The sequence below is a fragment of the Haliotis cracherodii genome, unplaced genomic scaffold (genome assembly GCF_022045235.1).
Source record: "Haliotis cracherodii isolate W230 unplaced genomic scaffold, xgHalCrac1.p SCAF_8, whole genome shotgun sequence".
NCBI lineage: Eukaryota > Metazoa > Mollusca > Gastropoda > Lepetellida > Haliotidae > Haliotis > Haliotis cracherodii.
In genome coordinates, this window is record NW_027266341.1 from 39,389,184 (window position 1) to 39,511,079 (window position 121,896).

At 40.1% G+C, this 121,896-nt stretch overlaps 3 protein-coding genes across 7 annotated transcripts; 2 read left to right on the plus strand and 1 right to left on the minus strand.

Annotated features, from left to right (window-relative positions):
• The first annotated feature begins 10,095 nt into the window (after positions 1 to 10,095).
• LOC139449594 (uncharacterized protein DDB_G0286299-like) lies at positions 10,096 to 29,342 on the plus strand. The gene is made up of 8 exons (XM_071231058.1): positions 10,096 to 10,396; positions 11,583 to 11,811; positions 12,659 to 12,881; positions 13,521 to 13,564; positions 18,214 to 18,361; positions 21,340 to 21,375; positions 22,707 to 23,218; positions 26,595 to 29,342. Exons 1-8 carry the CDS (start codon positions 10,376 to 10,378, stop codon positions 27,629 to 27,631), a joined length of 2,250 nt encoding a protein of 749 aa, XP_071087159.1. The 5' UTR covers positions 10,096 to 10,375; the 3' UTR covers positions 27,632 to 29,342.
• Positions 29,343 to 46,719: 17,377 nt separating this feature from the next.
• Positions 46,720 to 54,330, minus strand: LOC139450988 (uncharacterized). Its single transcript, XM_071232808.1, has 3 exons — positions 54,222 to 54,330; positions 48,471 to 48,586; positions 46,720 to 47,295 (listed from the first exon to the last, which is right to left on the minus strand). The coding sequence occupies exons 1-3, from the start codon at positions 54,328 to 54,330 to the stop codon at positions 46,720 to 46,722; spliced, it is 801 nt and encodes a 266-aa protein (XP_071088909.1).
• LOC139449574 (protocadherin-11 X-linked-like) lies at positions 53,194 to 121,649 on the plus strand. 5 transcript variants are annotated; one of them, XM_071231029.1, is made up of 5 exons: positions 53,194 to 53,218; positions 94,836 to 94,920; positions 107,107 to 109,843; positions 115,504 to 115,689; positions 120,574 to 121,649. In XM_071231029.1, exons 3-5 carry the CDS (start codon positions 107,216 to 107,218, stop codon positions 121,042 to 121,044), a joined length of 3,285 nt encoding a protein of 1,094 aa, XP_071087130.1. In that variant the 5' UTR covers positions 53,194 to 53,218; positions 94,836 to 94,920; positions 107,107 to 107,215; the 3' UTR covers positions 121,045 to 121,649. The 5 variants fall into 5 exon arrangements, with proteins under 5 accessions (XP_071087130.1, XP_071087133.1, XP_071087132.1 ...); XM_071231032.1 differs by lacking the exons at positions 53,194 to 53,218; positions 94,836 to 94,920 and adding an exon at positions 95,001 to 95,072; XM_071231031.1 differs by lacking the exons at positions 53,194 to 53,218; positions 94,836 to 94,920 and adding an exon at positions 101,517 to 101,543.
• The last annotated feature ends 247 nt before the right edge of the window (positions 121,650 to 121,896 follow it).

The window sequence follows — 121,896 nt, forward strand, 5'->3', positions numbered from 1 at the left end:
CGACCTCAGCTACGGCGTGAAATTAACTATTATATATTTTCAAATATTTGCGTAATCCTTTAAAGCTGAATAAATAATGTTGTTATACACACAGGTTACCTTAACAATGTTCATATTTAAAGCAATTAGATAAACCTCTGCCGAAGACGCAGTCAGGTAAATATGTATATCCTTGTTCGGAGCGCCGTGGAGTTACTGACCATTTAAACTATAAAACATCGAAATTCGAGTGGTCCCGGCTATTCATTCAAAGGATCCTTGCACCTAATAATGTTTAAGTTGAGGTGAAATGGGTGTAACGTCGCGTCCAAGATTATTGCACTTATAGATAGCGACGTGTATGTGTGTGGCTGCTTGTACTGGTACGGAGTAATGCCGATTATATTAGATACCACGACGCAGTTTAACTTGGATAAGGGATTGAACTTGGACCAACTTGAGCACATTTATCAACTGCCTAAATATTACTTGCCCATGCTGATGGTTTTATTACGAGCAAACATATCCCTGATATAAGACATATTTTCTAGTTCGTTGCTTTGAACAAAATCACACGTAGGTACATTGCATAGAATAACATACTGCATAAAACACTGCATCGTTCAAAATGGAGACACTAATAGCAACTAGTTGTTCATTTCATAAAGTTTCTTCAATGACGCAACATTCGTCAGCCTTCGGTGTGGACTTTGCGGTTTCAAATCCCGCTGGGTGAAGTTCCGTCATTGCCAAGTGGTGTTTAACCGACAATTCATGTTGTTTATGCCCGTTCAAAGGCAGAGAAGTCGTGGTATAATTAACAGGCAAATAAAACATAGCAGTGCGTCGCTTGAAAACCAAAGAGTTCTGAGTCCATGTTGGTAAACTTCAAGTAGTGGGTTCAAGGGTTTATTATACATTATTATCTAACTTCTGACAAATGCCTGGCCCTGAAACACAGAACAACTTGAAATATCTGAAAATTTGCTTCCTAAGTCCCAGATCTAAGAGAGTTGTTAGGTCCAAACTAGTCTGTAACTGTCAAATGACAAACCGTTTTCAAGTCAGGTGACATGGAGATAAGTACTGAATGTTCAACCAAGCAGACAATTGAAACGGAGGTTTGCCCTCAAATCCAGTATCATAAAGCAAAAATATGTGCAGCATATATTATCAGTACCTTGTATTTTCAATTAAATATACTCATCAAAATGTTGCTCATAATATAGTCGGTTATTCCATTTCAATGTCAAAAGGAGTTAGAACACTCTGAAACTAAATTCACTCCCATCTTTATGAACCAATATCATGAATAAAAGTGAAGATACACCTATGTTGTCACTGTACATTTTTCTACATGTAATAGAGTTTGAACTTACAAGCCTGCTAGTTGAAATCCTTATTCACGGCTTGACGTTTCTGTCTTTCGATGTTCTCATAGACTAATGAGGACATGCAAAACGTTTAAGGAAATCATTGAAAATACATCTAGAATTTGGAGAGACATTGAGTTATGAGAGAACCTGCAGCTTCATGGGCTGTTAAGAAATAGAATTTGGTTTAGATACTCCCAAAGCTTCTATTGGTACCAATGTTTTTTTCATTTCAATACACTTTTGTCACTATGGCCGAAAATCTCTGTGGTTAATGGCCGAGTGTCACCTCTTGCTTTTTAGATCAGTCTATCAAACTTAGAGCTTATAAACTCAGAACATCATTGATGATGACTTTTCAACCATAACTATCAAACGTCTACCCCAGAGAATATCTCCTCGATTATCCTTGGAAACAGATTACAATTAGCGTAAAAGACAAAATAGTGGTAAAATCGCATGAATGGGCCACTGGAAATCAGTGATGTCAGCATGTAAGCATTTCTAGCTTGCCTTACCAGTTAGCACCCCAACTCACACAAGTTGCCTTAGAAAGTAGTAATTTTGTTTTGGTTGTCAAAAACATGCCGACGCATCTTGATCTCAATGAAGTTTTTGTTTGTGGTGGTGACTGTCGAACTAATTTTCATTTGAATCTCAAACCTCTTACAGTTTCAGGTTTTTCAATAATCTCATGTCCGTCAATCCCTTCTTTTTAACATGTTTGGCAAGTCTTGAGAGAAGAATGTAGTCTAGCGCTTTATCATTTACTTTTTTCAGTGTCATTTTAGAGGCGGTAGGAAAGCCTAGAGGTAAAAGCGTTCGCTCGTCAAGCTGAAACCCCGTGTACCGTTCCCCACACGGGTACAACAACGTGAAGCCCATTTCTGGTGTGTCGCGACTTGATATTGCTGGAATATTGTTAAAGGCGGCATGAAACCATACTTACTTACTCAATCTAATATCAGTGTTTTCATTTTAAATATTATGATAACTTTTGTGCATTGCTTTAAGATATTGTGAAGTTTGTACGACAGCCTTTCCCGAAGAAACAGTTTGGTAAGAAGTCTACTAGAAACTGAAGGATATTAAATATCTACTTTAGGTATGACTTATCAATCTTGATGAATAGAACATGAAAGTCCATCTTTAACATCATTTGGGGAAAACGTTGGTCTTGTTTATTCTTGCATTTTACAGTAAAGACAATACATTCCACCAGTGTGGAGATCTTACGTGTATATCAAATGTTCATGTTAATACATTATATGACTTTGAGACAAAATGAAGTTGTGTCTTTACCCTAGAATTAAGACTAGCTTTTGTATCTTTTGCATTTGCCATTTAATTTCATAATGCTGAAGAAGTATTTACAAAATCTGTCCAAAAGTTTGAAGTTGCGTCTACTTGTAGAATGGTGAAATGAACATTCAGCTGGTATTTGGCTTCCGAAGTCCCTGGCGAATGATTTGGGGGAAATGCTAGAAAGGAGTCATATTGGTTTGCAATTTCTTTTTAAAACACATTCGAAAACCTGAAAAGTCAAGTTCACTGGTTTGAATGTGTTTGTGAATTTTCTGTATTGAATTATGGTGTTTCACTATGGAGTTACTGTTATCCAGTTGATATGTATCAGTTGGGTCTTGAAACTCGTGGTGCAGATCAGTGTTTTATATCAACATTCTCATTACGTGCTCACAACAACCACTGAAAGCTATATACAGTACATTCTGGAACTTAGAACATGTTTCTAAAACAAATCATCTAAATCTATCTCCATGTCACCAAATGCTTATTTTGATAATACTAAACACTTAAGAATGAAACTATAATAAATATATGTTTCTTATATACAATCTAAAGTGTATAAATTACAGGTTCCTTCATTTGTTCATTATAAAATGACAACACTTCGAAACTTCAACAGCCATTATCTCCATACTGTAGTAGTGGGAGTTACAACACCCTGGTTAACACGGGCAACTTGACTAACTCCCTGATGTGGCCTGCAATAACCTCTCCTAGTATAGCTTTTCTTCTGTGATTGACAGTCTGCCTTTGTATCGTGAATTCTGACATATGCTTTAGAGATTTGTGTTAAGTAGTATCCGGAATTCGGGGTGAGCACATGAGACGCATAGGGAGCAATTGAATAGTTCTAAATACGGTTATCAAACAATGTCAAAACAATTCAGGTGCTTGGGTTCTTTCAATTAGAAGATAAACCTATAGCGCTTTAGCGCGAGGTTCCAAATTATAATAAAGAGGTATTTATTCTACAGTGGGACTACATCAAATTTCAGAGTAGGTTTATCTCAATTCTACCATGACGGCAACAACGCGTTGAAAACGGCGCTCTCTTGTAACGCGTAATAACACAGGTGCACAGGTCAGCAATCTTAGATGAGTGAGTTGGGTTTAACGCCGCTTTGAACAGTATTCCAGTTATATCACGGCGTGTCAGCTTAATGTGAGAGGAAAGCCCGAAGTGATGCAGGTCTCAGACGTTTACCACTTCGGTGAAACCCACGAGCACGGGTATGGTGCTGACAAACCTAGAAACATAATTGGGGCGAACCGGGATTCGAACCCACAATCATAGGTTTCTGAGCCATCTTAGAACATTCCGAAAAGTGGTCACAGGTAGTTATATATGTAACAATTATTACTAAAGTTTAAGATTAAGAACACCATAGGAGTTGTGAGTAGTTCATAATAAGTGTTCAAAACACATAGTTTTTCAAAAGAAGTTGACAATTAACACTCCTAGGCCTACCTTTAGAATACAGTACCACAAACTTAGCAAACACGTGACAATACCATATGACGTAATTTGTAGTATTTTGTTGCCAGTTTTTGAGAGAATCCGTCGGACGCGAACTCGCGACCTTCGGATTGTTAGTCCGACAGCTATCCGACTAAGCTACGTCCACACGTAACAAATTGTGAAATCTACCCTAACACTAGCGATATTTGGATGTGTTCAGCGCCAATATGATATCCCTAATAAACTACATTCTTGTGCATAATAATGAAAATTAATGCACCGAAAAAATAATATATGTTTAACCCTTTTAGCCACTTGAATTACGTGAAGATAGAAATAAAAAATATGTTTAAAAAGTGCTTTCGAAAACTAACGGTTGCTATTAAATGCGCCGCCGCAGGCTATATTCAGTAAACAAATATTCAAAACTCTCCACAGCGCTTGGCGTATTCAATGACATTTCGTGTTAGAGATGATAGATCACTGGGAGGAGCTTATTGCACACACGATGACCCCTGAATGTCACAGGGCATTGTTTCGCCGGTGTGACTGGCAACAAAATACTTAAGATTTGACCTTCACTTTGTGTGAGTTCATTGGAGTATGAACCTTCATAGAGTGAGGGCCAAACTGTATGAACGTCGGCGCTTGCGACGACGTTCATACAATGTTTGGCCCTCACTCTATGAAGGTTCATACTCCAATGAACTCACACGAAAGTCAATACTTATAATTTTTTCATCACAATGTCTTACCTCAAACGATGTAGGCCAAGATCTAAACACAATTTCATTTACGTACGTGTGATTTCATGTTTACACTGACAGCCATACAACAACCAGCTATATCGCGGAGTAATATAGTTCCTCAAAAAGGGAGGTGACATGGGCGTATGGATGCACAACTTGCTCTTCAGAAACATCTTAAGCAGCACATGTGTTCAAATCATATCCTCATTAGATGAGGAAGGTCTGTAAAGAACTACCTCAGTAAGTCAGTCACAATGACAGCGCGTCGTAATACATTTACATCAAGTACAAGACGTCAAAATGGCAGACACGATAAACGTGACGGGAGAGATTTCCGAAGTTGTTAATGAACGTGTGGCGGTTACATGTGTACGTCATCATTGATCAACTGGCCGATCAATGAAAGGTGAATAAAGATGCGTCAAACAGACACTAAGGTAAATTCATAGATTGCTGGAGACGGTCAATGTCAGCCTTGGCACGGATCGAGTCGAAACTACGATAGTTTAGATGTGCATTTCATCGTTTGTTCATTAGGATAGGCCGCAGCGAGGATATTCGTAAACAGTCTCAATGTATACTGAAACGCTGAGACCAAGAATAAAGGTTCTAAATGATCAGAAAGAACGCTTATGTGTGTTTTCGTGCTAGGGAATTCCCAGGGGTTTCCCCAGGAATGTGGAAGTAGTCCGTCAGAGTTTACGTCATTTAAAGAACACGATCTCGTGGAAAACGTATGAACGTCAAATTTTGTCGTTCATTTAAGGATTGACTGTGTATTTTTTTTGGTTCATTGAGGTATGAATCGAAAAACCGATGTGCAAACTGTATGAATCCGCGTAGCTTATAATTAAATTCGACAACGTAAAACATGTTTTATCTACAATAGTTTAACCCAAAACAGTTGCATATATCAAAACAGACAAAAATGACGGCATTGATGAACATTCCAGGTGTAGGAATACATACAGTGGCGTGACATGAATCAGGTGATCGTTTAATTTATGCACATAACTTGACACGCCTACACAGTCAGTAGCCAATCAACGGAGAGTGGGATTAAAACAATGTTCATTTGACCTGTCAATTAAGGCAAGAGGCGAAAAGACTTGCAACAGTCAGACTGTAACGAACCGGAAGAAATATGTCCGAGAGAAGGCGGCTGTTTCAAATAACATGGTCATTTACTGCGTGATTCAAACATTACTTCTCTGATTACGGTAAAACAGTTGGAGAAATGCTAGTTAGAAATGAAACGCGAAGACATGAAACTTGAACCGAGGCGAGCGGGAAAAAAACTGGCGAGCGAGCCTGCACGTTTGCTGTTTCATTCATTCTCGGCCTTCGGTTTCAAAGGGTAGTTTGGACAATGAATATGCATGAAAGTCGCTAAATGTCCTGTGCATGACGATACACGTGAGCAGAAAGGGAATTCCCTCGACTGTAATATTGTGATTCCCCGACATTCCGCAGTAATAAAAGTAGTGCGCAGCGGTGGGCGTGGCTTAATTTTTTACATTCATGTGACCGACTTCTCGTCCAATGGAAAAGCCGTATATCGTGTAAACTTCAAATTAAAAAATTATTACAAATTACGTCATAGGCTATTATCACGTGTTTGAAACGTTTGTGGTTTGTGGTATTCTAAAGGTAGGCCTCAAAGTATAGCCTCCAGTGTTTGCTTTTCTTCAGGATAATATTGAAACCCCCTTCTATTATAGGGTAAAGGATTCTGAGCATGATCAGAGATATGACATTAGTAAAAGTCTTGGAAACCAAGTGAAGCCTTTGGAACCCAATGTTCATGTCTGATATCCCCCAACATTACTACTGAGATTCTGGCCTGGAGTCGAATATAGATGGCCACAGGTAAATGAAGGCTGGAGATACATGCATTGTCAGTTTGTTTAAAGTGCGTTATATCAAATATGTTTCTTCTTTATGGTGCTGAGATCTGGGGCTGCAAAGGTAGTCAAATTGTCGAAACTTTTCATACTAAGTTTTGTAAATTTGTTTTAGGAGTTGGTAAATATGTATCAAGTACGGCAATATTAGCTGAATGTGGAAGAAATGGTTTGCATGTGGATTATCATAAGAAGTGTGTTAAATACTGGTGTAAACTGATTAGAATGAATGATGAAAGATATCCCCGACAGTGTTATTTGTTAATGAAGAAGCTGGATGAATGTGGTAGAATTACTTGGGCAACTCATGTTAAATATTTACTCGACATATATGGATTTGGTAATGTGTGGTACGAACAGAATATTGGTGATGTTAAGTGTTTCTTGCAGCTGTTTAGACAACGTTTGTTGGATTGCAACAAACAGAGTATACAGATGAACATTTATGAGTCTCGTAAATTAAGGTATTATTCACACGTCAAGATATTATTGGATATGGAATATTATGTTACAGCTTTCAGAAATAGAGACCATAGACGTATGATGTGCCTGTTGCGATTAAGTGAATTGCCTATACGGAGTAATCTGGGCAGAAGAGAGGATATTGATTCTTCACAACGCTTTTGTCGGCTATGTAACAATGGTTGTATTGAGGACGAAGTCCATTTTGTGTTTGTCTGTCCGTTTTACGCAACATTAAGACAAAAGTATATTCCTGTAAGATTCTATAGCAATTCATGTATTAAGACTTTTAGTAATCTCTTAAATAGCAAAAATGACTGTATACTCAGAAATGTAGCTAAGTATGTGAAGGAAGCCCTATTATTACGTACCAAGTCGTAATATTATACCCTTAAGATTGTTTGCAATGTAAATTGTCACAATTGTATATTACTATATATATCTGAAATGTACATGGGCCTATGACCTCCCATACATGAATAAACACACTCTATGGAGCAGAAAGGGAATTCCCTCGACTGTAATATTGTGATTCCCCGACATTCCGCAGTAATAAAAGTAGTGCGCAGCGGTGACATTAGACGCCGTGAATTCCAGCATTTATATAAAACATTTCGCAACGAAAATGTGAGGAAAGACAAACACTTCTTGCGAGAAAATTGTTGAACATATATTTTAAGTACGCTTCGGGGACTATTTCATCAGAACTGTTTTCGTTCGATATCGGAACATTATCGGATGTTTTGGCGATGCTTTTGACGTCCAAGACCTTAATCCTGACTGATGTGATGATGAGATGACGAAAATTAACACATCGTTTGCATACAAATTATAACGTTATACAACTGTTGGGGACATGTCCAGTGAGTTTCTCTTTGAAACAAACGATAATAAAAGTAGTGTAAACGAAAGTGTAAAAACAACAACTTGTTTGTCGCCATCTCCATCAACCACCATTTGAGCATGACCTAGACCTGTGAAGATCTGGGTGAGAATAGGTCTTCAGCAACCCATGCTTGTCGTAAGAGGTGACTAATTGGATCGGGTGGTCAGACTTGCTGACTTGGTTGATTCATGTCATCGTATCCCAATTGCGTGGATCGATGCTCATGATATAAATCACCGGATATTCTGGTCAATATTTACAGACCGTCATCATATAGCTGGACTATTGCTGAGTAAGGCGTTAAAAACGAACAAAACAAACACTTTACCATGTCTAAAAAACATTCATGGAAAGCAAACATTGATTCATGTCATCGTATCCCAATTGCATGGATCGATTATCATGATGCCAATCACTGGATTGTCTGGTCCAGACTAGATTATTTACATACCGCCGCCATATAGCTGGAATATGGATGTGTGTTGCGTTAAACAAGAAACAAACAAACCATTTGAGCGTTCGCTTTCTCGGAGGTAAGGAAAGGACTTTTGGGGGATCCTTTGACAAAATGAAAAAAAAACTGGTGTTGGACGTAGCGACTCAGTATTAGCCTATTTCGGAGAGAGATTTGGTGAAAATCAGAAAGAATGCGACCAATGATATAACAGTTAGCCATTAGGAGAAGATGTGGTTTGTCCTTGCGTTAGGATTTGGTAGGTTGGGATTTGTAAGTCAACGTGACCTCACCCCAGTTGTTTCGGTGTGGAGGTCGACCACGTATGGGATGCGTGAGTTCAGCACGTGCACACACAGTGAGGTGACAAAAAACACTGCGTTGATCATGACGAAAACAAGCATATATGCGACTGGTACTTCTTCGTGTCCCGTTGCTTCATTTAAATTGCATCTGTCCAAATTACACCCAGAAAACATTGATCTGTTCCAAAGAATTCACAAACAAATCTCCCGACGACGCTAAAGCAGACGGTCCCAAATTTACAATTATAGATATCAAATCTACAGTGAGACGACCTCAAATTTCAAACACACCGATACACACCGATACCGATCGGTATATGGTCTCTGATTCGTTTTACTAACATTTGATACAATTACACAAAGTCGTAATGAACATATTTAGTCAACCATAGCACAGTTATATTTGAATTGTCATCAATGAAAGATTATCATCAGTAAAACCAATCATGTTAATGTGATAGAGATGTTCTTCAACGGATGTTTTAGTTGAATAACGCAGACCAACCCACCGCCTGTACGTCTAGCTCCGCTAAAGTGTGATCAGCTGGTAATGAGTGAGTTAATAATTTAAGTCCCCTTAGCTCTAGTACGAGTTAAAATCAACATACTTACTGCTAGATCACTCAACACATATAATACCAATTTGTTAATAAACGAAACCAAGTAATATGTTTTATCACTGTATGGGTGTAAATAAAACAAGTAATATGTCTTTATGAAAGTTGAATGCGTCTGACTTGATGCTTTGACCACGGCATATCTCAGACTATATCTACACGTACGCTACGACTCTCCTGCTTCACCGTGTCGGTCGTATTGCGTATATATTTCGTTAAAAGCCATGTAAAACTAAAATATTGCTCGTACTCAAATCATAATATTTTTGTTATTATCACACATCGATCATATTAAAATGTCTCAGAAATATGTGTACGTGCAAGGAGTCTGTACTAGTCTTACCATTGACACAAAATGTAAGGGCGAGCTGTGCCTCTTGTCTATCATTGTCGGCCGCGTATTCCAAAACCGATGCCAGTTTACCGATGATAAACAGGAAATAACCTCGAGCTCCTTCCCAGCGCGTGACACCTTCGTTTCACTCTCAGACTATCGCTGTGAGGAGCTTGGAAATAACCCCCTTATCATCAAGCTCCTCACAGCGATAGCCCGTTCGCGAGCTCTCTATACCGAGGGTGTAACGCGCTGAGAAGGAGCTAGTAGCGAAATCGTTTACTCTTTGGGGAGCTTTTCTTACATCAACATTGTCACTTCGTTGATATCATTCCTGTATTTCCTCAGAACTAGAATTATTTGAGCTGTTTTGCAGTTCTGTGATTGTCCTCGTGTGGCTCTCGGTGCTTGGAAAACACAGTGAAATGGAGTTTACAGCAATCTGTCATTAACTAAACCTGGCTTTGGCACCTGTTTTGGCATCTGTTTGTCAACCAGATCCCTGAAAAAGAATAGTGAATGCAAGATACACAGGCCAAGACTACATGCCATGCACATTCCTACAGGTCAGTAGCTAAGAAAGTAGCCTATACAGTGGCTGCTGGTAACCCATATCAGAATGACAGCTTATCAAACATGATGAAATCAATTTCAGAGCACACACAATTGATAAAACACACACTTACCAATGTGTGTGTGAGGGCCGCAAATCAATGGTCACAATAATTAGCAGTCTCTCAGATAGTGTCGTGTCGCATCTAGATCTTCGTGCTCCCTATTGCTACATAGAGACCCACATCCCACTACAGATCACGTCGGCACGACTTTCATCAGACTAATCAGAGCATCGCATACGGATTGCGAAACTGAAAGTCCAAATGGGATGCCTAATAATGCAACATCTAAAAGCATAAATGAGGTATTCCGCAGGAAAGTTACAGCTGTATGACTGGCAATGAGGTTGTGGCAGCGTTGATGGTGAACATAATTACAGATCGGGGTTGTCCTCTGTGTCCATGCGTGATGTTTGTGAATTGCTTTGCCATTCCATTTTGAGGTTTAATCATTAAGCTTTTATTTATAGTCATATGATATAGCATCAAACAAATATGGCAGGTAGGTATTTAGCATTCTATAGGTGTACGAAAAGGTTGCCAGTCGATAGGATGTGCATGTTCTTAAATTTCATGTCTGCCTAACTTATCTGGGACAGGCCGTTCCTGTCTCGGTCAGTCAACTTTTAAAGGGATATTACATCAACGTTTCTGTGTGTTTTTAAATCTGCCATTTCCATTTGTGTATTTATTCTTTGTTTACATTGGTTGTAAGGCTCCATGATGGGCGGTCATCGTGGTCATCGGAGCCCTATGGAGATCCAAGGATACAGTCACTTTGATGTGTAAATCTGTATTGTTATGCACCTCACTGTCGCAGTTGTAGTAGCAGATCTACATAATAATGAAAACCAATATGTAATGCACACCAAAAGGCTTGCATTAGGACTGCTGGTTCATATTTCAGAATAAGTGTGTTTGTTTACAAACAAGAGAAAAATCTGGTCACGTGATAAGCCTGCACCCACTGTGTGGTCATATGAGCAGAAACTCCTCCTGCGGAATAGGGCAATTAGAGTCAAGTAAGGTTGAGGCTATGTTTAAAAACAAAGCTTCAGAATGGTTGACATACATAGTCCTTGTATTAATAGCCACTATGTATGTAAACATCAATTTTGTTCCCCTTGGTTTGTTTCAGTGTGTCACAATACAGTCATTTATAAAAACTGCCCAGACGACAACAGAAATGGATCCTCAAGTTAATAAACAGCAGAAGAGCTTCCAGGCTCAAAAGTACCGTAAAATAAAGAGGGTATTTGCGGGTCTGAATGGGTTGTACAACTTGAAAACCAAGGCCCTGGACTTCCTTGTCATCCTGCGTGAAAAAGATCCCAATACCTACAGGCAAATCAAGTATTCGGGTACAGGTAGGTACACACAGATAAGCCAACAGACTACATGCAGATCAAGTATTCGGGTACAGGTAGGTACACACAGATAAGGCAACAGACTACATGCAGATCAAGTATTCCGGTACAGGTAGGTACACACAGATAAGGCAACAGACTACATGCAGATCAAGTATTCCGGTACAGGTAGGTACACACAGATAAGGCAACAGACTACATGCAGATCAAGTATTCGGGTACAGGTAGGTACACACAGATAAGGCAACAGACTACATGCAGATCAAGTATTCCGGTACAGGTAGGTACACACAGATAAGGCAACAGACTACATGCAGATCAAGTATTCCGGTACAGGTAGGTACACACAGATAAGGCAACAGACTGCATGCAGATCAAGTATTCCGGTACAGGTAGGTACACACAGATAAGGCAACAGACTACAGGCAGATCAAGTATTCCGGTACAGGTAGGTACACACAGATAAGGCAACAGACTACATGCAGATCAAGTATTCTGGTACAGGTAGGTACACACAGATAAGGCAACAGACTACATGCAGATCAAGTATTCCGGTACAGGTAGGTACACACAGATAAGGCAACAGACTACATGCAGATCAAGTATTCGGGTACAGGTAGGTACACACAGATAGGAATACAAAAAGACAAGGCCATAGAATAGATTGTAACTCAGTATGACTTCAGATTTTCAGAAAAAGTACTTCCTCCTCTTAATGAAACATGAAACAGTGACATAGCAAGATATGATGTGTTGAAAACAATTCATGCAGCAGCTTGATTAGGTTAATGACAGCAGCATGGTGTACAAGAACATATCCCCATGTCTGTGTGTGTGTCTTGTTCAGGGGAACTCCTGGAGAGGTTTGAACAAGGTCTTCCCATCTTCACGGAGAAGACGGCCAAGAGGATGCACCACTTCCCAGCCAATGACAGCGAGATGGATAAGGCCATTAAGATGTTCCGGCCCGGCAAGGACAGCCGTCTCCAGTCTATCTGTGTGTGCAACATGAAGGGCAAGCTGATCCAAAAGGAGCCCCTGTCCACTGGAGTTGCTGGCAAGAAGTCCATGTATGTCTTGGCAAACTATGTACGCACACATCTTTCCTCGGGGTGTCGGCCAATACATCTAGTTTCATTGTAGGACCTGAAACTAGTGTTTAGGCTGAAACTCGAGGAAAATCAGTATAAATGACTTCAACCCAGCTACGGGCCTGTAAACATTTATTTTATATTTATGTGACTCCTTATATCTTTTTATCCGGGATGGTGGGGTAGCCTAGTGGTTAAAGCCTTCACTCATCACACTGAAAACCCGGGTCCGATTTTCCACATGGGTACAATGTGTGAAGCCCATTTCTGGTGTTCCCTGCCGTGATATTGCTGGAATATTGCTGAACTTGGTGTAAACATGGTAAAAAAACACACTCAATGACTCACTCATTTATCAATTCTTTCTTCCAGGAAATTCAGATGAATTAGCAAATTTTCAGATTATTGAATCTAGACATTGTTCTGTATTTTGGCATTTTTTGCTATATGCAACAAACCAGAAATTGTTATCCATAAAAATGAACGTTTTTCTTACTTATTTTGCCAACTTCAAGAGTTAATGTGTACTAATCTGACTTTTGAGTGTTGTATAAGTTGTTGTCTACTTCTGTAATCTACTTTTGTAAATCATACATAGATTCTTTCCTCCAATTTCAGACCTTGTGGCAAGAAACAAGAGAAGCAAACATTCTTATCCAGTGGTACGATTTTTTATCCAGTTCATTCTGTGTATTGTCTATAGTTATTAGTGTTAGAATATCAACAGTTATAAAGAGCTGACAAGAAAATACAGACAGTTTATCTGTTCATCAAAGAATGCATCACGCCCCATCATGGAATGTTTTTATTTTATATGGCATCAATAAATGGCATATTTTAAAAAAAAATGAATGCTAATTGTGTTTAGAATGCAGGATGTTTGTTGTTCTCAAAGCACCATGTAGACAGATGTACTTGCCCTTGTTCTCACAGCACCATGTAGACAGATGTACTTGCCCTTGTTCTCACAGCACCATGTAGACAGATGTACTTACCCCTGTTCTCACAGCACCATGTAGACAGATGCCCTTGTTCTCACAGCACCATATAGACAGATGTACTTGCCCTTGTTCTCACAGCACCATGTAGACAGATGTACTTGCCCTTGTTCTCACAGCACCATGTAGACAGATGTACTTGCCCTTGTTCTCACAGCACCATGTAGACAGATGTACTTGCCCTTGTTCTCACAAGCACCATGTAGACAGATGTACTTGTTCTTACAGCACCATGCAGACAGATGTACTTGTTCTCACAGCACCATGTAGACAGATGTACTTGTTCTCACAGCACCATGTAGACAGATGTACTTGTTCTCACAGCACCATGTAGACAGATGCCCTTGTTCTCACAGCACCATGTAGACAGATGTACTTGCCCTTGTTCTCACAGCACCATGTAGACAGATGTACTTGCCCTTGTTCTCACAGCACCATGTAGACAGATGTACTTGCCCTTGTTCTCACAGCACCATGTAGACAGATGTACTTGCCCTTGTTCTCACAGCACCATATAGACAGATGTACTTGCCCCTATTCTCACAGCACCATGTAGACAGATGCCTTTGTTCTCACAGCACCATGTAGACAGATGTACTTGCCCTTGTTCTCACAGCACCATGTAGACAGATGTACTTGCCCTTGTTCTCACAGCACCATGTAGACAGATGTACTTACCCCTGTTCTCACAGCACCATGTAGACAGATGTACTTGCCCCTGTTCTCACAGCACCATGTAGACAGATGTACTTGTTCTCACAGCACCATGTAGACAGATGCCCTTGTTCTCACAGCACCATGTAGACAGATGTACTTGTTCTTACAGCACCATGCAGACAGATGTACTTGTTCTCACAGCACCATGTAGACAGATGTACTTGTTCTCACAGCACCATGTAGACAGATGTACTTGTTCTCACAGCACCATGTAGACAGATGCCCTTGTTCTCACAGCACCATGTAGACAGATGTACTTGCCCTTGTTCTCACAGCACCATGTAGACAGATGTACTTGCCCTTGTTCTCACAGCACCATGTAGACAGATGTACTTGCCCTTGCTCTCACAGCACCATGTAGACAGATGTACTTGCCCTTGTTCTCACAGCACCATGTAGACAGATGTACTTACCCCTGTTCTCACAGCACCATGTAGACGGATGCCCTTGTTCTCACAGCAACATGTAGACAGATGTACTTGCCCTTGTTTTCACAGCACCATGTAGACAGATGTACTTGCCCTTGTTCTCACAGCACCATGTAGACGGATGCCCTTGTTCTCACAGCAACATGTAGACAGATGTACTTGCCCTTGTTTTCACAGCACCATGTAGACAGATGTACTTGCCCTTGTTCTCACAGCACCATGTAGACAGATGTACTTGCCCCTGTTCTCACAGCACCATGTAGACAGATGCCCTTGTTCTCACAGCACCATGTAGACAGATGTACTTGTTCTTACAGCACCATGCAGACAGATGTACTTGTTCTCACAGCACCATGTAGACAGATGTACTTGTTCTCACAGCACCATGTAGACAGATGTACTTGTTCTCACAGCACCATGTAGACAGATGCCCTTGTTCTCACAGCACCATGTAGACAGATGTACTTGCCCTTGTTCTCACAGCACCATGTAGACAGATGTACTTGCCCTTGCTCTCACAGCACCATGTAGACAGATGTACTTGCCCTTGTTCTCACAGCACCATGTAGACAGATGTACTTGCCCCTGTTCTCACAGCACCATGTAGACAGATGCCCTTGTTCTCACAGCAACATGTAGACAGATGTACTTGCCCTTGTTTTCACAGCACCATGTAGACAGATGTACTTGCCCTTGTTCTCACAGCACCATGTAGACAGATGTACTTGCCCCTGTTCTCACAGCACCATGTAGACAGATGTACTTGTTCTCACAGCACCATGTAGACAGATGTACTTGTTCTCACAGCACCATGTAGACAGATGTACTTGTTCTTACAGAACCATGCAGACAGATGTACTTGTTCTCATAGCACCATGTAGACAGATGTGCTTGTTCTCACAGCACCATGTAGACAGATGTACTTGTTCTCACAGCACCATGTAGACAGATGTACTTGTTCTTACAGAACCATGCAGACAGATGTACTTGTTCTCACAGCACCATGTAGACAGATGTACTTGTTCTCACAGCACCATGTAGACAGATGTACTTGTTCTCACAGCACCATGTAGAAAGATGTACTTGTTCTCACAGCACCATGTAGACAGATGTACTTGCCCTTGTTCTCACAGCACCATGAAGACAGATGTACTTGTTCTCACAGCACCATGTAGACAGATGTACTTGTTCTCACAGCACAATGTAGACAGATGTACTTGTTCTCACAGCACCATGTAGACAGATGTACTTGTTCTTACAGAACCATGCAGACAGATGTACTTGTTCTCACAGCACCATGTAGACAGATGTACTTGTTCTCACAGCACCATGTAGACAGATGTACTTGTTCTTACAGAACCATGCAGACAGATGCCCTTGTTCTCACAGCACCATGTAGACAGATGTACTTGTTCTTACAGAACCATGCAGACAGATGTACTTGTTCTCACAGCACCATGTAGACAGATGTACTTGTTCTCACAGCACCATGTAGACAGATGTACTTGTTCTCACAGCACCATGTAGACAGATGCCCTTGTTCTCACAGCACCATGTAGACAGATGTACTTGTTCTTACAGAACCATGCAGACAGATGTACTTGTTCTCACAGCACCATGTAGACAGATGTACTTGTTCTCACAGCACCATGTAGACAGATGTACTTGTTCTCACAGCACCATGTAGACAGATGCCCTTGTTCTCACAGCACCATGTAGACAGATGTACTTGTTCTTACAGCACCTTGTAGACAGATGTACTTGTTCTCACAGCACCATGTAGACAGATGACTTGCCCCTGATCTCACAGCACCATGTAGACAGATGTACTTGTTCTCACAGCACCATGTAGACAGATGTACTTGTTCTCACAGCACCATGTAGACAGATGACTTGCCCCTGATCTCACAGCACCATGTAGACAGATGTACTTGTTCTCACAGCACCATGCAGACAGATGTACTTGTTCTCACAGCACCATGTAGACAGATGTACTTGTTCTCACAGCACCATGTAGACAGATGTACTTGTTCTCACAGCACCATGTAGACAGATGTACTTGTTCTCACAGCACCATGTAGACAGATGTACTTGTTCTCACAGCACCATGTAGACAGATGACTTGCCCCTGATCTCACAGCACCATGTAGACAGATGTACTTGTTCTCACAGCACCATGCAGACAGATGTACTTGTTCTCACAGCACCATGTAGACAGATGTACTTGTTCTCACAGCACCATGTAGACAGATGTACTTGTTCTCACAGCACCATGTAGACAGATGCCCTTGTTCTCACAGCACCATGTAGACAGATGTACTTGTTCTCACAGCACCATGTAGACAGATGTACTTGTTCTCACAGCACCATGTAGACAGATGACTTGCCCCTGATCTCACAGCACCATGTAGACAGATGAACTTGTTCTCACAGCACCATGTAGACAGATGTACTTGTTCTCACAGCACCATGTAGACAGATGTACTTGTTCTCACAGCACCATGTAGACAGATGCCCTTGTTCTCACAGCACCATGTAGACAGATGTACTTGTTCTCACAGCACCATGTAGACAGATGTACTTGTTCTCACAGCACCATGTAGACAGATGACTTGCCCCTGTTCTCACAGCACCATGTAGACAGATGAACTTGTTCTCACAGCACCATGTAGACAGATGACTTGCCCCTGTTCTCACAGCACCATGTAGACAGATGTACTTGCCCTTGTCGTCTCTGGAAGGTGTTTCTAGGGGCAACTGACTACATATATTTACAATTCATTTCATTAATTATCATTCAGAAAGTTAACAGCTGTTTTATTTTGTTCCATATTGTTGTATCTTATTGTTTTCTGATCACTGAGAGAGCAGTCAAGCAAGTAGATATACATGTAGACCAGATTTAGATTGTTTTCTGTTTGATCAAATCTGTAAACAAACCACAAACCTGTCACGTGCATTTACTCCTGTCACTACATGGAATGATGTGAACATTGTGAAAGGTTGGTGCATTCGACTTTCCAAGTTTGTAAGGTAGCACTGACATGCGATAGGGGAGGTAGTTCTCATGTGTCAGTCTTTTAAAATTGGAACATTTTCTTGAAGGGTACCGGTACAAGTTGCGTGTGTGTGAAGCGTGAGATCTGTGTAACATGCTTGTCTTCTCAGCTCTTCCCAGTCCCAAGAAAGCGAAGCATGGTTCTAAGTGGCAGTGGAGGAAGGCGATTGACTCCGACGTGGAGGAAGACTCGGACTTCTCGCTCAACTCTGATGAAGATGTTGATGATGATCACGACAGTGATGGATGGCAACATATGTAAGCTCACATTGCATTGTGTCCAGAATGTGCTGTGTTCTAGTTGACGTTCAGCCTGTAAGTTAGTGTAACCCTTGTATGTCCTGCCTGCTGGGGAAGGGGCACAGACTACCGGGTGTCTTACCGTCTGGCGGGACACCAGCAGGAGTCAGGATTATCTTAGTATTTCATAATTGTACTACCCATGTATCTCGTCAAATTTGCTAGTGGACTTGTGTCCTGTTACCTTGTGGACATTTGGTTTGGAGTCATGTTACCGTGTGTGAGTTTTGAGTGGAGTCCTGTTACCATGTTGGAATTTGGAGTGGAGTCCTGTTACCATGTGTGAGTTTGGAGTGGAGTCCTGTTACTGTGTAGGAGTTTGGAGGGGTGTTCTGTTACCATGTGTGAGTTTGGAGTGGTGTCCTGTTACTGTGTAGGAGTTTGGAGGGGTGTTCTGTTACCATGTGTGAATTTGGAGTGGTGTCCTGTTACTGTGTAGGAGTTTGGAGGGGTGTTCTGTTACCATGTGTGAATTTGGAGTGGTGTCCTGTTACTGTGTAGGAGTTTGGAGGGGTGTTCTGTTACCATGTGTGAGTTTGGAGTGGTGTCCTGTTACTGTGTAGGAGTTTGGAGGGGTGTTCTGTTACCATGTGTGAATTTGGAGTGGAGTCCTGTTACTGTGTAGGAGTTTGGAGGGGTGTTCTGTTACCATGTGTGAATTTGGAGTGGTGTCCTGTTACTGTGTAGGAGTTTGGAGGGGTGTTCTGTTACCATGTGTGAATTTGGAGTGGTGTCCTGTTACTGTGTAGGAGTTTGGAGGGGTGTTCTGTTACCATGTGTGAATTTGGAGTGGTGTCCTGTTACTGTGTAGGAGTTTGGAGGGGTGTTCTGTTACCATGTGTGAATTTGGAGAGGTGTCCTGTTTCTGTGTGGGAGTTTGGAGTGGTGTCATGTTACCGTGTGGGAGCTTTGAGTGGTGTCCTGTTTCCTAGTGGGAGTTTGGAGTGGTGTCCTGTTTCTGTGTAGCAGTTTGAAGTGGTGTCCTGTTTCTGTGTGGGAGCTTGGAGTGGTGTCCTGTTTCTGGTTGGGAGTTTGGAGTGGTGTCCTGTTTCCTAGTGGGAGTTTGGAGTGGTGTCCTGTTTCTGTGTGGGAGCTTGGAGTGGTGTCCTGTTTCTGGTTGGGAGTTTGGAGAGGTGTCCTGTTTCCTAGTGGGAGTTTGGAGTGGTGTCCTGTTACCATGTGTGAGTTTGGAGTGGTGTCCTGTTACCATGTGTGAATTTGGAGTGGTGTCCTGTTACTGTGTAGGAGTTTGGAGTGGTGTCCTGTTACTGTGTAGGAGTTTGGAGGGGTGTTCTGTTACCATGTGTGAATTTGGAGAGGTGTCCTGTTTCTGTGTGGGAGCCTGGAGTGGTGTCCTGTTTCTGGTTGGGAGTTTGGAGTGGAGTCATGTTGCCGTGTGGGAGCTTTGAGTGGTGTCCTGTTTCCTAGTGGGAGTTTGGAGTGGTGTCCTGTTTCTGTGTAGCAGTTTGGAGTGGTGTCCTGTTTCCTAGTGGGAGTTTGGAGTGGTGTCCTGTTTCTGTGTAGCAGTTTGGAGTGGTGTCCTGTTTCCTTTTGGGAGTTTGGAGTGGTGTCCTGTTTCTGTGTAGCAGTTTGGAGTGGTGTCCTGTTTCTGGTTGGGAGTTGGGAGTGGAGTCATGTTACCGTGTGGGAGCTTGGAGTTGTGTCCTGTTTCCTGGTGGGAGTTTGACGGGATGTCGTGTGACTGTGTGGCATATATCTTGTTGTGAAAGGCTGTGAATGTGACGCATGTTGCCATTCTATACAAACAGTAGATTGAAATTGGATAATAAATTAGGACTTGGCCATACAAACAAGATATACAGGGAGATATTTACTACAATGAACAAAGCTACAAATGGAGCTGATTGGCCCAACCACCATTCTGCTGAAGTGAACAGTGATAAGAATGAGGTGTATTTAGTGAGACTGGCGTAGATGAAATGACAGGCAGCTGTCTCGCACTAGGCCACTGGGCCATGTACACTTGTCTTCATGTCAAAGGCTGCTATTGTCAGCACTGACATGTTGCTCCTGTTCAATGTCACATGACCAAGGTACATGTATACGCTTGTCTTCATGTCAAAGTGTCACCTGAAAAAGGTGTATGTATACACTTTTCTTCATGTCGAAGGCTGCTATTGTCAGCACTGACATGTTGCTCCTGTTCAATGTCACATGAACAAGGTACATGTATACACTTGTGCTGTGTATCTTCTCCTGGGTTGTAAAATATATGTTCTATACTCTCCCAAACACCAGCTGTTACATGCAATCATATAAATATGTCTATACTGAAAACTAATAATAGTTCTCACAATATGGACTATATGCCTTTCCAGATTGATAAAGAAAGTTAAATGCGTACACCTCAAACTACGTCAACACAAAGAAAAAGTAGCTTGAGAAGTGGGATAAAAAAAAAAATTTACACCTCAAATGGGGAAATTAAATAATTCGGCATCAATAATCAGAATAATCAGAATTGCTAGGCCGAATTTGAATTTTAACATCAAAGTAGGATTACTTACATCACCTTTTTATCACCCAAATAGACACCTGTTGGCTACATAGTTACCCTGTACATTCCCACCATCAGTACTAGCTTACAAGAGACATACGTCGATAAAGACACAATCAATCATAACATTCGCACAAGCTATGAATGATAACATCCTGTCACATGATGATCACCCGACAGTATAAACCAATCTATTTTTCACTCTATTTTATGACTACAGTATGTTTGAATTTAAATTTTAAGAAAATCTTTAGAAAGTGCATGGGTTCCCATCTTCATCTAAATTAAACATTCTATGCACCTATAAAATCACAATGTAATAAATAATAATGAATGGTGCCTTTTATTTGTTTTTTGTGCATATCACCAGAGAGGTGTAGCGTATAGGAATGACTGGTGCTGGTGTTGTGTGTTTCAGGTTTACTGATGATGATGATGCAGCTCCCAATGCATTGTAAGTAACATTTCAGTGTGCACATGGATAGTACACAGATTCATATACACTTCTTAACAAGGAGTATTTTTATGGATAACAATTTCAGAGATTTTTCTCAAGAAATAATTAAGCACCTGTTTTACTCTGTAGGAAAAAAGTGATGTGCCCTTTTTAGATGGTTGCTCCCTACCCTTTGGCATCTGCTGACATCCTGTACACAAGACAGACTAATTTAAAGTGCAGGGTGTTATTCATTTTTTAAAAATATATTTGAGTACCTGTTAATGTTGAAAAAATTGATTGAGCTCCAAAAACATTAACAAACAAAATGTTGATAGCAAACCAAAGAGTTCTACTTTAGCTTTACCGATGCCATCACTTGGGGGCAGCCAGCCTAAGGACCACACCCCCCAGGTTCAGGAGGCATGGGCTACATAGGTCAACCCAAGGGGGACGTCAATCAATATCGTGGTTATATCTTGGTCAACATGGGTTCACTTGGGTCATCTAGGGTGTTTAAGTCAAACGTAGGCATTGTTTACAGTTATGTCAGTTGAATACATTTAAATGGGTTTGTGTGGTAATGGTATTGAATCCAGTGTGGTGTTTGTTGGAGTTATCTCCCTTTGATCAGATACAGACATTGGGAGCAACTGGTTTGCAACTATGTTTGAAATGTCATATATATATATAGCTTTGACTCTATCATGAAATATATTAGCAGTTGTCATATAGCTTCAAAAGGATTGGGGTTACCTCAATTACAGTTTGTGTAAGATGTTTGATTATGAAACCGACCTTAGATAAGTTAGCACAGAAACATTGTTAGCCTCTTTTACCTGTTATTAATTCTATTGTTTCTGAAATGGATGATCATATGGATGTGCACCAACATACAACTCTCAGTCCTACACAGGTTGTGAATACTGTGGTATTCGGGTGGCCCAGTCTTCTGAGGCGCCGCAATTTGCTGTGAACAGTTTTCTCCCTTAGGGGGTCAGTGTAGTGACTCTATAACCTCCAGCAAGGCCTGTGTAGTGACTCTATACCCTCCAGCAAGGACTGTGTAGTGACTCTATAACCTCCAGCAAGGTCTGTGTAGTGACTCTATAACCTCCAGCAAGGTCTGTGTAGTGACTCTATACCCTCCAGCAAGGTCTGTGTAGTGACTCTATAACCTCCAGCAAGGACTGTGTAGTGACTCTATAACCTCCAGCAAGGTCTGTGTAGTGACTATACCCTCCAGCAAGGTCTGTGTAGTGACTCTATAACCTCCAGCAAGGTCTGTGTAGTGACGCTATGACCTCCTATAAGGTTTGTTTAGTGATGGTGTCTATGTGGTGTTGCAGGGACAGTGTGGTTGGCCAGGCTATCGTGAATCTGGGGGATGAGAATGAGGTTCAGACCACAGACTCCACACAACCGACTGTGCCCAACACGACAAACAGCACAGCGTCGGGCACATCCCAGGACAATTACAACACTGATGTTGTGGAAACCGTCCTGACCTACACTCCAAGCAGCACTGACCCTGACACCATTGTTGTGTCACTGGCAGGCAAAACTGTAGACGTTGTCTCAAAGCAGACTTCACAGTCCAAGCCAAGGAGTTGGTTAAGCAAGACCCTAGCAGATTCACCCAAAACTCCAAGAAAAAGTAGAAAGGCTTCCAAATTATTTGAAAAGGGTCTTGGAGAAAACATGAATGACTCAAAGGGGAGATCAGCTAAAAGAAGTAACAGTAACTCTAGAGGCAGGAAAGAGAAGTCAAGGGAGAGAAGCCTTGGTGACCCTACACAGAACGCACTGGTGGGAAATGAGAAACGAAGGTCACCCAGGAAGAGGTTATTGGATAATGAAGGTAACCTTCCCTGTCTTCCTGGCAATGTTCTAAAGCTATGTTTTCTCAATATGACTGTCACATGTACAGGGAAATCTTGATGTGACCTCGTCATGCTATTTGATTTAAACCTAATTACCAGGGCCCTGTGTCTTGTAATGTACCAGATTGACATCAAACAATGCTGTAATCACTTCTGAAACAGGCCAAGGCAGACAGTAACAGTTACTTATAATCAGCATTAGCCGATGCCTTGTGTCAAGGATAATTAGTTTTTCAAGAGATATTTTGACAACATCACTGATAATAAATCTTTGTTCCCATTTTGGGAGGCTGTTGCTTGGCTGACCTTGAAGTAGTCTGAATGATCTGCATGTCATCCTATTGTTAGTTTTCAGGTCACAATTCCTTGCTTGTCGGGATCATTTTGTGGATTTCCTATGATCATTGATGATCCTGGGTGTGTCAGTACCCTGGCCATCATCACCATGCTATTTGCGAACATATCTGACTTTCCTCATACTTGAGGCTCACATGCCATGACACAACTGAAATAAGGTTTTTTTCATTCCCTCTCTCTCAACTCCACATTAAGCCTAAACTCACCATGCATCATGCATCTGTAGTGGCACGGGTTAGAGAAGGTGAGGTGTATACAACAAGCAGTGTCCTGACCTCACCATTGTGTAGTGGCACGGAGAGGGTGAGGTGTATACAACCAGCAGTGTCCTGACCTCACCATTGTGTAGTGGCACGGGTTAGAGAGGGTGAGGTGTATACAACCAGCAGTGTTCTGACCTCACCATTGTGTAGTGACACGGGTTAGAGAAGGTGAGATGTACATACAACCAGCAGTATCCTGACCTCACCATTGTGTAGGGACACGGTTAAGAGAGGGTGAGATGTACATACAACCAGCAGTATCCTGACCTCACCATTGTGGAGTGACACAGGTTAGAGAGGGTGAGATGTACATACATCCAGCAGTGCCCTGACCTCACCATTATGTAGGGACACGGTTAAGAGAGGGTGAGATGTACATACAACCCGCAGTATCCTGACCTCACCATTGTGTAGTGACACGGGTTAGAGAGGGTGAGGTGTATACAACCAGCAGTGTCCTGACCTCACCATTGTGTAGTGACACGGGTTAGAGAGGGTGAGATGTACATACAACCAGCAGTGTCCTGACCTCACCATTGTGTAGTGACACGGGTTAGAGAGGGTGAGGTGTATACAACCAGCAGTGTCCTGACCTCACCATTGTGTAGTGACACGGGTTAGAGAGGGTGAGATGTACATACATCCAGCAGTGTCCTGACCTCACCATTGTGTAGTGACACTGGTTAGAGAAGGTGAGGTGTATACAACCAGCAGTGTCCTGACCTCACCATTGTGTAATGACATGGGTTAGAGAGGGTGAGGTGTATACAACCAGAAGTGTCCTGACCTCACCATTGTGTAGTGGCACAGAGAGGGTAAGGTGTATACAACCAGCAGTGTCCTGACCTCACCATTGTGTAGTGGCACGGAGAGAGTAAGGTGTATACAACCAGAAGTGTCCTGACCTCACCATTGTGTAGTGGCACAGAGAGGGTAAGGTGTATACAACCAGCAGTGTCCTGACCTCACCATTGTGTAGTGGCATGGAGAGGGTGAGGTGTATACAACCAGCAGTGTCCTGACCTCACCATTGTGTATAGACACGGGTTAGAGAAGGTGAGGTGTATACAACCAGCAGTGTCCTGACCTCACCATTTTGTAATGACATGGGTTAGAGAAGGTGAGGTGTATACAACCAGCAGTGTCCTGACCTCACCATTGTGTAGTGGCACAGAGAGGGTAAGGTGTATACAACCAGCAGTGTCCTGACCTCACCATTGTGTAGTGACACGGGTTAGAGAGGGTGAGATGTACATACAACCAGCAGTGTCCTGACCTCACCATTGTGTAGTGACACGGGTTAGAGAGGGTGAGGTGTATACAACCAGCAGTGTCCTGACCTCACCATTGTGTAGTGACACGGGTTAGAGAAGGTGAGGTGTATACAACCAGCAGTGTCCTGACCTCACCATTGTGTAATGACATGGGTTAGAGAGGGTGAGGTGAATACAACCAGCAGTGTCCTGACCTCACCATTGTGTAGTGGCACAGAGAGGGTAAGGTGTATACAACCAGCAGTGTCCTGACCTCACCATTGTGTAGTGGCACGGAGAGAGTAAGGTGTATACAACCAGAAGTGTCCTGACCTCACCATTGTGTAGTGGCACGGAGAGGGTAAGGTGTATACAACCAGCAGTGTCCTGACCTCACCATTGTGTAGTGGCATGGAGAGGGTGAGGTGTATACAACCAGCAGTGTCCTGACCTCACCATTGTATAGTGACACGGGTTAGAGAAGGTGAGGTGTATACAACCAGCAGTGTCCTGACCTCACCATTTTGTAATGACATGGGTTAGAGAAGGTGAGGTGTATACAACCAGCAGTGTCCTGACCTCACCATTGTGTAGTGGCACAGAGAGGGTAAGGTGTATACAACCAGCAGTGTCCTGACCTCACCATTGTGTAGTGGCACAGAGAGGGTAAGGTGTATACAACCAGCAGTATCCTGACCTCACCATTGTGTAGTGGCACGGTTAAGAGAGGGTGAGGTGTATACAACCAGCAGTGTCCTGACCTCACCATTGTGTAGTGACACGGTTAAGAGAGGGTGAGATGTACATACAACCAGCAGTGTCCTGACCTCACCATTGTGTAGTGACACGGGTTAGAGAAGGTGAGGTGTATACAACCAGCAGTGTTCTGACCTCACCATTGTGTAGTGACATGGGTTAGAGAGGGTGAGATGTATACAACCAGCAGTGTCCTGACCTCACCATTGTGTAGTGACACGGTTAAGAGAGGGTGAGATGTATACAACCAGCAGTGTCCTGACCTCACCATTGTGTAGTGACACGGTTAAGAGAGGGTGAGGTGTATACAACCAGCAGTATCCTGACCTCACCATTGTGTAGTGACACGGGTTAGAGAGGGTGAGGTGTATACAACCAGCAGTGTCCTGACCTCACCATTGTGTAGTGACACGGGTTAGAGAGGGTGAGATGTACATACATCCAGCAGTGTCCTGACCTCACCATTGTGTAGTGACACGGTTAAGAGAGGGTGAGATGTATACAACCAGCAGTGTCCTGGACCTGTTGATATCGTGACTCTACTGCTGGCACTTATAGCAAGTCAAGTGGGGAGAGATGAGCTCATTCAGACATGCTCTTGTTCTGTAAAGGTGTAAGGTGTAAGGAGCATGTAGCACCCCTTGTAGTAGATGCTCCCAGAGCAGCAGTTCTGTATAGTGATTCTTTGTTACACAGTGTCTGAAGTTGCTTTGTTTCTTCCTCAGTATCTAAACAAAGTGATGAATCCAAGAAGAAGAAAGCTCCACCGAAGAAGATCATGGTGGACAGCAACTATAAAGCAGCTGTAAAACGCAATAAAACAACAGCAAATTACAAAGACTTGATAGCTAAAACAGCAACGACAACCAGCACTGATGACACCCCGCTTGATGACACCCTGCTTGATGACACCCCGCTTGATGACACCCTGCTTGATGACACCCCGCTTGATGACACCCCGCTTGATGACACCCCGCTAGAGATGGAGTGTTTTGAGGAGGATGACAACGATGCATGCTTCTCACCCCCACCCTCACCACCTTCTGACTCTGACTCCGACTTCAATGCTCCGTCACACTCGGAACATACAGACAAGGGCACACTTTCAAGATCAGAGTGGAGCAAGCTGGTTGGTCATGATGACACTGCGACTCCATCCAGCTCGGGTCAAAGCAAGACAAACATCGATGGAGGCAATACCAGACCTTTAAGTGCTGAGGAAACAAAGTCAATATTCGGTGCAGAAAGTACCACGAGTTCCAGTTTTGAACAAATCAAGCCAATGGTGTTTGAAGTCAGTGCCCAACCTTCCAGCTCTGAGCCAAGCAAGCCAGTGATTGATAACGGTAGTGCCAGTCCATCCAGCTCTGAGCCAAGCAAGCCAGTGATTGATAACAGTAGTGCCAGTCCATCCAGCTCTGAGCCAAGCAAGCCAGTGATTGATAACGGTAGTGCCAGTCCATCCAGCTCTGAGCCAAGCAAGCCAGTGATTGATAACGGTAGTGGCAGGCCTTCTGGTTCAGAGCAAAGCAAGACGGTGATGAATGCAGACAGTTCCAGGCCTGCAGACACTGAGCGAAGGAAGTCAACAGTGCAGGAGATAAAAGACGTCATGATGATGATGAACTCGTTCGTGTCCATGCAGCAGTCGCAGTTTGAAGATGAGATTGACCGAAGGGAGAGGATGCATTCAGACAGGATGATGGTGTTCAAGGGACTGGTGGACACACTCAAACTCTCCATGGACAAGGGAGAAACATGACCCTTTTGTAAAAAAACTGCAAACTATCAAACTGGAGGTCCAACAAACCTGTTCACATTGACACACTCTCAATGGAGATGTTCTGTCCGTGTTCAAGGAACAGGTGGATACTGTCTCTCTGCCTTGTGTATGTTGCTGATATCCTCAACTCTGAGAGACATGAGAGACATTACAGCTACTGATGATCATGACAAATACTGTATTACTCCATGAGAGAGGGAAATCATGAAAATGTCCTTTAAGCAGAGGAAATTGTTTCTATCATAGTTACGAATACTGGTACTCAGTCAAGGGCCCTGAAGCAACAGACATCGGCATACAGCACATCACATGACCGCCCTGAATAGCTGAATTTCTAATGTCATGATGTGTTGTAATGGTGATTTTGTTTATTCATTTAGAGACAGCCGAAATATAGAGCTGTGTTTGGTACCGGGGAATGGTTGACACACTTCCGAGAGAAACACAGGAAGTGATGTCGTCAGTTCTCCCCCCTCACTAGACACGACATACCAAAAGTTCTGCTGAAAATGTTGGAAAGAACAGCTGAAATGATGACATTATTGGCATATCTCAAGTGCTTATATGTTGTTTCATTGTCTGAGGGGCAACAAATGTGTCAACATGACCAAACTGCCAAATGACAACAAAGTATTAAAAGTACAGAGACACCATGTCAAGGGAAGATCTGAATTTCGTTTGTTGGTTCTAGTTCCATGTGGAAGACTCATTGTTCAGAAAGAAGCAATTAATCAGCTGCGAAGCTGTCTTGTTTTACTCTCCGACATCCACGGGTAGGTCGGTAGTACATTGCTACAATTCACTCCTTCATGGAGTTCAACTATAATCTGATGCTGATTTTTCAACGGCCTTCAGAAAATCTGAGCGCGAATTAAGGAATGTTGTGCAAACATTTATGCCCCTTGTTCCCAAACTATTTATCTTTAAGTTTACAAGATATTATGATAAAAATATATATTTTTAGAAGTTATGAACCTGTAAACATAATCAGGATGTACGAGTAAAGTGTACTGCCCCGGCGCTGGGTTAAATAAAAAATGGTAACAATGTCCGGGGATGAAATCTTGCTTTTAAAAACTCATTACTCTCGTAGGTACATTTTGACAGGAAAGGTTTTGCTGTATTCAAAGGTAAATGGTTTGCGAGTAAGGTGTACAAATATATCAACCTATTCTGTAACTTGCCCTCAGATGGAGCTTGTGAAGGTCATGGATATGACTTTAATAAGTAGAATGTGAAGGCATGAATCATAGCTGTGTATTAGGGACCTGTGGTGTTGGATAGTAAAACTAAAAGTACATAACTATGATTTAGCAATTGTGTCAGTGAGGCAGGTATTATTTGAAAACAGCTCATGACAAATGCAACCAAAATGCACACAATTGTTGTCTCGCTACATTGATATGTGCACAGTGTGTTGCAAGGGGACTGACTGATTAAGCAATTACTGTTGCCAAGCCTTGTCTGAAGTGCAACTTCCTCAAGTTGCTTTATGTGCTAATGTGATGCTTTGTGCTGTGTATAGTGGCTATAACTTACGCAGCTGTTTGGGTGGGTGGGTTTTATACATTTCGAAAATTCTTGACACTTGTTGATGTTTGTTCAGTAATACATTTTACGGACGCTTTGACATTGCATATTAAAGGGAGATAACTCCTCCAGCCTCCAGCGTAAATTGACCCGTCTGTCATGCCACATTCACACGGATCCCAAAATATTATTTGTTGATCATATGACACACTTATATTATTATTTCATTATTTATATATTATATCTCTGAAAAATATTATTTCGATTCTGATTCTGCTAGGCACGTCGTATGCACAATAGGGAGGGCAAGGACATGGCTCGGCCTCCTCGCCATGTAGGGCCTTCACAAACAATATCGGAGTCCAGCTGTACTTATTCAGAATAAATCTATTTAACCAGTGAATCATATTAAATTAGAATCCTCATACACGCAGACGGGTCTCAGCATCGTGACAGGTACAGGGAATTACTAAACACTATGATGTGTACACATTCTAATCCACAACTCTCCAGACCTTACATGCATAATAAATATGTGGTCTTATTAACAACAGTGAAACAACGTCAGTCCGACTACAGATGGGAACGTGTTTACAAAGCGACTTCACACCGCCACTTGTTAGGCGGGGCATGGATCAACACGGGCGATCTTACTTGGAGTTGCTGGGTGATGCTTGGGGTAGCATTCTGGAAGTACGTAGTGTTAACTATAATGTGCATCGTCTATTTGAGAGACCATTTCCAATTGTTCCCCAAATGACGCCTGAATGATTATGTGCAACAACATGCAGAATCACAATAATATTTCTTCGTAGGTTTTTAGTTCAAATGATATGTCATCGGCACTTTAGATAAACAGCAATGTCATGTGTGTAGACAATGAATAGAGTGGTTGTTATCCATAAACAAGTGTCACGTATTCATCAACTATCAAGCGCCGGAAGTGGAGAGACCATTCTGTGTAACGTTCCTCAGGGGTTTCTAATAGACCCAATCGCATTAAAATCAGATCTTAGTTCTCGTTACCGCTAAACAAAGATTTTTGTTAAGCGGTACCGCGAACTAAGATCTGATTTTAATGAGATTGTAATAGACCCTATAGACACTGACCAATGTCATATTATTTAGATCATCGGCAATGTCATTGAGTAGACCAACTGGCTATTGCCCCAACTTCCGCTGTTTCTTATCGTTGTCCATGTACGTTAAGTGATGGCTGTGTTTGCAAGGACTCCGACATAGTGAAGAAGACGTAAGGAAAATGTCACTACAATACTAGCAATGATCATGATATCTGTACCCAGATCACAGGAGACAATAACATGTGCGAAACTATCCAAGAAATTCAGATGGCAGAACTTAGCGCTAAGAACAGTAGGCACAGACAACATTCCAGTTGAGGTTTATAGAAATTATATTTGTATTAATTATGTACATAGGCATTTCACGGCATGTTTTAACCCTGGATGAATTTCCAACAAGCTGGAGCAGATAGTTAGTAAACCCTAGTCCCAAGTCGTCCACATAAAGACCGCAGATACCCGTAATCTTACACAGGACTTCAACGGATCCCATATTGCATGTATCACGTCTGTGGTGGAAACACGCGGATCTATGAAAACGTGTCTACATTTGCTGCATTTATTCCGCGATGCTTATTATTGTATATAGACCGGCATAACCGGTGGATCAAGTTACTGGAGGCCAATATAAAGAGGAAAATGTTTAGCACCATCATTTCTATATCCATGATGTACACTGCTGCGTTCGTATAAATGGACGATCTAGGACCTGGTGTGCTGTGAATGGTGGACCGAGACAAGGATGTATGTGATTTCCCTTACTGTTGAACCTGTATAAAAATGACCTCGTCACTGCAGTCAGCCAACCTTTTTATTTGCGTCGTCATTGACAACAGGACAGTTGGCATACTAACGTATGCGCATGATCTCCTACTAATGGGTGAATCTGAGTGTGATTTCAGTATTAAGTTAGATTGTCTTAATCCGTGGTGCCAAATCAACTCCACGACAATCAACAAAGCAAAATCTAAGATGATGCATATTGGGCCTGTCTCAATGAGTAGGACTGTGTGTGCATTTGCTTGTGGCGGCGAAACTCTAGATGTGATTGTGACTTACAACTATCTGGGACTTCTAAGACACGAGGGGGAGATTCTTTATTTATCACCCAAAACAAAAGCCGCTTTTGGATGATAAACTACAATCGCAAGGCTCGAGCACCAGCCAGTTCCGCCAGTCGAGCCATTGGGTTATTAAAAAGTCAAATGCAGATTACTTGAGGGTATGGAATATAATACATGTACAAGGCTGTACGTCTCAATGGTTTGGTCTGTGGTCGAGTATGGAAATAATATATGGGGTACATCAACATGTCTCGTACAGAAGTGGTGCAGTGCCGTGTTTCTTGGGATTAAGGAAGTTTGCACGCAAGAATGCAGTATGTGGAAACTCGTATATACTTATCAATATATAATATAAATAGTGCAGTGTTATGCGGCACTATAATATTATGCGTATACGGAGCCTGCGATGGCTAAAACGGCATGTGTTTCAGTTGAGCTGTCAATGGGCCATCAAAAGAAAACAATCTGACTTAAGAATTCACAAACAACTAGACAAGTTACAGCTGTCACACATCATACCCATTACCAACAGATATGGCCATGCTGTCTGAAACACAAAGATTAATGTATAACAATATTATAAATAACTGGAGGAAAGAAGTGTTACAGAATGAAGTAAACGAGAGAATGAACGAAATAAACTGAGGCATCACTGTACCCTTAAGGAAATATATGGGGCTGAACAATATGTCAGAAATTTTCTCCCAAGAAGTCGATGAAGCGCTATTGCAAGATTCCGAGTGGAGTTGCCCCCACGAGTGGAGACGGGTCCTAATGACAACACAATCCGATCGCGTTTTCTCTTCATGTTCCTATGACCTTGAGGATGAAAAACACGTTTTATTGAATTATTACATGTACGAAGCTGAAAAATCAGAGCTTCTTTTTAGATACAATGAAGTGTATGGTAATTTTGGTAATTTTAACACGTATGTTTTATACTCTCCAGCCCAGATGTAATTTTACCATCTGCCGGGACCTGGTGTGCCATTATCCCCTAAAGATCGAATATTTTATGTAATAGATTTTTAGTGTCAACCTCATTATTTTGTATATGTTATTATTGTATATTATACGTCTTGTTATAGTCTCTCATAACTCCGCATGGGGTGACTCGTTATGTTTTTTCTGTCGTTTATCTTAATTGAGTCATTACTGGGTTGTTTATTGAGTCTTGTATCTTAAACAGATCTAACGAGGTGAGACTTAAACTAAAATTATATGTCAATACAAAAACAACGTGGTGTTGATACGTGGTGAAATTTAGCTGGTTTGTGACACGTCTGAGGTTCTTGATGAACTGTGGCACAGAAGAAAGGGCTCAAAGCTCAGACGTGTCACAAACCAGCATCCAAGTTATGGTTATTAATAATGTATACATATCAACCACGGTGAAGATTCCCTTAGTTTAATTGGTTGAAGGTTTTATAAGCACATTTTTATTTCGTCACACCCAACGCCCTCGAAAATGAAACACAAAATCACATTGACAAGAATGTTTCGAATCTACACATTGTACAAATTCCCAAACCAGCAGATAATATATTATTGATTAACGAAGTAATTCGATAACTGTTTCCGCTTCCTTATCCTTCCATCTCAAGAGGACAAGCAAAGAACTTAATAGCTGTTACAGATATCGCAGACTGACCCAGGTCAAGCCATGTCCAGGCCACGGGAATGGCCACCATTATACATGGTCTTACCCCTCCGTAACTAGCGATCTGATATTTATCTCGACTTTGTCACAATTATGCAGACGTCTATCATTGGCTGCTATTATCTTGATGAAGCTGTCGTTGTTGTGATGTGTCACGGCCTGCCCCAGCCCACGGGGATGACCGGAGATTAAGTCCTTTCAGCACACGTTTTGTTACAAACAGAGGAACATTTTCATAATTAATTTGAACTTGTATCATGACTGCTCTTCCTGTGGCACGGTGATGGCAGATAGCGTGGGACCAGATGGAGATCACATGGTCCCTTTTATTGACCTTTGGCTAAGTATCAAATAGTAATCTTACATTTATCTTTTCTACGAAACTAGTCTGTCTTAAAGACCCTGATACAAATATATCAACTACAGCCCTTGCAAGTCTATAATGTTTGGCAAGTCTAGATTACTGCAGTATCATCTGAAAATGAAGAGACTCACTGGGCTCCCTTTTTATTATATTTTTATTAAGATAACTGAACAACTGTTTTTTTGTACGATATGTTCATTTCAGAGACTATATGTTAGTCTACTACGAAACATACTGATGGAAATGAATAAGGGAGCACTTAATTTTAGACACAGTAAAATGATATGCTATCATGGGTCTCCCAAATACGCGTTGGAAACAAAGCACTCAAACACAACTTAAAATTTGATTTTGACTTGTGTTGAATTTATATGCGCGCTATTTCAAATGTACCGACTGTATTTTACATTGTTCCCTTATTTGTTTCCATCAGTGTAGTAGGAGTTTGACGGGAACTTAACAAACGTAAGGGGCACGGGGGGCCCAGTCGTCTAAGGCGCCGCGATTCGCTGTGCAGAGTTGCGTCACTTGGGCACACCAGAAACCTATGATTGTGGGTTCGAATCCCGGTTCGCCCCGATTATGTTTCTAGGTTTGTCAGCACCATACCCGTGCTCGTTGGTTTCACCGAAGTGGTAAACGTCGGAGACCTGTATCACTTCGAGCTTTCCTCCCACATTAAGCTGACACGCCGTGATATAACTGGAATACTGTTAAAAGCGGTGTAAAACCCAACTCACTCACTAACAAAAGTAAATCATGCAACTTGAAGCTTTTCTTTGGATTGAAATATCCATACATGTGTTGTGGAGATCTTCGAAACTCTGCACGCCTATGTGAATGAAACATTACGTTAAACACGGCCAGGATTTTCAGGCATGAGATATATGATGTAGCGGTGTGTTCAGTAAAGATACCCGACTCTTCCTACTGACTCCAATCGCCCGTAGGGACGTCCCTCTTTCCCGACCGAAAATAAATGGGGTTTTTTCTTGTTGACTCAAACATTAATGTTTGCTTTTTAAGAACAGCCTTCATAGAAAAGTAAACTGATGTCCCTTTGTGATCATGCAAACTCTTACGTAACGTCTGGATATAGTGCATTACATAGATACTGGGATAAGTCATCGTTTTTAAATAATTCCCTTATATTTCTGTCTGACTGACCATTCCACTCAAATCCTTAAATAGGTTGCTTCATAAAACCCTCAGACTATCTAGGTCCGTGATAAAACACAATATCAACATGTTGTCTTCACATTTTATCTGTGCTGGAATCGTGCGTGCAAATCTGTACGACGCGCCGAATACCCCAAGAGATAAACCAGCTTATACGTTCACAATACATATCAATTATCATGATAGGGCATATTTAATGGACATAAAGCTATTGTCCGTCCACGGCCAGCTCCGCTAATTCCGGACCCTGCACCATACTGACATGTACCGCCTTCACTCCAAATACAGTGGCGATATGTCTTGTAGTTGCTTCTGTATATAATTGTCCCTCGGTATATTAACACTTTGGCGTGTTATCAGTGTGATCTAGACCAAGGCCGTGTGTTTCACAAGGCGATCTTAGTATTTCCAAAAGACTTACGTTGTTGTACTGTGCGCTTTGTGTTACGAGGCCCGGGTTCCAGCAATATAAGTCTCCACGGAAGACTTGTCTAGAGTTTACATCTAGTATTTAAATAATCAGATAAATCCTCGCATTTATGCACGTTAATAAGATCGTGCAGAATAGCGTTAGCGTGTGCGATATGGACCACCTGGAGAGACACAATAAAGGCCAGTAATTGATTAAGTGAAATGGACACTGTCCGAAATGTGTGGTCAACGACTTCCCAGCTGTCCGGAGTAAACGGATGGATAATATTCCTCGCTAAAGCTAATCTGTGGACAATAATAACAAGTCTTAATGGCCACTGCACATCCTTTCCCAAAATTATACAGTGTAAATTTTAAATTTCTCGAGTTTCGAGACTTAAAATCAATTGGAGCGGCATTTGGGGTTACATTTTCCCAAAACCTATTATTAAACCTCCCCGCGCATGGCGTGATAGATTCAGGCGGAATCGCTTCATTAATCAGTTTTGATAGCAAACACTCGGAACCTCCATTGTAAATCTAAATTAAGCAATTAGACCTCCGCCTAAAAGGAGATCCAAGATGGAGAACAGAGATATGAAATTTCTAATTGAGTTATACGATTTCAAAAGGAATACAGTTTCAAGGCAGGGTCACCGCGACACAAAAGAACCGACCTGCAAATATAACCTCGGTGGCATATTCGTTTCGTTCGCGCCGCGCTACAATTTGACAGTAACCCTCTGAGCGAGGGGTTGCAAGACGGGAGAATAATATGTGTTTTGATGACAGTGGTAATGATGATTTTATGATACAATTAACAGCTGACACCCTGTGACGGACACAAATAGCCCCCACCCTCCCTATTAAAGTATTGGGTTACCCCCGGCCGAGACATGCCTTTCACAAGAAGTTATCTTACGGGATTTGGGCTCAAATTATTCTGTCTTAGGTTTGACGGGACAGCTAGACAAAATTGGCAATACGGGATCAGTTTGGTCAAAAGATCAAACGGGAGTTTGCCGTGGTCATCATGTCCGAGTGTACGTATCCCTGAGTGGATTTGGAAATTCCGTTCGTTCCGGGGTCTTTCTCACAATAAATCTTACAACAACAAACGATGAAAAAATTTAAACAACTTTACACGGTGATGCTGTCAGGGAGACAATGATTGATTTATAGGTGTATCAGAGTCTATAGAAAATCTAATTTGTACCGAATTTCCTTTCTTCCAACCAACACATACCTTCCATGTGCACTAACTGTACGGGTAGATATGGCGACGGACTGTGTGTACAGTGTACAGTGTGCTCTTGTACTGGCTACAAATGCGGATTGACATGTACCTGTCTTTGTGATATACAATATGCATGAATCACATAGGCATTGATTTAGTTGTCAAAGAAATATTTTTGCTTCATGACAATTCTCCGAGTCGCTGTCACTGTCCCAACTGCGCATGTCTTTCCTGGTATAGTTTAACATATATAAATCATTCAACAATTTGGCTTTAGAAATTTGGAGTGCCGCTCTTGAAAACTCTCCAGATTCAATGATTCAAGGCTCCCCAGAGATGGTTACATGGATACTCTAAAACACACTACACGGGGCGTGATAAATAGTTTAGCCGTGTCCGCTTTCGGATCATTCACATTGCTAGTTTTAAACAATGGCGTAGACATTTATATTCCCAGTACGAAGGAGCGTGTTGAACATAAAATTGCGCCGTCGTCACGTGATGACAACAGCTGTACATGATGACATAATCAGAGTCAAGTAAGACAACTTATTACCAAATGAGGACCAACCCCGCTAGCTGTTGGCTGTCTGGGACTTGCACGTGATGGACGTGTTTCACAAGATAACTTGAAGCGGACATAAAATCTGACAAACATTGGGTGATCTTTAACTTCTTTTGAGTAGTATATATACGTCAACTGAAGTTTCGAAGTGGAAATTACTATTTTCATGTAAGTAGGACGTTTTAATGTAGAAATCTCCTGTTACTGTGAGGGGTATTGCTTTCTGGCGCCTGTGATTGCCTGATTGAAATAATCCACAATTTGGGGCAGTTAATTGATCTACACTAAAAGCAACCAATGTGTCTGATGTAGCACCATCACCACCTGTAGTTGAATGTCAACTCGGGGATATATTTCTCAATCCACTCTTCATGTTTAGTCTGTGACATTCCGAACAGTGTGACAACTGGGGCACTGTGAGGGAGACTGGTATTACCAACACTAATCTGGCAGCCAGTGTCCACACCAGCTTCCACAGATCCAGGGTTATCAGGTAACAAACACATATTTTATTATTTTATTGGATTCATCCATAACCTTAGTGTTATATCAATTCATTTTTTAAAATCAATCCTAACTTTGAAAACTTACACTTTTTAGTTGAAATAAAATAATTTGTGAAATAATTTTATTTATATATTCTGTTTAAAGATCATGAACAAAACATATTCAAATTTTATCATGTAAAATTAAAAGTCTGAAGTCATTAACATTCCCCATTAAAGAAAATATTTCATTATGTTATGTTGTCCAAGTACCATGCAGCCTGCAGCTATAAACCAATCAATGCAATAAACGTCTGTATTAAAAAGGAACCCCAGATGCTGATTCTAAATATTTATGAGATTAAAAATTCATACTTCTGTGTTAGAGTATCACATATATCGGCAGAGCTGGTGTCTCTGGTGTGTGCGTTAATAGCTCCATAGCGGCAACCATGAAATTGGCAGGTTAAATATTCAGCTCTTCACAGATGTCCTTGCATCTTGTTTTGTGCTGGAATTTGTATTGTTAAAAAAATTGTTTCCAAATGTTGAATCTAAAACATATCAATTTCTAGCAGAAGCAAAATCCTCCCCTGAGAATGTGAAGAGTGTAGCCATCTGCATCTCTTTGTGGGGGCTTCTGTTGGTAATGGCTTCGCTGAACATGTGTTTGTGTGGTTTGCAACATTGGACTACACAGAGTACGCATGAGAACCTTGAGAAGCTCTCCTTTTAATGTATGCTTCAGAACTGAATATAGTATACACCTTCAATTTGTTCATGGGCACCCATAATACTATTGGGAATTGAATAACTAATATTGATTCTTGTTTTGAGGTGGTCTGATAGGATACATATTATATAGATATTATACAGAAAACCCAAATTGTACATGTTCAAATACATGTGAAAATGCATATCATTATCTCATGGAATGTACATTGTTTACTCATCAGTGTGAAATTATATTTAACAGCCCTAAAAATATTGTTCATAACATACCTGTTGATGTACACCTACTGTTATATGGCAATGTAGATCACGGTGTTACAGAAAATGAAGCTATAATAAAGACAGTACAACATTATATATGTACAACTAAAAGATTTGTGTATAGAACTGTTCATTCAACAATGCACCTCTCCCCTTCAAACTCTCTCTCTAAGGGCAATCTAAGAAGGAAGAATTTCACTTCCCAATCCCGTTCACTTCTTGTTAAAAAATATGTTTAAATCATAGCCACCCCTATGTCCTGTACTCCATAACCACCCCTATGTCCTGTACTCCATAACCACCCCTATTTCCTGTACTCCATCCCTATGTCCTGTACTCCATAACCACCCCTATTTCCTGTACTCCATCCCTATGTCCTGTACTCCATAACCACCCTATGTCCTGTACTCAATAACCACCCCTATGTCCTGTACTCCATAACCACCCCTATTTCCTGTACTCCTACTCTATGTCCTGTACTCCATAACCACCCTATGTCCTGTACTCAATAACCACCCTATGTCCTGTACTCCATAACCACCCCTATTTCCTGTACTCCTACTCTATGTCCTGTACTCCATAACCATCCTATGTCCTGAACTCAATAACCACCCCTATGTCCTGTACTCCATAACCACCCCTATGTCCTGTACTCCATAACCACCCTATGTCCTGTACTCAATAACCACCCTATGTCCTGTACTCCATAACCACCCCTATGTCCTGTACTCCTACTCTATGTCCTGTACTCCATAACCATCCTATGTCCTGAACTCAATAACCACCCCTATGTCCTGTACTCCATAACCACCCTATGTCCTGTACTCCATAACCACCCTATGTCCTGTACTCAATAACCACCCCTATGTCCTGTACTCCATCCCTATGTCCTGTACTCCATAACCACCCTATGTCCTGGATACTCCATAACCACCCTATGTCCTGTATACTCCATAACCACCCTATGTCCTGTACTCAATAACCACCCCTATGTCCTGTACTCCACCCCTATGTCCTGTACTCCACCCCTATGTCCTGTACTCCATCCCTATGTCCTGTACTCCATAACCACCCTATGTCCTGTACTCCATCCCTATGTCCTGTACTCCACCCCTATGTCCTGTACTCCACCCCTATGTCCTGTACTCCATCCCTATGTCCTGTACTCCATCCCTATGTCCTGTACTCCATAACCACCCTATGTCCTGTACTCCATCCCTATGTCCTGTACTCCACCCCTATGTCCTGTACTCCACCCCTATGTCCTGTACTCCATAACCACCCTATGTCCTGTATACTCCATAACCACCCTATGTCCCGTACTCAATAACCACCCCTATGTCCTGTACTCCATCCCTATGTCCTGTACTCCACCCCTATGTTCTGTACTCTATAACCATACCTATGTCCTGTACTCCATCCCTATGTCCTGTACTCCATAACCACCCTATGTCCTGTACTCAATAACCACCCCTATGTCCTGTACTCCACCCCTATGTCCTGTACTCCACCCCTATGTCCTGTACTCCACCCCTATGTCCTGTACTCCACCCCTATGTCCTGTACTCCACCCCTATGTCCTGTACTCCATCCCTATGTCCTGTACTCCATACCCACCCCTATGTCCTGTACTCCATAACCACCCCTATGTCCTGTACTCCATAACCACCCCTATGTCCTGTACTCCATAACCACCCTATGTCCTGTACTCCATCCCTATGTCCTGTACTCCATAACCACCCCTATGTCCTGTACTCCATAACCACTCCTATGTCCTGCTATAAAGGAGAAGTATTACTCAATCTAACCCCAATTGAGAGGCACTCAAGGACTGGCATTTTGATGTCTACCTGGCCTGTGTATGAAGTGGTTGATCTCAAGTCTCCCAGTAAACACAGGCCATTCTTCACATGTTTACTCATGAATAATCAATGCAAATTAACTTCTATGTTTGCATATGATTACCTGGTGAGGGTGACCCCGGTGTGACACGGGTTGTAGTGAATCATGGAACCACACTTTGCCATACCGGACCTCATAGTCAAATCAGCAAAACTATTGCTTTACAAATACAACTTCATTTGAACTGAAATGAAATATTCATAAAAAAACATTGACAAAAATGCTAATATGCATAAATCTTCAAAATTCACTTGTATCCTAGAGATATACAGTTAAAAAGTGTTCCTACATGTTTTTGAAAAATACTATTACTCAATTAAACTCATTTATCAATCAAATATTTTAAATCACCAAAACAACTTCCTTCTGACTTTTTTATGTTTATAAAGCTACAGTCAATTTCAGTGTATGTGCATAATCAGATCATTTTATGAGTGTATCTAAATAGTTGTTGCCAGGGCTGAAAAATTGTCAGTGGGACATTTTGTACAACCTACAGCGGGTACCTGGGTACTAAATTTGGACTCGTCCCAGCCCTATCTCCAACTGATGGGGAACCGCTGTCCATGGCGACATGGGGTCAACTTTAGGAGATGATGCTCCTGTTAAGAGGTGGCCAGCAGAGTTCAAGAAGGGAAGAGAGCCTTGAAGATGATCCAGGATCAGGAAGATCTTCAACTCCACTACTTAGGAAATCGTTGATGAAGTACATATGATTATGGATGATGATGACACACCATAGATCACATGACCACCAGAGTAGGCATCTCCCTTGAGAGAGTTGAGAACAATCTGAGGAATGAACTGACAAAGGTTTCAGCACGATGGGTTCCAAGGCTTATGACTCCTGATTGGAAACACTCCAGGTTTTTCATCTCTTTTGAGAATTCACATCATTTTGAAGCAGACCCTGCAGATTGTGTTGAATGATTTGTAACCATGGATTTGTGTTGTGTTCGCCACAATCAGCCAGAGACCAGTGGAAGCAGTGGAACCATCTAACGTCTTGCCAGGTGATGGCTTTGGCTTTTGGAACACTTATAAAAGGTGTGCCGTTCCACCAGGACAATGCACCTGTGTACAAGTCTCCATGCATAAATGTGGCTTTGAACTCATAGAACATACTTCGTATTCACCAGATATGATCGCCATTAGATTTCCACATTTTCCCAAACTTGAAAAATGAACTGTCTGGCAAGCATTCTGCAGATGATGATGACATCCTTCATCCTGTGGAGGACTTTCTACACCAGCAGGAGGAGGCCTTCTACTCCAGTGGGATTCAGGCACCCAGCCTTGTTGGCAGACCTGTGGAGGACTTTCTACACCAGCAGGAGGAGGCCTTCTACTCCAGTGGGATTCAGGCACCCCAGCCTTGTTGGCAGCCTGTGAAGGACTTTCTACACCAGCAGGAGGAGGCCTTCTACTCCAGTGGGATTCAGGCACCCCAGCCTTGTTGGCAGACCTGTGGAGGACTTTCTACACCAGCAGGAGGAGGCCTTCTACTCCAGTGGGATTCAGGCACCCCAGCCTTGTTGGCAGACCTGTGGAGGACTTTCTACACCAGCAGGAGGAGGCCTTCTACTCCAGTGGGATTCAGGCACCCAGCCTTGTTGGCAGACCTGTGGAGGACTTTCTACACCACCAGGAGGAGGCCTTCTACTCCAGTGGGATTCAGGCACCCCAGCCTTGTTGGCAGACCTGTGGAGGACTTTCTACACCAGCAGGAGGAGGCCTTCTACTCCAGTGGGATTCAGGCACCTCAGCCTTGTTGGCAGACCTGTGGAGGACTTTCTACACCAGCAGGAGGAGGCCTTCTACTCCAGTGGGATTCAGGCACCCCAGCCTTGTTGGCAGACCTGTGGAGGACTTTCTACACCAGCAGGAGGAGGCCTTCTACTCCAGTGGGATTCAGGCACCCCAGCCTTGTTGGCAGACCTGTGGAGGACTTTCTACACCACCAGGAGGAGGCCTTCTACTCCAGTGGGATTCAGGCACCCCACCCTTGTTGGCAGACCTGTGGAGGACTTTCTACACCAGCAGGAGGAGGCCTTCTACTCCAGTGGGATTCAGGCACCCAGCCTTGTTGGCAGACCTGTGGAGGACTTTCTACACCAGCAGGAGGAGGCCTTCTACTCCAGTGGGATTCAGGCACCCCAGCCTTGTTGGCAGACCTGTGGAGGACTTTCTACACCACCAGGAGGAGGCCTTCTACTGTAGTGGGATTCAGGCACCCCAGCCTTGTTGGCAGACCTGTGGAGGACTTTCTACACCAGCAGGAGGAGGCCTTCTACTCCAGTGGGATTCAGGCACCTCAGCCTTGTTGGCAGACCTGTGGAGGACTTTCTACACCAGCAGGAGGAGGCCTTCTACTCCAGTGGGATTCAGGCACCCCAGCCTTGTTGGCAGACCTGTGGAGGACTTTCTACACCACCAGGAGGAGGCCTTCTACTCCAGTGGGATTCAGGCACCCCAGCCTTGTTGGCAGACCTGTGGAGGACTTTCTACACCAGCAGGAGGAGGCCTTCTACTCCAGTGGGATTCAGGCACCCCAGCCTTGTTGGCAGACCTGTGGAGGACTTTCTACACCAGCAGGAGGAGGCCTTCTACTCCAGTGGGATTCAGGCACCCCAGCCTTGTTGGCAGACCTGTGGAGGACTTTTTACACCAGCAGGAGGAGGCCTTCTACTCCAGTGGGATTCAGGCACCCCAGCCTTGTTGGCAGACCTGTGGAGGACTTTCTACACCACCAGGAGGAGGCCTTCTACTCCAGTGGGATTCAGGCACCCCAGCCTTGTTGGCAGACCTGTGGAGGACTTTCTACACCAGCAGGAGGAGGCCTTCTACTCCAGTGGGATTCAGGCACCCCAGCCTTGTTGGCAGACCTGTGAAGATCTTGGGTGATTATGTTAAAAAATAATTAGCAACCATCTCCATCAAGGCTGTCCATCATAGTTAGGTCCAGAAATTTTCAGCCACACTTTGTATGCAGCATCAGTTCCAGGCCATCTCCTATCAGATCATAACTATTTTAAGCATATCATTCTGAACAGAATATTTAATCACACAGTCAACCATGCGTAATGTCCACTACTGACAATATGACAGATGAAATTGACAATCATGTCACCTGTCGAAGTCCCAGGTGTGAAGTTGTTAACACTGATTGCTACCTTGACGAATGATCACAGGGGCATTGTCCCCAGTAGAGGCTGGCCCCAGCCAGTGTACACCATGTAACTGATTGAAGAGTATTACAGATTGTAATCCCATCCTTGTCACAAATAATCGTCTCATCCACATCCACCACTACAAGTGTAGGATGTTTCGGTATCAAATATCCTCGATCTCACATTTAGTTATACAATGTGCACAACCTTTGATCTTTGATTAACTGTATTACTAGTAGAAATGTGTAAATGAATAATCAAGATACGCAATGTCAAGTATTCATGTGTTTGTGAGTATAAGCCACATGGCAAATTATCAATATGTTATCACACCCCCCTTGATGTATTTTCTGGGAAAGGAGAATATTTCCAAACTTGTTTCACCTTTAAGTTAGAGACATTTTAGGAATATGACACCCATTTCCTTCTGATCAAAAGGCATTAACTGAATTCTAATGTTGATGTTTCTTCTTTGTTTCTCTGTATGTGACTCCAGTCAGCCCTTGTTGTTGTGATCATCTTGACATAAGCACTTACCACATCTGCAAAACAGTACTTAGGACATGGGTGTAGTGAACAACATTATGATGGCTTCACGCTAAATAACTGCTCCCAAAAAACTACAAGACTAAACTTCGAGCACTTGTACCAAATAATATGTGCAATTCATGTTTCAAATCAAGTCAAAACGACAAATTCAAACTTTGATTTTCTGGAATGTTTTGAAACCTGAGCACAGTTGCACATCACTCCCTGTAACATGACAGGTTTTTCACTGGGAACAATATCCTGCCACACGCTGGAGGCTTTCTGTTCTGAGACGGCAGCTGGTCGGAGCACGTGCCCAAACATACCTCCACACACAGGCCCCCGTCACTGCCATGTTATCAATATCTGTATAGGCCTTCTTCACAAGATATGTGGAAAAGATCAAATATTTTGCATGATGGGTAAACAAGATGATGATGGAAGTGGGTAAACATTGTCTTGCTCGGCCTGGGATTATCATGTTTGTCTCTGGCAATGTCTGTGTCAGTTGCATACAGAGCACTGGGGAAAATTGGAGAGGAAAACATATTTTTATGTCCAGAGCTTGAGTGTTGGTGAAAGGGCAATTCACAGTTGGCTGGTGCATCTGTCCGATGTCTCTGCATCCCAACATCAAGTTCATGTTAGGTCGGTGTATGTAGGAGTTGGTCAGCATCGTGTAGAGGAGAGCGACTGCCTTACAAACACATCAGTACTGAAAGGCTGATACAGAGCTTGAAACTCAAACTCAATTTTGTGTGAGTGAAGCGTGGACTAGGTCCTAGGGTTATATGATTGTCATGCCTAGTTTGCCTCCTCGTCAATATGTCAGTATGTTTATAGATCCCTCTCTGTCAGACCATGCTATTTACATAGTCAAGCGAGGTCACAAATTTTAGATGTGTTTTAGGGCTGAGGATTTTCTTATGTAACAACATGACAATAACAAGTATTTATATACCGGGTATGCTAAAGCTGTCCTCAACTTTATTTAATATTTATCAGAAAGCAATTTGTGTTTTAGTTAACAGTAATTTTCAAAATAATATTCTACACTCATATGTTATTAACTTCAGTTTCAATGTATATTGTGTGTATTTCACATCATGTCAACCATATCGTCTTGCCTACTTCTCCCAGGGGCGTCTGCAAACATGAGATTAAACATTTATCAATTCCATGGAAAGTTTTACTCAAATATATATACACAACTCAGTTATAGTCTTGTAGCCACCAGAGCTTCCATTTGTTACATGGTTGAAATTTCTGGCACCATATCTTTCTTAGAATATAACAGTTCTTTATTCTTATAAATTATTTATAAATGACAATGTAATGAAGACGATATGATCACTATGACAATTTCCAGCACCACAAGTAACAGTGACAGGAGTCAAGTACATTTCACTGGGTTAAGTTGGAATTCCTATGCTAACAAACTCTTTTACCTTCAACACGTGACATAGATTTCCTAATCGATATCACTATCAACAAACAATCAGGTGCAACAGTCATCTATGCATTTACAAACATGACTCACATAAATTCAAAACAGCCAATTGGAATGTTTCCTGTCCGAGGTTTCATTGACCAGTGTTGACCGGCGTGTGTTGACTGCCAGCTTAACGTGAATTGTTTTGGTCTCTGATTGTTTGCAGCTTGTAACCCGACAGAATTTACGTCCGCTAATGACGATCGTTTCATGCTTGCTGTTTGCTGTTGTCCGTCTTTTCTTGTTTTCTGTGAGATTAACATGGGATTAAGATTGTGTTCTTTTAAATTCCTCTATTGGATGAGCATCTTTGGCGGACCATTTCAGTATAAGGAGGGTCTCTTGGATGCAAACATCATCACTTGTAACAATGTAATTTTTGTGGCAGGCGATTTCTTATTTTTTCAACAGTCTGAAGCATCATTTTTGTCAAGATCTTTCGAGGTCAATTTATATTTTTTTTTATAAAATCCCAGCCCCCCAGCATATCAAATGATTGTCCCTAAATACATAGTGTGTAGATGTTAGTGGTGGCAGTAGCAGTGATGGTTGTCAGTGGATGCCTTAATAGTTGTTGCAGTTGCTGCACACGCTGTGTGAAAGTACAGGGTGTAGTAGTAGTAGTTGTTGGAGTTGGGGTTGCATTTGTAGTTGACTTCGATACAGCAAGATGTGTGGCCAATCCCCAACAGCAAGTTCCACTGTAGTGGAAGCAGTGGAGTGACCTACATGATCCTCCTTAATCTGTTCTACCCAGCAGAACTTCTGCGATAATTAGCATGTATAACCCCGCCCACCTGTAATTGCAAGAGTGAAACCCAATATCTTAGTGATGTCTTCCACAAGTACAGATCAGATGAAGGTAAATCCAGGACTCACCAACTCCTTACACAGTTAACTAATGTGGAGAATGGCCCCCATGCCCTGACTTGTCATGTCTGTTTCCTCTATTCACACAACTATTATTGTATGAAATGTATGCCATGTGTTGTTGTGGTGTGACACAGCCAAGGTGTGTCAGTGGCCTGTGTGTCAGTCTCCTGCCCCTGTGTGTCAGTGGCCTGTGTGTCAGTCTCCTGCCCCTGTGTGTCAGTGGCCTGTGTGTCAGTCTCCTGCCCCTGTGTGTCAGTGGCCTGTGTGTCAGTCTCCTGTCCCTGTGTGTCAGCGGCCTGCGTGTAAGGCCCTGGCCCTGTGTGTCAGCGGCCTGTGTGTCAGTCTCCTGCCCCTGTGTGTCAGTGGCTTGTGTGTCAGTGGCCTGTGTGTCAGTCTCCTACCCCTGTGTCAGTGGCCTGTGTGTCAGCGGCCTGGGTGTCAGCGGCCTGGGTGTCAGTGGCCCCTGTGTCAGTGGCCTGTGTGACAGTGGCTTGTGTGTCAGTCTCCTGCCCCTGTGTCAGTGGCCTGTGTGTCAGTCTCCTGCCCCTGTGTCAGTGGCCTGTGTGTCAGTCTCCTGCCCCTGTGTGTCAGTCTCCTGCCCCTGTGTGTCAGTGGCCTGTGTGTCAGTCTCCTGCCCCTGTGTGTCAGTGGCTTGTGTGTCAGTGGCCTGTGTGTCAGTCTCCTGCCCCTGTGTGTCAGTCTCCTGCCCCTGTGTGTCAGTGGCCTGTGTGTCAGTCTCCTGCCCCTGTGTGTCAGTCTCCTGCCCCTGTGTGTCAGCGGCCTGGGTGTCAGCGGCCTGTGTGTCAGCGGCCTGGGTGTCAGTGGCCTGTGTGTCAGCGGCCTGTGTGTCAGCGGCCTGGGTGTCAATGGCCTGTGTGTCAGTCTCCTGCACCTGTGTGTCAGCGGCCTGTGTGTCAGCGGCCTGGGTGTCAGTGGCCTGTGTGTCAGTGGCCTGTGGGTCAGTCTCCTGTCCCTGTGTGTCAGTGGCCTGTGTGTCAGTCTCCTGCCCCTGTGTGACAGTGGCCTGTGTGTCAGTCTCCTGCCCCAGAGTGTCAGTGGCCTGTGTGTCAGTCTCCTGCCCCTGTGTGTCATTGGCCTGTGTGTCACTCTCCAATTAATAAGAGAACCTGTACAACAACAACTGTAAATTGTCTGTCAACTGAAACATGTGTACACACTCTTTCTCTAAGTGCTCAAGCTATTAATAGCTTATTCATTCAATATTTTAGATGCATAAAATTACTTGAAAACATTTTGAAAGAATTGCCAAACCACCACACGTAGCCCTTCCCAGCCCATCACTCTGATGTTAATGATGGCTTATTCATACATAAATATCATATATATTACATACATATATATTATACAGACAATTGCCAAACCACCACACATGGCAATTCCCAATACCCTCTCTCTGATGATCAAATCAATGAGAATTCAGTGAAAAACAAAACTGCTTTTTTTCAACTGAATTTCCCCCCACCTGAAGAGCCTCTGCGATGATGAGGGGTGACTATCCCCCCTGTTCCTGTTGAGGCGGCATCAGTTCAAACACTGCTCACACTGTGTGGGATTCCACAGGGCACCGTGACTGAAACACCGTCTCTTCTTGTTTTTATACACCTTAAGATTATTTGGTTGATCTTAAACACTTTGAAATAAAAGCACCTGTTGATTGAGTATGGGGGAAGTGTAGATAGTCTGATATCCTCCGGGCTTTACCACAAGGTGCGGCACTTGGTTAGATTTGGAAGGATGTGCTGTGTCAGCATTAAAAGGGACTTACAAAAAACTAATTGTGAAAATTCTTTGATTATCAATTGATATGAAGAACTCATTTTCAGATTTAGGATTATGGTCAAGTTGGCTAATCCTCTGTAGAAGACTTGGAATTGCAGCTTTGATGTTTAATGTCAAGCTTTCCATTCTTTGGTATTACAACTGTTCAGCATTTGGCACACGCCCAGGACGGTAGATATATAGCATACCAACCATTAAATATCTAAGGGAGAGGGGTGGGGGAGCTGTGGGAGTTTTGTTGTAGAAGACCTATTCTTCCTGGCACTGCTTCAGGACATACAATTGTTTTCAGCAAAAGGAGTTGAGGTCAAACAAAATGTTCAAGACCCCAATCTTTATTAAGAACATCCATCAAGTCCATTGAACTAATAATGTTGTGGTGTCATGACAGGCTGGTTGTTCACGTGAGGGAACACATGTAAATAGTTATATCTAAATGTACAGAGGCTGTTCAGATAGGGAAACATAGGATCTACCATTAACCTGACCAGTCAATACAACCAGTTGTGCTGTGATGTCAGTAATACAGAGGTTGTGAGAACCTGGTGTGGTCACCATGTTGACATCAGGAGAGACAGGTCCTCCCTTGTATTCTCTGTCTGGTTACAGTCATTCAACATGCTGACATCAGGGAGACAGGTCCTCCCTTGTATTCTCTGTCTGGTTACAGTCATTCAACATGCTGACATCAGGGAGACAGGTCCTCCCTTGTATTCTCTGTCTGGCTACAGTCATTCAACATGCTGACATCAGGGAGACAGGTCCTCCCTTGTATTCTCTGTCTGGTTACAGTCATTCAACATGCTGACATCAGGAGAGACAGGTCCTCCCTTGTATTCTCTGTCTGGTTACAATCATTCAACATGCTGACATCAGGGAGACAGGTCCTCTCTTGTGTCCTCTGTCTGGTTACAGTAATTCAACATGCTGACATCAGGGAGACAGGGCCTCTCTTGTGTCCTCTGTCTGGTTACAGTCATTCAACATGTTGACATCAGGGAGACAGGGCCTCTCTTGTGTTCTCTGTCTGGTTACAATCATTCAACATGCTGACATCAGGGAGACAGGGCCTCTCTTGTGTTCTCTGTCTGGTTACAGTCATTCAACATGCTGACATCAGGGAGACAGGTCCTCCCTTGTATTCTCTGTCTGGTTACAATCATTCAACATGCTGACATCAGGGAGACAGGTCCTCTCTTGTGTCCTCTGTCTGGTTACAGTAATTCAACATGCTGACATCAGGGAGACAGGGCCTCTCTTGTGTCCTCTGTCTGGTTACAGTCATTCAACATGTTGACATCAGGGAGACAGGGCCTCTCTTGTGTTCTCTGTCTGGTTACAATCATTCAACATGCTGACATCAGGGAGACAGGGCCTCTCTTGTGTTCTCTGTCTGGTTACAGTCATTCAACATGCTGACATCAGGGAGACAGGTCCTCTCTTGTATTCTCTGTCTGGTTACAGTCATTCAACATGCTGACATCAGGGATACAGGGCCTCTCTTGTGTTCTCTGTCTGGTTACAGTCATTCAACATGCTGACATCAGGGATACAGGTCCTCTCTTGTGTTCTCTGTCTGGTTACAATCATTCAACATGCTGACATCAGGGAGACAGGTCCTCTCTTGTGTTCTCTGTCTGGTTACAGTCATTCAACATGCTGACATCAGGAGAGACAGGGCCTCTTTTGTGTTCTGTATGCCTGGGACATCATGTAAATCATGAGAGGTTGTCGGGGACATTATACAACCATGGGAGGTTGTCAGGGACATTATACAAACATGGGACGTTGTCAGGGACATTATACAAACATGGGAGGTTGTCAGGGACATTATACAAACGTGGGAGGTTGTAGGGGACATTATACAAGCATGGTAGCACTGGTCATTATCATGGAATGTTTTTACAAACAATCAAAATCACAAAAATCACTGAAATACATTCACTTTGTTGTGGCCTAAGCACTGAATTGCTTACAACATTACAAAGGTGACACAGGCAAGTGATTTCACTGGAGGTGTCACATATAAGCATGGCCGGGTTTGGACAAGGATTGACCCTATCACTATAAAGAAGTCAGGTGGGGAGCAATGCTTACATTTTATGATCATTTGATTTAGGGGTAATCCCTTGAAGTTGAACACTTACACACGCAGTCAATCTCCACCACACCTGGGACACTGTATGGGTACTTGTACACGTTATACACCTCAAAGTCAATTTACTTGTGAGAATTTATAGAGTTTGTAATGGACGACTTGTGAAAATGAAATATCAGCAACAGAAAGACCTGGTGCTTGGATAACCTATCGTCAATACATTCTGTTTTGAATATGTTAGATTATTATATCGAAATGCTATGAGAGTAAATTCCAAGATATACACACAAAATATCTTTGAGGATATCAGTATATTTAAGGCTGTCAGGATTTATTGGTTTGCACCATATGAAATGAAAGGGAAAATATATCCATACTGATCCAAATCACCCCAAAAATAATCTGTTTTGCAGAGAAATGCAGTAAAAACACCCATCAAATATTAGAACTAGCTCAAAAGAATGTTGAAATATAAAGTACTGATAAAAAAATATGTCACTGAATACTTCTATATTGCGCAATATGTTATAGTGCATACTATTCTGGCACAGAAAATACATAGATGTGTTCACCACAGTTTTACTAAGTGCCACAGAAAAGTAAGCCATCATTGATTTTGATGTGATCTTTTTCTTTTTCAGGAAGTAATGGTGAATGGATCACTGCCACCCTAGGATATCATTGTACAGTACTTAATATTACATTATTTGGGATTTACAATCTATTTATGTTACTTTATACAAAGTGATCAAATATGCATAGTTGCATAATTTGTGCCTGCTTTCCCTGCTCCCTAAAGTAGGGTTCCTGTCTTCCTTTGCCCTGCAGCATCTTGTAGACAGGTTGCGTGTATAATGCCTTCACAGAATCATCCAATGGATAGTTTTAGCTGATGCTTGTTCCGGAGTGCCCCCTTGTTGAGCTTGGGGTTTCATTACATTGTGAGGTAATGTATGTCAGATTTAGGTACTTGTTTTCATACACCAAATAGGAAATATATTAAAAATAATGTAATAATTGCTGATCATTGACCTTTACCACTCAACTTGAACAACAAAACACACAACCATGACAACAGAAAGAATTGAACTATAATTTTCAACATTAAGTTCAAGTAAATGTGCCCACAATTAGTTTTATTTCAAAGGATTTTGTATGAAACAAACAAGACAGAATTATATCAGTCAGCTCATGTTGATTGTAGTTAATATAGGTTTCCAACTTTAAGTGCATCATATTCTACCCAATGAACTAATATTGCCATAAAAACATGCAGTAAGTATGTGTTGAATGAAGTCGTATGTAATTAACTTGTCCAAGTCCTATTGTGTTACCATAAATATGCCAATAATTCACTTGCCGTCTACCTTCTATGACTCTCCCAATGGCAGACCATCAAACCATTAAAAGTACATAAAAAATGGTCTCAAGTCAAATCAAGTTTATTTTCACCTTAAGCACAAGGTTAGCTCTTGCCCTGTACCTCCACACTGGTTTATGAGATACCATGTGATATTACTGAGTTAACATATCGTAAAGCAATTGCTTGCATGTATCTCACGACTCCTACGTGGCCTGTGAGCTCCTCACAGGGATCGAGCCAGATGTCAAGTGGAGGTGCGAGAGCCTGTCCCAGATAAGATGAAAAACACTGATAATCTCCCTTGATCTCTATGAAAGATGTTGTTTGTACAGTACACTAGCGGCAAGAGTGGCTGATATTGGTAAATTATGACACAGGATATCGGTCATATATGTTCCTGTTTGCAGGGGTAGGTTCTTTCGGTGTCACAGAGCTTGTCCAAAAGTGTCCAAATAGCTTGGGGTAGGCATTAAAATTAGGAATAAATCTTTCCTGACATGATGTCAGATTAGATGTGTGAGTCTTTGTTACACAGACAATCACACTGGATCACCACACTGGATTAGATGTGTGAGTCTTTATTACACAGACAATCACACTGGATCACCACACTGGATTAGATGTGTGAGTCTTTGTTACACAGACAATCACACTGGATCACCACACTGGATTAGATGTGTGAGTCTTTGTTGCACAGACAATCACACTGGATCACCACACTGGATTAGATGTGTGTTGGGTTTGAGAAGGCATATGAATGAAGGGAGAAATAGAATGTTCTATACCAATAGGAATCCGTTAATTCAATATTGACCTTTTAATTTGGATTCACATATGACAAGGTTCACTTAGCTCATTAACAAACTGGAGAATTTGTTAAACACCCAATTCCAGAATCCACCATCCAATGGACACAAATGTTTTGTTGTGTGCCCCTGACAGTCATAGTCTGTCTTAATGATAATGATGAAAGTATATGTTTTTAAAAAAATGTAGAAATATTCAAGCCAGTAGCATTTGGTTCATTTGTAGATTTTTTTATGGTAAACAATTGGCAAACCAATGTTAAGGAACGACTTTCAATAAGTAACAAAGATCAGACTGGAGGATATTATTCTGTTAACATGTTACACTGAAGAGGGATAAATAAGATGCTCATAAGTAGAGGCTTGTATAGCTGTTATTGAAAACTGCAATTGTTGGACTGACAAGTTCATATTCTGCATGGGGCTGGGACGTTAAAAACATAACTTGTCCCCAAAAATTCCTGAAAAGAATAATTATGCTCCTGACTGTAGAAAACAGAAAGAAAGTCCTGCCAGAAATAGTTCATTGTTCATTGTTGCAACGTCTTATTCTTAAAAAAATATTCATGCTGACTGTATCTGTAGCTGAAAATATATCTAATCTCAATACAAAATCCCTGCCTGATTAGCTGTGTATTTGTATGCCAAAACAACTGGGCTCATTATAGCTCCTTCTGAGAGACCATACAGAAATATGTCTTTCCCCTAAACAAGTGAATCTCAGATCCGGCCGGTCCCACTGTAAGGTTATGCTGACATCAGAATCGTCTTCCTTCCTTATTTCTATGTACCAAATAGAGAAAGGGCAGATAACCCTTTGATCCTGACAAAGCAAAGACACAAACCCATTTTCAGCTATGAGATAATCTGAAGGTTTAGCAGCTGTACTGGGGCGAGATAACTGACAAGTGTGAGCAGACCAACAACTAACACACAATGGTTGGACTCTGTGCAGGATTTACAGGTAAACCTGAACTAATCTCCTCACATGGCGGTATGTTAACCTATGTAGATGGGCTTTTACTTCCAAGGTCCAAAAGTTGCATATGCTCATATACCTGACCTATTCCCAACCTTTTTCAACCCAGTTCTTTAGTGTGCTGACCTAGAATCGGAGTACATAATATGACAATGAGTATTTTTATGATATTTACCAGTAACAAACTATATGATGCTTATTTACTTCAGTAATTTGTGGTACTCATTTTTTTAAATGCATGAATGCACATAAGAAATGTTGTCACAAATTTTGGTTGAAATGAAATCGTGAAATAAACATTTTTTAATTTTTTTTGGATAATTGGGAACAAAATATCCATAGGTTAAGTACACATTTCATATGTTTTTGAATTAAGAAACTTTTAATGTTCTATACAGTAAATTTTGTAATTGTTATGTTCATTATTAAATAAGCATGAAGATATTAAACAAATATTGCATTGCCTCAGGCAAAACTGGCTGGTGTTGTTGTTGCAATTATAAATTGATTGTGTTCTCCTAGGAAATTAACACCTGTTCTATTAGAATCAAAACGTTTTTTTCACAAATCAATGATTTTATTTTTCTTTCTGGTGAATTCGTCATTAGTCCATGTGCAATAAAAATATTGTAGGTTGAAACTGTAGCAAGTAGTTGTATGAGCACTGTCCACCTGTACTGGTCAGGAACGTTGGATGTTGTGCAGGTGTGCACCGAGGACATTCTGTAGGTGTTTACATAGACAAAACCATACAAGCAGCTAGTGAAACATCATCAAAAAAGCCCTTGTGAAGTCCAGTCTGTTTAACTTTCAATGACCTCGACTCTCAGCCCAAATGGACAGCCATCGTGTGCTTGCCTTTATGTATATATCACAACACCGTTTTTCAACCTCAATGACTGTTTGTCACTGTTGTTAATGTTTCAGACACTCCAATTTGATCCTTTTGTCCAGGTGTCAGTTTATTTTACCTCCCTTCTTCATTTACCTGATAATTTAGTAATTTTTGAATTGTGGTTTTTGCCAGTCTGAGGCCTGATGGCTTGAGGCTGTTTTGGTTTCAGCGACAGACGCTTGTCAAAGTGATGAGAGTTCATCATGAGTAAGTACAATAGTGAAGTTTTTCTAGTAGAGCCCCGCTCGCCACAAGCCATGTTTGCAGTATGACAGCCCATCAAGACAGCGGCTCTCACAAAGGCTTTTCACCACAATAGAGAATTAAGTGAATTTCTGCCTCTGAAACCAAGTTTGGACAGTTCGCAACATGTCTGTCAATAGTTGACCATTGTACGCGAACGTTTGCTGTGTCTACAATAAAGGGGGGTAATACCTTTGCTTTTCCCTTGTTGTTTATTCGTTGATTATTGACAACTGAATTTTTGGCGAATTGATCAGATTTTCGGGGATTTAGAACAGTACTGAGCATTGTCTTAGTCAGTGATGTGGTGAGGCTTCGTACAGCTCCTTATGAATGTTTCAACTAAATAGTCGGCGAGTGACAAAGAAATTTGGTTGCCCTATGTCATTGGTGGGTTAGAGCTTGAAGACAGCCTCCTGCCGGGAACTTTGATATTGTTCTAGAGTTGGAACACTTTTCCATAGTGTTGATTGGAAACTTCTTGTCTCTATTCATTGACTTGTTAGCCAAAAAATGGATTAGACCTCTGAGCTCATAGTGTGAAACTGATTTTGAAGTGTGACGAAGAAGGCCCATAATCAAAGGATTGTTGTGGTGGGAGCTTCTGTATAGAGCTCAGTGGATTAGATGCCGCTTTGTGGAGTTAATAGATTTGTTACGCTTCATTAATTACACTTTCCCTGATTGCTTCCACGTTGAGTTCAATACACAGGTCATGTGGTGAAGTGGACCTGTCCTCACCAAGTCTCAAACATACCCTAGATCACTGTACTATCTTCCAGACGAGTAATCAAGGTGAATTACAGAGAGGGGGTTTCTGACGCCATACAGTTCCATTCTATACCGCGACACGATAGCCTTTGAACCTCACCGAACACCTGGATGTGGATTGCTGACCAAGAATTGGCTCCTAAATTGGGCAGATCTAATTGTCTCCTCAGGTAGATATACTTATTGTACATTATATTTGATCTCTAGTGATCACTCGAGGGTAAAACTAATCATATCAGTCTCAGTATGACGAGTCTGGGCTGACAGTTACAGCTTACCTGCACGGCTGAATTATGTCCCTTACCTCCCTGACATTGTAGACCTTTGTACCATGCTTACTCTGAGTGAGTGAGTGAGTGAGTGAGTGAGTGAAAGGCAGGGGCTGGGGAGGTGAGGGGTGTTGAGAGTAGGTTCTGTAGGGTGGAAGAGATTGTGTTTGTGGGTGGGCATGGCCCCTTCTTTATTTTCTGTGCATGGCCAGGTTTGCTGTGTTATCTTTATGACATGTTCACTGCTCTCAACTGATGTTTGCCAATTTCATGCTTTGCTGAAATCTGCCTGCATGCTGATGATAGTGTTTTCCCTGTAGAACTAATACATTTCCTGTCCAGTGTTAATATTTCAAATAGAGAAGTACACAACAATATATATTTGAAGAAAGACAAGTTCTATGGATTAACAACTTCTTTATTACAATTAGTGCGACGTTTCGGTGTAGATCTGAAACGTCGCAATAATTGTAATAAAGAAGTTGTTCATCCATAGAACTTGTCTTTCTTCATCACACCAACTTCTAAATGCCACTGAAAGAAGTAATATATATTTGTTTGTGTACAAAGGGAATATTAGTAAGTGTCAGTGTGTCACTCACTAATTCAGAGATTCTTCACATGCTAAACATCATATACACTCAACGTGCAATCACAAAACAGGAGATGTGACACTTAAAAACAAAAAAAATAATTAATATGGACTTTATGCAGGTATTTTTATGACTATAGAATTTGTTTTTTTAACGCCTCACACAGTATTCCAGCTATCTATATGAAGGCAGGAGGTAAATAAAATATAAATATCAAATAAATAGGTTGTTTCCTATCGAATACTGGGCAGTTTGGTGGAATATCAACTCTTAGACATATCTGGCCTGTGTTAGCTTGGACCCAAACTATGGACCATTTATGCCTTGTTCCAACCAACTCTGGTATCTGCCACCATGTGGACCCTCTGCTGGACCCCCTCAGTAACAACTGGATGCATGAAGGTTTGTTTAACGCCACACTCAGCAATCTTCAGCAATATGATGGCAATCTGTAAATAACCAGGTCTTAACTAGACAATCCAATGATTGACATCATGAGCACCGATCCACCCGTTTGTAATACGATGACATGCATCAACCAAGTTAGAGAGCCTGACCATCCAATCCTATTAGTTGCCTCTTAAGACAAGCATAGTCACCTTTTACGGCAAGCATGGGTTGTTGAAGACCTATTCTACCCCGGATCTTCAAGGGGGGCATGCATTTAGGACAGTTATGAAGCATTAGGATATATATATATATGTTGGATTCTGTATTTGCTGATTGGCCAAATGAGATCTAAGGTGATGTGATAATTAGTCTTTTTGTTTCTAAGTACAAAATATAAAGAATATTACATGAGTAAATATGGTCAACTGAGTTTACAAACTGAATGTCAGAATTACTATATTTCCCCAGTGAGGTAAGGTTCATGGGGTGTAACGTTACATTCAAGATTATTGGACTTAATAGCAATGTGCATACACATGTATATGGCTGCTTGTACTAGTCCTGACCAGTACCGATGTTATAGAGCTAGCCCCCAGAGATACCATGCCGCAGTTTAACATGAATACTCCACTCAGACACAGTATACTGACTCTGAGCTGACCAGTCCTTGTTTTAGCCCTTTATGCCGAGTGTTAGGTAAGGTATCAGCAGGTACCATCTTTTAGCATCTTTTGGTTGATGTTCTGCAGGTGCACGCTCCACCACTAGACCACAGAGGTGGTCTATTTCCCTAGTGAGAGTGATGGAAATACTGGTACATGAATGCTTACACGTATTTCATAATGTAGGTGTGCAGGCATGATTGCAATGAGCACTTAATAATCAGCAGGAGTGTAGAGGAAGTGCCTTGTATATTGATAACTCAAGATAGGTCAAGACAACATCAACAATTACATCTGTACACTTTAAAAAATGGTACTTGCATCACATCCACAAAGCTGTATAGAGTGTGGAATGTTTATTACACATGACATTTCCATGGATATCATGACATCAGGTGACTACAGAGCACGAACCTCATGACACCAGACATGTCTGACAGTCAGACCTTGCATTTCTTGCAGTGAAATTTCCTCACCACCCATCGATCCATCACAATCAGTCATAATCAGCTACTAATTTCTTTTTTCAAAACTGGTCAAAATGCTTGTGTTTATCTTCTTATACAGTATGAAAAGTCCCCAAAGTTTCAGTCAGTAAAGTTACCAGACCAGAGAAAATGTTGCCAGTCCAGAATTTTAACAAATAGAAGTAAACAAAAGGATAAGCATAAGAATTGTATGAGGACAGAAACTTGATATCAACATAGATTGAAGTGACTGAATCATGTGTTAAATGTTGACAGTTCATTCACCTCTTACATTGAACTAAAACTAGAATGCTTAAGGAATGTAGGGAACACAATAATAGCGCCAACATTGGGCATGCAACATTCCAAAACTCACCATCCGTCAACAATTAGACTGGGTATTTTAAACACTGTCATATAAGATAGCTACGTATACGCGATTAAATGCAAAAAACAATGTAGAACCAAGTGTGGTTATTTCACAATAAAACATTGTTCTATCATGATGTCATTTCTGGAGATTCCAACATGGACTCGCAACTTGATGCCATCATTATTTTTCAGAGGACAGTGTCTAGTGATTGTCCCCGTAGATGTAGCTGTTCAACACATTTAAACGTGATGGCCGAACAATCGCATCCAAATATATGATATGATTTTCATTGTTAATTCTCCCTGCAGTGTTTTAGTGTATGATAAACTCCTCTGTCCTGTTTATTTCTTAAATACAAGTTTAAATCTTACTAAGCAAGAATTTTGGTAAAGTGTCACCTGTATGTTCAAGTTCAAGATTATATTAATGACGTGTCGAACAGATATAACATTGTAAATGATATGGTTTCCGACCAGTCGATCATGGAAACCTACGATCCATCAGTGCATCACGGTCTGTCAGTGAGTGAGTACAATACATCATCAGAACATCACATCTCAGGTCTTTCTTAAATTGCTTACATACAGATTTTATTTCCTAAAGATGTATTTTCAATGGTTTGAATGAAAATAAAGATATAATTTTGTAATATAGATGTTATAGAAGTATTGGCAAGACAAAATGCATGGTCACTATATTTCCCTTATAGAACTAGAAGGGGTTTTGTGACAAAAATGTCCAATGCATTTCCCTATTTTAACATGTACCATATGTAGCTGTGCTTTTTCAGGTGAACAATTGACTTGCCTTTGCATGCGTTTGTTGTGGGGGCCACTCGTGGGGCAGGATAGTGATTCATATACGCATGCTCATGATATAGTTGGAATTATTATGAATATAGAAAGGGTTTTGTCACTTTTATTTACATCACTGAACATAGTTTACAGATCCTCCTGGAAGACCATTTAAGCTATTTTCTACATTTCGGGATTGGTTACCACATTCATAAACCAGGTAATAAAATATTGCAATATCTAAATGAGGGTTCAGGAAGCCATGTCTGTTATTTAGTTGCCAGACAGTCTTCTACACTCAGTTACTGAACATTGTGTAGGCATGTTTCGAATTTCACTGACCCAGGGAAAAAGCAAGTTCACATTAGGTGCAATTTGTTCGAGTCCAGTTGTGAAAAACCCAATCCAATTAATCTACCGTGGATAATTGATTACTTCCCAGCAACATGTATTAAATGAAACAAACAGGTCAACAACATTGTATCGCTAATACACAATATTTATTTCCTCTGTGGGAAATTGTCAGTTTGTTATGGAACAACATGATAAAACATTACACGTTCACGGTAACAATGGCTGCAATAGGGATGAGAGAATGCTACAGTCCTTGCTCAGGGCTGTACATGCCTGAAAACAACATGAAATGGACAATTGGTCACGTCTTGTTGATTTCACCAGCTGTAGGAGCCACTGATGTACATTATCAGCTGATAGCATTGTCCCCATGGTATATCAGTTATAACACACTTGGCTTCATAATCTCAATGCTAATAATATAAGGATTAAGCTCACTGAGTGGTAGATCTCAATAGTAGTGTGAGTTAACTGCTGTGTATAAGTGATTTATAGTTGTACATTTCAGTTCATTTCTGTAGCCGACACTCCAAGTGTCACCTGTTATGCGGGTATCTCACTGAGACGTCTCAGCCATTAAAGGTGATGTGAATAGTGGAGGTGAATTAGTACCAGAGAGGGGAACCCTACCTTTGTCATTCACATTATTAAATATGGGAGGGAATGTGAAGTGAATGTTTTTCTTGTTCAGTAAGACTTTATTCTAAGAAACTGTTTTATTGAATGGCATAAAATTTCTTTTACATCATATATAAATATGAGTGAGAGGGTAATATGCAGACTGATGTTTGGTTTAATAATTCACCATGTCAATAGCACTAAAAATATAATGTTGTTTAGCTATGAAAATCATGGTAATCTATAACATAACAATTCACTCAGTAAGAAAAATATGATAGTAATAATTTACCACAGAATAATCTATCATTATGACAAAATATACAATTTCCTTTTCGATATTGTCATATCTGTGACAATCAATAGGTATCCATAACACATCCTACATCCTGCCAGATGTATACAGTAATCATTTATACAAGCATCACTGACAAAAGTAACAACAAAGACAAATATTTATCTATTTCATCATTGTCCTGTATATCTGTATGGGTGGTTTACAGCACATTGTTGTAAGTAAACTAGGAATGATGGTATTAAATAATATATTGATAATTGTTAGGTCATATATCGTATGTTTAATATGCAGCTATGCTGTAATAACATGTCTGGAGGTATGTACCTAGCAACCACATCACTCCTCAGTTTCATCCCCAGAGCAAGTAGGACGTTAATCAATATATACAATGCATCACATTTCACTCTTTATTTCTGCTTATCTGTAGTAATTATGTCATGAAAGACCGTGAAACAATGAAGACTTTCCACTACATATAATAGCCAATTGTTGCCATTGTTTGTCAAGATTATGGCCAGCTTCAACAAATATTCTTTGTATTTTCTGTTTGTCCTCACATATTAAAAACACATGCAAATACAAAGCCGTCAAGAACGCAACTTCTTGTTTCAAATCATCCCGAGAATTATGATAATTTTGACATGATCGTGGCATGTGTTTGAGGTCCCAGCGTTTACACAGATTTATGGCGGCTTGTGATGTTTGTCTTCGCTGCTATTTTGACTCGTAGGCTATGCTTTTATGGACACATGTTTGTCAACAGATTAACTCGGAATAGACAGTATATTTTCGTAGGCCAGTCGCAGCTGTTTGTCAACAGTCCCAGAGCATCCCTGTAAGATATGCCTTGTGTTATGAGGTGTGCTAACACAGAAGTCAAGTCTGTTACTCTGACTGGTGGACGAGACTCACAGATGCAGACCAGGCAACATATGAGAGATGCTTCTTTGTGTTCATGACCTTGTTCCTGTGTAGTATCACTGGTGGAGATATTTGTGAAATTTTACATGAAAATTCATATCTCAACATGGATTTGGGGGATCTAATATTCCGGGCTTTTCTTGTATGCCTGATATAGGTAAGTATCCAAGCTTTCTGGTCTTCCTGTGGTCCTGCTGCAGAATGGCAGCTGAAGGATGTCTGTATCTTATATTGTAACCCTGTCTCCTTTACAAGATTTCCTTTTCTAATCCTGTTTAATGTTCAGTGGCTATTGATTTGCAGTCTTTTCCTTCCATTTTAGATGAATTCAGGTGTATTTCCTGCAGCAGAATTTTTGATATTGGAATCTTTGGGGTTTTTTTCGGTCTTGTTATTTCATTTTAGATTTGCCAATACTATATTCTGAAAATGTTTGAAATATCTGAAAACTGATCATGCAGAACCTGGTATCTGTCATTATGTATGTGAGAAGTGTGTGGTAATTTGAAGAGATGTTGGGTGAGGGTAGCTTTTTTTAACAAAAAGAAAATTGAATGCCAAAAATATTTTTGTGTTTTTATGACACACAAGAAAATACAGTAATAAATATTGTCATTGATTTTTTAAATGCAAAAATGGGATTGCCACACCCCAACCCCCTCCTAGCTTCAGGGAGTTTGGGGATAAAACCACATGGAAGAAGTGATTAGATTGGTCTGTCCTAATAAAGAATAATTATTTATCAAGTTCTTTTATATCATTAATTGATATAAATATAATAATGAAATCCTTCTTAACATTCATGGCTGATTGCTTGCAGGGAGGGAGAGATCTATGTGATGTGACATGCCTACTTACATCATCATGTCTAGCCCGCATGTCAGTGTACCAAGTTACCATGACACTGTGTTACAGACACATGACACTTGTGTTGCCCACGACAAGGTGGGCCATGGAGTGGCTGGCAGCTGGTCTACATCTGGCTGCACTGGGTGTAGGTTCAAGTTGTCACCAGATAATCAGCCAGGAGGGTTGTCACAAAGCCGTGTTTCAGCCCACTCCAGATAAGCATGGAGTGTGGACAGCCAGGGGGAGCGTCAGCCACTCCTCAGGGGGACTGCAGGGCAATGGTGTGTACCACGGCCCATGCTGATAAGACTAACGCCACTTTACCTGGGTGTACGAGGCAGCAGCTAAGAGGGATTTTGACCTATTTGGGACAATGCTGGGGCAATTGAAGCAACTTACTTGCTGTTAGTAGGTAATAAAGATAGACTGAAGACCTATCAACAGTGTATGCTGGGGGTTGTAGATCACGAGCAGGATAGCATCTTAATGTTGCTTTTCTGGTGAGAATTATTATGTTATTATGTGCTGGTGTCTTAATGGCTCTGTTGATGAACTTGTAAGATAGGGTTATGGAGTGGTCCAAGGTCAAACATGTAGCTTATTGTTGCATGGAAAATATACCATTTACATATACAAGATAGATCAGACTATTCATGTGGTCACCATACAGAAGATGCTACACAGAGCATGTGTATGTTCAACTGTAAACATTATGCATGTATTAGGCATGATATATACGTTTACTACCATGGAGGGAGGGAGTGATTTGGGTTGGGTTTAACGCCACCTTTAGCAGTATTCCAGTTATATCACGGCGCGTCAGCATTAATGTGGGAGGAAAGCCCAAAGTGATGCAGGTGTCAGGCGTTTACCACTTCGGTGAAACCCATGAGTCCGGGTATGGTGCTGAGAAACCTAGAAACATAATCGGGGCGAACCGGGAATCGAACCCACAATCATAGGTTTCTGGCGTGCCCAAGGAACGCAACTCGGCACAGCGAATAGCGACGCTTTAGACGACTGGGCCACCTGTGCCTCCTACTACCATGGAAAGATTTTGAACACAGTTCGCCATGTATACAGTGTTCTATAACAGTGTGTACGTCAGCTGCGAAAGTGTTAAGGAAGTAATCTTTAACTATGCCTGTTATAGTGGTACGTGAGCTGTACATTAATTATACCTTTCTATTATATTGTTACAGGATATTTGTATTTTTTGTTTATGTATTAAAACTGCCAACGTGTATATATAATCGTCAGGAGCAGTATTGATATAAGCGTTGTTATTTGCTCACTAATCCCCATTTTATTCTTCATGTATGTGATAAAATAAAAATATGTTTAATCGATATACCATTAATAGGAAAAAAACATTTTGTCATACAGAATATGCAATGTTTAAAGAGCAAATAAGAGGAGTGTGTTCACAGGATCTGAGAACAACACAGTAATACTTATGTCATGCCAGGTTCCACTTCTGTGTGCTGATGTTACGGATCACAGGTGTGGAGATTGTAATCGGAGCAATCTAAGTGAACAGAATTTGGAGTCAAGACTGATTCTTCTCATGGGGGATGTATTGTGGGATTTGTCGTCTTTTAAAACTTTATGCATGTAGCATGACAGTCAATAATTTGGTTCTGACATATTTTGGGGATGTTTGTTTGGTATAAATAGTATTTTATTCCAAGGCTTAGTCTATATAAATGCCTCCTCTCTTCTACAAATATTATCTAGACTGCCTCCATAGTCTAGTGGTAGAGCATCTGCCCGGAGAGTGAAAGGTCTTGAGTTCAATCCCTGGCCATGTCATATCAAAAGCCGTTAAAATATTGTATTTGTTGTTACCCTGCCTGGCGCTCAGATTAAGGGGCCAAAACAAGGACTGGTCAAGTCGGAGTTGGTATACTGTGTCTAAGTGGGGTATTCATGTTAAACTGTGGTATGGTGGTATTGGCATTAGTCCCAACTAGTACAAGAACACACACACACACACACACACACACACACACACACACACACACACACACACACACACACATGTGCAATAATCTTAAACGCAACGTTAAACCCCATTTCACCTCACCTCACCTACAAATGCTATCTTGGCACATGTAATATGTCTCATCATTAAGACAACATGCACCGAGTGTTAGGTCACTCAGTACGTTGGATTGACAAAAACTCAATCAAGATCCAAACAATTCTTCATTGATTTTCTTTTCTAGAAATCAAACTTTTTGCCTCTTTTAAACAAATATGGTTGCCATGGTCCATCAGAGTAAATAGAACTGACCCATTTAAATTTATGATCTTCAAATTGGGGGTTTCAGAAACCCACAGCTATCATGAAGGATTATTGCATTCTAATTGCAGAGATTTATGTGAGTGTAAATTATCAGGCTCAGATCTGTGGTGTCAGAGGGCTTTCATCTTGTTTTTTGTTAGTCTACGGTGGATATGCACTGATTGTAATCTGGAAGTGATCAAGATGCTGGAATAAATGCACACACACACACGTGACTGGAGGAGTTGGAGGAGGTTGGGGATTGTTGTACTCAGTCATTGGAATAATTTGTTTTCGTGGAAATGTAATTTTGTAATTTTATATGCCTGATCAGTTAAACTGTCCAAGTTGGATGTGACCAAGCCAGCAGGTATGGGTTTGAAGGTATTATAAGTTGATGCTTTGGTCGGAGAAGATAGTGTCCTATACAACTGCAGGTGACACAAGTCAGGGAATATAGAGTCCTATACAACTGCAGGTGACACAAGTCAGGGAATATAGTGTCCTATACAACTGCAGGTGACACAAGTCAGGGTATATAGAGTCCTATACAACTGCAGGGGACACAAGTCAGGGAATATAGAGTCCTATACAACTGCAGGGAACACAAGTCAGGGAATATAGAGTCCTATACAACTGCAGGGGACACAAGTCAGGGAATATAGAGTCCTATACAACTGCAGGTGACACAAGTCAGGGAATATAGAGTCCTATACAACTGCAGGGGACACAAGTCAGGGAATATAGTGTCCTATACAACTGCAGGTGACACAAGTCAGGGAATATAGTGTCCTATACAACTGCAGGGGACACAAGTCAGGGAATATAGAGTCCTATACAACTGCAGGGGACACAAGTCAGGGAATATAGAGTCATATACAACTGCAGGGGACACAAGTCAGGGAATATAGAGTCCTATACAACTGCAGGTGACACAAGTCAGGGAATATAGTGTCCTATACAACTGCAATGGACACAGATATAAGGATGTGTGGTAAACCCTTGAGAAGCTTTGTGATGACTGGACTGATACTGTGATATTTTCAAGACTCAAGATGGGAGTTGCAAATTGTTTAATAATGTTTTTATTTGAAGTTTATTTGATATCAGAAACGAAAATATCAGTACCAGATCTACAGAACACAATCTGTGAAAATATTGACCCTTGAAAAAGGCCACTCCCAGCATGGGTATCAGTTAAAATAGATTCCTTGGAAAAGATTGCAAAAGGAATATTTAGTCATTTGATAAAGCTATAAAACTGTGACCCAGTCTAAATGATGCTTCCAGTTGTAACTGTAGAGAGTGCACAGAAATGTGACATGCTTTTGTTGTAAATTTGCTGATGTGCATTTGTGAAAGGGGATAAGTTGTTATATATCTTAAACATACTTGCAAGTTATGAAAAATTCTTAAGATATGTAGATGAAATATTTCTAATTCAGATTATGTGAAAAAAACTTCATAATATCTAGGATCACACAACACAATCATGTCAGATAATGATATAGTATGTTACATAGTATGTATGATTAGAAAAGCAACTGGAAAATACTTTCTCCAAAGCCAGTGTGACGACAGCCATGTGATACAGTGATCAGCAGATGTTGCTCTGGGTACATTTATAATGCCACACATTTTTCAACCAAAGCTGATAATCAGACCTAAACCAATACTTTCTCAATAATCTTCTTCCAAGTCCATGCTACCCACATCCAAATCCCCAGATTGATAAGGGACTTCCACATCTGATAAACATCTTGTATGGGGATGAATGATATACCTGTGAATAGTTGATATACCGGTGAAAATCTTTTGCATTAAACTCACATGTTGATGATATCAAAATAGCTATCAAGTAATTATGTGATGCTGTGGTATATTGTAGCGTAGTGTAGCAGATGTGGCGGTGGTTGTCTGTGGAGTGATAGCATCTACCTGCCCGCCCTCGGTCAGACTTCAGACATCAGCCCCAGGTAATGAGGTCCTTGTCTCTACATCCTGCTACACACTTCATCACAAGAATGATACATAGATCACGACCCCGATACCAGGACCAGTATGGGACATCTTTACACTGGCCTGTAATCTTTTCGTTAGAGTAATCTCAAGGACCTGGTCACCCATGACTTTAACTTATCCCCAACAACAATGAAGTGATTGCCTGGCCGAAATACCCACAGCAGTGATGCCTATAGCCTGCAGCATCTCCCCATCTTCTGGGATAGAGCTTGTATAGAGCGCTATTGACCATTGTTAATTTCAATCCGTTATGAATCTCTACAAGCTTGTGCAAATAAATAGCTGATTATGTTTTCCTGTATTGGTTGAATGGTTTAGGTCGGTATAGATTTTACCTGGTAGACGTATATTTCGTTCAGTGCCAGTGAGTTATTGATCAGTTTAGCGGAATGGTTCGAATGTAGCATGCGACGACGTAAATGTACTAGTCGACATGGACGAGGCAATTGTCTCATACATTGTCTTCGCTGTTAGGGGAGATAATTCATTCTTTGTTTTAGAAAGGATTTCTAGTTAGGTCAGTTGGTTTCTCTGCCCTAACCTTTATGTGAAACTGACATTAATGACACTTGTCAATCACCATGCTGACCAGTTGAATGGCCTAATGTGTAACAAGTTGGGGAAAACATAATGGCCACTTGAGCAATCCCTGGGTGTGTTGTGCTAATTCTGGTCAGAGATCAATATAGAATTGTCTGTATCAATTAAAACACAACTGTCATTAATAGACTACATTAGGTCCCTTGGGAAGTCAAGTGGTAGATTTTAATTCATCATGGACATTGAACCATTCATTGTTTGATGAATCTCACTGTGTAAAAGACCTTCTGTTGGAAGCAGACCACACTTTGGTGGATGGGATTCTTGAAGAACCTGGTGAATGTCTGGTACTGCTATTGATCCTGGGCTTTAGGATATGTGCAAGATGCGCACTTTCAGTAGTTTTCTCATTTACATTTCCAATGATCTTGATGAATGAATAGGGTATATTTAAATACAGTAAGATTTATATATATTATGTTTAAGGCCGTACCAATTTGGGACAAAATATCTACAGTTACTGTTTGATTCACCCCACTGCAGCACTTCTGTGGAGCTTTTTAGCTTTTAAGAGACAACTATTAACATATCATGTTTATTTCATATTGAATTTTGTTTCATGACAATCTCTGAAACAAGTGAAATTGATTTGGCCTAATAACGTCTTTATGTGAATATTGTCAATTTCTCTAACAATCTCTTTCACCATTATATGAAAAATGTGTCTTAGATCTGCATAAAGAATGTGACCCTGCATTAACAATGGTCCTTTGTTCACACAGCTGATTTTCTAGAAAAATATGTTATCTAAAGTGTATCAGACGTTTGAGATTGTGGACTAAATAATCCTCTATTTCATTCTTAAAGAAAAAGATTACACAACAGAGAAGTGATAAGAGGTAATAAACATGACCTGCTGAAAAATACCTTGTAAAACACAAATATCCCCCCCTCTCCTCCACGCTCCCCAATTCCTGTTCCCTGAGGCATATCAGTGAAGTATCCTGTCCTGGTTTTTGTGTGACACACTGAGTAAGCAGTTAGAGGAGGTCCTTGCAGCATCCTTGATTCTGGGTTGATATCCCGCTGTCCACAAACAAGGATGTGGAGAAAAGGAATATCCCTTCATCACTTGCAAATCATTTATGATATCCAGCACACCTTAAAATATATATCTTAACTTCATAGTCAAAAGTTCTTTACCATACTCTTTTTGATGCCATTAATTATACCTCTATGCTTTTAATATTGTCAGTGTTATGCTAAAGTCTGTTTTTGACTGAAACAGTTCCGGTAGATGTTTGAAAGATGAAAGCACTCAGTGTGATGAAAAGCCTAATGCATGACGTGTGGAAAGGTAGGGCCGCCTCAATGAGTGCGTTTATAGCAGCTCATGCTTGGATGGTTAAATTGATAGCAGGTTTTTATCATAAAACGTGAGATGTAGCAAAATTGGTTAATGTCATCCATTTAACTATTGAGACTGGTTAATTTAGCACATTTGAGGAAATGTTTGTGGGGTCGGGGACTTTTCAATAGGTTTTGTGTGGGAGACCTTGGTCACATAAGGTCGACTAGTTTTTTAAATCTGTCCAGGACAAATGGAGAATATGTTGTGAACTGAGAGGTTGTCAGTGTCAGATACTCCGCATCTGTAGCCTGTTGTAGCAGGAGGCTGGCCCAACATACAGGTAGGAGGATGTAGATGGAGTGTACATTTCATACATACCGACAACCCTATCATACAACATCACAATGGTAACAGGCCACTTACGAGATCGGGTGGTGCATGTCATAGTATCCCAATTGCATAGATCAATGTTCATGATGTCAATCACTGGATTGTCTGGTCCAGACTCATTCATTTACAGACCACAGTCATATAGCTGGAATATTGCTGAGTGTGGCGTTAAACAACAAACAAAGAACATCATGTGGTGCTAAAGTGTTTTTATCAATGCTAAGATGTTCACTGAATCAAATGTAAAGAAAGTAACAACTAAATAATATATACATAGCGAATGAAGCATCTGTATTGCTTCAAGAGTCCCATCTCTCCATTAAAGTATGTCCAGCTGTAAACATGGCTTCAACATCACCTACACTAAAGATGAAGAGTATGATCTACATCGTCAAAGGAAAAAGTTATCAGTTAGGATCGTGTCATCACTAATTCTCTGTATCTCATTCATATAATGTTTCATCTCTGTGTTGCCTCTTATGTCCAATGGAATCTGTTTGTGCACATTTCAAAGTTTGGCCAAACACTATACCATAGATTGGGTCCTTGGAGTCCATGTGATGTGGACACGAATAGGACTCCTATTGTTCTGTCACTAGTAGGAGTTTCTAACTTTTAATTGGAGTAGTGATGTTATTGACCGTGGTTGCTACTGCTGTTCCTCCCCAGTAACCATACCATGGACCATTTCTTAGGTACTGCTGTTAAACTGTATTGCCCCTGTAGACTGACCCCAGGACCTGTCTGGCCACATGTAGATTTCCCCTTGGTAATTACACTGAAGGGGCAATGTATTCTTGTCAATGTCACTTAGCAGAATGTCCATTTCCCTTGATGAGATGCAGGTGTATGTCATATGTTATTTATGGCTACCTGTGTCAACAACTACTAGCTGTCCCAAGACAGACTGGTAAGGACAATAGCTGGTCACTCTACAGATATTGAAAGTATGTAGATATTCTGCACAAACATGAGTTAAGAAGATGGAAACTGATTTTGTGTTTTCTTACCACATTCGACCAAATAAGAGCTGTTGTTTAATAATTCAGTTTCAAGATAATAGGGGCATTTATAAATATTCAAACACAAAATAAAGGTTCAATCATGTGTAATATGATAATGGATATTTTAATGTTTTACCAAAGTAATTTACATTTTCATTTTCTGTTTCATAAAACATATTTTTATTCTGTTACTAGAAAGTGTTTTGCCATAACCTATGGCTTGGGTTGAATGACTAGAGCATCTGTGACACTCCACTCTTATGAAGCAGGTTATCTTGGGGAGACAGGGGTGCTCACATATCTATACTTGTAAATGTGTGTGTTTTACTGGTAGAGCAGTTGTAAGGTCAAATACTGGAAGAACAAATTGAGTTTACTCCAAAAGCCTTTGATTTTAATGACTGAGCTGTATATCACTGTTATTACACTCCTAAAGAATGCATGCACATGATGAATAGTGCAATTTTGTCATCAATCTTATTTAATTCATCGTGATTTTCTTGTGTTCACACATGCATACATTATTCTTAAGTTTACAACCATGTTTAAACAATTAAATCCCAACTGATTGTTTGTTGTGGGTTGTAGAATGTTAAGGATATCCACATGGGGACTTCACTCCCACATTTACATTGCATGCTTGAATGAAATTTCACGATTGTATTTCATTTTTCAAGAACAAACAGAAATATATCTATAAAGGTCCTACAAAGCAAACTAGTCCATTATCGCAGTGTTACAGTTTCCCTTTGTGTGAGGGCTTGTATCTCAGCCAATCACTGTAAACATGCCACATCAAGCTCCACACTCCATCGCTCCGACTGTTCCCAACATCATCTTCCTTGCTATAATTGTGTCTCCTTTAAAAGCAACCTAACTTGCAATTTACAAAAAGCACAACTGAGCATGTTTATGCTGATGACTCCATTGTTTAAGTACCACATTCATAGCAAAGCCATGTTACCTAATATCGAAACAGCCATGTGAACCGGGGAAGCAAGACCTCGCTTTTCTTGAAGGTAAAAAGTCAATTATGTTATAATGGAAGCTGCAAATAAAAAACTGGTATTGTTTAAATCTTTGAGTAGTGTGTGTTGTGGCAACCACAAAATGAAACATAACTCTATAATCAATTATTGAAGCTGGTCGACTTCTCGAGGACAAATTCTTTTCATCATCTTGTGACATCGTTGACGAGTTGTTGGTGCCAACATTTCACCCAACAACTTCAGTAGTTTCAATTCTTGGCATGTATATTGATTTTGGAAAACTGCTTGCTACATTGTGAAGACCATGTGTATTATGCGGCAAATTATAATGGCTCAGTCACAGAGAAAGGTCCAGGTCAGCAATTAACGTAATGAAGCAAGATGTAAAAGGGAAAGACATGGTCGCATGCTGATGAGCGTGGGGAAGTCGTGACTGTTTAATCAAGCATGATGTATTAAACAGCAACTACAGGGAACAGGGTTAATATCATATTACAGCATTTGTAGATATTGGGGGTATTGTAATATGCCATATTTATCGTTTGTCTTTATAGATAAAATGGTTTATTGTTTGAATGTTGACAAATCATGTTGTATTATTTGACATTTAGTTTTATAAAATGTAAAAGTTGTGTTTAAGCTATTGTAAAAATGTGATATTTACTAACCAGTGAAAAAGAATGCTGAAGTTTTTTTATCTGTAATTATTATCTGTTATTAGTTTGAACAATACTTTCATTATATTTAGGTTTGAAAACATGTAAGCAGGACCAATGGAAATATTTGTGGTGGCTGTAATATTCCTGTCCACGAGTTGGACACCAAACCCCAGACTGTAGTTAATACAGGACAAAGAAAATATGGGATGTTGAACTAAGAGACATGAGATGTGTATGTACTCCGGTTTCTAATTACTACTTAGGGACACCAGTGACTTCTCCGTGTAGGACCCCAATGCTTCACAGATCATAGGTTGTTCATGAAAGTCATTGATTGTCATTGAAAATATAGATAATTACTCATTACATTTGACAACTTGAGAAAGGGGAGGCTTTTGAAGAGAAGTGCTATTGATCATCACTTTAGTATATGAATGGAAAGTAATTGGTTAATTATGACACCTTTAATATTTTAGACAAATAATCAACATTTAGTCCCTTGACATGAATTATGAATATACAAGTATTAATACCTTTACTTATCAATACTGATATTTTTAAGTTACATGTGACTTTTTACAAATGCAGTGTTGTCAGTGTATTCATGAATACTCTCACTAGTCTGCAGCTGTCACTGGTCCTGAAGACCACTGGCAAAAGGATGAGCCCGCTGTTCAGAAAGCAATATATTCACGTAGAAGAAGATGGGACTTGTGAATCTATGTCAAGTAGTTTAGTATTGTGTGTTTTCCTGACCTCACTTCAACCTGAACGTCACCGCGTGCCGGAGAAACAGTTACTGGGTGGAGTTACAGCGCAACTCCTGCTGCAAACGTTCATCTTATCTGGGACAGTTACGCCAATCACATTACACAACACTGACATTCAGGACCTGATGCCAGCCAACGAAGATGTCCCCATATTTGTTTTAAGGGTTATCCTGGTATTGCACACACTGACAATGCTGAGGGGATATGCTGTATCTGAAGATTTCTTCAATAGTCAACTACAGCCAGCTTAATGTTTGAACTCATTGCAAATGAATCAAATAAGTTTATGAGCTAAAACTTCATTGCATACAACATTGCATATATATTGCATACATAAAATGACACAAAATGACAAAGTAGTACTACTTCTACTAAATACCTTTATTACCAGGTGAAAATAAAATATCTACTGAATGTTTTATGCAAAATTCTGTTACAGATGTTACAGAATGTTCAATATCCTCAGCCAAATATTCCAAATGTGTCAGCATTCCCCTTCTTGAAGGTGTTGGTCAGTGAAGATTCCTGGGGTGTTCCAATGATTTGTCAAACAGAATGAAACCAGTTTTTACAATATTTTGTCTGGATGAATATGGATGGAAATAATATGTTTCCATTTGAATCAGAGACATAAAATTTTGCATTTGAATACAAATTTCCAAATTGTTGTTAAGTGTCAATTTTGATATTATATTATAAAGAATATTATCTGTTTCCCTATCAGTCAATATTCAAAGAATTGCATGTCACCAGAAAATATGACATGTGAAATGTCTTTCGTCAAAGCTGCCAGAAAAATGAATATTGATAAATTCCTTCTGCAGTTGGCCAACTTCTTCAAAGAGTGAAGTCAACAGTGCTACATTGCCACTACTTCACACTGAAGTGCATCATACGGTACTGTGCCAAGACACATGCTCACAGATGCCCGAGATATGGCAACAATGATATGATCAATTGAATCTAAGCCATGGACAACTCAAGTCTTGTGATGATGTGCTGCATGGAATAGCAGAAATAGTTTCGTGTGCCATGTGCTGACATACATGTATCGACTCTATCTTGACGGCTACATTGTGACTATATCTTCACTTACTCGGTCAGGTTTCATTCGTTATGAACAGGGAGGCACTTGTTTTAGGGCATTCATAGTTACAAAATTATGTTGTGTTTCATATCTGCTGTTAAGTCACGCTTAATGGGCCCAGGGAATTTACAACATGACAGTTGAAGTCTACACATGGATCAAGTAACTTGGAAATGGAAAGATTTCAGAACTCCTATTTTAAATATATTGGTCAAATTAATATCAGAAAATGTCTATCGTGTACAAATATGTATGAACCTAAATGAAAGTAAGCCTAAAGTGTGAGTGTACCAGCTGATGGAGTATCAGTGTAGTGCAACTCTGTTGTGACCAGGGGTGGCAATGCACTGATGACAGCTGACATCAACACTACACTATGTCTTTTAAGGCTTAAACATGTTACAAAATACTTATAATCAGCATCAATAGTATGTACTTTAACATGTTTAACATGTACTTTAACATGTTTTCTTGACACAAAGTAAACTTTGTGTGAAGTGTGCATCCATTCAGATAAATAAAAGCAACACAACTCTTTCCATAATCACAGGAAATCTCTGCTCAAAGCACAGTCCATTCCAACTATATATAAGCATGTGTTTAATACTGAATCACTGTCAAATCATGATGATACTATGTGTGCATGAAAAGGTGAGCATATCCTGCCCCACCGATGGCACCCATCACAAACACATGCAAAGGCAAGCCAAGTGTCCACCTGAACAAAACACATCCAAATACGGAATTGCATCGAACATCAGATTGGTCACTAGAGCATCAAATTTGGAAATGTCCTCCACACGTCTACCACAAACAAATCTGAAAGGTTTTCTGAGGTCTTGAATGTTGTAATCCTGATCAGACAACTTTTGAATTAGTGTCATGTGGCGCTCTTTGAAATCATTGCAGAGAAAGTATACTCGATTGTACCACAAAAGTTTTGAAATGTGGACAACAATATTGCTCAACATAAAAGGAAAACTGACTACTGGAAAGTTGACGTCATCCCTCTTGTCAAACAGCCTTGTTGATGATGTGATGCCACTCTGAATTTTCATGCATAGATCTAAATATGAAACAGGTGAAGGTCCCAGTTATTTCTTGTTCAGGTGGGTAAATAAGTGGAAGGGAATTTGACCATTACTGAATGATATAAGCTAATCCAAGCAAAACTTCCTATTCATATGCATAAAAAGAGAGATCAGCAAGGAGGGGAGCGTACTCTGTGCCTATGAGGATGCGTCTGTTCCAAATGTTGTTTTCTCATTCAACTTCAGATGACATTTGTGATAATTTTTATAACTCCTTCAAATCTCTTTCTCTGCACTCCCTGTTAGGACATACCATTAAGTTGGCATACACCAGGACATCTACATACTGTGATGGTGAAGTATGAGAGTGGTGGTTTGAGTAATGCTCCCAGAAGTCACCCCTTATTCTGGTAGTCTCTGAAGCATTGCCAGGTGATAGGCAGGTATCCAGCAACAGGGCAGTGTGTGAAGGTGTGTGCTGTTGCCTGGGATAGAGTCATCAGTGGGGTGCATCCACCATGCATAGAATAAAGGCAGTTGTTACATCTAATCCACTCATCACAGTCCATTTCTCACACCTTCTGCTTCAACTGATACAGAAACTGATCCCAGGTCGACTGTGTGGGGGCATTCAGACAGTTCACTGGGGTTTTAAAGGGGTCGTAAGGAGATACTGAGTGTACTGGGATCTTGGTTTCAGTTCAGGCTTAAACAGCTGTTTTCACAGTGGGGGTAATTGCTGTTAGAAACTTTATCTAGTTGATTAGTCCACAGGTGGGTCTGCGTGGTGTACTGCAAGGACGTTGTCTACCTCATGTGCTTTTAACTCAAATTTTAATGTATACCTGTCATTGTTGTTGAGGATTTGATTAGTGGGTGCTAGTAAATGACACAGACAATTTAAGGATTAAATTTGAATTTCAGGGTTTCAAGATTAAATTTTGATTATATGTTTGAATCAGTGGAGATACACTTACATGGGATAGAAGACATAACGCCAGGACACAGTTATTAACAGTCTCTGTTGTTCTGGTCCACCAAATAACCATGTTCATAGAAGCTGGTGTCACTCATTGATTATATATATCAACTTGCCTTGCCAAAATGGAAAAGGTTTATGTTTTATCAACTTTCAGTGTCCTTATTTTCCAAAATTGAGTGAGTATGAGTTAGCAGTTTTATTCCAAAGGAGGTTGAACTTTGTACCAAATAGACCAAATTTAACATCACATCAAAATAACATGTTGTCGAAGAAACAAACTAGCATTGTTTGACGAAAGTTTGAGACAACAGTGTTTGACTGTATGTGGTTTAGTTCAAAATAAATTAACATTTTGTATTTTTCACTAGATATTAACAACATTAAAGATTCAGTGTATAAGAAATTGATCGATATTTGTGATGAGCATCACATGACGACGAGATCCTTAATGTCCAATAATATGACATTATTTCTAAAGGCTGTACTTAGACTGTGACAGAAGCATCATCACCCAGTATTACATCCTATGATTACTATAGATTTTATGGGATCATTCCACTATTTGTATGATGTCCACATGCATGATTTATTAATTGATTCCTGATTGACGTCGTTGTCCGCTGGGAACGTCAACTGTTGTCTTGTCATTACTTCCGACAACTCCCATCTGAAACAAGCCATGCTTTCATCTTTCACTTTAACATTAGGTGTTATTATTGCTGTAAAAACCTGCCATTCATGTTCCTATTTACCATTCCCCCTGCAATAACTGAGTATTTGCTGACCGATCCAACAGCTAGGAATTTATTGTGTGTCATACGCAGGTTCATACCATGGTGTATCAATATTATTTACCATAGCACGTTCATTGCATTTGTCTTATTTCAGTGACAATGTACGATCATGTCAGCAAACAGATCGGCTGCTTCACATATAGCTTCCTTAGTTACGTGCATGCCGTCGCCGACTCACTTACTCAAATACTTCGGTCTGTAATGTTGTTTTAGAGGCTGCTAATAGAGGTATTAAAAGTAATAACACAGCAACGGTCCGGTAAGCAGTTTCTGGCTCTAACTGACATGTGCTCTTCATCAAGGATATATTGACAGTTGTTGCTGTCAATTTCATGAAAACTGCTATTGACGACTGTCAATAACTCTATAGATGAAGGCTTATGGTCCTTGCAGCCTTTATCTGTTTTCCATGTCACCCCTTTCACACTTCAGTGAAAAGAAGAAGACGTGTGTATAGCGGAGTCCAGGTAATGAAACGCTCACTGACTGTCGGTGTGTCGGTACTATGAAGTCCGATGCTCGGATCAGATGATATGTACAATACGGCAAGTTGAGAAAGTGCATGTTCATTGCAGGCTTACTGGGCTGGGTGGCGGGACTTGTCGCTTCCTGTAAACACTGAATGTACCAAGCCTATTAAGTAGGACTTTATTAGACTTTAGGGGAGACCCATTCATTCATATTACTGATGGTGCTGCGATGGATTAAGGTGAGTTATTCCGCTGTTCAATGCACATAAACAATACTCAATTGACATGATAGAAATATACATGAAAGCAAAATATTTCTGTCTTTGTCTTTATGTTATTGAAATATTGCTGTTCTGAATAAGCATTAACCTGCATATAAGGAAATGCATTTCTGTAACTTCAAGCGGTAATGATATTAACGTCTTAGGCTGGCCAGGAAACAATATTGAATATCATCTGAATACGAAATGTCTATTGATTGTATGTTATTGAAAGCTATGACTCTTACAGTATTAGCAGAGGGAATATTGTGGGTGCAATACAACTTTCAAGTGACCATTATGAATGAAAGGCAGCTCATGAAATGTGTTCTCATCCATACACAAAAGTAAAAGCTTTTTACAGGATTACAGAAAATATCAAGTATGAATCATGCTCATATGTCATATTACAGTTCAGAGACCACGTTGTATTTGTAGGGAAACCAACAACAAGGCATATTCCTAATACATGTAGAGTTGTTAAGTATTATTTTGAAATACAGAATATATCATGATCAAAATGGCCTTCATGAATGACTTCCACATGACTTCCACATGACTTCCACATGACCTGCATGTGTTTGTGACGGGTGCCACCAGTGGGGCAGGATACGCTCACCATTTTCATTACTATTTGACAGTGATTCATAAACTCCTGTTCATGATATAGTCGGAATCGTACACTCAACTCTGTTTTTGGCAGAGATTTCTTATGAATATGGATAGGGTTTTGTCACTTTTATTTCCATGTGATAGCAAAAGTAGAAAGAATCTTAAATGTGCATCACAAGTAGAGTGTTTATCCTCCTCATATTGATTGCTACAGATGATGACATTACACGGTGCTGTCTGTCATCAGCAGCAGTGTACACTACTGGTAATGACAGGGCTTAGCTGCCACATGCACTGTAGTTCACATGCCCTTTCATGTTCTCAGCCTCGGCATTGTTTTGTGTGCATTCTTCCCTGTCATTATGTAGTTGGTTATTGTTTTTTATTTATTTCCACCTATAAATGTGGGTGGTTCCTATAAACATACGATGAAGATGTTATTTTGAAATCACTTCTAATTAATAAATGGAATTAATCTACTTTGCCAGCATTATCATTTACAATTAATCATTATTTATCATCATATGTTAGTCTTGTGTGAAGCCCATTCCTGGTTGTGACACATAGTTTGAATACTGAAGTTACGGGAACTCTACACTTTCTAACATATCATTGTACATATCATTCTTCTTCTTTTCTGTAAATATTAGCTTTTTGAATCAAAGGTTGTTATTGTAATTTGAAACCTCTGATGGGTCAGTCGGGTAGCCTAGTGGTTAAAGCTTAGGCTCGCCACACCGAAGACCCGGGTTCGATTCCCGACATGGGTACAATGTGTGAAGCCCATTTCTGGTATCTCCCGTCATGATATTGCTGGAATATTGCTAAAAGTGGTGTAAAGCCATATTCTCTCACTCACTGAAAGCTCTGATTGACCAATCAAAATTGAATATTTTCCATGGTAGCATTATATACTCTTCTGTCACTCTAAACAGCATCTAAACAGCATCATTGTCAAACTATCTGACATGATTGAATTGTGATTCTTCACAATGGGCATATTCACAGTACCCAGGTAATGAAGGTCTCTATACATATCGTGTGAGGAGTGGGGCAGGATGCTCTACACTGCGTGGCTTGGTTCAAGTATGATGTGTTGTTCAAATATTCAATTTTTCCATTTCCTGAAATCATTAATGCAAACTTTTAAGGAAATTAATCTTCTGGTATTTGAATTTAGAGGCATATTATCTTAGAATTGATACCTCTTATCTAAATTTAAGTCTAATATTTATATTATGTGCTTTTTTTAATTTATGTGGTAAAACCGCTGATTGACTTATAAGAATATAAAATCATGGTTGAATTTATTTTGATTATGTTTCTGCAGCTGTAGCATTATTAGCACCAGATGAAACCAGCAAGGACAGGTTTGTGAACCGGTATGTCCTGTTGGAATGCTCCCCAAGTTTATTGTGAAAATCATGCTCACTATTCACTTCTAATGCCTGATTTGGTGCCATGGCGTATATTTCATACATCTGCGATATTGATATGCTATTGACAAACTTTGCACACACTCAAAGCTTTGAAGGCAATGGCACACCCGTTTTTTTGTATGGCTTGTAAATACTGTAAAGTTTACAAGACACAATGGTCTTGTTTACGTACAAATTAGAAGGTAATATGTATTCATACTGAAGTAAGACTCAGTGTTTACTGAAATCAGTTTGAGTTTTTCAGCAGCGTGAACATAATGGATTGAATTACATTTGGTATGTGAATTGACTAAGGGCAGTATGAATTAAGTCCTTCAGACTTGGTAAGAGAATTATAAGTGACCAATGAAAGCGGAATCTGCCCTGATGTCAGGTGTCAGCACTACAAACCTAAGTTAAGGTTAGCTCAGCTGGGTTAACCCAAATCACAAATGGACTTCTATCAAATACATAAAGATATCAACATATGTTAGTTGAAAGCTTTTAGCTTAAAATATATATTTAACCCTTACAGATGTTGTATTTCTTAAAGAGGCAGGAAATAGTGTTCGATTCTGGTTTGATTGTTTGTTTGTTTGATTTTGTTCTTAAACATAATCATTTAATCATTTAGCAATTTGTTTTTTAGATGTGGATTTCTAAAATTAGCCAAGATTATGACATAAGTATTACACATATATCAAAACATAAGCATTCACTGTGCATACACCAAGAAATGTTAGACCAGCATATGGTTGTAAGTTTGCCATGAAAGGTTAACGTACAATAGAAAGCCTGAGAGTAGGAATCCACCACGTGTAGCTGGTCACAGTGAGGATCTGTAGGGAAATCACAGCTCAATAGCATGTCCATATCAACTGACTGACAGATGAGTGGAGCAGGTGCCCCTCCCCTGACCACAGTCCACACAGCACACAATGGCAGCGACATCATCAATTCCAGGTCTTTGACTGCCGTGTTTGTGTGATTGACATGTTATGTCAGCCAACAAGTCAACTGGTAAATCCTTTAATCATTTCCTTATGATTGGTGATTTCATGTGTACACCTAATTTACATAAAGTCGTCAACTAACGACAACGCTTAAACTACATGACATCAACCGGTATTATCTTAACTGTTAATTACCATTATTTGAAGGCTTACAGCACATTCATGCCATGGAAAGTGTATTAATTGAAAACCTCCTTGGCACAATACTGCTTAACCTAAACTTTTTCCCCTCTACTGTAGGAAGTAGTGCTTTTTCCTTAGGGAAACTTGACCATGGCCTTGTCAATATCTGTCTATCAGATGTCAATATCATGTCATTGGCAGGTGAATAAAACAGGTGTCCTTGCCAGTCCATTGTTCAGCATAACTCAGCCAGCATTTATTTGTGTGATTTGAATCAAATTTCACTTTGTAATGGATTACCAATATTTATTCAGGGTTCATTATAGAGGCATTATAAACACTATGGGGCTCTATCCCGATCAGGATCGGTCAGAAACCCTAGCTTTCTAATCAGCCAGTAGAAAAGAGTCCTGTTGACTGCATTTAATCTTGAGGAATGAGTTTCATAAATAACCTCACAAACACTACTCTACCAGTATAATTGAGATGTTTTGTAAAATGTCTATATCGTCAATTTAATTGTCAGTTGTTGTCTTGATGCCATACTGTGTGAGTCAGCTGATGTAAACATGACCACCAGTCAAGTGCTGACTCGTGTGGCCCTTCACAAAGTACATGGATTCGTCTAATCCATTACATCGTCAATCAGGGCTTATTAGTCACTCATCAATCAGCTGGTGTTTCATGTTGTTATGCTAGTGATGCTGCACAATCCTGGAGGTAGGAAATGATAATCTCTATCCGGTCCAGTGAGGTATCTTGTTAAAAATACATATATGTTGACCTTATCTTAAGAAAATACCTTAAGACATTAAGATATACAGGCTTGTTCATTAAAAATTCCTGCTTTGATCAATTCATTCTTCTTATATTTTCTGTACACTTTATAATACTGTAGTATGCACAAGATAACATATAAATTAGGTTGTGTATTTTCTATGCAATAGATAAAAGATAATTTAGACTTTCACCGTCGACATATAATAGAAGAAAATGTAAATGTCAGCCTCACTGAACAGCTGGTTACAGGTTTTCTACAAGCTGGTCACATGAGCCATGCATGTGGTTGTCAACATACAGTCAGTGATACCTAGTTACAACTTCAACATGGGTTGTATTTCGTCACATGGTTTACTGATATACTGACCATAAAATATGAAAAGTGAAAAGAACTATTTCCCTATTCACAGAACTTTTTTTAGAACCAGGATTTTTTACGCAAAATCTGTAAATCCCAAAATAATACAAATTGCCATCATAATGTTGGTCTTATGTTAATGACACCTTGCCATGAGGTGTGTCCCAAGTATTCTAATTTATAATTCATAATGTATACTTTACATGTGGCCTTCAGTGCAGTATCAATGCCATAACATGATAACTGATTTTTACAAAGGTCAAATTATATCTTCTGAAATGTCATTGTCTCTAAAAACATGATGAAATAACCTCATAACACACATGACGCCTGACTCAGACTCTGTGTGTGTGGTAATTGTGAACTATGTAAGGAGGTAGATACAAGATATACACTAAGTATAGTCATTAACTAATCCAGGTAACCTACCAGAATGAAAGTTGTAAATAAACATTTCACGACCATGCTGTGGAACATCCAACACTATAATTATTGTCAATGTCTCTTTCGGAGTTGTTAGTTTATAAATGTAAGTTCCAATATCAGGTGAAGGTGATCAGAGAAGTGACAGTCACACGGAGCTACTTTCCTTTGAAGCCTTTCTTCTCGCCACCAAACACATGGACAATGAAATAGGATTTCCAGCTTATCTTTAGCAGACTATTGAAGTGGAACGCTTTTTATTCCGAGTTCTCCCTTGCTGAGCTGATCCACTTGAACACTCTAAAGAAAAAGTGCATTTTAAAAACCTTTTCAGAAAACTAGGATACTTGTTCTCCCATAATGCATCTGTCCGGTCAAGAGGGAAATGATAATCTGGCAACAATGTTAAAGGTTCATTCTAGTAAAGACGTCCATGTCATATCATCAGAAGTTAGTGGGATTGTGTCTGTTTTCATTGTGTTTCAGGACAAACATTCAACACAGACATTTGGCGCTGATCGCTAGATCCCTCACGCGGGTATAGGGGGATTGTTTGAATACAACCCTCCATCACAAGTGACCCTGCGTTAAATGGGGACCCTAGGGACCCCTCCTGGAATTGCATTGGCTTTTCCCCTCTAAAAGTATTCCTCTTGTATTTTGAAATCATTTTTAAATATCCTAATATAAGGAATGAGATTAGCAATATAGTGAAGAGTGTGAAACAGGATGACAATTACTTAGGATGTATATATTTCAGTGGCTCCAATAACTCTATAGCAAATATACATCTTTGAAATTGACATCTCTGGTTTGAAATAGATGTGAAATGTACAAGCATTCATTGCATCTCAGATGTCAACTAAGTCCTGACTGAGTGAAATGCCCCCCCAACAGTTCAGCGGGAGCCAAATAGTGAACAGACACGACTTCCATGAAGGGGGGCAAGATTTAATCAAAGTACTAGAACAAAACATTATGAATATGATAACACAGCCATGGAAAGTGTTCTGTCAATATGTAAAGTTGTAGATGGTATCAGTGAGAAATAGAATCTTGTCAACACATTTCAACACATTCAGAATTGATCTCCAGTTGAAATCGGATCCTAGATCAACAAAACACTATCTGACCACACTGGAGTGGCTATTCACTGCCCCAGGAACAAAGTTAAATGAGGGTTTCTGATGTTTCATTACACCAGCCATGTACTTGACACTGTCTGCTCGTGTGGCTGGTGACAAGGGACACGTTGCATGGCACTTGACATGTATTCAAACTGACAGCCAAGAGAGGCAATTACAATCTGTGCTCTTCGGGATCTGAAGAAATACTTATATTGTAGGTGTATTGTGTGTTGAAATATTTTCATCCTGGCATCCAAGAAACAGGACATCTAGGTTTGCTTAGACACTGTCACTAGTTTGTATCATATTATGTATTTGTCACAATTTGTAAAAAGTATAAAACATTTTTTGTCTATTACATACAGGTCAAAGCTTGGTACACATGCACTATACCGGACACCTATCTGGTGTCCAGGAGGTGCATTTTTGCCCAAAGTTTAAATCAAAAGTATTTTAAATCAACAGTCTTTTACCATAGCTAGAAATCATTCTAATATTACTATCAAACTACAACATATTTCCTGATGACATTGTGGTGTTTGTGCAGAATGCCATCCGGGTTTAAAATCAATAAAAAATGTGTCCCAGAATAAACTGAACATTTCAGCTATCAACAACGTACAACAATATTTGCGTTCAATGTACGCCTCGTCAGCTGTATCGTTTAATTTCACCCTTGATACAGATTGACCCTAACACCTGACTTGATCACAGTTTTAGTCAACAAATCCATTGATCGAGAAAGTGATGCCTTTTCTTCTGAACAATTTACTAATGAATTATTGTATGATGAATGAGCACCGCCAGTAAGCCGTTAAGAGAATAGCACAGGAATGTTGGCGTGGAACACACTATCCCACAGATCAATGGTGGAATGGGCAGTGGGCTGGTTCCTGCATTACTTATGTTAGTGTTTGAGTGAGGCAGCCTGCAGCAGCATCAAGTCACAAGTCCATGAAGGCATGCATGAAGGCTACATGTTTGTAAGCACTTCCATTCCTGAATTAACATGCTCACAATGAATATTAAATAAGCGTGGTATTTGAAACAAACAACATGTGTTGCTGTCAGAGAATAATGTAATAGATGGGGTTTTTTGTTAAATAATCCTCTAATAGTAACAGTAGATTAAATAAAAATACATTTTTTGTTTTCCATATTCAAAAGCATCACCTCAGTTAGAAATCCTTCTAATATTCCTCTGTCAAATTGAAACACATCAAATGATAAGGTGCTGCTTCTACTCTGTGCATAAACAAGTTCTACTCTCAACATAGAATATAAGATGACAGGCGGAGTCAGTAGCTCCCACATGTGCCACATGACTACACCTGCCTGGGAGTGTGGGGGATTGTGCCACATGACTACACCTGCCTGGGAGTGTGGGGGATTGTGCCACATGACTACACCTGCCTGGGAGTGTGGGGGATTGTGCCACATGACTACACCTGCCTGGGAGTGTGGGGGATTGTGCCACATGACTACACCTGCCTGGGAGTGTGGGGGATTGTGCCACATGACTACACCTGCCTGGGAGTGTGGGGGATTGTGCCACATGAATACACCTGCCTGGGAGTGTGGGGGACTGTGCCACATGACTACACCTGCCTGGGAGTGTGGGGGATTGTGCCACATGAATACACCTGCCTGGGAGTGTGGGGGATTGTGCCACATGACTACACCTGCCTGGGAGTGTGGGGGATTGTGCCACATGACTACACCTGCCTGGGAGTGTGGGGGATTGTGCCACATGACTACACCTGCCTGGGAGTGTGGGGGATTGTGCCACATGACTACACCTGCCTGGGAGTGCGGGGGATTGTGCGACATGAATACACCTGCCTGGGAGTGTGGGGGACTGTGCCACATGAATACACCTGCCTGGGAGTGTGGGGGATTGTGCCACATGACTACACCTGCCTGGGAGTGTGGGGGACTGTGCCACATGACTACACCTGCCTGGGAGTGTGGGGGACTGTGCCACATGAATACACCTGCCTGGGAGCGTGGGGGATTGTGCCACATGACTACACCTGCCTGGGAGTGTGGGGGACTGTGCCACATGACTACACCTGCCTGGGAGTGTGGGGGATTGTGCCACATGAATACACCTGCCTGGGAGTGTGGGGGACTGTGCCACATGACTACACCTGCCTGGGAGTGTGGGGGATTGTGCCACATGACTACACCTGCCTGGGAGTGTGGGGGACTGTGCCACATGACTACACCTGCCTGGGAGTGTGGGGGATTGTGCCACATGACTACACCTGCCTGGGAGTGTGGGGGATTGTGCCACATGACTACACCTGCCTGGGAGTGTGGGGGAAGGTTAGGCCACTAGTATTGGATGGTATGGGATTAGGTGGTTGCAGTGTGTCACCTGACAGCATAGGTCGGTGTTCATGCTATCAACCACTGGTTAGCCTGGTCCAGACTTGATCACATGCAACATACTCTGTCATGAGTAGTTGCCACAGATCAGTGTATAGACCAAGCCAGTCATGTGCTGGCTGTTGTAGTGTTCAATCATACTCGTGAGCACATGGATTTAGTTGCTCACACTATCATCCATTGTATTTCTATTCTAATATTTTATTCTTATCAAGCTATTTAGGTTTCATATGATCCAATGTCGTCAACATCCAAGTTCACTGTAATTCACTGCAAAACTGTCACACTGCACCACAAGCTATCATTATCATTTGGTCTAGCTGCTAAACGCACTGCTCCATGTGCACAGCTGAAGAACTAACATGCACGTGCAGCTCTGTTCGTTCATCTCCCAGATGTTACAGACACAAATACACTGTAGCTGACACTTGAAGATGAAGCCATGCCTTGTGTCACCTGGGTGTCACCCAATGGAATCTGTTTTAGCAGATAATCTAGACTGATGATTCTCTTGCCTTGATGTTTATAGTGTGTCAGCCTTGCCTGTACATGAGTAATATAACAGTTGAAATATTGTCACAACAGCCATATATGTCAGCCATGTAATGCTTTGCACATTATTTTTGTCTACATTATTTCTATTTTAGCCATGCTATAGAAGCATTCATCATACTGGTTCAAAGGACAAGTATGCTGATGTATGGCCAACAGAACCCAACATATTTCTGTAAAAACATAGGTGACGGACAGATTTGAATGCGAGTGTTTGAGGTTAAAGTTGTGTATTGGTGGGCTAGGCCTGAAGGGGCATTATGGGACAAAACAATGAGGTTATCAATAATTCACATCTTTCTGCTTTAGTTTATACCTTTCTCAGGAGATAGCTGGGGGCCCGGAGGCACTGAATTACAAAGTTGACATTTTCTCAGATATTTTCTCGTTATCTATACCTATCAGGTATAAAGTTAAATCAAATAATTTTCCCATGAGAAAGTTGAATTTAACGATTAATATCCCCGGTTATATTCCTCAAACAAAAGTTCTTTTTCTTGGACAATGAGCAAAACTGGACTACAATGTTGTTTATAAATATGGAAAAGTTGACAGTGAAGTAAAGAGAGAGGATCCACCTATGATATATTTCTCAGGAGAAATCAGTTTTGTTAGCACACTTTCCCAAATACATATGTTGTAAGTGAGCATAAATTGAGTATTATAACTAAATATGAGACTTGTAGATTATTAATGTGGAGATGATTTCTGAAGCATCCAAGTCAGTTAGAAAGGCTGAGGCAGGATATATGGGAAGGACTCAACAAACCTGTGGCAGTGGGTTATTTCCATATCAGTCAAAAATATTCTTTAACTATTGGCAAAGTGACTCCGAGAGTCCAGCAATTGTCCAGAAGGTTCAGGAATGGACTAGTTGGGTATCAGCAGGGGTCCTTCAGGGTCCAGCAATTGTCCAGTAGGGTTCAACAGGAGTCAGGAGGTTCAGCAAGGGCCAAGTAGGGTGCAGCAAGGGTCCAGCTGGGTCCAGCAATTGTCCAGTAGGGTTCAACAGGAGTCAAGAGGTTCAGCAAGGGGCCAGCAGGGGCCAGCAGGGTCCAGCAATTGTCCAGTAGGGTCCTTCATGGTCTAACAATTGTCCAGTGGGGTTCAATAGGTTTCAGAAGGTGCAGCAAGGGTTCAGCAGGGTCCAGCAATTGTCCAGTAGGGTTAAACAGGAGTCAGGAGGTTCAGCAAGGGCCAAGTAGGGTCCAGCAGGGTCCAGCAATTGTCCAGTAGGGCAAAACAGGAGTTCAGCCAGGCATGACCCTAGTTACCCCACATTAGAAGACAGGATATCATTTGTGGGTTTGAGAACAAACCAACTACAATCAGTTTGGAAAAGAAATATCCTTTTTTGTAGTTTGTGCACTATCCAAATTCATCTTCATGTGAATCGTGTTTATTTCCAAGTGTGGACTGTTTGTCACCCTAGGGTTGGTCCTTGAATAAGTGCCACTGAATGCACAGATATACTTCTGCCCTGTTACTCCTGCAGTGTTTAGGCTAACATTACCTCCATGTTTAAGCACATAAAGCAAGGTCCCAAAGACAATAGCAATGGTTCACAGCGAATACAGTCAAGTTGAAATGTACGAGCAATTGACCTAGGTCATCAGAATGACCCTTGTAGATTGGAGCAGATGTTGGTCTTCTGCCAGCATGCTTCATACTCCATTAAAGGTCAATCACAGACATTATGTCCACTTACAAGCCTAAGTCCCCCTCCCCTCCCCCAGCAGTACAGCCCCTCCCCCTTCCTGCCCTACCCCTGATTACCCTGGTGCATGCTGGGAATATAAAAGACATATGCAATCTGTCTAATTGTGGGCCTTCTCATGCAAGTCACCTTTCAATTTCATTAGCTCAATCAAACTCGTGAAGTTTTTCAAGCTGGATTTCTTTAGACTGGAGGTGACAGGGACAGAAAGGATCTTGCCAGGAGGGATTCAAGATGGCTGCTTCAATTAGGGTTCTATAGTTTCTGGTTCTGTGAAGGAGTCAGGCCTTTGTGATGAGGTCTTGATAGCAGAGAGTTACCTCCTTCATCTATCAGCTCCCTCACTCAGCTTCTCCGGGCCAGCTGAGTCAAAAAGTTTTGAAAAGTTTTAATGAGATTTCTTAGTGGGAAGTGTGTGATGGAGATCCGATGATCAGTGTCGGCTTCTCAGTGGGAACCATGTTGATAAACTTCCTGTGTGGCTGGACTCCTCACTTCAGGGTAAAGAATCATTCATATGTGAACCGTAACAGAGGTTAACTGCTTGTTGAATTCCAGATGAGTACAATTTCAGTGTGAAGTCTTGATTAAACAACAAAGATTTGTAGAAAATGAAACATAAAAACAATTCTTTAGGATATATGGTTGATAAAGCTTTGCCATTTGTTTATTAATATGTGTATTTGTATAAACTTTCATATTCATGGGTTGTGAAAAACACTTTAGTCTGTCATAATAGACCCTGAAACAAATATATCCAATACAACCCATGCAAGTCAAGATATATTTTATAGCTATAATTTAACAACAGTTACTGTTTTTTCTGTAAAATATGTTTATTTCAGAGACTAGATGTTAGTCTGAGAAAACTTAGATAAGAATTATTTTACTCCTGTCTGGATGATGTCCAGATTAACATAACTTGACTCCTGTCTGAATGATGTCCAGATTAACATAACTTTACCCCTATCTGGATGGTGTCCAGATTAACATAACTTTAGTCCTGTCTGAATGATGTCCAGATTAACATAACTTTAGTCCGCTCTGAATGATGTTCAGATTAACATAACTTTACTCCTGTCTGGATGATGTCCAGATAAACATAACTTTACTCCTGTCTGGATGATGTTCAGATTAACATAACTTTAGTCCTCTCTGGATGATGTCCAGATTAACATAACTTTACTCCTGTCTGGATGATGTCCAGATTAACATAACTTTACTCCTGTCTGGATGATGTTCAGATTAACATAACTTTACTCCTGTCTGAATGATGTCCAGATTAACATAACTTTAGTCCTGTCTGAATGATGTCCAGATTAACATAACTTTAGTCCTGTCTGGATGATGTCTAGATTAACATAACTTAACTCCTGTCTGGATGATGTCCAGATTAACATAACTTTAGTCCTCTCTGGATGATGTCCAGATTAACATAACTTTACTCCTGTCTGGATGATGTCCAGATTAACATAACTTTACTCCTGTCTGGATGATGTCCAGATTAACATAACTTGACTCCCATCCGAATGATGTCCAGATTAACATAACTTTACTCCTGTCTGGATGATGTCCAGATTAACATAACTTTACTCCTGTCTGGATGATGTCCAGATTAACATAACTTGACTCCCATCCGAATGATGTCCAGATTAACATAACTTTACTCCTGTCTGGATGATGTCCAGATTAACATAACTTTACTCTTGTCTGGATGATGGCCAGATTAACATAACTTTACTCCCATATGAATGATGTCCAGATTAACATAACTTTACTCTTGTCTGGATGATGTCCAGATTAACATAACTTTAGTCCTCTCTGAATGATGTCCAGATTAACATAACATAACTCCTTGAAATATAGTTATGTATAAGGGTAAGTAAAACTCATTCTACAAGGAAACACACAATTATTAACGACACAAATAGTATGAATGTTTCTACCCAAGTCTTGTATGTAATTTGTATAGTATATGATAAAAAAATCATAAAAGAGAATAAAGGATAACCAGTTATTTTATATATTTTTAGAATTGTTTCTAAACTGAATGTTTTCATCGCCTTGACCTCAGGAAAACTAAAACCCTTGTTGGTCTTGACCCATGCTACTAGAACCCTTGTTTGTCTCCTTAACATGTGCAGGGACTAGTTATTGAAAGGAGCCCATGTTGGCAGTACTCGCCACACTGGCAACACAGTCCCAAGAACTGTTCTCAATGGCTGCATGGAGGGTGTAATTGATGGAAAGTGGGTGCAGCCCAGTGTTAAGTGGAATCAAAGTAACCTGAAGAGTTTGTCCAAGTGGTGGTCAGTGCAGAGGTCACAGTGACCACAGCCCTTTGACCACCAATCTGACCAGTGTGGGAATGGTAAATGGAAAATGTGTTCTGTAGAATTTAATGAGATTTGGCATTGAAACGGAGTGGCTATGAGAGGCAACTTGTGTTGTGCAGGCTGACTGGAGAGGTGGCACTTTGTAGTAATCCTGTTGAAGAGGGGAAGGTGACACAAAGTCAGGGGAGTTGACAATGCCCCCTTGTAGGTCAATGGGTCAGCACTGACCCCTACCTTGACATCGATACACATTGCACCTGGCCACGCAGAAAAAGTGCAAAACAAATTTCTAAATTTTTCAGATTTCTTTCGTAAACAACTCTGCAGAAATGTATATGTTGAACATTACAAATGAAATACATATCTAATGTCTTTACATACTGACTTTGTAAGAATAATATACTTGAATACTGACACTACAATACATGTTGATTAAGTGAACACAGTTTGGTGACATTTTTCTCCAACAGTTTGTGGCTGTCTTTTAAAGACCTTTTTTCATTGGATCCATTATTATGAAACTGTCACAGATCATCACTTCATACAGTTTACATTGTGTATGTCACACGTTATGAATAATTGCCTTTCTGACACAAGACGTACCTATTCCAGCATCCCGCCACACCCGAGGCCTGTCAACATCAATCCATCACCATTTGTCATCTAGATATCAAGGTGCAGTGGACCATGTGGAGAAGGTGTAAATGCCTTCCCCGGGTTGCTCACATGAACCATAACTGTTTCAGTTAGGTCGACAGTGTCAAATAGATGTTGTAGAGTCTGTTCTTTACAAAGCTAGCATTATTCTGTATTTTTTATGTCGGTTTACAAAATGGTTTACAAAACATAGGTGGTTAAATTTTATTGTTAACTTTCATAGTAACTTACATTTAATGAATGAAAACAACCAGGTTTTAACTTGGGAAGGCATTGGTGGACACAGTAGTGTTCTGTGTAGACTCTGACAAATGTGTGGAATCAAAGTTGAAGACAACATCAACTGGTGTATTGATTTGCATTTTATTGTCAAATCTAAAACAATTTCAGGAGCCATCATTTTGCAAATGATTGTAGTTTACATCCTTCAAACAGCTTGAAACCCTGAAACCTTGATCCGATACAAGACCTGATACTTGTATGGACCTTTGACATGGTCCTATCATGCCATACACTTGATATATGCACATCTTCATCAAGCATCAAGTGTGCACCAGCCTATAGAAAACGTGTGTGAATAGAATATACTAGAATAGACATGGTAATTAACAAGTGCCTATTTGACAGACAGGGGAATTGCATTGATATAGCTACTTGAACATGAATGGTGTTAGCCAATATTGGAGGATGACTGATTGTGTAAATAAAGGATTAGGAGATTGGGTCATATCTTATCTAACAAGAGACATAGCGTGCAGTGAGAGGATTGCAAAATCACTTGTGAGAAGGTGAGAAAATTAATGGATTTAATGGGTGTCTGAGAGAGGAGAGACAAATGTTGGTCACACTTGAACCATCTGTTAGCATCAGTTGATGTAGCGTGTGAGTATCAGCCCGGAGCCTGGTAACTAGGATGTGAAGATGAGACCCATGCACTTCCCAGTCTGTGGCCTTCCAGTCTTCCATCTCATAGGACATACAGTGTAACAATATATATTTATGGGGAATTCCTGATGTGTTTGTTTGTCAAAATGATTTATACAGCCAATATGCTTGACCAAATAGTTATGAAAGTCTGTTTTTATTAAAACAATCCCTCTAGGGATTCCAGGTGAAGATAGGCCTTCAGTTCCTCATGTTGTTTGTTGTAAGACTGAATGGGGATCCGATGGTCAGGCTGGGTGACCTGGCTGTGTCATCATACCCTCATGGTGGAGATTACTGCACATGCTTCAAGTAACCAGCGACTTGATTATTTAGAGGCTGGCATGATATGGCTTGGAGTTTCATGACTGCTGTGTGAAGCGACACTCACTCCACTCTGAAGGCCAAGATGATGCAAAGCAAGTTTGCACTGATCTGCTCTTTGCATGGTCCTTGCTGTTAAAACTTTTGTTTTCAATTTTCAATCCTCTTTCAATTGTTGCAATATGGATGATCTAAAAAATCGATTTCAAAGTCATTTATTTCTTAAATTTTTACAAATATTGTTTTGCAATGGTATTGTCTCAACATGTTTTCCAAGTGGGAGTTTATTTCCGCACCAGTGCATGCTTTATTGATGAGACACAATTAGACCAGAAGAATGTAACTGTGACGAGACAATTAACACCTTGTTGAGAGGTGAGAATGAGCGATGTCATCTACACAACCTTTACAAACCCAGCTTCAGCTTACCCAAGAACTGATGAACACACAGAGCTGCCTTGTGAATAACTAGATTGATTTGGATGCTATAAATTAAGAATGGTTCTGCTTCAGTAGTTACAAGTGACTTGTCATCCAAAGTTGCAGCCTTAGCCAGTCATGCTTGAACAAGTAAGATGCTTAAGATGAACCGGCATGAATTTTTAAAATTGTCTTAGTCCCTCTCAAGATAAAATTACTTTTGTCATGAAAAACAAAAGCAGTTGTCCAACTGTCACTGCAGATGCCATCGCTTAAACAGCAAAATATTGTTTCTTTGTTAGTATATTTTTTTCAGCTAGAAAACAATGTAGACTTTTGTAGATTTTCATCACAATTGTTTTCAAGAGTGAAGCTTAAAGTCATTTAATTGCTTTTAGAATTTGACCATGTCAGTTTGAGACAAACAAACATTTTGGCTTTAGAGTGTGACAAATGTCCTTACCTCCATGTCCGAATGTTGAGATCTCATTTGTTCTAGTGATGTTAATAAAATACCATATATGCCTGGGAGGGAAACAAATTTAGGAGTTGGAGAACATGTCACTTCTTTGCCCCACTACAAAGCAAAAAGCTGCACATTGCCAACACAGTAAATGAAAGTCAAAAGCCACAGGTCAAGTTAACCTCAGCCTAGCAGATATTTTCTATCAATTTTCAATAAAACAAAGTAATTGATATAAATATTTCACAAGAAAATAATAAACCATGATATGAAAGTGCTGTCAGAGTCTTGTCACTCACATGTCTAGAGTTTACAGACGACAAAGAAAGGAATTGTCAACATTAATTTTAATATAAATTATTTCTCAAAATTCCTTTTAGTGTCATAAAGTCAGTTTTTTTTAAAGATTAGAATATGTCAATTGTAAAACATCCAGAAAGAAGACTGTAATTAAAGATGTCAAGTTAATGAGCACTTCTGTGCCCACTCTCATGACAGTAGAAACAACACTTTATACAAAGAGTGCCACAATTTGAACACAAACACATCAGCTGAAACATATTTCTATGGGTGAGCAACATGTTCAAACTGTTCATGGTTGAGCACCTGGTGGCGCCTGGTAGGATTTCCATTTGACTGAGTTTTATGTTCATTATCATCAGAAAAGGCTGTGGTTTTAAGGACCTGATGCAATTATAATGGTATGTAATCGGTCAATGTTACAATAAGTGAGATTAATATTGGTGATCAATATAATAGTTTCATTAAACAATTCTATTCATTACTACTGTTATTATTAATTAAACTTTACTTGTAGAATAATTCACTGGTAGTTAATTATTAGTTGTTTTGATAGAAAAAAACATATTCATAATTGATTTTTATATTTAAAAGATACCAGAAGATTTGTTTTTAAAGTGTACTTTTGAATGTGTTTTTTCAAAGTTGACAAAAGTACTTCCGACTTCCATTTTGTACATCAAAGGAAGTGGAATATTTACTTGAAGTGCTTCAGTGAAAACAATGACTTCATCAATCAAATATACCAAAGCAGTGAAGTACACTTGGGAAATGTCAAATATTTATCTCTCCTCAAACATCTCACATGAATAATTGCCACATTTGCTTTTAAACTCATTAAAACTAAGTGTGTTGTGATAGGTCATTGTTTAACAGACCTTGGGTCACACAGGATTTAAAGACCATTGTTCTGCTATCTGGCCACTCTTTGTGGCCTAATTAACACACGGCTAGACTTTAGGTTGATTACAATTCCTCTTCAACACTTAAAACTAAACATTTCATTAATCCAGTTTCAGTTTATGGAAACCTCTCTGGTTCCTTTGAAGACAGTCATGTGTTTGTTTACTTCACAATGTGGAAAAAGTGTTTTTTATCAAGTTCACCCCAGAGTGTTAAGCTGTTAAAAGGGCAGATGGGGAGACAGTAGACGGTGATTGGAAAACAATATACCTGTGAAAGTAGAACGTCAGAGTGGCCAATGTTTCACTCTTTCATCTTGGGATTAAATCAACAGCTGTCTTTAACCTGATTACTGAGTGCTGGCAGTACAATAGTTGAGGCAAGTTTCTGTTTGTGAAATAATTTCTCCCACAGAGAAGAAAGCAGATGCTAAGGAGATTGAACTTAGTCACATGACAGTGATAGTTAATTGGGAGATAAAGTATATGTTAGGTTGGTTGATGGAGGCTGGAGGAATCAATCACAGATAGATTGGACTGGGTTTGTCTTGGTGCCTTCATTACTGCTGATGTCATCAGCTTGAACATCTCAGGTAAGACATCAGTTTGATAGAGATCTTCTGTAGGGCCAACATCTCAAACACAACCTACCCATACTTCTATGGTACATTTCTCCATACTTCTATGGTACATTTCCCCATACTTCTAAGGTGTGTTTACCCATACTTAATTGTCTCTAATATTTCTTCTATTTTCTTATTGATGTAAGTTTACTTCACCCAAATGAAGAACCAACGTTTGATCTGAACCCGGACTGGAATCTTATTTCAAAATACTACTTACCGGTACTCTTAAAAAACATTGAATTGTAAAAGAAGTGTTGTTGGTTTATTTTGACAAAGAAAATATCAAGGTTCTGTGGTAAGGGTTTCTGGTTTTAATATGACAATTAGCAGGTGAGGACACTGTGCAAGTGCTTTGATTCATTAATCAACTGTCAGTCTGATTTTGATTTCACTTGGCAACAACAAAGTCCCACTGTCTGGCATGCTTTAGTTGTTTCACTTGCTTCCTGTCAATATGGAACAATTGTTTCCATTGGTTACATCTAATAGATCTATCCCTTTTTGTGTGACAAATGCCAACAGTACTGGGTGGTGGTGAGCTGTGTGTGAATGCATGTACCTACACTAGTATACGGTAATCTCTTTAAGGCACCACGATTCAGTGGGGTCTGACCAGGAGAATCTGACAGTATTTCATGAATTTACCTTAAAATCCCCTGGCTACAAGTTGAATACAGCCACTACTACCTGAGTCTACAAGTAGAAATCGATTTCAATACCTTCACTATAAGGACATGTACATTTTAATCTTTATCTCACATATGTCAGGTTATGTCAGTATCTGTTGGCATAGCAACTGATTACGATCTCTATTTCAAAGTGTGTTTCAAATTTAACATATATAATGTTCATTTCAGCTTAGTTGTTATAGTGAGGATGTATTTATTGCAACATTACACACTCTTGTCTTTGGCTGGCTACAAGACAAGGGAGTTGTCTCTACAGTGGGGCCAGCCCAGGAAGTAGTGTTCTCTTGCTGAAAGGTTTTGCTCGTCTCTTACAGAGCGGCTATCAGCGAGGCGTGGGCTGCACTCGAACATGACAGCAGGTGATGCAGAGATGCGGCGACGTCTTTAGCAACGGCACAGGTGAGGACACACATGACAGAACTGTTGTAGTATGTAGCGATGTACCTTACACTTGGACACTCATTTCCTGGCGTGAATTTCTGACAACTGTCGCTGATTGCATGCTTGCTTCTCATTAAGTGGCAGATTCCTGTACAGCGCACATGGAAATGGTAAGCTTATTTCACTCCATGTATTAATTAAGCTGGGACTTCCTTTCATGAGGGATACAGTAGGGATCATTGTAGACACATTTGAAAATGGGTTCATTGTAAGGGGTGTTGGGAAATCTTGCTAGTTGGGCTAGTATTTTACTAAGGTACTTTTTACTGTTATTTATATGTTTGAAAATTATTTTTCAGATTTTGTTCAAAGGATCTGTACATGATGAATACATTTGCTTGTATGTTATTATAGTTATTTTGATAGACATTATTGATATCATCATAATTAAAGGAAATAGTATTTCATATAAAACATAAAACATGTCTCATGCAAAGACAAACTTATTAGTTAGTAGAATGATTCAAATAGGGACAGCCATATAGTGCCATTTACAAAGGTATAAAAGGTAAATACATATCCATACATAGTAGTCTTAGCTAAATATAAGAAAAAGAAATATTTTTGGCAATGATCATTACCTTCATCTAGTAATGTTGATTGATGAGTGCTTGCTGTCGTCTAGTAGAGACATTAAATCCCTGTCGCCATAATCTATCTATCAACACCACCATGTCAATATACCCCCACCCCCTCCAATGTATATATCCTACTTGTCTTTTTCTGCTTGTGCTGATGGGACTCATCTCTCAGCCTTGATCGATGGTCCCTGAAAATGAAATGAAGGTTGCAATTTGACAAAAAGATTTTATATTTGACAAAAGTTAGTAATTAACTAAGACTTCTGAAATCCACTTATAAATAAAATATAAATGATTACTTTTTATTCAAAATTCAAAAAAATGATTTTTGAATGGTATGTAATATTCATGGGTATGAAAGGTGAGATCTTTTCAGCAATGCTATTCATATTTAACCTTTTCATAGTTGCATTCATATAGAGATACATGTTTTAGAAATCACCTTAAATCAAACAATTATCTATCTCGAACATGTTTGTCATCATACTGTGATGAAACTTTCTATTCAAATGAATGTTATTATGGATGTAGATTTCTTCCGAAGTGAATATTTCTTTAGTGTTCCCGTCAACATATGGTTGATATGAGGCAGGTTTCCAGGGAGAGAAATGTGATAATGTAGCGTCAGGGTGCGATGAACATTGGGCCACTTGTTACCCTCCAGTACTGTCTACTGTCAGGCTGTACAGGCACACTACAGGTTCAGTGCAATCTGCCCTGCCTGCTTGTCACCTTCTGAAACTAGAGATGGGAACAGTTTACACACTGCCTCACATCAAATATTCATAATGCCAATATGCAAATGATTCAGCAGCCATTAATTATTCAGCTACGTTGTGGTAGGGGTATCCTGGCCTGTTACTTGTTCCATCTTGACAACATTAACAAAGGATGTGGCGAGCCGACTGTCCAATATCTTACAGTGTGTTGGCATCTCACCTGACCGCTCAGTACTGCAATAGTTACCTGTGGATTTCACATATCTTGTGAGTTTCATTTTTCATTTGTTAGACTGTCTCTCTTCTGTGTATATTTATGTGAAAATGATGTCACTTTTCTTCGTTATTTTCTGAGGAAGTTAATACCCTTGTTAAAAACATATGAAATTGTTAATAATTTGTATTTGAAAATGTTACATATATCGAGTAATCTTGTTGATCAGAAATTTGTTGAGCATCAGACATCTTGTCAAGGATCTCAGTGCCCAGATGCCTGGTTGTACATGTGTATTGGTTTACCATTATTTATACATGTTCTCTGGCAGTGCTTTCTTGTCATACCGCCAGAAATAGTCTTCAAATTGACAGGAAATATACACTTTTCTTGAATATATCCCGTCATGCTGTTTAAAATAACAAAGGACAAAGTGTAAAGAACATTATATTTTTGTGTGTGTATTCAGCCAGGACACATTGATATATAGTGTAATGTGATTCCTGTATATTGCCAGGAATAAATAATGTGAATACATATTGGTATTTGTAAAGACAACATATTTTATGGATGACAACTTCTTCATTCTATTGTGATGCAACGTTTCAGTATACATCCTCATACTGTGTCACTCCTGCTTGACAACGGTATGAGGATCCATACCAAAATGTTGCTTCATAATAGAAGTTGTCCACAAAATATTTTGTCTTTACTGTTACTTACCAAGTTCTAAATTTGCCAATCAAACAGTTCAAATTGATATTTGTTCACATATATTGCTGGGACATATGTCAACCTGGGAAAGGGTGCAGCTTCTTTAGTGAGGTGGGTCAGACAGACAGACAGACAGACAGACAGACAGACAGACATTACATTGTTTTAAAATATTAAGACAGGTTTGGGCCAATAAAAAAGTCATTTCAGATAGAGACAAAATAAACTTTCTCGACATCATCAAAAGACATGAAACCATATGAAACTTGTATGTATTTGTTAAATGGCAGGTTTTTTTAACAAAGAAGTATGTATGTTGAATTTCATAATCTCTAAGCATTTGTTTTACCTTTGCCACCTTAGTGCACTTTGTATCATTATGCCTGACATAGATACTCAATTGTTTTCTATGCCTTTGTAAGAAAAACACATGCTAGAAATTGAAATACAACAGCCCCATTTCCTACTGGGCGGTGTGCATGTCAGATGCCACCAACAAATCATTGTCCCGCTCCGGGCCGGAAAACATGTCTTCAAATCTTGCCTCTACAATTTATTGCATTTCATATTATCATATTCCAAGAGCTATGCTCATTCCCCCAAATTGGATTTTTTTACAGTTATGACATCAGACATTTTAATAATCTCATGAAAGTGAATATCAATATTAATATATTTATTGGCAAATATATATTAATTTCTCCAAAATATAACATGAGATAATTAAATTATTGCTGTCAAATGTTTCGTAGTGAAGGAAAGTGGAGACTTGTTAGTATGTTATCTGTGTTTTATCAGGGAAGTCGAAATGTACATATGTATGTTTCACTTTAACCTGTTATCAACAGTGTCATGTATCAACGTAGCCCCATACTATGTTTACATGACATGAACACCAGGCTTAAATGTCTCCCCTTCCATGCAGCAGAAACCTTCCTTGTGAAGGGAGATGAGGAACAGCAGCATGTCAGCGGTTGTCCCTGAGAATCACTATGGAAGACAAGTTATTTAGATCAAGTTTTGATGAACTTAACGGAACTTATTTCCATGTGTTTATTTGAGAGAGTTGCACACAGTGGAGATAGACGTGAGTTGGGCAGCAGGTAAGGAGGCAGGGTCTTCCTCGTATTATCAGATATCATGCTGATCACATATCTAACCACTACAAGAGCTTGTCGATGAGAAGAATTCAAGATAATAACATCTTCTTCAACAACCAAATGCTTCAATTATTGTCTGCCATATCCCATTGCTCCTTATCAGCATATTAATTGTTTGTGTAAATGATTTTATGTGAATCTGGCTTTATTATTAATGAATTTTGATACAGAAATGGCAATGCATTTTTCTTTTAAGATAATTTATTTGTATCAATGATATTAATCATTGAGATGTTTGATGATTAATGCTAAAACAACTTCACTATCAGACATACTTTGATTAAATTCAACTTAGATGAGAAGTACTATGGAAAATGAAACTGTTTTCTTTGATGAGTCTTTGAAAACCCTGCCATGCAATCCTGATGTTTGGCTATGTTGATGCTCCCACTGCCTCACCTTAGTTCTGGATACCCCCAATTAAAAAAAGGACAACCACTGTTTTTTTGTGGTTTCCTTGTTGTAAAACCTCTTCTTGTCTCAAGTCGGTGCCAAGGCCAGATCCCTCTCTTCCCTGTCAATGTTTGTCAAACCAGCAATAGTTGTTCCCGCCGGCAGACGCAGGGGGAAGTGCAGGCCTGGGTCCAAATTATACACTTCTTTCATTATCCGAAATTCTGGATAGAAAGTACATTTACATTTGGCTTGACAAAAAAACAAATCTGAAAAAGTTTCTTCTATGTACTGTTTAGCTGATCAATTTCATGTAAATTTCAACATTTAATCATGCAAGTGTATGTTTGAGTGATAGACAGTCACACTGTATGAGATGCAGAAATGTCAATTTCATTCTGATTAATGGCATTTAATTTATTTGTTTGTTGATTAACAATCTGTTTGAAATTCATTGCATGTTATTTCTATCTAAATTTAGTAATCAATTTTACCTCTGCCAAATGACTCTTCTACAAAAGGCAGACATTCATTAAACAAACTTACAAATTTGAACCATATGAACCCAAAATATCTTGCATAAGTGGTGCTTTTTTCAATCATGAAATATAAGATTGTTTTCGCTGGTACAAAACAGCAATTGTAGCAGAGGATTCCTGAAATCAATACTGTAGATTCCCCTGCCCCATCATGCCAAACCACGCAAACCCCCCTTCAAGCCATGTAAGACAATGTGGGTTACTGAGAGGCCCTGAAGTGTCAGATGGCCATCAAATTTAATAATTGATATTAAATAGCTGATAATCACACTTGCAGCAACCAAACCATTGGTTTACCTCAACACTCATATGTTGTCTGAACTTTAGAAGCAGCAGTGTTAGCCTACAAGTATATCTATATTCAAGTCAGAATGTATTAAGGGTATATCATTCCTAAGAAAAGTGTCATTTCTTTGGAGCACATAGAATGGTAATTATTTGAATGTATTCAGGGTAAGAATAAAAACAAACTGGGCCCTGAAAACACAGCTATCAAATGACTTGTTATGTTTTATTTACTGAAATAGTGCAAACCAACACAACCTGCTTCAGACAATTCTTATTCTTTCTGTTTGTCCAGTTACTTGACTATTTGCAGGAGTTGCACATGAACTTCACAAACCAAGACTAAGTTTGTAAGTTAAAAATATATATATTTTTACATGGTTCAAAAAATTATTTATTTATTTATTTATTTATTTATTTATTTATTTATTTATTTATTTATTTATTTATTTATTTAATTATTTAATTATTTATTTATTTATTTATTTATTTACACTTTTTTTCTAACAATTCATGGCCAGCAAACTGTAATTCAAGAAATAAAATTGGATGGCCTAAAAAGGAGAAAATTCATACATCATAGAATAAATAAAGTTTGTTTTCTAAGATTTTGGTCTAATTACCTACCCTGATGTTACCTTGGATGTGGTGGAATATGGCTACCATCTCCACCCCCAGGGTATGACAATATACCACCAACTTGACTCAGCCCTGGGGTGGGGAGGAGGCCATTGTCCCTGTCTCAGATAGCGAGAGATCTGATAAGTTGAAACTGTTGAAACCCTCCTCAGGGGAACATTACAGGAAATCACTGAACTGTCCTCACCTTTCACGCTTTTCTTACCAAGGTCCCCACTTACAGGGAGATTATATTGTTTTCTTTGTGTGGTAGGGTGATGATGAGCTGTGGTACAGTGTCAATCTGCGGTTCTCTCACACGTAACTATGTGAAACAATCTGTTTACAGTCAACTTGGGAAAACAGTTTATGTATGTTTATCGCAAACTGAAATAACGTGACATAAATCCTATTTTCCCTTTGCTTAGATTCTCCACATTATTCTTCAAACCCTGAAGTAACCACAATTCTTTACCTCAACACATATATAAATAGTTTATTAGTAATTTTATTTTTCACTGTAAAATTACTATTCAAGTTTCTATATGTATGAAAATGACAAAGAGGTTTCTTACACATAGGATTTGTCAGCATGAGAGTTGATTTATTTTAAATGGATAATATTCATTATTTTTTAAATTTCTTTATTTTCATTTTATGTCATAAAATAACCAAGGTATTCCCCATATGTTACAAGAAAGTTACATGAGAAAAGTCATCACTATACAGTAAATCTGCTGACATTCCCAACACCAATCATTGCGATGTCAGTGACAGTTTACTCTCATCTCCAGTGTATATTTGTCATCCACACAGTGATTATATACGCTCATACATTTCAGTAAAAAAGGCTTACATTGTGGCAACACATTGCATACGCCTCATAGCCCAGCTTTCCACAGAGAAAAACACGAAACTCTCACAGTCCTTCATTGATGGGAAATTTTATGTTGTACTCTTTGCTTGATAGTCTTTGTCCATAAGTACCTTGTTAAGAAATGTATATGGTGGCCAGTTTAAATAGCGATCTATCCATACTGTTTGCAGTTAGTCGACAAGGCTGAGAGCGAAAATGGGATGTACACATTGACAATTAAACCTTTAGTGCTTGAGTATTTGCATGTGAGCTCCGTATTTGAAAGGCTATCTAATGTATTTGGGCCCACCTCCCTCCACATCTGGGAAGGACATGCATGTATCTATCTTAACGTGGCAATGCTCTGTCAATTTGCACATTGGTCTGTGGCTAGTCATTGGTGTGGACAGAGGTCCAGAGTAGACAATATCAGGGAGGTTGTGTGTGGCCATGCTCACCTTCACGCATTCATGGCCTGTAATGGTTTGCTAGCTCTGTCAAGGTAAGAAAGTTTGAATTTGGTCAATATGGATTTCGGATTTAACACTTTTAGATCAACATATAAAAGCTTTTTCTGTATTGATACAATATGATGGGGTGATTCGGAGAAGTTTCCACCTGAGTTACTGCACTGTGCATAGGGTTTGGCATAGAATTGTTTCTAATGGCAAGGAGCAAACTGGTTGTATCTCTCAGCTAGCCGTCGCTGGTAGTAGCTGTATATAAAGCATTAATAGAAGCTGACAGTCTATTCTGTATTTATCAATAACCTGAATATGCAAACTGATTGTTGTCCTCAAACATTTATTTTAAATGTAACAAGATTGTGTAATTTCCCATAATGATTCAAAATAACATTGATGTACCTGTTAGTGAAGATGCCCTGTGTATGTCTTTCAGTAGCCATTTTTCCTTTCTTTTGTGGATTGTAAGTGACAATGTAAAGTTCACATGACTGTGTAGACTAAAGACAATTGATACTGATTTGAGTCATCCAAATACAATTGATAGCATCCAATAATTTCATCTTTTTTTAAAAACATCCTTGAGATAGTTAATGCGTTTTTTAATCAAGTATCTTTGATCTTAAATGACATTCCCATTTAACAATTTTTTTTCATAACCTTTTGAGTTGATGTGGGATTTCAACAGACAGGTTCAATATCGCATACATTGATTTATTGACATCGGCAGGAGACTCAAAGATCATGGAACTGAAAGATTCTCCAATTTATCTGAAACTGCTTTCAAAGGAGATAAGAGTCCCTAATAAAGTGCCATTATCCTCAAAGTCTTTTCTTGAAACAGATATGGCCCCCATAGCAGCCATATTGGATCAGCTTACCCTGATAACAGTAACAAAAGGGTGTACATCTTGCTATCTGACAGGGTTCCAGCCTCTTTAGTGTCCTGCTGTCATTAGAGATGACCCTGTGTCAGCACTGACCACAAATTACAAGATTTACCATCCTCTTTTCATCCACAGGTGTTTTTGTACTGGTCAAACTGAGGGACAATTTTGTAGATTTTACTTGATTTATTAAGCTAAGGAAAGCACATGAATATTCATAACAAAAGATTGTCTGTCCCATTATTTGGAAAAATGTGGTTTGTTAAATATTAACACTAATGGCGCCTTAGCGAGAAAGATGATATTTAGTGATTATGTTTAGTCAATTCACTTCATATTTGTGTTATTAGTAATTAGTTTTAGAAAAAAACTTAAAATATCATATATCAAGATATGACTATATGAAACAAGCTTTGAAATCATTAAAAGATGCATTAAGATTTAGTAAAATAAATAAGAAAATGTTTCATTTATCTCCACAACATTGAACGTGCAACACTCATTCCACCTTATCAGTGTCATTTGAGATGGAAGACCTTAATCCTAATTAACATCAAAAGGTATCTTCGTAACACAAGCTTTAGACTTGCAATCATGCAACACATACTTATCAGATTTACAGAATAAATAATGGAATTGATTACTCCCGATTCATCATGAATTAAGTCAATATGTAACCCAGCTTTAGTAGCCCTGTAAAAGACTCATTGGTAATCCTAATGACTGCATTGTCCCCCGTCACCTCGTGGACGACCGGCCATGTGAAATAAATCTGCTTCTCTGATTGCACAATGAAGGACTTGAGTGAGTATTAACGTAGATTGACAGAGGCCGGTTTGTTGGAGCGGCAGTGTATATTGCCATGTACATGTCATGTTGTTATGGCCACCTGCGGACTGTGAGTGCTTCATAATGAGAGGTAGTCTTAACTACAATAGCATTAGTCCCGGATGCCAATTGTAGACCTTTGTGTAGAACATGTATCTGATTGGTATCCCTGTTTCGTGTGGGCATACCTATGTATGTGGTATATGTCATGGAAACATGGCACATTGTGTTCTAGGGAAATACAGCTTCATTTCACTTGTCAGGTGTGAAATTGACTTAACTTCTCTGATCTTAAAAATAATGTTGTTTAACAAAATGTTTCATTATGTTTATGAACACATTGTAGTTTCTTGATAATATCTATGATATTTGGCCCAACTGGAAGTAAGTTTGCCAGGTGTATGTTGGTATGGGTGGTGGTACATAGCACGTCAATAACAACACAGGAATGTTTCCTCCAAGGTGATACACTATCACATTAAAGGATTAGGAGAATTAAATCTACGTGTGAATAGAGAAAATGACCGTTTAATATGAACAGCATGACTTGCAGGGGATCACTCTACTCCTGATAGGTGTATGGCCTCTGCTCAGCATGGTTACCTGGCTTTACCTGGGGGATATACCGGGAGGATAAATTCGTTATTTTGAGGGGGGATTTCTGAAGTGAATGAGCAGATGTGATAGGGCACTTTGTGTTTATATACTTATCCTAAACATTGCTAGTATTTGTTATAAAACTCATGGGTTTGTCACATTAGTAAATCACCTTGTCACACAATAACTGGGAGTGATGGAAGTGTTGGTGTTTACATGATCATGAGAGGTTATTGCAGAGGGATACTGCATGACTTAATGGGACCTGTCTTATCTATCTATACATCCTTACGATACAGTCTTCTCTCCCCTCCATTCTTAGCTGTAAATGTTTGTGTCAGGGATATAGAAATACATATCATTTTATTGTTCTTGTCATAAGGTAATTATTTACAAACAATAATATCCCACCTACATTCATCACTAGATAACTTCTGTCTTCAGTCATCCAACAAATCCTAAAATTCCATTTCACCATTCACTTAACTGAACAACGTTTTGTCCGTTTTTTCAACCTCTAACATCCTGTCAATTAGCCTATAATGTGAATCAAAATGTAACTGAATCACCTTGCTTTGAAATCCAACTATTAGTATGTGAACATAATATAAGCCCTGCACACAAACCAATCTGAGTGACTGTAGGACGGTTAATCCCACCTAAAGTAGAAATAGACCATTAGGTGATAAATAAGAGAGTCTGACATTGCCATCACTATAAACATTTAATCCAGAGCTGTGTTCACAACTCGGAGAACATCTTATCTTTTGTCACCCAAAGACGGTATACAGTTTCAGCTCCATTCTGTGCTGAAATTTGTTTTCCTCTCTGGTGTAGGGTTTGCCGTGGGGTTTGTCGATAAGGGTCAGCATTTGTAATGTGAACTTGTAGGTTTGATTAAAGATTTGCTTATTGACTCAGGTGGAGAAGAGGATGTCATGAATCAATTAACTGCAATGAAATATGCACCAGAATGCTAATTACATGTCAGTTTCCATTCTGAAATACACATCTACAAAGACTAATGACTATAGCTCCCTGAAATATGTCACCTTGTTATGTTAGCTAACAATGGAAAAAGCTTTGGCAACAACTGATGTGAATTTCAGTTATTTTGTCAGGACAAAATACACAAATTTATATCACTCAGTTCCTGATTGTAATGAACACTATCAGGTAATTTAATTTTGTTGTGAACCAAATGTTCCAACACTGAAAAAAGCACCTGTGACCAGCTCCCAATCTACAAATTAGAAATGAGCTAGTTGTCCTCATCCGTCAGTATCAGATGGAGTGGTGTTGATAGCGTAATGAAATGAGTGTCAATGGCTGCAACAGATAACAGTTACATCATCACCAGCTCGCTGGGGCACCAGGTGTCATTAGCATATCTCTGGTTATTGTTAGGGTTGTCTGTTATTTCTGTTACACCCAGCTGTGATAAGACAACAGCCTACAGCAGTGATGGACAGTTGTCTATTTCAGATAGGTGTGTCATCCATTGCACCAGTAACTACATCCAACAGTTGCACTATACAGCAGCATGGATTACAAGTGTGGAGATGTAGGTAGCTCATTATCTAATGTTGGAGGTGTTATACCTAGTTGAGAGAGAGCAAAACATGCGTGACTGTGATAGATGTAGGTCTTATCAAGAGATATCCATTTTGTCAAAATGTGATATTTGTAAATATTTGTATATAAACATGCTTTGTATATAAATATGATATAAATCAGGTTTCAATTATCAATTTATCAATTATCAATTAAAGACTGTCTGCTTCAAGGTGTCTAGATGTAGGAATACATGTTGATATTAGCATGTAGATTTCATGGTTTGTGTTTCAGTATTATTATTCCTGTCCAGTTGTATCCATGTAACTCGCCCTTGCAAAGAATCCTCATGAAGATTTATTGGAGATTTTATGAGCAAATATGAGAACTGTTCACAAGGGTTGTATGTGCGTTAATTGTGCTGTTGTTGACTCAGAAATAGTCCTGCACACTGTGACTCGCCACCACAGGTAACAAAGATGTTTGTAGCCAGGAGGAGAAATTCATACCAAGTCCACAAATTCTTCTGACTGGCCGGCCACATGTGTGCTGTGGTATCAGAGGATGCTGGCCTTGTTGGTTGAGTATCATCATGTATGTGATGTAGTGTCCAGTCGACTGACCAGTACCCCTCACAGTGTCACCAGCAGACCATCCAGGGGGTAGACCTCCCTTGTTAAACCCCATGACAACGCAATATACCAGCTTCCAGGTGTAAAATGATAAAGTATGTATAATCAGTCAGTCAGATTTCCCCTGTATCTAATTAGGGATGATATATGCTATCATATGTTTAAGAGCAAAATAAAGTTTCTATTTTACAATGCAGTTCAATGATTGAATTTAAAAAATATAATAAAAAAGAACACATCATTTTTGACAAAAGGACATGAAAAATCCATATTTTGGGTTTATGTAAAACACTCAACATGAATATAAATATTTGGATTTTGACTGATTAAACCATATGTTTAATTACATGTTTGATTTATGAAACATGAATTATAGCTGTGCATATTATGTATTATTATAAAAATAGTATCTTTAAAGTTACAAAATACTTATAAAGAATTGTTTATGACGTTAACATGTTGAAGGAAATGTACAATCCATATATCACATTCTAATTTAACTGTTAAAGAGCTGTGACAAATCTTGTTGATTGCACTCATTGTACAGACATCGTAAATGTAACTGCCTTGTAACACGGCTATAAGCCAGATTGTAGCAGGGTAAGGTATAGGTAGACCCAGTACAGCCCGACCTGGTGCCAGGCACCCTGCAGTAGTCCGGGGCCAGCACCCCACAGTAGCCAGTGGCTAGGTGGCCAGTCAGCCAGAACATAGGCCTTAAGCTGTCAATTAGAGCCCCAGTCTGGGAGGGAGGTGGTGGCTGGCTCAGGTGTGGCGGCTGTTTGCTGATTGGCTGCTGGGACTAGGGGTGGGCTGAGCCAGGCTGAAAGGCATGTGACAGAGAAGAGAGCTCAATTACTGGAAGGCTTCAGCCTAGGCACAACTATGTGTGTGTTCGTGTGTTCCTACACATTACGCTAGGGCTTGGTGTTTTCATATCATCTGATGAGCTATGAGGTATGCTGTGTCCATTTGTCTGTGCTGTCTGTATCACTGACAGTCAATATTGTCATGGTCATGTACAGGTGAAAGGTATTAGTTGTTAATTACTGGTCGTGGGTTAATCAGCAGGTCAAATACTCTTGTATTCTTGTGCATTTCAGATTGACAGAGTTACATTTGGTGTGAAGTGTACAGCTGAATTGACAACACTGAAGAGGAGATACTACAGATGAGATAATTCACTTTCGGGAAAAAAATATATTTTTCAAGATGGATGCAAGTAGATTAAGACATGTAGTTTTGGTGGTGTTTTCTGTGATTGTTTTTGTGGCTGGCCAGGATGCAGAATATTCAATACCAGAAGAAGTGAGAGTTGGAGAGGTGATCGGAGACATCCCCCGCGACACCAACCTGAACGTGAATCCAGATGATCAGCTACAGTTCAGTATCCTCACTGAAGGCAATCAGCACAGTGAACTCTTCCTCATCAACACTGCAGGCATTCTCTCAGTTAAGACAAGAATTAACAGAGAAACACTCTGCCCATTCCAGGTAACTTGTGATATTCAAATTGAAATTATAGCCAGGTCAACAGTGTCAGATATTTTTCGCAATTTGAAAATAGAAATCACAGTAAAAGATATTAATGATAATGCACCAAAGTTTCCAGTCCAGTCTCGGAATATAGAAATTCCTGAATCATCAACTGTCGGATCTTCTTTTTCTCTCCCTGGTGCCTCAGACAATGACACTGATCCCAATAACTCCTTACAGAGTGTGGAAATTGTTCCAAGCAATGTGCCATTCCGGGTAGAATTCACCAAGAATCTTGATGGGACCTCCGTGGTCCTGATCATTGTGACAGAGAAATTAGATCGTGAGACTCAGAATAGGTACAGCGTGAAACTGATAGCTGAAGATGGAGGAGCACCACCTCTCAGCAGCAGCATGGACGTTCAGATCAGCATCACTGACGTTAATGACAATTCTCCTGTGTTCAGCCATTCCATATACAATGTCACCATCAAGGAAAACACCAATTTAGAAATGGTCATTCTACAAGTGACAGCCACTGATAATGATGAAGGTGAAAATGGCAATGTTTTTTACAGACTGAGTTCACATCAAGCTGATGAAATACATCGTTATTTTGCAATGGATGTCATCAGTGGAAACATGGTTCTAAAGCAACAACTAAATAGTGGTCATGTCAAGGTCATCATTGAAGCCAGTGATCAAGGCACACCACCAAAAATATCACAAGCTTTCGTAGAGGTTGAAATACTCGACACAATAAACAACCCACCAGCTGTAACTATCAATATTCTTTCTGAGACTGGGAATGCAAAAGTGAAAGAATCTGTACGCATTGGTTTCCCAGTGGCTCACATAAAGATTCATGACCCTGACACTGGTGCTAATGGCATAGTTACATGTTTCAGTCAAACAGCAGGCTTTGATCTGCAGCCTCTTGACGACAATGAATACAAGGCTGTGGTAGCCAAACTACTGGACTATGAAACAACTAAACATTATAAAGTGACAATTTTCTGCCGAGATGCCGGTAGTCCTACACTTAATGCCTCGGCAGAGTTTGGGGTGGATGTTTTAGACGCTAACGACAATTCCCCTGAGTTCATGCAGAATGAGATTGTACTGAACATTGCTGAAAACAATGCAGTGGGTGACATGATTGTCCAACTTGGTGCTACAGACAAGGATTCAGGTATCAACAAAAAATTAACATTTTCTGTGTTGAAAGAGGCAAGCATTAATTTCACAGTTGACTCCAATATCCCCATCGTCCGAACAAAGATCAGATTTGACAGAGAAGACACTGTACAGTATAGGTTCCATGTTCTGGCCATTGATAGCGGTGTGCCTTCAAGAACAGCCACAGCAACCATCACCGTCAATGTCCTGGACATCAACGATGAGCAGCCTCTTTTCCTGGAGACTGAGTACAGGTTCCACATCTCCGAGAACCTTCCCTTGGGTATGGGAGTGGGGAACGTGTCTGCCTTCGATCGGGACACAGAAGATGGGGGCATATATACCCTTAAACTCGCACCGCTCTTGTCAACTGATCATCTGCCATTTACCATTCTCCAGAACGGAACTATTCTGACAACAGAGGAGCTGGACAGGGAGGTGAAGAGTGAGTACATCTTCAGGGCAGTTGCTACGGACCATGGAACCATGCCACTGTCAGGGGCAGCCCAGGTCACTGTTGTTGTTGATGATGTGAATGACAATGACCCATCATTTGTGTTCCCAAATGATGACAACTACAGCGTGAGTGTATTCATACCCTCTAAATCAGGCAGTGTTGTGGTAAGGATACAAGCTACTGACATTGATGATGAAAGTAATGCCCAAATCAAATACACAACCAGAGATTTGAATTCATCAGGCTTGTTTGAAATGAACACCACCTCGGGTGAAATCTACACTACTAAGGACATTGACACAAACATGATTGGCACTTTCTACCTGGCAATTATGATTTCTAATACAGACCCAGATGCCAAATCTGTCTCACAGAGACTGAAGATATTAATATCCCATCGCACAGAGCCAGGACATTTGTTGCCATCTAGTGACCAGTACATCGTCACCGTCATTGTCCTGGTGTGTTCTACCTTGTTTATTGCGGCAGCTATTCTTGTGGCTTTATGTTATCTACGCAAGCGGGACAAGGATCAACAGCTGAAGGAGCACTGTCAACAGGAACCATTGAGTTACAGTATACAGAGCTCGGTCAGCACTGTTGATGGAGTGACCGCTGCTGACAAGGCCACCACTGGACATCAGAGCATCCGCAAGTCTGACAAGAAAGCCGACCTTGACACATCTTCCAGCACTGTCAATGGAAAAATCATTTCTACTGGGAAACTGGTAAGTTTGAACCTATTCTTATGATGACTGTATTCATTTAAGAATGAAAATCAGAAGTGATCAGCTCATATTGAAAATCTTTCTATTTCCATTAAAATTGATTGCCGGAATCTCAGTGTATGTCCCAAAACATGACTAGTTAGTTATTGAAATAATAACTTGGATACCAATATGATGATTATAACAATAAGAATAACAAGATTGTAGGGGATGAAGTAATGAATGAGATCTATTGGAACATCAAATCTTTTACAATGATGTCATAATGGTCTTACCATGGAAACCCCCTCTCCTTACCCCAGTGAGCAATCCTTATCACCTTACACAGAAAAAAGCCAACATCAAATGACAAGATACAGGGTTTGCAAAGCAAAAATGTGAGACTCCCCACCTCCTGTTTCCCTAGTGTAATTACATCAAACCTGTCTATAGACAATAGACAACCTCTTGTCTATTTCAACAAGCAACATTTCAGTCGCCAATAGCATTCTCAGTAGCTTGTCACTTGTCGATTAACATGACACCTGTGAAACCTCGTCATCACTTCCCCGACGGAGCTTGTTCATGTACCTGAGATCCCACTGGGACAATCCACACCTTGTTGGAGGAATGTCCTCTCCCCACAGACAACATACCTGAAAAAACTACTTTGGGGGAGAAAGTGCAGCCCTCGCCCTAGGAAGTCTCACCCCCAAACAAATACTGGTGTAGGGGGCTGCCAGGGGACGAGGCTGACGGTCGCATCGCCTTCCTTCCTCTGCAACATTGAGTGACACAGAATGAAACAGGCAAAAACTAACATTGTGGAAATAGCTCTGAATCGCTTTTAATGCCCATGAAAACTGAGTTAGAAGATTTAAACAGTTTTTATTTTCATTTTATTTAGATTTAATATCCTAATGTATTTTAGTTCAGTAATTGATTTCCTTTTTCACATCAATGATAACTCCTTGGGATCCATTTCTTTACATGGCTTTAAAAATTTCAAATCATTTCATCTTGTCACTAACAGTGCAAGTCTTGTGCCGTCTAAGAGCAATGTTCATATTTTAGACAGATTATTTTAAGATTCAGAATACCAATCTACAAACACAACTAATATTTCAAATTGAGGTAAAAACGTGATAAAAATGTCTGCATGCCACTGCTGTCATGTGAAGTTAGATTTCTCCGATTAAGAGATTTCACAACAAAATAGAACAATGTGTTCTTTTTTTCACACAGGATAAAAAAATTAAACAAATTGAAGGGGGAAACTAAAAAGCAAAAGTGTTTCTTTGTTTGGTTGGCTTGTTGTCAAGGGGAAATGTGCAGGGGAATTTCCTTATATTTATTCCAAAGAAGGAATAGAACACACTCTGGCAACGTCTGTGTTTGTCCAAGACAGGATACATGGGCGCATGCAGCCCATTGGGAGGGATCAGTCACAAGATTAACACAAAATCACAAACATACAGCTGAATGGAAAACACCAGGTATCAGGTCCATTCATTATGTATGGGCAGTTGTTTCAATGTTTAATACTTGAAGCATGTGATATCTGTAGACAATTGTTTCAATGTTTAATACTTGAAGCATGTCAAATCAGTAGACAATTGTTTCAATGTTTAATACTTGAAGCATGTCAAATCAGTAGACAATTGATTCAATGTTTAATACTTGAAGCCTGTCAAATCAGTAGACAATTGTTTCAATGTTTAATACTTGAAGCATGTGATATCAGTAGACAATTGTTTCAATGTTTAATGCTTGAAGCATGTGATATCAGAAGACAATTGTTTCAATGTTCAATACTTGAAGCATGTGATATCAGTAGACAATTTATTTCAATGTTTAATACTTGAAGCATGTGATATCAGAAGACATTTGTTTCAATGTTTAATACTTGAAGCATGTAATATCAGTAGACAATTGTTTCAATGTTTAATGCTTGAAGCATGTGATATCAGAAAACAATTGTTTCCATGTTTAATGCTTGATGCATGTGATATCAGTAGACATTTGTTTCAATGTTTTATACTTGAAACTTGTGATATCAGTAGACAATTGTTTCAATGTTTAATACTTGAAACTTGTGATGTCAGTAGACATTGGGAACATACTCTGTGGAAAAGAATATTCTCTAGTGTTGATGTATAAATATGAAAATCCTTTTTTTCAAAGAGTTGAGGTTAATTGATAACTATTTTTAAAGGGAAAGAGTATGAATTGTATTCATAGAATATTAATATTGCTCAGCAATAATTCTATGGATAATAATGCACTGTATATGCCCACAATTCTTATATTTGACATGTCACAGTGAGATGAATGTGCCATACGGTGAAATTAACATCACTTGATGACACTTAATGCCTTGGGCCTCATCCATCAAAGTTCACATCAGAATGCTTCGAGAGATATAAATCCCAAATATTTTTATCTTCATCAGCTTCTACCCTAGTGGAGAACTTTATGTGGATGAAAACCCAGTTTATAACCATGTGGTCTCTCAGGCCATTTAAACTTAATCCCCAAATCCCTGTTGAAGTTATTGGGTAAAACATTGGCAGTGAGAGGTCCTGTGACATGTTGGCCCCGTGTTAGAGTATGTGGGAGGGAGGTATTAGCAGCCTCAGTGATGGATGGGGACAGACTTGTGGGATGAAGCTACAATATCTTTGTATGACTGAAACACTGCACCTCAGCATCATGCTTACAATAATATACACTATTCTTCATTCAGAATGTATGTTCTTTTTTGCATTAATTTGTTCATCATAAACACAGTGTCAGTAAGGAATGCTTTTAATCACAGAATATCAAGTCCAGTATTCAGTCTCATCCTGTTTGGTATGATCTTAGTCGGCGCTGGCATGCTATATGAAAGGCAATTATGTGGAAAATATAGGAGCTTTTGTTTTTCTTTGTTATGTTGTAGTTTAATGCTGTACACAGATTACTGGTGTACCAGGCTAATCCTTCCCTTGGCCAGTTCTTTCCATGGGAAGGTTTGGCTGCGTCCAGATCTTTCCCAGGGAAGAAACAGCCTGGGCTGAACCTTCCATGGAGAAGGATTATCCTAGACCAGATCTTCCCCTGAGTAGAAACAACCTGGCCTGAACCTTCCATGGGGTAGGATTATCCTAGACCAGATCTTCCCCGTGGTAGAAACAACCTGGCCTGAACCTTCCATGGGGTAGGATTATCCTAGACCAGATCTTCCCCGTGGTAGAAACAACCTGGCCTGAACCTTCCATGGGGTAGGATTATCCTAGACCAGATCTTCCCCGTGGTAGAAACAACCTGGCCTGAACCTTCCATGGGGTAGGATTATCCTAGACCAGATCTTCCCCGTGGTAGAAACAGCCTGGCCTGAACCTTCCATGGGGTAGGATTATCCTAGACCAGATCTTCCCCGTGGTAGAAACAACCTGGCCTGAACCTTCCATGGGGTAGGATTATCCTAGACCAGATCTTCCCCGTGGTAGAAACAACCTGGCCTGAACCTTCCATGGGGTAGGATTATCCTAGACCAGATCTTCCCCTGAGTAGAAACAACCTGGCCTGAACCTTCCATGGGGTAGGATTATCCTAGACCAGATCTTCCCCGTGGTAGAAACAGCCTGGCCTGAACCTTCCATGGGGTAGGATTATCCTAGACCAGATTTTCCCTGGGGTAGAAACAGCCTGGCCTGAACCTTCCATGGGGTAGGATTATCCTAGACCAGATTTTCCCTGGGGTAGAAACAGCCTGGCCTGAACCTTCCATGGGGTAGGATTATCCTAGACCAGATCTTCCCCGGGGTAGAAACAGCCTGGGCTGAACCTGGACCAGATCTTGCCAATCCCAAGACAGATCATCACTCAGACTTTAAACTTACCCAGGTTTTACCTAGACCAGATACTCCCCACTCGACTTCAGATATATATACCAGGTACTGTACATTAAGCCATTTTTTTGGATCCTGGAGGGAGTAAAAGTGAGGAAATTTTGTTTCCATCAGTCTAAAATGAGGAGCCAACGAGTCTTCTTCTTTTTTAAAATACAGATTATTATTATATTTCCTAAAAAGGATGCAAAATATCAATTCAATGAACCCAAACTAAATTATGTTAGTTTGAGACATGTGACTCTCTGCCTTTCTTCCATCCCTGCTAACATGGCCAACAGTGGTTCAGTCAAGCCAGCGTTGGGGACCATGGTGCTCATGGTAGAGGGCTGTCTTGGTTACTTCATTTCTTAGGTTTTCCATATATGGACTTATGAAATGGAAATGTATGACTACATGATGATGTACTGGCCTCCAGCCTGTTAGCCCGGCAAACATATATATTGTGAAATGTATATACACATGTACCCGGTAGTTTCCAGACAGACTGAAGGCACAAACCCTGTTATACCCACAATTCACTGTATACTTGATTGACAGATTTTAAAACTGAAATATACTGATTTCAATTCTAAATGTTTCACTGGATTAGAACACTAAATATATTAAACATGTGATCACATAATTGGCAGTTCCTAGGCCCTAGACTGTGTTTATGGACTGTCAATGGACAGGTAATAGCTGTGTTCAGTATTTATTTATTGACATAGTAATAGCTAATTCCTCAGTGATATGAATGTGTTGATCAGCAGTGGTGTTGTAAGGATACATGGTTATTTATTCAACTAATCCTGTATGAAAATGTCAATGTTATCAAGATCAGTCCATGCCTGTCGTTATGCTGACAGACTACTGTGGAAGGACTGACCCATGAGGAGGTTATAATTGAACTGTGATCCCCCTGAAACCCACACCCCAATCAGGATATCAACATGCTTATCTTGTCACTCAAAATGTAAACCCTCCATTCACCAGCAAATTTTGGTCAAATTGAAATTCATATCATGTGCCCCTAACTCTAGAAGCTTGTAGTCCCTGTAGCCCTTGGTGTCAGGCAATATGTGGTTTGTTGTGTGATCGTTGTGTGATCTGTCAGGGGAACTGTACAGCTAATCTAAGCAGAGCTTGTAGAACTATCAAAATATCAGCTTGTCAGTGCAGCTATCCACGCCGTCATGGGGGGTCGCAGATCACATTTATTTCAATGACTGTTAACTTTGCACTAAATAAGCTTCAGAGTACAATTCACCTGGCAATCTGTATCTCATCATAACAAATCTGATTCTTGTCTGAAAGTAAATTATATGTCAATATGCAAAGGTGGATCTGTCATTTGTAAGGCACACAATGATTAGGAGCTGAGGGTCAAAGACGTTATTTGCACAGAACAAGATGTCATGCAAAATGCAAAGGTTTTCGAAAATGGTCACTGTTATTTTCTGACTAATTAATTGTGTAGTGGCAGCTGGAAACATCTGGGGAAAATATACTGGGGTGGGGGGGCCTTCCTGGATAAGTATCCAGATGGCTGGATTACTGATCAAAAGCTATATGTTTGCTAATGTGTATATGACATGAGACAATTAACTTGGATCAGTTCACCCATGAGTAGTTTATAGTGTACTAGTCATTCATATGTTATTATGAGCACCTGCAGTGACAGTTTAGAGAGAAATGCCTCTATTTCCATTCATATAGTTAGGTAGTCTGTGTGCAATCAGGAGGACATAGTTTGCTCCCAAATTAGCTGATGGAAGTAATGAGCAGTTTGATTTCCTTTATTTGCAGGTGTCCTCCTCCCATGACGCCCCAGCCAACACCACATACAGCACCAGTGTAGAACATGTTGTACCAGACCGGGAACACCAGCGCCAGAACCAACTCATGTCCTTCCGCCTACACCAGGCGCTGCAGAGACTGAACAGTGAAACCAGCACCCTCGACCAAAACAAGATCATGGCCGCTAATGCAAAGGTGAGGGAACGAACGAACGAACGAACGAACGAAAAAAGACACACAAAGGCCACGTCATAAATAAGTAAAATCATAAAGCCATAGGGACAGCTTACTAAGTTGACACTAATCAAAACCTCTTATTCCTTCTCAAGTGCATCTGTCCATTGTCTTATACAAACCAGATCTCATTCAGTTCACCATTCTTCTAAACCAAATTGTTGCCATACCACCTAAGTGGTCAGTGTGACTTGAAACCTCATTACAAATTGATAGTTTTTATTTGCTGTTGAACCTTATCATCAGGACAATAGGCAGTACAACACAGGTAAAGGCAAGGTGAGCGGGGAAACACTCTAGGTGGGACTCAGAGTGACCCTTGTTTCACGCCTGGCTGGTCTATGACACCTCACCTGCCCACTAATTGATCTTTGTTAATTAGGTTCAGCCAGGTATGACACCTCCTTGGTGATTTATCACAGCCTATTGTGAAACCAATAACACATTTGGGACTTGGAAATACTTCTTTGCACCCTTGTGTGAAATCCATTAAAACATCCAATAATGACTGGCATTGTTCTAGCAGATTGAGTAAAATAACATCATTAAGTGGCTAATATCATTCAATTGGTGGTTGTTTTACTTTGATACTGCTGTTTTTAGTTCAGTAGGATTTAATGGCATGATGAATAATGGAAATGAGACTTAATGTCATGATAGATATCAGAAATAGGACTTAATGTCATGATAGATATCAGAAATAGGACTTAATGTCATGATAGATATTAGAAATAGGACTTAATGTCATGATAGATATCAGAAATAGGACTTAATGTCATGATAGATATTAGAAATAGGACTTTATGTCATGATAGATATCAGAAATAGGACTTAATGTCATGATAGATATCAGAAATAGGACTTAATGTCATGATAGATATTAGAAATAGGACTTAATGTCATGATAGATATCAGAAATAGGACTTAATGTCATGATAGATATTAGAAATAGGACTTAATGTCATGATAGATATCAGAAATAGGACTTAATGTCATGATAGATATCAGAAATAGGACTTAATGTCATGATAGATATTAGAAATAGGACTTTTTAATGCCATGATAGATATTAGAAATCAGATATGTATCTATTCACAAAGTCATTTGAAAGTAATAAAGAATGTGTAATTGGAATGTTTATCTCAAATCTAGTATTTCAGATTATGAGAAAAATCAAACTTAGTCAATATTAAAAATGATTCCATCTCTGAAACCTGACACGCCCGCGCCAGTTGGATTGGACCTGCTATGCTACACATCTACACATCCGCCACAATGAATGCTAGCCTCGGCTCTCCACTTGAAAACATTTACAAAAACAGCTCAGAACTTTTTTTCCAATAAATGGAGGAAAATTGATTGACAAGTAGACAATGGTCAATCATAGGGTGTTGTGTTGGAGTGAGACGACCACCATAATTAGAACTGTGGGGGATTTCATGCCCTGTAAACCCCTGACAACTCAATCTGTGTGATTGTTGTGATACAATCACGAAGGAAGAGAGAGGTGTGGTGGGGGGCTGCAGTGTCAGGTAAACTCCCTTGTTAGTGGGGACCTGCAGGGTTGGCCTTTCTCTCCTTGCTTTTTATCACACTGTGTGTGATAGTTTGCCCACAACAAGTTGTGTCATTTAGAAGGCAAAGAGTTGTGTAAGTTTGTCAAAACTTTCTAAATGTGTAAATATTGAGGTATTATGTATCAACATTGTACGACAAGTGACAATTATGTAAGGTTACCCCCAGTAATGCATCTTTATTAGTGTTAGGAGAATAAAGTCTTTGATTTGGCATTTATTTTGTATGAGAACAGTTCATGTAAAATGATTAAAAATGTAGACTTACATAATTATCATTGCTTTTTACATTGTGAAAAAATATTTTAGCAAAAACCCAATAGTTTAGTTGACCCCATATAAAGAATGATCTTCCTGACAGAAATTGTGTGCCACGTAAACATCTCTGTATCTACATACTATACCTGTCTACAATCATAACCTCCTCATCTAGCTGGGTGCAACTCAAATTGTGGCAGCCCTCACGACTGTCCTAAACTTGATTGCCATCATAAATTAGCGGAAACACGAGCAGTCTCTCCCCTCCACAACTATGTCCACACCATGCAGTGTTTAACACCCTCTTTAGTGTGTTTACACCAGATATGTCCAGTCCAAGCTCAGGAAATGACCAACAATAAACTAAATTTGCTGAGCTCTGAGCCTCCGGAATGATCATTGTGAGGAGGCAAGAGCAACTTAACGTATGCTGTTAACAGATAGGTGTAATCAAGGCTGTCTCTGTACCCATCATACATAGTTATGATACATTTAACTGCCTCAATGCTGGTGATATGGGCACAAGTTGGGAATATACAAGTCATGCTGCTTGTCAGTATCACACATCCAACTCCTGGAGGGTATGAATATAAGCAACTAGACATTTAGAGAAAAACAGGTAGAAGTAAGTTGAAAAATACAAAAAGGAACTAAGGTGTTATCCATATACATGTAGCTCCAGCTTTTCCTTAAATGCTTGTAAAACAATTAAGAAACAAAATTAAAACATATGTAATCATTCATTGTCAGGGGCTTATGCCTTAGGTTATGAGTGAGTATGGCTTTTTGCCGCTTTTAGCAATATTCCAGCAATATCCCGGCGGGGGACACCAGAAATGGGCTTCACACATTGTACCCATGAAGGGGAATCGAACCCTGGTCTTCGGTGTGATGACCAAATGCTTTACCCGACCATCCCCCTTAAGTTATGAACTATTACTTGTATATTATATATATACAGGTACCAATTTGTCCATGGAAGGGTTAATCAGTAAACTTAATAGATACTTTGATCATAAAATTAAATGTATAGGATATAAACTCATTTGTTCCTGTTTTGTTTTTCCTGTAGTGGAATGCTTATTACAGTGGTGAGTGGACACATTCTGTTTCTGTGTCTTGGAAAGTTCAAAATTATTTGAAGCACTCACAGCAAAGTTTTCTCTCCTCTTATCTGTTTGGCATTTAATTTCTCAAATACAATTGTTGTCTTTGGTTGGCATTTATTTACTGTGTCTAGACTTGAAAGTATTTGTCTTCAAGAGTGGCTTGTTTCATATCAGTGTCTTCCATTGCTTCCCTCAGTTTCTTAATTTTTCCAGCACAAATCTGTACTTGCACAATTTCATGCTTTTACCAAACACAATGGAAGCTCCCCCAAGAGTTAATTCAGTCTGTTAAACACCTTTAGACATTGCAGCCGGTGCCCACCAAGCACTTAACCTATGTCTCCTAAATAACGCATCGCCACAGTTTAGTCTCACCTGATTCATCCCCAGGAGACAATTAGAGCACCCCAACCAAATAGACGCTGAAAGATCGCAGGTGGTAAGACTCAGAGATCAGGACCTTTGTCAACAAGGGCAGAGAGAATGGAGGGAGCGGGGCCTGGGGAATTGTTTCTGAGGGTTTGGGCACTTTGAGAAGGTTGGAGTGAAAACAGATTTGTAAACATCTCCCAATGCTGTCAGGTCATTTGGGAAACTAATGTGATCTGCAAATCTAAGTGGTAAAGGGGTGTTTCTAAAAACTCTAGTGGGGTTTTCAGAGTCAGATGAGTGTTGATATCTGAGCTCACAGTGGGTTGTAGAGGGAAAAAATAGTTCAAGCACATTATTGATGTTCCTGGATGAGAGAGGAGGATGGGGGCGAGTCCATCAATTGTGTTATGTATGTTACATATTGGATGGATCACTCTACTTAGTACTTATGGAATTCACTGGAAGCAGAACATAATGTCACTGTAAAATCTACAAGTTTCTACTATCACAATTGTTATAAAAGCACAATCAAAATACAGCTACTTTAGTGCCAATGTGTTAAATATGATTAATCATGCACATGATAAATAACATAGTGTTCTTCTTGCTAATTACTTTTTGTTCATATATAATGACAAAACATTCCACTGGAGCTATAAATATGTGTGCTTGTCTTCCACTGGGACATAAACAGTGGTCTATTACGAAGATTGTCTTGTACATGAAACAAAGCCAACACTGGTGGCCCATACCCTGGGCGCTATCTTGATGGCATGCTGTAACTGACCTGTGTAGAAACAAGTCTCTACTGTTGTTAAAACAAACATATCAAAGTCTTTGTCTTCTTCCAACATAATTGATACCAATCTCAAGGAAAGTTTGTATTCAGGGTAGGCCATCAAATTCCATCAAGGCAGCACTGCAGAGAGGAAATATTGTCTTAAGTGCTAGATAGCATCTAGGCTTGTTGTAATTGTCTCTGTCAAGAACCCCACCACCCCACACCTCCCCGACCGTTGCAGGTTGATTTCAGCAGGGGGAAATATCAGGGAAACTTTCTGTAGGAAGAACTGCAGCATTTACTCAATCCTTGAATGGGAATTAACCTGTTTTTTTACTATAACAATTTAACAGTTATATTTTTACACCATTAAAGAATTTTCACAATAATTATATTCACAATCTTAATTTTTCGATGATTGAAGAAATATAGACGAACTATAGTTATACATCACTTTAAATACCGTCACAAAGTACAAGGGACATATGCAGGGCTTCACATGGCCACTACTGCAATAGAATATGTATAGAGACAAACAGGAAGGGAAAGGACAATGGTTTTCCTTCAGTAATTTCCACATTAGATTGTCTGGATCATTTAGTAATGAGATACTCAACGAAGCGTGTCTTGACATCCAGAACTTCACCAGCCAATGCTATAATGCTGATAGTTTTATGAAAATTCAAATAATTAGGAGCAATATTTGTTTAGATTTTTATCACTATTTTGATATTTATGTTATGTTTTACAGGTCATCGAATGGAGAGATGCCCAGAAGCGAGCTGATGACTTCCACAGTACCAGTTCGGGTGAAATAACTACAGGTGACAGTGGCCATGGGAGTGACGAAGACTCCCACATCCTCTCCGACAGATCCACATCACCACAGAAAATACGCCTTGGTATTGGTGCCATAAAACACCAGTCACATCCAGGGCACAATGCCCCTCCAAGGTCAAAGGTGTCGCCCATAAAAGGAACGAAGATGGCAGTTAGAGGTAGAAATGGTCAAGTGCTATATCCGTCACATTTCAATTTGACGTCGAAGAAAGACAATGTTGTACCAACTGGTTACAATCCATATGCATTACAGACATCCCCTCGGAGTGAGGAGGATGGTGATGACACAACAACATCCGGCAGTTACAGCATCACACTGGATGATACCAAGTCCGAGTTGCCAGATTTTGATTATATGCCAGTCAAAGATGTGTATGTGTGATTGATCTCTTGTGTCTGTCATGTGACAGTCATGTGACAGACATTTCATCAAGAAGGCTGAGAATACTTCAGAACAGAGTATTTCATAGACAAGAGATTTCAGAAGATTGTTTGTTTCAAATTGTGTCTCAACATCGTTGCCTGTGATCACAAGAAACTGTAGGCAACGAGGATGTTCTGTCTTCAAAACTATCTTTACAGCAAGACAAACTGAAGATGAACATGTTATCACACCCAGTGTTAAAGACCTGAAAGGTGGACCAGTCATGTTGAATGTGATGAAAGTGCCTTGTGTATTGTCTCTTGACCAGTGGTCATCATACTTGTGTGTTGTTTCTAGTCCTTTCCTGCTGAAAGCATTAAATCAAAATGTAATATTTATTTTATGTAATTTCTGCATTTATTATGGTGAGACAGTATATGAGATACGCTGAACAGAGAGATTGTACTCATGATCACTGCTCTCAGCGCTGAGACAGCAATCTCAGCCACTCTACTTGAACATCCCAGCTTCCCCGTGAATGCTGTGAGATGTTTCATCGAGAGTTTCTCATCATTTGTGCCTGGCCTGTCTGTTGTGGCATCATGAAGACTTTGTGTTCAAATTTCTGGGGGGGGGGGCAGTTGGTGTGAGTAGGGGAGGGATATGGGAGTGGCATTAGATCATTAAATTCCAAGGGGAGGCAGTTTGGGTTATCACAGGGGGGTGATAAAATGTTGTAACATTTTTGAGCGGCTATCGTACTGGAATGTAGAAGAAAGTGCCTTAAATGTTCCAAAATGCAAAATGGAGATTTATGATTTTACAGAATTCCAAGGACTGTAGGAACTTATTCATGTACAATATGTCCTG

What these genes read in the sequence shown, in the direction of transcription:
- LOC139449594 (XM_071231058.1), top strand. Translation starts at nt 10,376, where the DNA reads ATGCCATGCACATTCCTACAG. An exon ending in GTTGCTGGCAAGAAGTCCAT is followed by an intron (nt 12,882 to 13,520) that starts GTATGTCTTGGC and finishes CTCCAATTTCAG; the next exon opens with ACCTTGTGGCAAGAAACAAG. An exon ending in GCAAACATTCTTATCCAGTG is followed by an intron (nt 13,565 to 18,213) that starts GTACGATTTTTT and finishes TTGTCTTCTCAG; the next exon opens with CTCTTCCCAGTCCCAAGAAA.
- LOC139450988 (XM_071232808.1), bottom strand. Translation starts at nt 54,330, where the DNA reads ATGAACTCTCATCACTTTGACAAGCGTCTGTCGCTGAAACCAAAACAG. An exon ending in AAAAATTACTAAATTATCAG is followed by an intron (nt 48,587 to 54,221) that starts GTAAATGAAGAA and finishes GACTGTAACCAG; the next exon opens with ACAGAGAATACAAGGGAGGA. An exon ending in TGGTTGTATTGACTGGTCAG is followed by an intron (nt 47,296 to 48,470) that starts GTTAATGGTAGA and finishes TATTAATTGGAG; the next exon opens with AGTGACACACAGGCCAATGA.
- LOC139449574 (XM_071231029.1), top strand. Translation starts at nt 107,216, where the DNA reads ATGGATGCAAGTAGATTAAGACATGTAGTTTTGGTGGTGTTTTCTGTG. An exon ending in TCATTTCTACTGGGAAACTG is followed by an intron (nt 109,844 to 115,503) that starts GTAAGTTTGAAC and finishes CTTTATTTGCAG; the next exon opens with GTGTCCTCCTCCCATGACGC. An exon ending in TCATGGCCGCTAATGCAAAG is followed by an intron (nt 115,690 to 120,573) that starts GTGAGGGAACGA and finishes TATGTTTTACAG; the next exon opens with GTCATCGAATGGAGAGATGC.